This window comes from Chelmon rostratus, chromosome 10 (genome assembly GCF_017976325.1).
Source record: "Chelmon rostratus isolate fCheRos1 chromosome 10, fCheRos1.pri, whole genome shotgun sequence".
NCBI lineage: Eukaryota > Metazoa > Chordata > Actinopteri > Chaetodontiformes > Chaetodontidae > Chelmon > Chelmon rostratus.
Genome location: NC_055667.1, coordinates 3,608,251 through 3,715,307, shown reverse-complemented (window position 1 = coordinate 3,715,307; position 107,057 = coordinate 3,608,251). Strand labels below are relative to the sequence as shown.

The window sequence follows — 107,057 nt, the reverse complement described above, 5'->3', positions numbered from 1 at the left end:
TAAATCTGAATCTGAAAGGTAACTAGGATCTAGTTACTTTACATTTCTATGTACAGCGCTCACTTGGTGCATGTGATTTCTTTCTTGCAAAGCGCTTTGAACTGCAATTCCTGTATGAAAGGTGCTATACAAACAGAGTTTATTGTTATTATATTATGGCTGTCTGATAAATGTAGAGGAATATTTCTACCTCAATTGTAGTGGAGTAAAAATTTTGAGTAAAATAAAAATGGAACAAGTCAGGTTCCTTAAAACTCTTCTTAAGCACAATATTTAAGTAAACTTACTTGGTTACTTTGCACCATCAAGCTTATTAGTATGTAGGTTGATGACAGCAACCACACTTCAACTTGAGCAGAGCAAAAACACCCGGGTGGAGGTGCAGGGTCCCTGCGGGGGTGCTGACCATGAGCTCTGTTCACTCACAGGTTCCTCAGCCATTTACCTGTAGTCTGCCATCTACTCCCAATGATTCATCCGCTCTGTCTGCCTCCCTTCACTCCCCTCCTGTTGTCAGTGTGAAGGCGCGGTGCTACTCTCTGTTGGCTTCTGGCACTGCACTCTGAGCTCTAACAAAGAGAGGCTGTCCTCCAGCCGCACAGGGAATGTGTAATATGAATATGAGATTTACGGCAGGCTTTGTTCAGCAGAGGCTCAAACACCTGTACACGACAGACACGCTGTCTCAGAGAGCGGAGCGGAGCAGAAAACTGATATGATTAAATGAACTGGAAAATGTGACAGGTTGCATTTCACAGGTTCAGTCAACAACCCAAAGGAGGTTAATTCACTGCATCAATTAGAGGCCACATGAGGGTCTTTCTCCCTCTTTAAATAGAGCTGACCTTTGTTCCCCACTGCAGGGGAGTCCTGATGGAGCTCGTCCCAACCACCTGTTGGATGAGGCTGATGTTTTGAGCTTGGGCAGGCAGTCAGGGGATCTGGGATCTGTGCGCGCTCGTTGAGTGCAATCAAAGGGAATGTAATCCGTCCAGCAGGGAGCGCGCATTCCTGCTCCCAGAGCCAGACAGCGGCTCGACCGAAAACGTGCACCGGCTCTGTGGAGGAGAACAAAAACCTCATTTACCCGCTGAAACCTTATTTATGGTCACTTACATGACACAAAATCTGTTCACATGTCTTCACTGTGTGCCACGCAACACTGCTTTTATCTCACTACAGTATATTACATTAGAGGATGAAGTGTGATAAGACGACATTACAAAGACATGGCAGAGTGCGCCTGAACATGTCCATACAGCTCATATCATAGCCTGCTTTATGTTCACTCCGCTTTATAATAAAGGGCCTATCTAGTTTTCTTCAAGCTGCACCAGTTTTCCATAAGAAACTTCATGTATGACAATCAAGCATTCCTACAAAAGTGCTTCTACAATCAGGCCATGAGGATACTGTAGAAGTTCTCAGGCTTTTTAAATTCAAGTTAAAATATGGAACTTTTTATCCTGCTCTATGCTGCAGCATTTCATTTTAATCTATCTATCCATTTATTTATTTTTACGATTTAAGAGTCGGACAGTGTGATGATTTTTCATCACACCGTCATCCCATAAACACCAGCAAGTAACCAATGAGCATCTGTAACCTCAGTGTCCTGTACAGAGACACGTGCCGGATAGTTCATTAGATATCATGCTATGTTAAGTGAAATATTTTAGTTTAGGGGGGTCTACACTTTGCTTTTTGGTTTATACCTCAGTCCTCATCCACCCACCCCGGGATTCGAACCCGCGACCGTCGCGTCAGCTGGACCGCCTGTCGCCGCGCAGCTCGCGCCCTCCCCCTGTTCCGCTCCGCTCCGGCGGTCCGGCCCGGGGTTTCCGGCTCAGAGGCGCAGGAGTTGGGGAGTCCTCATCGCAGTACCGCCGCTCAGCCTCGCATCTGTCCGGCGACTCCGCAGCAAGTGGACCGAGAGGGAGACTGGACCCGCACACTGAGGCGCACATCTGAACCAGGACCCAAACGGTGAGTGTCGTCTCGCTTTGTGATTAACTGACCAACTTTACAATAAAAAGACCCCCAGAGACATGAACACGGTGGGCCGTTAAACACAGTTTGAGGAGTCCTGTGTGAGAGGATTTTTAATAACAGGTACACATTTCTGTTAATTAAGCAAAGAAAATAAACTCCCCAGCACCTGTACATGTCGCTGACTTGCTCATTGGGGACCTCCATTGTGTGTTTTTCTCGATATTTTTATTCTCACCAGCTCCCTCGGTGCTCGTTTCACGCTGCTCTGCCTGGTGCGCGCCGCAGGTCGTCTGCAGCCCCGCGGGTCGACGTGCGCTCCGAGATGCGAACCTCCCTGCTGACGCTCGTCTGCCGTGAGTACCCCGCAGCAGTCAGTCCGTGTTTTCTGCTCCACAACAAAGCCCCTGAAGGGATTCAGTGAGCGGCCGTGGAGGCTGTCTCCAGGTCACTGAGCTCTCTTTGATTAGTCTCTGGAAAATATGGAGCTTATGTATTCATGTGAAGTCTGCTGAGGTCTTTTCTTGGTGATGGGCTCGGTACCCTGACCTTTGTTCCAGAGGGTCTCTGATGCTTTGAAAAGTTTTTATCTCAGCTCACTGGCAGAAATGTTCACTTCTGTTCATGACAAGAAGGATTTTAACGCAGTTCTTGTTCACCTCTCTTCACTCTTAACTGAACTTAACTGCACTTACAGTTTTATGTATTTAACACAGTATAATGAAGAAAAGGGCAAACTCGAGAGTCCAAGTCAAGGCTGAAGAACATTTCTTAAAAACATTTACTGACGTATATTCATCAAAAGTGTCTCTTTGTCAGTCCCAGAGAAGACTTTTAGGAACATTTTCTCTGTCAACGTTCAGTGCAGGCAGCAGTTTAACACAGTGGAGAAAAGTGTCGGCCCCCGCATCCCCCCGCACAGAGATAAGATAGCCGATGTTTCTTTTTTAGGGCCCCTGGTGCCCTCCGGGTCTCCGGGGTCGTCCCTGTCTCTCTCTCTCAGTCTGTCGGTCTCTCTCTGTGGGTGGTGTCGCTCTGTTTATGGTCCTCTTAAAACAGCCCAGCTGAATCCGCAAATAGAGACACCCACTCCACACCTACACCTCCAGCCCGGCTCCAGAGCCTTCTGGATGTGTGTGTGTGTGTGTGTCCTGCGCTGCATGGGCATGGATGTGTTTATGCATGGCTATATGTGTGTGTGTGTGTGTGTGTGGATGACAGACTGACAAGATGCGTAGCGCATAGTGTCTGGCGAGGGCTTCTTTTCACCAGATCAGCTGTTTTGATCTCATTTGAAGGCAGAACACTGAAAAGCTCTGGGGCTGTCTGACACCTGCACCACTCCAAGCAAAGTGGATGCATGCTCAGTGTTATCAGTGAGTTTAGGATTGATCTGCGTAACAGCCCTCAGTAAAATGCATTGTTCCCTGGAGCTGAAGACAATGGGCTCGTTGCTTCAGTTAAAGTCTATTAGTGCCTGCTGTTAGCACCCGGGGTGTCCCCTCAGACGTCCTCGCTCATCGCAACTGCAGCTCAGAGGGCGCTTTCAGGACGCGCAGCAGCCTCGGCAGGTGTTTTCTTCATGAGGAAAGACACCATAGAGTAAGAGTTTATTTTAGTTAGAGCAGTTTTTTGGGGGATTTACGTGCAAGATTTCAAAAAGTGGAGGAATTTTGCACCTTAATTCGATAACGAACAGTTGCAGCTGAGGGTCAGTGCTTTGGTCGCCAGTGTCACAGACTCACCAGGATTTAGCATCATTTGAGTCAGATCCAGCTGATCAAGCTACAGACACACAGTCCTGATGAAGCAGGTCAGCTGAGCCTTTGACTATGATTTAATACAGAAAGAGGTTCTCCTCTAACTTTCACTGTTGCTTGTTTAGTCATTAGTATTTAATCTTACAGAGAAGTGGGATTCAAAGTTTTCCAGTGCTCATATTAGCTTCGAACTGAACTTCAGGATGAACAAGGACAGAGGATTTTGTTGGTGATGTTTATTGGTGTCTTGTCATTGGATCTGGTTTTATCTCGGTCCAGACAACATCTCTGTGCCTCAGCACTGAACTCAGAAGCCCATCCATCTCTAGCAGGCGTATTTACAGTATCCTTGAGAAGTAAAGAGGCTGAGCGAGAGGAGGAAGAGGAGAAGAGGTCATCTGTGGAACCTGGGAGCGGCAGCGCCTGGAGAGGGAAGAAGTAAAAAGCTGAGAGTATAAGAGGAAAATCAGTGGAGGAAATTGGAAGCAAGGATGTGTTTCAGAGCGTAAAGGTGAACAAGTGTGCGTCTGTGTGTGTCCGTTAACTCCACACGCTGTCATTACAGAAATACGGAGCTGTCCGTTCAGACTCCTGACGCCGCTGAGCACATGCTCCAAGGTCAAGGGTCGTGTCCAAACCCCCAGGTCAGAAACTGGGGTTAATTGGTGTGTGTATGAATGTGTGTGTGTGTTTGAGAGGAAGAGAGAATGAAAGGACTCAGGCTGATCACAGGGACAAAAGAACCAGCGGTGCCTCCTCTCTTTTCACTTTCTATTTCCATTCTTCTTCTCTGGTCTGTGGGGGAGGAAGGAGGACCTGAAGGAATCTGGTCGTGTGTGTGAGTGTGTGTGCATGTCTGTGTGTGTGTATGTGTGTGTGTGTGCGCACATGTGCATCTGCAGAAACTTTCTTAGGCATATTTAATTTCAAGAAAAAAACCTTATCAGAAAACAGCACCCTACTTTTTCTTTAAGCATTTCTATCAAAAGTACCCTGATTATATAAGTTTTTTTGTATGTATTTTAGAAAATGAGCTCTCATGAAACGATTTGATTAAATTCAGCGGAGGGAGGGAGCAGCTCATTATTTTGGACGAAGGGAGGGCAGGGAGGATGGAAGGAACTGGGAAGAAAGCAAGGAAGGAAAACTTCACATGGAGAAGGATTGAGTCGGTAAGTCCTCTGTAATTCACCTGTCTTAGAGGCTTGTGTGTGCGGAGGCATGACGTTCTGCGTGGAACCGCTGACGTTCCCCCTCAGACGTGTGCGTGTGTGGGCAGGTGAGGCCTGGCATTAGGCAGCGGGAGTGAGAGAGTGTGTTCCCGAAGCCTTTGTAAGCGACAGCCTCCGGAAATGTGAGGATACCAGAACAATGGTGCGGTAAAGCCCACTAACCAGCAGCACTAGAGACAGAGAGGGAGAGAGGCAGAAAAATCAGAGAGGGGGGGTGAAAGAATCAGGACAAAGAGAAAAGAGGGAGAGAAAGACAGGGGGAAGGGGTGGGGGGACAGAGAGAACAGGTTTGTTCCTATGAAAGGACGGTGAGTTAGGTTTCCCCGTCCTGTTGGCAGGGGCTTCTCTGGATGAAAAGAGGAGGAGGAGATAGAGGAGGAGGACTTGAGGGGGAGGATGAAGGGGCAGGGGGGAGGACTAGGAAATGGAGATGGTCTCATTAAAAACAATGAGGTGGCTGGCACAGTGCTGACAGCGTGGAGATGCACGTTGGCGTGCCACCTGTAAAGAAACAGTCCCACGCTGAGCTCGTTCGATCGTCTTCACTTCAGCGTTGTGGCTGTTATTTGTGTTCCTGTAATTTGACCCATCATGGTCAGCGAGGAGATCAGGAACCAGTGAGTCCATGTTAAGACAAAGGGTGCGGTTGATGAAGCACGCTGTAAAACGATCACAGCAACAGACTCTTTTTGCGCAGGTGTAAATACTAAAATGAAGGACGGCTGAATTCTGTTTAGCAGCTTCAGTTTCAGGCTGCTGGAATTGTGCACCACCAGCTGCTTATCTCAATGAACCAGCTCCTTATATTTTACAGAGCACTAGTATGTTCTAAAATGATGTTTAAATTAATGCTCCAGTTGGATGGAAACGTTGGTTTTCAAGGCACCTGAATGGAACGAAGGCAAAATCCAAATTCAAATTGTCAAATGGCAGCTGCAAGATAAACGAAACGAAAAATAAATTCCTGGTTAAGTATTTCACCACAGAAATTAAATGCAGCAATGATTTTGCCGGAAGTCTCCCCTTGAAAAACAAAAGCTGAGGCAGCTGCCTGGATGAATTAAACCTGACTGACCAGCTGGCCGCGACGTGAGAGGAGCACCTGACGAAAAGTTCTGCATCTCCTGCTCGTCAATTACTCATGACGTGCTGCTCAGTATAAAAGTGACCAGTGAGTTACCAATGAGAGAACACACACTCTGTGAGCGCTGAGTTTTAATACCACTCCAGGAAAGTGTTACCTAGGAGATATGATCCTTTCTTTTCTCTGCCTGATCTGTCTGATAGAGACACAATGCAGAAGTAAGAAGAGGGTTAATTTTGATTTAGACACATTTTCAGTCACATTGTATATAAAATGAGAAGTAATACTGGTCTGTTATAGATTTATAGGCCCAGAGGTCCCTGAAGGTTCCTCCCTGCTGCATATGCAGTGGTTTGACATGAGCCAGCCTCCTGTATGTGCTACATAAATGGCAGTTGTTGCTTGAAAGTGGAGCTGAGGCTGTGTGTACGCACCTCCAGGCAATGTAAACCCACGTTCAGAGAACAAGATGGAAGTTATCCATCACACACTGAGTCAGGATATATGAGCGACAGTTCCATCCAGTTTCCAAGACTGGTTTTATTGATTTTACTGCGACAGGCCACGGGCTGATCCGAACAACAGCTCATGTTATGCAGCTTGTTAAAAAGCACTCTCAGACACCTCCACACCTCTAATTATCTAATGGCAGACAAGCAGCAATTACAGAGCGACGCCGCAGCATGTCAGGACGGAGGGAGGAATAAGGAAGGAAGGAAGGATAGAAGGCAGGAAGAGAGGAAGGAAGGAGGATGGAGACAAAGGAAGGAAGGAAGCAGTTAATGTGATAATTATTTTCTTAAGATATATCTTATTCAGATTTTGTTGTCATCTTGCAGTCCTGTAATTACACACACACACACACACATTTACACACAAAGGTATGATAAAACCTGCTGGCTTGTAAATTTAGGCCATCCATCTCAAGTTCCAGGTCACCTGCCTTTGAATCATATTGACATGACAGCTGTCCAGACAGGCTGCAAGTTGTTGTTAAGAGTTACAGCAACATTTACCTGGAGCAGCATCGTGTAGTGTAAAAGAGCAGGTTAGTTGCTTAGTGCACTGCGAACGTGTGTGATTGGTCAGTGGCTCGTCAGTAAGGCAGTAAGACTTTACAGGCAACACTTCATTGACTGTCCTGGCTGGTTGATGATACATATCCACACTGCAGGGTCTATAGCTATACTGGCGCTAGAGGTCTTGGCTGTGACATGCTAGTCTAAGTGATTCATATTTCACTCTAAGCTTGTTACAGGAAATTATGTTTTTTTTTTATCTTATTCTCGTAATTGTGGACATTTTTGCGGAATTAGCCATGATGACTGTGCTCGCCAGAGATTTGAGAAATGAAGAGTTCGCCAATACATGGTGCCGATTTCTGTGATAACTCTCCGTCTGAGTCTGACTCTCAGAGACGAGCATCTGAAATTAAAATGAAGACTGAAGTTCATTTGGAAAGCTTGGACATTGCTTCACCACAGTCGCGTCTCCCAGGTCTCAACATTAGTCAGAATGTCCACATCATGAGAAAAACAGCATTTCTTACTGGAAGAAAGTACACTTATTATCAAGACTAAACACTTTCACACCATAATACTGTATGATCACAATTAACATCAGCTTTATTTACTATTTATTATTTATTTATTAGCCATTGCTTTGCATTTATTGCCATATGATGGTGAAATGAAGTAGCACGCTGCAGAACCTGGCTTGATTTGTGTAATCCATCAGTCTACACCAGCACTGACAAACCTACATGCATGCAACCATGCATGATTTGACGTTCACCTTGAGTTCAGAGCATCAGCATCAAGGGTCAACTAATTGATTTCTATATCTCACAGAAATGAAGTGTAGGAAAAAGTGGATACATGATTTGAAGTTAAGGAGCGAAAACTTGCAAACACACTGGTATGGTCCTGCCGGCTCGTCAAAGCTTCTGCAGAGACCCGGAGAGAAAAATGACCAATTTTCATGCATCGTGTGACACGTTTGCTTCCTCCTGATCTCTTTCCGCTGCTCCACTCTCAGAGGAAACACGAGGTCATCATCAGTTCAAATCAAAGTTTGAAAAATGACACACAGGCAGTACTCTCCTGTGTATTCTCAGTTACACTCCGAGTATCTGTCCTTTGCCTTTGGCCACACAGGAAAGCAATTTCAACAATTAACAGTAAGACACGATATAATTACATGATTAAGCTCATTGCTGGTGAGAGGTTCACTTACAAGCATTCATACTGAATGCTGACACAAATGCACCCAGATGTATATACAGTAGAGAAAACACAGGCACACGGCCAGCAGACAGAAAAGTATTTGTAATTGTTGCCTTTAGCCAGATTATCAACAAATGAGGGGAGGCCTACAGGTCACATGCAAACACACCAAATGCATGTTTCAACTAATGACAACTCCCACGTGTGCTGTAGTTTTCTCCGAGCTTTCCCTCTAAGTGCAGCCAGATTTTCGTCGGCAGAGGCTCTGATCAACACCTACAGCGACCACATCGGCTCTCGGTTCAGAGCTCCATGCCTCCCCGAGTGGCTGCGGAGCACCGGCGCAAACAACAACGCCGGGATCACGGGCCAAACCAGCCGCCACTCGCTCTCCTCGGCTGAGTAGCTGGTTGACCGGCAGGCTGCACCCCACATCTGCTCGCCACGTGTGCCTCATCTGGTGGATTTATGAGCTTCAGGCAACATGGCAGGCACTGTGAGGACAGTAGCTGCCTTCAGAGAGCTTTATTTATTTATACAAGTTATACTATTGCTCCATTGTTTGTACTGGGGACTTAAATTGAAACCTGCGTTTTCCCAAATAAATATGGAGGTCAGACAGATGTTGTTTCACACCGATCTCTGTTAAAATGTTGGGAAATCATCAGTACTGCAGACATGTGGGAGTGAAGGCCGGGCAGGACTGTGCTGTCTGCTGTGCCACTGGGTTAGGAACAAACATTGTTCTGTGCATCCAGCTCCACTCTCCACTGTCCACCTGTTGCTCTCCAACATGGAGAGACTCAGACGTCTGCAGGATGGCACAGGAATGTGGATGTCTCCTCCAGTGGGACCAGCTGCCTCCCAGCGACATGCCTTGTTAATCTAACAGCCTGTGTAATGGGCAGCGTCTGGCCACGCTTACTGAAACCCTCTGTCTGCTACACAGCCAGGCAGGCGGTCGGTGACAAACAGCTGAGGAAGAGTCAAAGACTATTTCAGGCCAAGACAAAATATATATGTAATGAATGCAGTGCAAATACAGGAAAACTGACAGGTAGTTACACATAGGCTCTGCTTCCTGTAATCGTATTTGATTATATAAATGATTTTAACAGGCTGCACGGTGGCTCTGTGGTTAGCAGCATCGCCTCACAGCTAGAAGATCCCTGGTTCGATCCCGCCTGGGATGTGTGGTGTTTTGCATGTTCTCCCTGTGAATGAGTGGTGTGCTTGGTTGTTTGTCTATATATGTAGCCCTGTGGTAGGCTGGCGACCTGCCCAGGGTGTCCCCTGCCTTCGCCCGAGAGACGGCTGGGATAGGCTCCAGCCCCCCCGTGACCCTGCAAAGGATTCAGCGGTGTATGGATAATGGATGGATGGAAATGATTTAAACAGGTCTCGTCCATCATGTTCTTCACTATGAATTTAATCAGTACCAGCTGTAGATGTTTGGCTCTTAATGAAGAAATCATTATAGTAATCGAGAGGAGTGTAAGAGTTGTCCAGTGAGGGAAATGATGTGACTTGTATCTGACGATGTTCTTGCAAGATGCAAAGATACTATTATTATGCTGTTGTTTCTTTTGGCTTCTTGCTTGTAACCAAAAACCTGCCTCTGTGCCAGCGACAGCTGTGGCTAGAGACATTATGTTTCCAGGTTGTCTGTCCCCCCGTCCGTCCATTCCATTCTCATGAACGCGATTTCTCAAGAGGGAATTTCTTGGCACAAATGTTCAGTTGGACTCAGTGACGAACTGATAAGATTTTGGTTTTCAAGTGACAATACAAAACACATTTTTGGCCATAATATGCTGATTATGACAAAACGTCACACAAATAGAAATGTCTCATAGGATAACATGATGAAGTGATGACATGTTATATTCAAAAGGTCAAAGTTCACATTAAAATGATCTGCAGAAACACTTTTCTGTCCATTATTCAACACAATAACTAAGGAACAGAAGGACAGATTGGGACCATGTTTCACATTTGGTCAGACACTGAATTGGTGACACTAATCTTGGGCGTCCACCTTGAAGCTGCGCTGTTTGCATAGATCTTCTGTGCTGTTGGTTGAACATGTGTGTGAGGTATCCACGTTTTACAGTTTGTAGCCTTTTTGCAGCAACAACCATGTTTGAAGCATTGTCGTCCACCACAAGCTTTCACTGATATTGAGCTTCAGGTGATTGTTGTTGCACCATCTGATAAAGCTCTCTATCAGTCCTCTGGTAAAATAGTCTCTAAGTGAAGACAACATGTTTCTGACTGGAAATGATTCACTGGATCATACATGTCAACATAGTGATAACTTCTATATCACCAAAAAACATTTGATACATTTTATTATAGTCTGACAGACATGGATTTAAATGCAACTTGACTGATTGGCGGAGGCATAAAACCACAAGACAGGAATTCTAGTTTGTCTTTATGTAACGGAAGAAAAAAAAATCCGAACAGCGTGCATCGAACAGATTCAGAGCATGAAGCTTCGGTTATAGAGCTGTGTGTCATCTGCATAGCGATGGAAACAAACTGGTTTGTGGTTGGTAGAACTTAATGGCAGCATGCACAACCAAAAAACAGTGGGGCCCAGGACTGAACTGCAAGAAATATTTACACAACCCCTGCAGAACCTCAGCGGATTGAAGTATAATATTATGTCATACATAATAATAGTATCTTTGTATAAATTTTGAGCTTGTAGCCAAGCAGTCATTGGTATCAAAACTGATATTGCTGCATACTTGGGCTATGACTACATTGTGTGATATATCAAATGCTAGAATTACTTTTGTCATTCCCAAGAGTAAGAATGTTTTGTGGACCAGGCTGGGTCGACTATTTCTTGATACAGCTTTATTAATAACTAAAATAATCCTGTTGGAATTCATATTTGTGCCTCCAGATTAAATAATTAATGATAAAATACATGACATTAAGGTCAGCAGTCATTTTTAGAAGCAAGGCCCTCAATGCTGATTAAGGAAGGGAGGATGAAAGAAGTGAGGAAGGTGAACGGCGGGGCAGAGAGGGGAGTCCGAGCCACTGAGGTGCAGCAGGAGCTGAATAATAAATAGGCGAGGAGGGAGGAGAACAGCTGGATGTTTGGCTGTGGGAGCTGACCATCCATCAGCTAAGTGCAGAGCAAAGAGATGGAGACACAGAGAGGGAGAATGTAAACTAATTAGCCGGGAGGAGTTCAGGATAAAAGGCTGTTGACTTTTCTCTTCCCGGGTTTTAAAGTAGCTGTCTGATGGTGAGTGCTAAACGTATCCAGACCCACACTCACTCAGGTCAGGTATGCGGCTCATTGCCTGTTTTAAAATGATGCTATTCTTGTCAGCTCGCTGTCATTTGAAGGCTGATACTGGATCCGCCCGTGCTGTCATTTTAATATTCTCGGCAGTGTTTAACTCTTAACCCTCCTCCTGTCCGAGCAAACGAGCGTGTGTCCGTGTGTGCCTTCTTTTCCATCTGTTTGTTTGTTTGTCTGCTAGATGTGACAGCAAACTGTGTCTCGACAGCCGGTCCAAGCGGAATGTGTCGAGTTGATGTCACATCCCACCCTCCCAACACGTGGAGCTGGAGGAGTTAGTTACTCTGAGGGGTTAGATGGATGCAGACGGGTGACGAATTAAAGACATAAAGTCAGTAAAATGCTGAGCCACCACAAGCCTCCAGGACAGCTTCAACTCTCCTTGTCAATGATTACAAGTCCCTGAATCCATCCCTCCAAAATATATACCCCCATTTAATGTCCTGATGATGGTCGCAGAGAGTGATGTCTAATATACCTTCATAGCAAACATACATCAGTGTTTCATTGACCCCTCCCTGAGCCCTGCCATCCTTAAAACTACAGTTAAACATACTCCTCCTGACTATTTTTTTTATGTTTCCAGCTGATATATATGCAATCAAACTGGCATTACTGTCAATCATAACAGTGTTCAGATTCACTATAGAAATGCTGTTAAGTTACTGGAGCACACAACCAAAAGTGCTTTATTATTTGTCATTAAAACAATATATTTAACTTTTACACCAGAAAAAGCCTTGAGCGTGAGGCCTCAGATCATCAAGTTGCCATCTACACCGTCTGTCCTGCAGGAATGTCCTGAGCAAACTGACCAGGACTGCTGTTCCCCTCCCCGTCTATTCCAGTTTCTTTTAATGGCTTTTTTAAAAGGAAATGAAATACGAGTGAATTTTGTCACATACTGGCAAGTGAGGCGCTTTTTTAAAAGTGTGGTGTTGGCCACTCTTGTGTACTGTACCTTCGGTTTACGGACGGGTCGAAAGCAGAGAGGGAATCAAAGGCAGGGATGAAAGCAGAGCTCACCTGGGAGGAAGGGGGCAGGGGTGGGATTCGTTTGAGGGAATGGAAGTCGGATGCCCTGCAGACTGCACCATACATTCGGTGTCACTGCCCCTGACAGTGAAAGCACTGGCTCATGTGGAAGGCTTGTCGGCTTAGAGTTTAGATTTCACTGTCCTTTGGCATGAGCATGATATCATGCCTTTTTTAAAATGTTATCCCAGAATAGGTTAACAACAGTGGCTTCTGTGTCATATGCCCGATACTGCAGTAATACATGACATCTAGAGAAAAAGTCTTGGTGGTGTAAAATGATTGAAAGATTGTCACCTCTATGATGCTAAAAGCAGCTCAATAATAAACCCTTAATGTCCTGTGCGGCTACAAGTGGCTAAATAAGCAGAATAGTGCACAATATGGTGCAGGGCTACAGTGCAAAGCCTGCTGTTACAGGATAATGGCTGGTTGAACAGCAGTGCTTTGTGTGCTGAGACCCCACCACCACACACACACACAGACACACACACACACACACACACACGCACACACACCACCACAGCCCCCTTCTCTTCTCTCAGCTGTCAGCCTGCATTCCTCTGTGCCTCTCCATTTATGGCTACAGAGAAAAGAAAGAGAAAAAAGAAGAAGGGAAGAAACCCTGAAGCCTAATCAACCACTGTATCACCTTTGTCCTCAAAGCTACGATATTCACTTTCTTACTTAGAGGCAGGCCGAGGAGCAAGTCATGCTTAAAACCTCCCCTCAGCTGGTCACCCGCCTGCCCACCTTTCAATCACATGGAGTCCAGGCGTCTGGGACGCCACTAAAAGCAGACAAAAATAATGCTGAAGCATCAGATTTCAACTGATTACTGTCATATGACTAGTTGTTTAACAAACTAATACTTTCAGCAGCATTTTAAAGGACCAGTGTGTTAGATTTAGGTGGATCTTTAGGCAGAATGTGGTAAAAATGGAATATGATACTCATAAGTATACTTTCATTAGTATATAGTCCCTTTTGCGGTTCTCACAAGTTTCTCCTACATGCCTGGTAAGGGAGGGTGAGTATTCAGTTGGGTGCAATCTGCAACCTCACCACTAGATGCCACTAAACACGCTGGTCCTTTAAACTTAGCTTGCAAGCTGCTAGCATCTAGCCTCATCTGCTGTCCACAGCAAAAATACACAAAACATGCCGTAACAGCTGAAATCCTGCATCAGGCAAAACTGGAGATTTTAAGGAATCATTTTTGGAAATACATTGAAGCTAATGCATATTTGCTTTAAGGAAGCCGTGAGATGAGAAGATTGATAGCATTCCCACACAGGCCAGAGCTGTAGCACTGATAGCACTCTCATGTCTGTTAGCTTAGCATAAAGACTGAAAGCAGCAGAAACAGCTAGCTTGGCTCTGTCCAAAGTTTACAAAATTCCATACTACCATTTTAATAGTGAAAGCATAATATCTTGTTTGTTTTATCTCAAACTGAATTGTCAGAATGACAAAAAAAGGACAAAATGTGTTTCATATGGTGGAGCTCTTCCTCACCAGGTGCATTGACTTCCTGGAGTCCTTGGACAGAAGCAGGCTAGCTGTTTCCCTCTGCCTTCAGTCTTTATGCTTAACTCGTAGACGTGACAGTGATACCAATCTCCTCATGTAGTCATCAGGAAAGAGTCTTTTCCCACTCTTCTATTTTTCATTTTCACTTCACTTCACGGCTGTTGCGCTTATACAGCGAGAGCCTCTACTAAAAGCACACGCTTTGAAGACAAGTGTCTATGACAGATACCGTCCATGTATCCCTGCTTCATCCTTCCTGTGCTCTGCTTCCCTCCCTGGTTTCCATCAAGGCAGCAGCAGTCTGATCACTGTCAGCTGCGCGGCCGTGAAGGCTCTGACATCAGCCTGCCCGGCCTCACTGTGAGGGTAACAAGAAGTGCACCATCACATGCACAGTTTACATTATTTACCATTTGATGGATTGTAGTGCACACCTGAGTAAGTACCAAAAAAATCGAAGAATAGAGTATTTAGAGGTGAAAATGCGTGCATTATGCATCTGTGTAAACTGAAGTGAGTGGTTAAAAATGTCCTAATGTGTCTGCCTTTTCATTCAGCACTGCTCAGTGTCTGATAATCAGTAACATACATTCTGTATGTCTTGTTTCCATGAGACGGTGGTGATGTCGGCTCAACTCGTGTTGTGAGCAGAGGTGTGAAGCATGTGCGGTACACAAACAAACACAGACAGGAACACAAGGAGATAAAAGACAACAAGAAACCTAGTGATTATACAACACATCAGACATCTGCTCGCTCCTCCACCCTGCCTCCACACACACACACACACACACACACACACACACACACACACACACACAGGCCTTTGAGAATGTGCCAAAATTTGTTCCAGAATAGATATCAAGTAGTGTCTGGAAGGATCTTCCCACTGTCTGTACAAAGACTCAGTGCTCTGTTCGTCTTGGTTTTCTCTCACCTGTCAAGTCGCCCATCTGACCCGCTCTGTTTGTGTTTTGTCACACTCTCTTCCTCTCTCACAGTCAGACAAAAGATAAAGGAGCCACCTCAGATCTGTTTTATCACAGGCCATCATGTCAGTCATTGTCTGGGCTGATAATGACAAACGTGAAGCAGCTCAGAGATTGTTACCTTATGCTTGAACAAATCCTCTAATTGGTGTCTTCTGTGTATCCAACAAGCACAAACTTGGTGCCTACGTTCACTTGAAAGTCGGAGCGTGTGCTTGAGGTTGTATACTTGTTGGGTTTGAGTGTCAATTAAATGCCAAATGAATCCAAATGAGTTGAGTGTGTGTGTGTCTATGTGCAGAAGTGGGTGTACATCTCTGGGTAGATGCACAGGTGCACTGCACATTCGGGCCTCTGAGGCATGTGTTCGTGACCTCATATCTGCGCGTCGCTCACTTGGCTGGCACCAACCTGAGACTTGTCCAGATGCCAGGCATACACGGGTTTCCTCGAGAGCGAGTGTCCATGTGAAATCCTCCTCTGCACAGTTCCCAGGAGGCTCCCTATCTACTCTCTGGCCGTATGGCAGTGCTAGGCTGTGATAATGCACCGTCTGTGTTCACCTTAATCTGTGAGTGTAGACCTGCAGAGAGCATCCAGACGCTGTCCAACATCCAGTCTCCAAGTTCAAGAAAGAATAGCCCTGATGCAGTGGCATGGCTGACCAGGGAGACAGGATGTGCTGAGACATGTGTTAATATGATGCAGGATGAGATCAAGAACCCTGTTATCCAAAGCTTGTCGAATTTAATGCACTGTGCAGGAGTTTTTTGTAGAGCTGTTACATGTTGCCATGTAGACTGTGTATATGTGGAGGGAGGATTGAAAACACCTGTTGTAGACAGACCATAGATTGACAGCAGGACCCCTGGGTGTCCACTCCCCTCATAGCAGTTTCCTCATAGCAACCCAAACTGACTGCAGGTCCCAGAGGAATGCAGGAGGAGAGATCCATGTCGAGATGTCCAGTGGAATGTGTGACGCCTGCTGCTGGTTGTCATGAAAGTTTGTAAGGTTTATTTTAACTCCCACACATAGCACAGCTATTCAGTCACACCAAGGCTCCAGTGCTATATCGCAGGACGCTGCCATCTGTTAACTCCACGGTGCAACATGTGCACCAATCTAAGACAAGCTTGTCTGTTAGATCTGGAAGATTAAACTATGAGCTGATAATTTCCCTGCTGTTCTACTTCTGGTGCTGGTCTTAGCAGACCTGTGTGTGACCTGTGTAGGTTAGTTTCCAGATTTAGCCTGTAGCTGGGGCCTCTTGTCTGATCGGTTGTTTTGGGACCCCTGCAGACTGCAGAGCCTGTTAACCTGCAGGGTTGCCTTCAGATAATCCCCCTCCCACTGGATGTTGTCTCAACATTGAATCAGCTCTTGATCAAGCAGTAGCCGTCGACTTGCGGAGGCCCGTGTCCAACTTAATAAGCTCTTCATACCTCGCTGTCCATGACCTTTGTGAGACTTCTACACTGAAGTTTGTGGCAGAAGTTTTTCTCAAGAGCTACAAACAATGAGAAATACAAAAGCAGACCAAGACTTGTCTTTCAATGAATGTGCATTTGTTTTAAAAAAATAAGTCAGAGATATAAAACAGATATAGTGTTTCTTGTAGAAAGTAAAACATAAAATAAAAAGTGTTGCTGTGATAAAGTTCCCCTCGTTACAACCTCTGCACCTGCCTCTTTGTTCACTTCTTTATGCCACATCATATCTTTGTGGGACAAAGAACAGAGAAGAAGTGATTTACATTCACTGGTCAAGTTTCTGTAGCAGAAGTCAGATGAACCCACAAATTTAGCTCTCGAGTTTCCTGCAGTTTCACCTCCTTCCAGTCTTCCTTCCCCAGGAACAGATAACAGCTTTTGATGTTGTCTCTTTTTTTAGGACAGAAAGACGAGTACTGATTCATGTCGACTTAATTTGCCAGCACAAGCTTGTGAATGGGTTCTCTATTTGGAAATGATGCCACTCTGTACTGCTATTTCCTCTTCATTGTAATTCATTTCCTGTTTCCCCCTTCCAGTCCTGGCTGCTGCTGCTGTTGCTGCTGGCCAGGAGCCTGACCACAGCCACGGCTGTGCCCATGGCAGCTGTTACCCGGCAACAGGGGACTTACTGGTTGGACGAGAGAAGAACCTGAAGGCCTCGTCCACATGTGGGATGAGAAAAAAAGAGCCGTACTGCATTGTCAGTCATCTGCAGGTCAGTGTGTGTGGTGGTTGTGTTTGAACTGTCGAGGACTTGTCTCAAAAAAATCTCTCTGGTCCTCTGGGTTCTTTGAATGAAGCAATAGGAGAAGATGTTGAGTCCCAGAAAAATCAGTTTTATTCTAACATCAATAGAATCTGCATTTATTCTAACATCAATAGAATGTGCAAGGTTACAGAGCTCTGGGTCTCAACCTTCCTTTCCCTGATCCACAACAGAGTTGGGTCAGTTCATGAAGTCTGACACACTACCTCTCCCTGACCCAGTATTTTATAGACAGAACATGAGGAAATGCTGATACAGTCGTCGGCTCCTCCTCGTTGCCGTCGGCGCTCTCTCTCTCCTCTGCTTGCACATCTTAAAGAAACGTCACCGCAGCAACCAGTTTGCAAGGACAAATCTAGAGACAACCTCATCCCTGCCACCAACCTGTTCTATCTTAAGTCGGGGGCCCCAAGATGTCCCATGCCAGGCCTCTATCTCAAAACCTCCTGTTCTAGGTCACACCGACCTGAGATATATTTTGCACACAAAGAATCACTCCTCGTCTAAATCACTTCTATGAATAATAAAGGAAAAACTTAACCGGGAGAATTAGAATTTCTGTTGATTATTCAGTCACACAATCCATCAGCAGAAAATATGAATAAGATCAACATATCAGGATCATCATTAATCATCATTTATCATTAATATAAGCATGTGCATGCAATCTAACTATTAGCAGAATATATGTGTGTAATCAAACTTATCAAAGTATGGGAATATGACCCAAATATCCATCAGAACACATCTGTCATCTGAAGTAATTATGTTAATAATAATAATATTACATGCAATATTACAACTGCTGGCCACAGACTCAACATTGGCAGTAGGTGAACCAAGGGAGGACTGTATCTGTAGTTTGTCATGTTGTGGACTAAAGATAAAAAAAAAATCTGTTTTATTGCCATTGAATTGCAGGAAATTAGCTGTCCCGTAAATGGGAGATGTAACTGTGTATCGTCAGAATAAAAGTGAAGCGAGATGTTGTATTGTTGAACAATTTGTACAAGGAATCAAACGTCCCAGAATAGGTCCTCGGGCCAGTCCACAGGTGATGCTAGCTGTTGATGATTAAAGTGCTGGATGGAGGCAAATATCTCCTGTTTTCTATCTCTCACTGAGAAGTTTGTGGTCTGTGGTGTCGACAGCAGGACCAGGACAGAACAGCGTCCAGTAATGAGCCCTTCGTCACATGAAGGAGAGCTGTTTCTGTGCTGTGTGATTTTTCTACAGCATCATTGTTCCTTAGTGCCTCTGGATGTTGCATCTGCTCCTCTCTCTGATATTTGTGAAATAAATGACAACTTAGAAATTGGCCCAAATTTTGTATGTCAGACGCATCCAGTGTGGGCCCTTTCAGAAGCAGCTTAGCACATGCCATCTTCAAGAGGTCACGCATACACCCAGAGGGAAGGAACCGTTTCTAACTTTGAGCAGATGAAGAACAATGGCATCCATTATCGCTTTCAGAAATTTTAGTGGGGAGAGGGTCAAGTGGGTATGATGACACAACCCAAATGTGACACGGTGTCGAGAAGGTCGATATGGTTTGGTGTGATATGGACATACGGCCCGTGAGGCCCGGGGATGTCCACAGATGATGCAGGAGGAGCTATCTGTGCTCTCATGTTTTCACTCTGTGTCTGCTCATCTCTGTCCTTCCATCCCATCTGTGGCTCTGGGTTCTCACTGACCCCTGAAGTCTTTCACCTTTGACCGTGTAACCATTTCCTGTCCTGCTGCAGGATGAGAAGAAGTGTTTCGACTGTGACTCCAGACGGCCTTACGACCCAGTGTACAACACCATCAACCACCGGATTGAGAACGTTATCACCACCTTCAAACCTCACCGCAAGAAGTCCTGGTGGCAGTCTGAGAATGGTGAGCAGACTATGTGGTCACCTTTGTTCTGCACTGACACACAATCTCAGTGCACAGTTTATTAAAATAACTAAAGTGAATAGTTATTAAAACAATTAAGATTATAACCACTCAAATAGTAGTTACTGACTTCTGCTCGTATTAGCTAACCTGTCTCACACTCAGGTGTACTTGGTATGATCTGCAAAACCCAGTTTCTTCATAAAACACTCCATCTCTTCCAAAAGTTCTAATTAATGGCTCATAATTGATCTGTAAAGCATTAGTAAATGATCTATTAACATTCATAAAGCCATTAGTTTTGTCTTTTAAAATCTCTGGGTGGGATTGTGGGAAATGAAGGTTGTCTATAGCAAGCATGGTCACATGTGAGTGTAAGAGGAAGCACAGTATGGACCATCTGGTCAGGTTTGCATTTTAAAACTCTGCAGGGACCATCGCTGTTGTATTAAGGCCATTTATTTCATATGACAGCATCTATTTTTGAATGATATTTTATTTATTTTTTAGCATAGCTCTCCACTACATTTTTGCCCAGAAATAGAGTGCTTTTCAATCTATTCCTTAGAATTTATAACCGTGAACACCCAAACAGGCAGCTGGTTGATGGTTGGATTTCTGAGAATGTCAGTAATGTCAAAACATTTTTTTTGTCCTGTACTTTTTTTTGTATGGTGTGTAAGTACAAACAGCAGCACAGCCTGGCATCACACACACACACACACGCACACATACACACACACACACACTGTGGGGGTAAAATGATATGTCATTATGTTAACTATGATATGAACAGGACCTAATACACAGTATTGTTATGTATAGTACAGGATAAAGAGTAAGCAGAGACATGGATCCCTGTGTTCTTTCCTTTCAGTACTCAGTGTTTGAGATGTGAAATCTGTGTATAGAATGTGTGATTCAGTGGGAGGTCTGCTTGAAATTTGCACCAAACCTTTCATTCGAGCTGAAATAATTGAATGTAGATATACAGAACAGAGACAGCGGATCGATATAAAAAGAGGAGGAAGTGGATATGAAGCAGAAGTAATTCAATTGGCAAAAGGGTAAAAATTGGAAAAAGAATGAGATGCCTAAAAGTTTACTGAAACCACAAATAAGCAAGCAACTGGTCGCTGTAGAGAATTAAAAAAACAGTAACTGTATTAAATTTGCTCTCTCTCTCTCTCTCTCTCTTACACACACACACACACACATACACACACACACACACACACACACTGTGGCCAACATCCTCTGACCAGCTACAGATGGGCTTAATAACAGAGTAGGCCCTGCTCTGGCAGCTCAACAGAGAGAAGGAAGGGAGATGACAGAGAGAGGAGAAAAGTAAAAGCTCTGATGGAAAGATAAAAGTGAGGCCGCAATCAGGACTGAGTGAGAGACAGTAGTCAGGGACAGGGACAGGGACAGAGACCCATTTGAATTGATGTATTGTCACACACAAAGACAATGAGTGACTGTGCAGCTCCGCGCAGAGAAGCCAGTTGGTCACAGGGCTCATTTCAGCTGTTTGTGAGCCATGGTGCTGCTGCACAGTGCTGTTGATGACAGCACTGTGCAGCAGCACCAGACCCAGAATAGAACAGAGAGAAACAGAAGAAGAAGAAGAAGAAGGGGGACGGGAAGCATAGTGACTATTTTTACTCCTGGGTGCTGCTGCTTTTCCATGGCATCTCTGTGGTATTTCCACAGCGGTGGTGGCACAGTACGCCTGTTTGATATGGGTTACAGTGGTTTGATTGTGTGCACTTATTAATTGGAAAGGCTGTTTCCTGGGCATGCATGCGAGAGTGTGGCCCGAACACACACACCTCGCTCTTCCTCTCTGCCTTAACTACGTCACGCCCTCCCCGCTCTTTCTTTTCCAGCGCGCTCCTTCCTGTGCCGTTCAGCTGTTGATTTATGGTTGATTATGGAAGTTCGTGCCTGTGTGCGCATGGATTTGTTTTACTGAGACACTTTCAGTGTTTACCCTTTAAAGGCTCTATGTCTTAGTTGTGGGCCACTGAACATTCTTGGCTCTTTTAACCAATTGTGACGCCTGGAGATTAGTTGGAGAAATGCCCAGGATGAACTTCCTGTCACCGATCACGGCATGCAAGTCGTTTAAGGGATACATTACTTTAGTGCTAAAAGGACTTCACACTAGTAAATTGCCATTTTTCTAAAATTTTGAATGTAAGACGCCTTCAGCTTTGCTAATGCTGAAGTGTTAGCATCACAGTCAGATGTATATTCACCTTCTTAGAGCAGCAGTAAACATGTTTTTTTTTGTTTTTTGAGGGGCAGAACTCCGCAATAAGCTGCACCACATGTATGTGACACGCTATATGGTTTAAAGTTAATATGGATGCTAGTAAGAGTGAATTACACGGTGAAGTTACATACGACCACAACAAAGAGCTGAAAGATGCTGAGAGCCTCTGTGAAGCTGGGGGGGTGGGGGGCAGAGTCATTTCACATTACACATAGTTATTTGAGCCACTGCTTATTTAAAAAAAGAGATTAATGCAGCTTTAATTGGTAGGTGGACCATATAGATGGCATAGACTTACATCTGCTGTGTTTCTCCTTCGCTCTCAGGCTCTGGGCCCAGGAAAGTGCCGTGTGCCACACACATTCACACTGTCATTACCTGCAGGTTATAAATGTTAACAAGGTGATTCCCCAGGATATGCTGACATGTGTAGACACGTGTGTTTTTGCAAAACATGCAACCGGCATTAACATGAACTCTCCCTTCGTGTTTTTTTCTTTCACATGTTTGATAAAGCTGCGCTGCGGTTTGTCTTCGGCTCATCGGCTTAAAAGTTACCGGGTTGTCGAGTGTTAAGTTGTAAAATACGAAGGCTTTTATGCATTAGTATGCAGGAATGGGAAAGTCCTCTTGGCTCTGTGCTCTATGTGTAATCCAAAAACACGGAGAACATGAGTGAAAGTGGTCCTCGGAGTAAAGTGGCCCTCCAGAACATTTGGTGCTCTGCAGCTCAGGAAGTGTGTGGGCTTTTCCGACGCGCTCTCTACATTTCTGCTGCCAAGACTGAAGGCCTTTTCCTGTCGAGATGCCATTCCTCCAGCCAAAACCATAGTTGCTGATTCACTCACTGCAGCTAGCCGTTACTTGCTGTCATCCATCTGTCAGAAACTGATGATCGAGATGAAAAACGAGTGCAAGCAGTTTCTGAATTATTGACACAGCATAACTGACAGTTATTCACTGTAAAATGTGAAATGTTGGCTTTATGTAAACTGTCTGTGTCTCCCTCTCTCACAGGAAAGTCACAAGTCTTTATCCAGCTGGATCTGGAAGCAGAGTTTCATTTCACTCACCTGATCATGACCTTCAAGGTAGATGAGAGTTCTTGCTGTCAGCGTGTTGACCTGTGCAACAAGTAGCTGAACAGACTGACTCAAAGCTCCATTTGTACTTTAGCTTTTTTAAAGACACTTGCAGAATTCTTGTCTTCGACATTGCTCTCTTGCAGACTTTCCGTCCGGCGGCCATGCTGATTGAGCGGTCAGCAGATTTTGGTCGTACCTGGCAGGTGTACCGCTACTTTTCCCACAACTGCGCTGCTGCCTTTCCCAGAGTGTCCCAGGGTCCTTTGCAGAACATCAACGATGTCATCTGTGAGTCACGCTACTCTGACATTGAACCATCGACGGAGGGTGAGGTGAGTGATTGATTGAAGGAATAACCCAGAATGACTGAAACGCTCAAGATAAACAGCAAAGCTAATTCTATTTTAGAAAATGGAAAGTTTATGGATCTAAAGTTTTCTGATGGCTGTGGCCAGGAATACTGCACACGTACATCCTGACCTCGAGAAATCAGTTTCATCTTGAGCGGTATGCTTATTGTTTTCTTGCAGGAAATCAAAACTGCTGCTTGTGCCTTACTGCTCCCAGTGGATTAGCTTACCCTAACATGAGGCAGAGCAGGAAGCAGAAGGAACAGCTTGGCTGGCTCGGTCCAAACAAAATCTGTTGTTTTTTTGTTTTAGCAGTTTGTGTATGAATAACACAAACAAGATATAACTTGTTGATTAATCAAATTTAGAGGTGTTGGTAGGCAGATTTAAGGCTACCTGTTCCCTGTTTCTACGGTGAACTAAAATAATCCTTCATTTCTATCATTCAGACATAAAAGAGGTTCTGATCTTCTCAGCTTTTACTTTAAAACTTTGACTCTAAGGATTTATGGAATCTATTGGCAGAAATGGAATATAAGGCCCTCGCCTTATATTCCATTTCTGGTGTTCAGGTGGTTGCGCTCACTGCTAGATACCACTCAGTCCTACACACTGCGTGTTTAGTTTGTACATTGCATGGCCAGTTTCCATTTAAATCTTTTTTTATTCACAGATGCTGCATTTGAAAGCAAACGAATGGATACGACAAAAAAAAGATCTTCTGAAAACCCCCAGCTCATTTAAAAAGCAGCACCAAAATCTTAAGTGAACATATTGAATACTGCTCAGCCATGCAGACTCACACAGCCGTGTGACTCACACTCATGTTTCATGCACTGCTACTTATTCTGTCATTATTCCAAGTCTCAGACAATTCAAGTATCAAATGTGTGCATAATATGTTTGTGCTGCCCTAGGTCATCTACAGAGTGTTGGATCCAGCCATCAGGATTCAGGATCCATACAGCCCGACCATCCAGAGTAGGTCACGCTCATATTTCTACCAGCAGACTGCTGATATGTAACATTATGGGATGATGCAACGCACCAAGGTCATGCCAGACAAACGCTTTGTCTATGTGGGTCCATGTTTGTGTGTCGACGTTGCTCTGCAGGCAGACCCCTAACCCCTTAGATATAAGAGGTTACAATAGCTTAAGAGCTCTATGACAGGTCTTCCTACATTCATGTCCAAAATTTCCTTCCTCTTATCTTATCTTATCTTATCTTATCTTATCTTATCTTATCTTATCTTAACTTAACTTAATTTATCTTATCTTATGTCCAGGCAGGGAGGATGTTTGCTTTTGACTGAAAATGTCAGTGCTCTCATTCGATGGGTGGAACATCTGTGTTTCCCAATGTTACTCTGACATGTCTCAAGTCATAGAGTGAGGTACCTAATGCTGATGCTGATGTTACATGGCTTCCTGTTCCCGTGAGATCAGACTGGTCATTTGCTGTCATCACAGCTGAACCCATGGATGAGTGACAGCTTGTTCTAGCTAGACCCCCTCCTTTGTGTAATGCAAAAGAACACAGCACTGGCCCACACAGTGGCGCAGGTGCACCGAGTGGACCCATGTCATATCCACATCAGCTGGGGTGCAAGTGTGCAGGACTGTCCGATGACTGTGCTGAAATCACAGGAACAAGAAGTGGAAGAATAGCCTGGTGGCAATCTATGCTAATGCTAGCAGATTAGGCTAATTGGCCTCCACCTGTGTGAGTGGATCACACATGGAACAGCACAGTGTTGAATATTGCAAAGTGGCAGATGTTTAAAAATGGATGTAACCATCACTATGTGGACTTGAAAATTGAAGAAAAGAGTGTTGTGAATCAGCATCTGTCGGCTTTACAGGCATTTTCTGGTCAGTAGCGCACCACAGAAGTTGACAGTGTTTCCTAGCAACGCTGGCCCTCAGGTGTCCTTCAGCTGCCATGAGGAACACCCACCCAGAGGCCTGTAGCTCCAGTTCTGTTGCCAGAAATATTCTCTTTTGAAAAGCGTAAAAACATGCACGATAGCTCCATCATCATTATCCTGTAGTGTATCTCAACCCTTTTCCTTAGCGAGCTGTAGTCACATTTGTCACCGTAAATCAAACTCCAGCCGATACAATTAGCCCTTGTTATAAAGCTGTGACACATTACCGAGCGTAACAGCCCCTCTCTCTGGGGTGTGAAACATGGCCCTGCTGTGTAGAAGACATGGAGAGATGTGAAAAGCAGCTGTTTCTCTCCCACACACTCCCACTGTCCTAGCCCTCATGTTTAGACTGGCAGGACATGAGAGCTGTTCCCAGAAACCCGAGCTCGGTTTCCACTGCAGCAGCAGAGGTTGGCTTGTTCTGTTGCTAAATAGCTTGCTGTATCTGGCCCACGTGAGGACCCCTGACCCTTTCCAGCTGAACAATCCATGTTTACCGTCTGCTGTTGTCAAGACAATGAATCAACATCTGAAGTAATTTAGTAGAGTTTGATTGGCAGACACTAACCAAATTGCAGACTTGACTCTAACCTTAACCGTTTATGAACTAAAGCTTTTGACTGATTGAGCCTTTCTGGGGAGGATACACAGCCTCAGAGAGTGTCAAGAATCATTTTCTCAATTATTTTAAATTTAAACCCATTTTATACAACAAATGACAGATTAGCAGCTGAGCTTCATTAACTAAACTTCCAAATATTATTTTCTAATAATGTTATTAAAGATGCCCTGAATTAGAAAACTGAAATGTGAAAGTATAATTTCAGTGAGAGGTTTTTCAAGGGTATGGGTACGTCTTCATTGTGCTCTTTGGTACTTTAATTCATTGTTCCAGGAAGCATTTTAACAATTCATTTACTGGATATGGTCTGTAAAAGATCTGGACATTCAAAGAGAAGAGAAAAGAGAAAGCCGGAAGTCACGCAGGAGTTGGAAGGGTGGAAGAAATACTACATGAGGTGAATTTTTTTTTTTTTTTAACTTAGTTTTTATTTCAGTTGCATTCAGAACATATATACAAAATCACATACATCATATCTGCTATTTTTTCCTTTTTCCCTCAAAATTTTACAACTTAGTGCTTATAGGGGCATGACAACAATTCCAAAATAAAAATGAGGGCAGAGCTATAGTGACAGAATGAAAAAATAATAAATGAAATACAACAGAATGGGATAGACAAAATACAATAAAATAAAAATAGAATAAAAAAAATGATATATAGATATCAGATCAATAATATAGATCAAATGGGTTCCTCACTGTAACAGTATACCCATTGCAGGGCCCCACCTTCTAGTGAATATATCTTTTTGAAGTCTCAGGGAGTATGTTATTTGTTCCATTTGGTATACTTCCATTATTTTTCCAGTCCACATACTGTATGTCGGAGGGTCAGGCTTCAGCCACTTTACTGTGATGCATTTAATCGCTGTTGCTAATAGTATTTGTACAAGATATGTTTTGGCTCTTCCATTGATGCCTTTTGGTAATAGACCTAGTAAAGCCACCATTGGGTCCCTTACAATATTTACCCCATTTATTGCATTAAGTGTTTTAAACACTTCTTTCCAGAAACTTTCCAGTTTCGGACATAGCCAAAACATGTGAATCTGACTGCCAATATGTGGGCCACAGTTTCTCCAGCATTTGTTTGAATGTATATTGTCAAATTTGGCCATTATTTCAGGTGTCCTAAAGAACCTCATGATAATCTTCCATTTGAATTCCCTTCATACATTCGAATTAGTTACCATATGTACACCAGTACATATTTCCTCCCACATATCGCATGATATGCTGGAATTAATATCAATTTCCCATCTTTCTTTGATCTGTGTAGTATTATTCAAATTCATGCCCAAGAATATTTGGTAGCAACAGCTTATTAGTTTCTTATCCCACTTTCCTATTTGTACTTTTATCAACAATTCATCAATTAGCGTTGGCTTAACAATTTTAGCCCAATCCTTGTGTTTTAATAAGAAATCCCTTAGCTGTAGGTACCTGAAGAAATCTGTGCTTGGAAGTTTAAATTCCTCCGATAGCTGTGTAAATGATTTTAAATTACCAGCATTGTGGAGCTGATGTAAGTTGGCGAGCCCATACTTGGACCATTTTCCAAACCCTGCATCTAATTTAGAGGGCATAAACTCATTTATATATCCAATATTAGTGAGTGCTGAAATTGTTTTAGACAGGCCAAATGTACATTTTATTGTCTTCCATATTTTTAACGTGTTTTTGGACATGAGGTGAATTTGAGCGAATGTTAAAACACAGACATGAAACACATTGATGTCATTCAGAGTGACTTACGCTTCGTAAGGATATCATTATCATCACATTTTAAAGTCTTCTTCAATTTCAAGGTAATCCAGCAGTAGTTAACTGGGTACACTGCAAACAGGAACTGCTGTTGGCCTGTTTGGCGTAGAGTTAATGGTGCCAGTTTACTCAAACGGAAACAAATACAGACTAAAATTGGGCCTTGTAAGAGAAGAGCAGTACCTGCCTGAAGCTGACGTCACAGCAGCCTGTTTGAGGAGCATTTCCAGGCTTGCTCCTCTTTCTTAGGAAATGTTAAAACACCAAACTAAGATGGTGTTAAATATTATACCAGCTAAACAACTGCAGCATTGACATTGTGCTTACGAGCATTTCAGCTTGCTGATGTTAGCAATGGGCTCAATGCACAGCTGGCCTGCAGTGTGTACAGTCTGACAGTTTGGCTGGTTTTGGTTTTCAGGAAGTCTTGTGTCACCAGTCCCCTGTCTCTCAGCTCTCTTTCTACATTCCTTCAGGTGGAACTGGTGATAAACATCAGTCTCAGGTTCGGCTTCAGCTGCTTGAAAGCTGCTGTTCGGCTGCTGCAGTTGCTGCTGATTTGGAGGACTGTTCTCCAGTCTGCGGCTGCAGCATGAGGACAAACAGACAGTGTCTTGGAAGGATTAGCTCTTGTCTGTCATAAAGGGATTCTATTACTTCAGATATAGACAGCGGAGCAGGGTCAGAGTTTGGAAAACAAATCCTCCCATGAAACTTTTCATCTTAATGTGACGCTGCTGCTTCAACTCCAGCAGGATTTCAAACGACAGGAAGCTCGGGAAGCTGAAGGTTTTTAAATGCTGGTCATGACTGGAGTATTTCCTTTTTTCTGGGGGAGAGCAGTTTGAAGAGGTTGATGACTGCTGGTGAACAGCTGGACTGTAACAGGAGGATGTTCTGACCGTGGCTGTTCCAGCAGGTTGACAGGATGAACAGACAGACACTTCTCTCTGGAAATCTTTCTCTCTATTAGGAGTTTTCTCCAAATGGTCTGAGATGATACAGAGGCAGGATGTGGGAAGGTCCATTTCACCACCACATTCCATTACTGTCAATCAGTTTTGGATTTCCCCGTCGGAAAATGTACTTGAAACTCACAAATGAGATTTGGATCGTGTTCAGCTCGATATGTGGAGGGACTGTTTAATAGCAAGAAAGCTTTTATTTGTAGTAAGTGGTTGTACAGTAAGATCTTTCAGGGAGCTGTCAAAGAGTTCAAGCAGCAACACAAATCTTTCTGGAGAACTATTCCCCCTTTATCAAACACATACACAAACATTACACTTTTAGTCAACAGCAACACCAAACATTTGGCACATAAGGAAGAGGTCTGGGTGATGAGGGAGCTGCTTGGCATGAAGGTATCAGCAGAGAAACAGTGAAGGATTATGACGCGGCACACCTGTATCAGTGTCATTGGATGTGGCAGCTGATGCCAGTCAGGTAATGCAAAGGCAACTTCAGTGCTCTGAATCAACTGTTGCAATGCTGCCCAACGCCTGGTCACATGAAGATAAATGACAGAGAAGCCAGAGGAAGTTGCAGCGTGGCTCTAGGGATGGCCATGATGGCTGGCCAGTCTGTCGCCTGGTCAGTTAGTCGCTCTCTGGCAGTCTGTGATGTCTCAACAATTATTGAATGTACTTCCATGAAACCCTAACCCTATCCTGGAGGATGACTCCTCGCTTTTGGTGATCCCCTAACTTCTCATCTAGCGCCACCAGCAGGTCAAAATGGGAATTTTTCCATGACTTTGGGTTTAGGACCAACTACTGTCTCCTGCCTGCGACATGAGCATATGCCCACTGAAAGAGTTACTGCTCATCATTGCTGTCGATTAAGAAATGCCTTCCTAAAGCAATTCTAAACTAAGAGGTCGTGGACAAACAGCACAGAAGGAGGACTCCGTTGAGCAGTCTGAGTTAGTCAAATTCACTGTGTATCCTCCAAAGTGTCAGTCAATTTAGTGCAAAATCCTTTCTTTGTGCTTTGTAAGTCACAGAGGGAGGGATATGTAACACAATCGATTAGTTGTCAGCTAATAAATGAACCGCCACCTGTTTTGATAAACATTAAAATTGGTTTGAGTGATTTTTTGAAGAAAGAAAGTCACAATTCTCTGATTCCAACTCCTTACATGTGAATACTTTTTAGTTTCTTTACTCCTCGATGACAGCAAACTGAATATCTTTGGGTTGTGGACATTTTAGGACGTCGTCTTGAACTTTGGGAAACACAATTTTATCACATTTTTTGACCAAACAACCAATTGATCAAAAGAGAAAATAATGGATGGTGAAAATAATTGTTTGTTACAGGTCTAGGGAGCAGTGTACCGAGAAACTAAGAGAGGACCCCCACATGAATCTTTGTACTGGTCTGGTGTTGCGTGTGCAATCATCCAAGATATGTTGTATTTGAATAAATACATATAACAATATAGGGTTGCCGTACGACACGGTGAAATTACTGACAAGGTGGAAATCATTTGACATGTTTTTATGGCCTTTAAACCGCCCTCAGTAAAGTCCTCCTCCACACTTCTCCCTGTTCAAGTTCAGTGAAACCTCAAGTAGCCTCATAACTGTGAGGACTAACTAATCCTCAGGTCATCCCACATCATTAACTGTTCACCCATAATGCTTTGCCACACCCAGTTGTGTCATGCTCCACTGGCTTTGACTTCCTGTTGCTGGGGTAAAAAGGCTTTTGTGCAGTGTGTGTGTGTGTGTGTGTGTGCATGCGTGTGTAGGTGTATTTGTATTTTGATTTGATTTTTTAGCAGCGGTGCATGTGCTCACCAGCTTGTGTCACACCATGTGCATCACTGTACCATAGCATTCATTCATACGACAGAAAACTTGAAGGAAACTCCAGTGTCAACCTGAAGGGAAGTCTGATTTTTAATACATGCCAGATCATACACTCTGTTTCTCTCCTTCCTCTCCTACAGACCAGCTAAAGATCACCAACTTGAGAGTGAACTTCACTGATCTCCACACACTGGGAGACGACTTGCTGGACCCCCGAGCTGAAATCAAAGAAAAGTATTACTATGCCATATATGAGCTTGTTGTACGCGGAAACTGCTTTTGCTATGGCCACGCCTCCGAGTGCGCCCCCATCGATGGCATCAGGGATGATATAGAGGGAATGGTGAGTGACGAGGCTTCAGTTACAGAACAGACTTTTAATCAGCACTTTTTCCACTAGTGTGCCTCTTGTCATTTACTCTCATAGTTTCAAAGCTTTTGATTTTTCTTCCCATGCAGATTGCCTTAACTCCCCCTCCCATCTTGTTTTAAGGTTCACGGCAGGTGCGTGTGTAATCATAACACCAAGGGTTTGAACTGTGAGCAGTGCAGCGACTTCCACAACGACCTGCCCTGGAGACCAGCCGAGGGACGCAACACCAATGCCTGCAAGAGTGAGTGCAGAGGAGGAGGAGGAGCAAAGTGACTTTTTAATTGATTATTTGTCAGGAGGCTAATAATGATTTCTGGGGTATTTACAGCCCTAGCAGTCCAGGCTATCTGCCTATGGATAGTAAACACTTGTTGAAAGTGAAGATCAACAACAGTGCATACATATGAATATGTAAATGTTGACCTATGAGTTTGAAATATGTCTTTTTTTCTAGAGTGCAACTGCAATGGCCACTCGACCCTGTGCCACTTTGATATGGCGGTGTATCTGGCCACTGGAAATGTCAGTGGAGGAGTGTGTGATGACTGCCAGCACAACACAATGGGACGCAACTGTGAGATGTGCAAACCTTTCTACTACAAAGACCCCTTTAAGGATATCAGAGACCCGCAAGTCTGCATAGGTGAGCGTGTGTCCCCTCTCAGAGAATGTGTCAGAATAACTACTAGTGACATTGTCTGGGGGAAATGTGTGTGACTGCTGTTGCTGCAGGAAAGATGTGATGCACAGATACTGCATGAGGTGAAAGGGACCACAGCAGGAAGTTAGTAATTATAGTTTGCCCTGCTGATCTGTTCTACTTCCCAATACAGGAGCTTCAACAGTAACACACAGCTCATGGAGGTAATTACGCAGTTTAAAACCCATAGCGCCAGATTGCTGCAATATGTATCACAGCGTGTACTTGTTCTCATTACCCGCTCAAATCTGAACAGGGAGAGTCCATGTGATGTACACTTTCAGAGGATATCATTATCTCTGATGTCCGTTGTGAATAAACGTCTATCAGGAAGAAGATGGTCATTATAACAGAGCTTGGCTTGCCTGGCTCTGAGGTTTCCACACGCTGGTTTTTGTATGGATTGAACAAACAAGCTGTGTTAGTCATCTCTAGATGTGCTGGTAGGCTGGTAGGATTTTGTAACCTTTGGACAAAGACAGGCTGTCTCCTGAAGACCTGAAGGAACATGGAGAGTGTATGAAGCGAGGGAAAACAGACAGAAATGTGGTCTACGCTGATCCATCCTCTGCGCCTCGTGGGTCACATGTTAACAACCAAAATTCAAACTGACTTAAAAGTGGCCACATGGTGGCGCCATTGGTGACATGTCTGAATGCGTTGAGCACAAGTCCAGGGGGCACCTGTGTAAGCTTGATTTCTGTAGCATGTGACACTTTAATCCACACTCCCATGGATCACCATTCAAAAATACTGGATCCTTTCTCCTTTACAGTTATCAGAAGAGCTGCATACCCAGTATATATACAGTAATGTGTGTAGTTAGTGTGTGTTCACCAAACTGAAGTACGGGTAGATATACCTTCTCATGCATTGAATCCCGCCTGGCTCCTGTCTGTCCCATAGCTTGTGACTGCGACCCAGACGGTTCCCAGAATGGAGGGATGTGCGACAGCCACACGGAGCCCTCCCTCGGCATGGTGGGAGGTCAGTGCCGCTGCAAGGCCAATGTCGAGGGGCCGCGCTGCGACAAGTGCAAGACCGGCTTCTTCGGCCTGAGCGCTGACAACCCTCAGGGCTGCCAACGTGAGTACAGTCTCTGTAATGACTCACAGAGAAATGTTGCAATGAGCCCGATTGATTAAAAAATGTTTGACTAATAATAATGACAAGCAACTGCTATTTCCAACACAACAGTGAGCCTTTCAACACAATGAATAGTGTCATTTTTCTGTCTTTACTACAAAGGGCACTGTCTTCAGTGTATTATCTGTGATTTGTGTTCAATTCTTGCCACTATTTGGGATAATTCTAAACACAAACAGATTGGATTTTTGCAGAAGAGGTGAGGAGCTTTTTTAGCCCTGAGTAGTGTCTGCAGGTCTCAGGCTGCAACAGCCTCCACCAGGAGAAGAGAGTAGACTGTATGTTGCCTGAGAGGTGAAAGAAATGTGCATAAATGACTACTGCTTATAAAATTTAATAGCTGTGACACAGCTATTAGAGAAATACTGAAAGTGGCATTTTGATCAGCTCCTTTTCTATCTGGATTTTATTGACTGAACAGAAAGAGGACATTTTATGATCGACTTTATTAAACAAACAGACCATGTCCGAGGGGGGCAGTGTAAGTGTAAATCAACCACATCCTTAGTGGAAAGTCTGTGCTTCTTACTTCGTTCATCACTTTATTACCATGCTATGCTCTCTCTGTGAGAAACCTCATCCATTGTGCCCTCCACCCTGTGCCACCAGCTTGCCGGTGTGACCACCGAGGAACAGTGTCAGGGAGCTCCCAGTGTGATCCAGTCAGTGGAGACTGCTTCTGCAAGCGTCTTGTCACCGGACGCAGCTGTGACCAATGTTTGGTAAGACTTTTGTTTTCTGGCTTAAAAGGAAAATGTTCTCCTTCTCCATCTTTCTCTCCTCACCCCTCAATAAACCCCATTGGTGGTAATGTGACACTGAGCAAAAACCCTTCAGATTTTCGTATCTTCCTCCACCCCCCTCATGCACATGGATAACTTTTATCTCTTTGTCTGTTTCTTTTTGACCATTTCTGTCACTTTATCATTCGATGTTTTTCCCACTTAAAATGTACATTTCACTCCATGGCCCATATTACCTGTGTCTGCCCTTTCTTTATTTCCTCTTCGCTCCTTAATCAGTGCTGCTGATCTTCCTCACTCTCTGTTTCTTTCTCATCTTTTCCTCCCACCCTTTCTGCCCAGCAGCCCAACATGTTAGATGGTGATCAGCTTCCTGTTATAATTCAGCCTCTTGTCCCAAACCACCTCAGCCAGGAATAGCGTAGGCAGGAATATGAGCTCCTGCCGTGGCCCTGCGTCTAAATTTAACCCAGGGCTTTGAGGCTTGTCCGGTTGGTGTGGGTTACAGCAGGCCTAAAATGGTCAGGGCCTGGACCTGGTCCGAAAGTGGATCCTGTTGTCTTATGAGAAGTGTGAAGCCACTAGCAACAGTGTTGTCACTGTGGTGAAAGCGTATTTGGAAATAAATACATTTAGAAAATAAAAGTAACATGTTTACACATGCTAAAAAGAAGCTGCCTCACTGAAGAGCAGACGTAATGTCATTGCTGCCTTGGAGTGTCTCTGTCTGAATACTGCAGCTATCAAGTCTAACAGACTAGCAAGAAGGCATCCAGGCGCAGAGCAGTATTACTGTACATGATGATAAACTTTTGTCCACAAACTTGAACTGGATTGATGCAAATAGAGTATAAATGTCATCAGAAATTTATGTAACACGAAGGGAGAAACCACGAAATGTAGCAAAGTGCAAATACATGAAAAGTGAAATTGCTGACTGCAAAAAAATCCAGCGTTCCCACTGTCAAGTCAGCTCTTTCTGAAAGAAAATCTCACATGTCAACTGAAGGGAAACGGACAGTAATAATATGCCTCTCAGCTATGAATGTTGTTTTATTGGATTAGAGAGCGAGCTAGATAGTGAGAGTATGACTCACACTCGCGTATGACAGTGGAAGTTCCCCTCTCAGCCTGTAATAGCATGGAGAGTACTGCAGCGTGTCTGTCAGGAGCTGCTGAGCGGTCCTCTTCTCTTTCTGCCCGTGACTCACTCTGCCCTCTGTCTGTCCTTCTGTGTTCGTAGCCAGAACACTGGGCTCTGAGCCACGACATCAACGGCTGCAGGGGCTGCGAGTGTGACATCGGAGGGGCCCTGGACAACCAGTGAGTGACGCCGTCTCTAATCCTGACTCACGGGTCACACATCAAGTATGAGGCTGTTATAAATGAGATTAAATCACACGGAGGCCCCTTTCAAACATGAGACATAACACTCAGAAATTAATTAGTACCCCCAAAACAGCCACTGCAACTTTGTGTAGTCAGATTATCAGATTTTGACACCTGTTGCCAGTCATGTTAGTTAAAATGTAGATCTGTCCACGGCTCCAAACTGAAATATCTCAGCTCGTGAAAACTTCTACACACATTCATGGTCCCCAGAGGATGAAGGCCACTCTTCCCCTCGTGCCAACATGACGTGGACGTTTGGTGTTTTGGGTGAAAATTTTCAGCACCTACTGGATGAATTCGCCATCAAATTTGGTACATTCATGTCCTCTCAAGAAGAAACTTTCCTTTGAGTGCCGTCACCAGCTCACAATGTTAATTTCTCCAATAGTTTGTGATCAAGTTCTACCAGAATTATCCCCATCAGCCTCGACTGTACTGCCACAGAGCTAATTAGCTGATGTTAGTTATGCCAACCTGCAGAACGAAGATTGTGAAAATGCTAAATATTATACCTGCTAAACATCACAATGTCGCATTGTCACTGTGAGCATGTTAGCATGCTTATGTTAGCATTTGACTTGAAGTACAGCTTTATGGAGCAGTTGCCATTGCTGCACACTCTTGTTGTTGTCTTGTTGTGAGGCAACAATGATTTCAGTCACTCTAATGTCAGATCTTGAGGGAGCTTAGCTGTAAAAATTTGAAACAGTAGTTGTTTACTTTAGCGATTAAAGGCTAAGCATCCAGCATTGGCAGTGAAGTAACAAAACCACGCATCTCTTCTCTGTAGCTGCTCCATGGAGAGTGGTCAGTGTCGCTGCCGCAGTCACATGACAGGACGCCAGTGTACACAGGTGGAGTCTGGATATTTCTTCATGGCTCTGGATCACTTCCTTTATGAGGCTGAGTTGGCCAAAATGGGGCAGGTGAGCGCACCCGTATTCTTCATCGGCACACACTTGTATTGGAGTAATTCTGTGGCTTCAGCATGGAAGTATGTTTCAAAATGTATTTGAATACATCTGTGTATTATCAGGGCTCTACGCTGGAGACCAGGGAGCACCAGCCGGGTCGCCCCGCCACATGGACGGGCCTTGGGTTCGCTCGGGTGCCTGAGGGTGGCACCCTTGAGTTCCTCATCACCAACATCCCCTACTCCATGGAATATGACCTGCTTATCCGCTATGAGTCACAGGTGTGTGTGTGTGGACGTGTGTGTGTGCCTCTATCATCTCAGATCAGCCTGAAGCTTTTAAAGGAATAACTAAACATTTCCGAAATACGCTTATTCTCTCTTTTTCTTGATTAAATGAGATCGATAACACTATGAGAGTGTTGCTTTGTCATTTAGAGGTGTTGTTACCTTTGTACAGAGCCAGGCTAGCTTTCTCTTTCCTCCTTCCATTTTCATATCCCATATTTCATGATCAGTTTTCTTTTGACTGTGTGTTAACCATTTAATGTTGAATCTCCCCAGATGCCCAGAGACTGGGAGGAGGTGCGAATAACAGTGATCCGCCCGGGGCCGATTCCTACCAGCAGCCCCTGTGGAAACACCATCCCAGATGATGACAGACTCACCGTCTCCCTGCCTGCTGGTGCCAGGTCTGTAACTCACACACACTCACACACACACACAGTTAAACTCACGCATACACAATCACTGACTGTCAGCTGTGTGTTGCTTGTGCTGGCTCCAGGTTTGTGGTCCCTCCTCAGCCTGTGTGTCTGGAGAGAGGTGTCACTTACACCCTCCGCTTTGAGTTCAGACGCTATCAGGACGCCAACAGTATCCTCAACGGAGCGGCCAACGCTGTCCTCCTCGTGGACTCGGTGAGATTTTCCTTCTTTCCTTTCACACATGCAGTTTATCCCTGAAATGTTCGGGAACTTTTCCTGCATGGGGTCATGCTTTCCTTTTCATAAATCCTTGTTCACCTCCAGATAGCCTTGATGCCACGCCACTCCTCCATGGAGATGTTCAACGCAGGAGATCCAGCCTCTAACAACAGGAAGCAGACCTACGAGCGGTATCGCTGCCACGAGGGGGCCAAGAGTGTGACCCGCCCACTGATGAGCGACACCTGTGCCAAACTCATCACCAGCATGTCGGCCATCATAAATGACGGGGCTCTGCGTGAGTGAAAAAAGCCTTATTAAAAGCGCAGTTTGCAGCAGCAGCTGTTTTTTGCTACCTGCTCAGCACCAAACGGCAGACTGACACAGTTACAGTGAACATCGGGGGAGTGGATTTCCATTCTCCATGTGGACAGAATTATTCAGAAGATATGCAGAGCTGTGATGTGCACCATCGTAACTCCAAAAACCTTTTTTCTGTCTTCTTAGTGATTAAAGACTATACACAAAAGGTGCACTATCATTATAGTTTCTATAATTCTAATATCTGCTGGATTTTAGTCTATGCAACATAGTTGACCTGTAAGTCTAATAATGAATCATGTTAACCTCACAGTCATGTAGACATGTTCAGTTTTCAATCTTTGTTTGCTCCTCTTGTTCCCAGAATTCAATGTGCAGGAGGATATGTCAGGGTTCACTGTTATCACACCTGTGCTTCTCTGTCCTCTTCCAGTTTGTAATTGCGATCTTCAGGGGTCCATCAGCTCCATGTGTGATGTCCGCGGCGGCCAGTGCCGCTGCAGGCCCAACGTGATTGGTCGACGCTGTGACCAGTGTGCTCCAGGAACTTATGGCTTTGGACCCTCAGGCTGCATAGGTGAGAAATCCCTGATGTGGCTGAGTTGTTCCAACTAATGTTTAAGATTTCCCTGAACAGCTTTGGGAGGACAGACAGCACAACAGTGATTAAACTGACACTCAATTCTTTACTTACATTTATTCTATTTACAAATGAAATTGACCTTATGTGCACTGCTTTTAATGAGTTATATGCTATGCTGCTTGCGCCCTCTACTGTCTCTCAGAGCACATTTGCAAATCCAAAACCCCCCAAAAACCCATTTTTCTCTTTCTATCTTCGATTCCTTCTCCTTTCCACTTCACTTTCTTCTATCATGCTCTCTTCCTTCCTTCACGCCCCTCCTCATCCTTTTCCGCCCTCTGTCCAGCCTGCGGTTGCAGTTTGGAGGGCTCCGTGACTCGGCTTTGCGATAAGTTCACCGGTCAGTGCCAGTGCCGCCCGGGCGCGTTTGGTCAGCGCTGCGACGGATGCCAGGCAGGTCACTGGGGATTCCCCAGCTGCCGACCCTGCCAGTGTAATGGACACGCCGATCAGTGTGACCAGAGGACCGGAGCCTGCATCAGCTGCAGGGACAACACTGGAGGAGACAAATGTGACAGGTGATGTGTCAGTGTGAAAAATATCATATGGAAAAGGGGCTAAAGAAAGGAATTTAAAGACTTTGGAGAATAAAAATGTAGGTGTGTTCATCAGCAAGCAAACCAGTCAGTTCTTAGTTGCTTGGTCACTGTAAATGTCACTGTGGAAACACCTCTGATCAAAAACTGCAAAAGAAGCATGAATACAATGCTGGTTAGTTACAGATCATAGATATAGATTTTCTTGGCACAAAGCAACACTTCAGCTTTGTCGAACTGTGATGAAAATGTGATTTTTGCACAATTGTATTTGTGTGTTTCTGTGTTATAGAACAGCTTTAAAGCAACTGGGACTTTTTTTTTACTTCTTGTATCTTCCCCATTCAAACATGATAAACCCCTTTGTCATTTCTGTAGATGTGCCAATGGTTACTATGGCAACCCAGTTCTTGGCATAGCATCCAGTGGTCAATGTCGTCCATGCCCCTGTCCAGACGGACCCAACAGTGGACGCCACTTTGCTGCTTCTTGTTACCAGGACAACCGTAACAGGCAAATTATCTGCAACTGTAACCAGGGTTACACAGGTAAGAAGACGATGCTCGTATTGTTGCTCCGTCTCTACATTTTTGCTTTTGTCCTTCCTCTTCCATCAGTCCTTGCTGTCATAGGTGTGTCCAGGTGTGTGTGTGTGTGTGTGTGTCTGTGGTTCCATTGAATTTGACATAGGAATTTAATCAAACTGCAGAACCTGTGAGATTGTGAATACCTGGTACACACCTGATCATTATAGTACTGCATCGTCATACTGCTGTTCATGATGCACTTTGTGTCAGCTTGAGTTTCAAAACATTACTGCAAAACCTCAGCTGAGTCAAATGTGTATAATGTAATTGTGTCTATGATGTGTGTTATCAAGTCAAAGGGCACCTCAGTGGAACTGTAACCTGAAAGACACCATTTGCATTTAAAAAGAGGAACCGGATCGTGACATGTCATCTTCTTGCAGTTTCATAATTGTCTGGTTTGTAGCAAGCTGGAGTTTTGCTTAAAGAAGAGCTGATGTTACAGCGTAGGTAACCTCAGTTATTGTGATCAACCACAAATCAAGACAATAGCCATGCTAGCAACTCTGTGAGAGTGTACATTTGCTGGTATAATGTTTAGCATGTTCACCATCTTAAATTATCATTAATGAGCTAATTAGCACTCAACATAAACCCAAAAAAATCAGCTGAGGCTGATGGCAATGTCATTAGTTTTTGAGGTATTGTCAGATGATGGCCTAGATGAATTTTTAATTTGTTGTAATATCTGAAAAGCAAAAATGTCAACCTTGTAGTGTCGCTAGAGGAAAAGTCAGGGTAAGGCCTTATCCTCTGAGGACCATGAATATCTGTACAGCCAAACTGACCAACTGACGGTGCTAACCCGGGAGAGAACTGATGGCAATCCCATCAGCCTCAGCTGCGCTTTGTGTTTGGTCCTAATTAGCAAATGTTTGCGTATTAACAAGCTAAACTGAAATGGTGAACATGGTGGACATACCTGCTAAACATCAGCATCATAGCATTGTCGTTGTGAGCGTGTTGGCATGTTGACCTTGCTGTTGGTAAATACACCCCCATGAAGCTGCTGGCATGGCTCCAGACTTGACCTGATAGTGGTGCTGGAGCAAAGGTCAGGGCTTCATCAAAATCACATGGAGTCATCCTGTGGGGACCACGAATCCATCCCTGTTATCAGGCCAGTCTAGCTTCATCCATCTTTATTACCACAGCATTTATGTTTTTAGTGAACAGCTGAAAAAATTAGGTTCCTCAAGTCGACCCATTGAGTTAAGCTCTGAAACATGTTAGTAACCTTACATGATAAGACAAAGCATATAACTGAAATGAGGTAAGACTGATGCTTGTTGGTGGAGTCTGGTGAATGGTAACCTGTGTCATTTCCTCCCTCCCCTGCATTACTGGCACAGGGATTGTTAAACGCTCCGGGGCGACCATTTTTAAGCGTGAGTAGTGATGGTTGACCCCCGTCCCTTCCCCTCCTGTTCCTCTGTTTTCCACCAACCCTCCACTTCACCAATCCTACCCATGCATGGCTTCAGCACCCCTCCCATCAGCGGTGCTGTGCCACAGTGCACCCCTGTGCCCATGTGTGAGACCTGGCTCAAAGAATAATGTTGAACCATTTCCAGTAGCATTCGGTGACTGACTGCCCATGTCTTATATGGCACCTAAGGGACAAATAATTGCCTCTGAAATTATCAACCAAAATCAAAATTAGATTTTAAACCATGAAATCATTTCCAAACAAGATTTGAACCAAGTCTGTGTGAATGTGCCCAATACGAGGACCTGACCTAAAATCATTATTTTTGAGTGTCAGAAGCTCTGGTTTCCCACTCAAAAAATACCCCTTGTGTGTTACTGTCTGTGAACGAGTGATGTGGTTGAGCAGTCATTTCCCAGAGAAACAGAGCTGTTCTGATATAACAATGTAACCATACAGTGCACTGACTTCACTTTTTTTGTTTTTTTTTACCAGCCTGGCTTTCAGATAAAGCACAATGGAGAGTACTGACTTCCAAAAGTACAGGAAGAGAGAGGCAGTGGGCCTGAAAAACTCAAAGATTATTGCTGATTACATTCACTTCCTACCCAGCCTTCCCTCCTTCTGCTCACCACTGCATCTACTTCTTTCCCCCCTCTCTTTCATTCCTGATGTTCATCCAACTTTCTCTTTTTTTCTATTTGTCTCTCATCTAATCCTTCCTGTATTTCATCTTTTATTCCACCAGCACAGCCCTACTCTCCACCCCCCCCCCCTCCTTTGTCATTCCTTCTTTCTCTAATTTCCTTTTCCTGCTAGACTCAAATATGCCAAGTATTTCTTCTTCTCAGTCCGACCTAAAGGGCAGCAAATGAGACATAACAGTGAGGGAAAACAGCAGCAAATGGTTCACAGGCAAAATAATCCAGTACTCTGCCTGACTGCTGCTGTAGTTGTGTAGTGCAGTGTCCTGTAGACCTGCAGCAGTAGTTCATGACAGGTACGGTGCAGAATCACAGTGCGCAGCACAATGTGCAAACCAGGATGTAGTGGTTACATCTGTCTCTATGGAGATTACTGAGACATCAACCAAAATCACAGAATGTTTGTTACTTCTTTTTAATCTTAGTCTATTACATAATCAAAAAGTGTAATAATGTGACACATGATCTACTGAAGAAGGGTGATAGGATAAAGACACTTAACTAATGAGAGCTGGTTAACCAAACCCCACTGAGTGAGGATGAGTAACAAAACTGATTCTAGTAACATGCTGTATCAATAAGATAATGGTCATGCTTGGCAGAGATGGGTTAAGTGTTAGACTAACATGTTTCTGTCAATGGAAGCATCCACTGAAAACATGTGAGTCCCAGTCTAGGAGTTTGCAAAGTCCAGTTGTACGAGGAGCGTCCTCATTACTTTGTTAAGATTACCTGTTGATTCTGCTGCTGCAAATCCACAAGTCTCCTGCTTCCTGCTGTTTCATACGCTCTAAAAACAGCTTGGAAATTCATGTAGAGCACTTCCCCCATTCTTACTGCAAAATATATTTCCCTTAAAATAAAAGGAGCGATTATCACATCTCCCCCTTTGTAAAGCTTGTTGTCTCTCCCTTTTGCCTTTTCTCTCAATTCAGGTGCTCGGTGTGAGGAATGTGCCCCAGGTTATTACGGCAACCCCTCTCAGCCCGGAGGGCGCTGCCAGCCGTGCCAGTGCAACAACAACATAGACATGTCAGACATGGACGCTTGTGACAGGCAAACCGGAGAGTGCAGGAAATGCCTTTACAACACTGAGGGCCCCCACTGTGGCATCTGCAAGAGCGGCTATTTCGGGGACGCTTCGCGGCGCAACTGCAGGAGTGAGTGACATGTTCATCTACAAAGTCAACCAAAAGAAAAGTGTTGCTTTGTATGTTAATCTTGTTTCAAAAGAAGCATTGTCATAATAATGGCATGCTTTTTTTTTGCTTGTTTGCCCCTCAGAGTGCACGTGCAACTTCCTGGGTACTGAACGCAGCCAGTGTATGGAGCGCGAGGACTGTGTGTGCCAGCGCACCACAGGGCAGTGCCAGTGTCTACCTAATGTCACGGGTCTGACATGTGACCACTGCGCCCCCAACCACTGGAACCTGGCCGGCGGGAGGGGCTGTGAAGCCTGCGGCTGTGACCCAAACAACTCAGTCACCTCCTCATGCAATGAGGTAGGGAACAATTACACCTGAACTCATTCAAATAAGCACATCTCTGATGCAGTTTAAGTGTAAACATGTTGACATTCATTGACATTCATTGAAAAGAAATGGATCTGTCATGGCTCTATTTTTCCCCTCTCTGTTGTGCAGTTCACTGGGCAATGTCAGTGTCGGGACGGCTTTGGAGGGAAGACCTGCACTGACTGTCAGGAGAACTACTGGGGAGACCCCAGAACACAGTGCCGAGGTTAGAGACATGAAGCAACAATAAAAAAGACACGCACATCCCAGTGCTCAGTAGGATGGGTGCTCAATCAAAGAAAAATCTGGCAGAGTTTAAACAAATGTATCCTCACACCAAGTAGCTGATGTTAAAAAGATATAATGCTCAGAGCACAAGGCTCTTCCTCATACTTCTGCTGAATACAGTCGCCAACTTAAATACCCATTATGCATCTTACTAGCACATGTGACATACCACACCTGTTATATTCATCAGTCAAGAAGAAATTTACATTTTAGAGTAAGTATATTTGCAGATTCATTTATCTAGGCTACATATATACAAAAGGTGCATAAAGAAAATCACAGATTATACAAAGGAAAATATGCATTAATATGATCATATGCATTTAGTATATGTATATGCAGTATGTAAGGGATAATGTATTGTTAGCAGGTTTTCCGCTTCGTGTCAGGCTTCTAAGTCATCCTGTCGGGGTTTATTTCTCCATAGGAACCTGCTCACTATTACATTTAGAACATGGCTTACTACTAAAGCATTTAATAATGTGACACAAAATCATGATTAAAACATATTTTATTAATTTAAAATGAGCCTACTCTCATCTGTCACCACTCTCAGTGCACAGCGGCTCTGAAAGTAAACACGTACATTGCCTAGCAACCGCCTCTCACTGTGCGCAGGCATATTTCTTTACAGTTATTCAGAAAAATCATGTCAAATGTGGAGAAGTGACGGGATCCCAGACCTGAGAGAGACGTAGCTGGAGACAGAGTTTGGTTTACCGCTGTTATTTTGTACTGATGGATAAAAGTCCCGCAGCATCTGACTTTAAGAAATCTGTCTCCAGTTTTGTCTCCACTAAGCAGTCTTTTAGCAGGTCGATTGCTCATGCTGTGTTTTTCTTGGTGTTTTTTCGTGTCTGTCAGCTTCAACCTGGTCATTCTCTGTGTCCTCAAGTCGCTTGTGCCTTACTATCGCTCCTCCTGTCGGTCCAACGTTTTTCTTTACTTTTCTCGTCCTTGTTGCTGGGGACATGTCATTCTACAGCCAAGTGTTTTGTCCTCTCAAATTAACAAATTAAAAGTAACGTTCGTAAAATGTTCCATATTTTGCCACTCAAATCAGCTGCAGATTTGTTATTCAGCTTGGTACATTAGCCTGTCGTCTATCATGAAATAATATAAGATATATTATTATAATATCAGAATTGAGTATTTAAGAGTGTCGTGTTCTATTTATATATTTTCTTGTTGTAAGTTAAGTCCTGTTGTTCCATGCTCACTGCGCACTCCCTTCTTCTCTCCCCCTCCAGCTTGTGACTGTGACTGGCGTGGCATCGAGACCTCTCAGTGTAATCGGGTGACAGGCCACTGTGTTTGCCAGCAGGGGGTGTCAGGTGTCCGCTGTGACCAGTGTGCCCGGGGTTTCTCTGGCCAGTTCCCCAACTGTCAGCCCTGTCACCAGTGTTTCGGGGACTGGGATCGCATTGTGCAGGTGCAGTTTCATGCTAAGGAGGGGGCTTAATCTTCATCCTACTGATTAGGAGTGAAACAGAATTTTTCTCTTCATGTCTCATCACCAGGACCTGGCAGTGCGTACCAGGGCTCTGGCAGAGCGTGCCCATGAGATTCAGACCACTGGGCTCACTGGGGCCTACGAGAAGGCCTTCAGGGACCTGGAGGAGAAGCTGGCACAAGCTCAGGGCATTGTCAACGCACGCAATGCCACCGCTGCAGCCGTCGCCACCCTAATGGAGCTCATTGAAGACCTAAGGTACAGCTGTTACTGCATCTTGAGCCTCAGGTGTTATGTTTTCAGGTTGTTTGTCTGTCTGCCAATCCATCCCATTCTTATGAATGTGATCTCTGGAATGCCACGAGGGAAGTTCCTCAAATTATTTCACACAGATGTCTCATAGGATAACATGATAAAGTGATGACATTTTATATTTAAAAAGGTCAAAGGTCAACCTTATTGTGACATCATAATGTTCTGCAAAAACACTTTTCTGTCCGTTCTTCAACACCATAACTCAGGAGCAGCACATTTGGTCAGATCCTGAATTGGTGACACTAATCCTGGTCTCCACCTTGAAACTGTGCTGATTGTTGAGATCTTCTGTGCTGTTGGGTTGAAGATGTGTGTGAAGCATCCACGTTTTACAGTTTGTAGCTTCTTTGCAGCAACATCCATGTTTAAAGCATTGCCTCCCAGCACAAGCTCATTGGTTCTGCTTATATTGAGCTTCAGGTGATAGTCACTACACCATGTGATGAAGCTCTCTATCAGTCCTCTGTGCTCCTCTGGAAACATAGTATCTAAGTGAAGACAACATGTGTCTGACTGGAAAACTTCTATTTTACCGAGAAATACACTTAATACCTTTTATTAGATCCCCTCAATCCCCTCACTGCAAATATTATATCATTATATTATATATATTCATCAGTCGTGAATTCTAGCTTGAAAAGTTACTTAAAATCTTTTCATCTCTTTACCATTTATTCAATTTGTCCAAGAAAGTACATTTGAAATCAGAAATTATAATTTACATCCCCCACCTGTTTGACTTGCCGGGCAGAGCGCAGATCGGTGAGACCACTGACACCCTGAACCGCCTGGAAGGAGACCTAACCATCGTCCAGGACAGCAACTCCGAGGCCAGTAAGGAGCTGAGTGCTCTGGAGAGAGAGGCTAAAGAACTAAACCTCACTTCAGAGCAGCTACACCACCAACTGGATGTCCTAAAAAACTCCAACTTCCTAGGTGAGAAAAGAGGGAGGATAGATCCTCATTATTCAAGCACTCTCACTGTTACCTGAACACTGCCATCGGCTTTCCTCACTCTAAGTCTCTTTACTTTTTCCTACTTAAATTCCCTCACATGCAGTTTCATAATTCCTAATGCTCTTCTGTAGTCACCACTAATCCTTAAACAAAATGAAAAAGATCTTTTTTTTATCCTCCTCTTTCTCCTAGGTGCGTACGACAGCATCCGTAGCTCCTACAACAAGTCTCGTGATGCAGAGCGGCGTGCCAATGAATCAACAATCACCAGGCCCAGCACAGTCAGCCAGTCTGCAGACACTCGCCGCCGCACCGAGCGCCTCATCGCTGCCAAGAAGGACGACTTCAACCGTAAAAATGCTGCTAACAAGCGTTCGCTTGGAGAGCTCAATGCCAGAGCACAGGGCCTGGACTTGAAGAAGATCAATGAGAAGGTTCGATCACTCTGGAAACGCACTGTTAAAGTCTGATAGCACTCGTGTGTAGAGAGGTACAGAAGCAGTGAAGGGTCAAATCTTTCAGGCCTGCCGGTAAACTGTATAACAGATAAAACTGGTGTTCAATATATCCTATGAGATAAACTTTATTTTTATTTATGAACCACATTTTGCTTTGTGACTGTCTGTCACACATTCTGCTCTTGACTCAATATTGACCAAGTTATTAGGTCTTGGCTTTGTAGGACAGTAAAGGAGTGAAGTACATATTCACCTGTCCCAGGTTTGCGGTGCCCCAGGTGATGCTCCCTGTGGGGAAAGTCCTTGTGGGGGTGCAGGTTGCCGTGACGACGAAGGGAACCGTCACTGTGGAGGCCTGAACTGTAACGGCGCTGTGGCGGCGGCTGACAACGCCCTGGAGAGAGCGAAACACGCTGAGAAGGAGCTGAACAGAGCAATGGGAGAGGTGGAGGGGCTCTTCACAAAGGTATGAAGGCGTATACAGTTGCTGTGCTTTTGGACGACAGCTGTGTCAGATACATATATCACATTTGTCGTTGCTGCCTCTGTGCAACATTAAATGCAGAGGAGGTAGAAAAGGCTTTTTGGAGTCAGGAGTTTCTGTCCTATGTATTCCATCCCCAGATGATTAAGAGGAATGCCCTGCAGTTCCTCTTAGAGTATTTTTAATTACATGTTTTGCCACTTTGGAATTTTTACAGTATGTAGTTTTACACTAATTCTCATCCATAGATGTTCAATTTCCCCTTGTGCCACTGTCCATCCACTGTCGACCACAGACTGGATGGAGTGAGGGCCTAAACTATACTAATACTATACTAAAGTGGGCACAAGTAAAGACCTAAACTGGATGATTTTATCTCAAAAACATTTCTCATGGAAAACACTGTTAGGGAACAAAGGTGAAGAGTAGTAAACACAGCAGCTATGGTGAATACTTTGTACGTCCTCTGTGAGCATTTCTGCATTTCATTCAGGTGGCAGAGGCCAAAAGCAAGGCAGAGGAGGCCAAGGGTAAAGCCCAAGTTGCTTTGGACAAAGCCGCCGCCACCAAGAACAAAGTGGAGCGCTCCAACAATGACCTGAGAGACCTCATCAAACAGATCAGGGAGTTCCTCACCCGTGAGTCTGACAGTCTGCTGGGTTTATACATTATGATATGTTTTACATGCAACTTACCATGAACGTATAATGGAATGTAACAATAGTCATGTTACCTCTCAATCAACCTTCCCCTGTCACCCCTGCCACCTCCAATGTCTTTCTCCCAGAGGAGGGTGCAGACCCCGACAGCATTGAGGCAGTGGCCAACCGTGTGTTGGAGCTCTCCATCCCGGCCTCACCCCTCCAGATCAGACATCTTGCTGACGAAATCAAGGAACGCGTTCGCAGCCTTTCAAATGTGGACGCCATCCTGGAGCAGACGCACGATGATGTCCGCAAGGCAGAGCAACTGCTGCTGGATGCCAAGAGGGCCAGGTAATCAGGACAGAGTCAGACTTCTGTAGTAACATATTCATTCTTCCTCTCTGGAGCATTCACTGACAGTAACACAATGTTGTTGTTAAGGCACCGTGCTGAGGGGGTAAAGACCACAGCAGAGACAGTGAAACGGGCCCTGGTGGATGCTAAGACTGCCCAGACGTCAGCAGAGAAGGCCATAGCGAGAGCCAGAGCTGACATTGGGGACACTGAGGCCCGCCTGGTACAGGTAACCAACCAAAAACATTTTTACTGCTCATTAGTACAAATAGCCATATCTGTGCAGGTTGCTGGGGTTGTTTGTCCATGAGCAGCAACAAGCCAGATATTTCCTTCAGATAAGCTCTAAAACAGAGATATAGAATAGGTGAATATGAATATTGAAATTAGAATTATATAACCCTGTAAAATGATGTTCCATGTGCATTCAAAACACACATGCGGGTTATTACATGAACATCCAGGACTCAGTTCTGACAAATCACACCCTGGCTCATAATGAAAACATACAGCTTGAAATGATATTATTTCAGAAGGATCAGAATTCACTTTGCTTTATTCTCCTCAGATCGAGTCAGAGACATCCAACAGCGAGAAGGACCTGAATGATGCCATGGACCGCCTGGGCACACTGGGACGGGAGATCAATGCCCTGAAGACCAAACGTGCCAACAACAGCATGGCGGCAGCCCGAGCCGAAGAGACAGCCACAATGGCACGCGACAAGGCCAACGAAGCCAAGCAGGTGTGTGCCTGTGTGTGTGCGCACACTTAGCCTCATTCATTAAAAGTGTGCACAGCTGGGATAGACAAACATCTGTTCTGTCTTCATGCTCAGATTCTAGACGGCCAGCTGACAGATAAATATCACGAGGTGCAGCAGCGGGTTGACACGAAGGCCAAGGCTGTGAAGGATGCCAAGAAAAGGGCGGAGAGCCTCAGAGATGAAGCGAAGGAACTACTGAGAGATGCCCAGAACAAGCTCCAGAGACTTGCAGGTGCTTAATCTGTGTGTGTGTCTGTGTGTGTGTGCATGAAGAGACAGGGTTCATGTGTTTGTTTGGAGGAAGAAAAGTATGGAAAGGCACAACTGTTACAACTTGTAGAGTACAAAAAGTCTGTTACACATTTAAAAAGCTAACCCAACTCCAGCTTGAGTCATTCACACTGTATTTGTATAGCACCTTTAACACAGGTTAGGGCAATTCAAAGCACTTTACAGGCAACTGACAAGCTGATAAAGACTATAATGCACTCAAAACTCAAAAGTGATAAACGGGAGATCATAAAACCAATAGAATAGATAAAAGACAAAAAATACAAAAGAGATAAAGATACAAGTTTATGAACACAATAGTACAGTAAAGGAACTCACTGGTCTGGCCTTACTGTTCCTGACAGTGCAAGCAAGTCAGACAAATAGGCCATGACGGCTTTGTAAACGAGGGAAAGAATTTTAGAATCAATTGGAAAGTGGCAGGCGGCCAATGTAAAGACTTGTGAGACGGCGTAATGTGTTCTTTCCATGTGGTCCTAGTCAGAGGAATGGTAGCACTATATTTTTCAAATCATCAAAAGCACATTTAATGACATACACAACCCCTAACTAAGGGTTAGATGAAAAGACCAGCGCTACATCATGTCCGCACAATAAGTATGTACAGAGTGTTGGCTTAGCTTAGCACAAAGACTGGAAACATCGCAAAGCAACCAGCAGAGACTCCAGGAAGTTAACAGTGCCCAACCATGAAATAGTTCGGCTCATAGTGTCGTTTTCACACCTTCTTTTGTTAAACAAAAAGAAATGATGTGTTCATTAGTGAGCTTTATTGGTGTCGGGAGGCAGATTTAGCTACGTTTGACAGAGTCCTTCTGTTTCCAGTGTTTATGCAAAGCTAAGCTAACCAGCCGACGTAGCATCGTATTTACTCTACAGACTGTACAGAGTGTGGATTGATCTTCTCGTCTAACTCATGGCAAGCCCAAAGGGTAACATACATACAGCAGATTAAAAAGTAGTGTACAGTGTTTTGAGAAATGAGGAAGTCTCTCCCAGAGAGACAGGAGACCAGTTAAAAACAGTTCTAGACAAGCCTGTGTGTTACCTCAGTCTGTTCAAAAGAATTGGTGATTGGTGATGAGCTGGATCAAAATCAGCACCCAGATCAGGTAGAATGACTTACAGTAGCACCAGATGCTGCTAACGCCTGGCTGAGAAACCAATCCTGAAATTCCTGCTTCCCGCAGAGCTGGAGAAGGACTACGAGGAGAACCAGAGGAGGTTGGAGGGGAAAGCTCGTCAGCTGGATGGCCTGGAGGACAAAATGAAGGCTATCCTCAATGACATCAACAAACAGATCCAGATCTACAACACGTGCCAGTAACTCATAAGAAAACTGCTCCAACACTGTGTTATTCTGCCATTTCCTCTAGATACAGTAACTGTACAATAGACTACAATAGACACAATTAAAGACGAGGGCTGGAGTGGTTATTTTATCACTCTGCAAGTGGATTTGCCTTTTTTGTGTGCAAGCTGTCCTTTATGTAAGTATTTAAAATGGTTGCTATCATATTTAGATATGTGTACCCATTACTGACTATGTAAAGGCTGTCTGATAATACATATTTTATTTTAATTCTAAGTTGTGTACATTATTTTTCTTTTTGATTTTCAAGCAGATCTGGAAACGTATCTGTTTACATTTGAGTTTCAAACATGAAATATTAAAATGAGATTTTAGAAAAGTGAATGACACACAGATGTGGGTGAAAGTAAGCTTTTTACTTAGATTGACTGTTGCATAATCAGCAGGTCAGCGTGTCATTTTCTAAAAAGTCTGTATATTCTGAGCTGTGCTCATCAAAAGAGGACTTTACTTCGATTGTATAGACATTGGACAGCATCTTCTTTCACTATGAAACACAACAACTTTTGGGTGCATGAAATTTAAATGAAAGTGTGCTCACATGTAACTGCTTTACAGTCAAAATGATGAGGCTTTAATTGTTTTGGCTGATTCTCAAACAAGCCAAAACACATAGACATGGGTGTAGTCACTAGACCGTTGTCCCTGTGTAGTAGGAGACAGAAGAAATGAACAGGGTTAATGCAATCATATGGATTTTAGACTTTGATTTTGAGATAAAAAATGTACCAGCTGGGGTGCTAGGAACATATTTTTGTGTTATCTTTGCCTTTGTACGAATAAAAAGTAAAAATATACAACCTTTTTTATGTGAAAAATAAAACAAACTGTTTTACACTGCAAAGTGAGTAGATATAACCAGCCCAAACGCCACCTCTGCCTGGAGTATAGGAGGGCCGCTGCACACTGATAGCACACATGAATCATGTAGGGAGCGACGTAAGCTAGCAGGTCATGCTACTGGCGAAGCTCTGTGATGCTACTATCGGTTGGCCCGGGGTAAAAGCTTCAGACAGAGCTGATGGAACCGGAAGGCTTCTGGTCTGGCTGAGCCTGGCAGGCTGAGTCTGACATGCTTTAAAGCAGTCACAGAGGCCAAACACTTTCTATTCAGTTCACAAAATGGCATTCCCTCTGGCGCCACACTCAGGAAAAAACTTAAAGGACTAGTTAAATATTTTAAGAACTACGCTTATTTGCTTTCTTACAGAGAGTTAGGTGGGAAGGTGATACCACACTGTAGGACAAATGTGACACTACAGCCAGCAGCTTAGCTTAGCATAGAGAGTGGAATCAGAGGAAAACAGCTAGCCAAAGGCTAAAAACAGCCACCTCTCAGCACTTCTATAGGTCGCTAATCAACCTGTTGTATCTCTGACTTCCTGGAGTCTTGTTATCGCTGGGATGTTACCAGGCAACCAGTGGAGACTCCAGTAAGTCACCGCTCCTGTCCACGAAACAGTCAGGCACATAACTCCCTATGAAACCACAACCTGTTGTTTCACTCGTCTTTGTATGGATCAAACCAAGAGTTTTAAGGTGTAGATGAGTCACAGAGCTGCTGTTCGGCAGCTTTTTTAGATTCGGACAGAGCCAGGCTCGCTGTCTCCCCTTTGTCTCCTATAATGGGCAGATGAGAGTAGCCCCCACCAACTCTCTGCAAGAGAGCAAATAAAATGATGCCAAAATGTTTTGCTATGTTTGCTATGCTTTTACTCATCACCAGGATTCATTTGTATGAATGCTAAAGGGGTGATGCACATTGTGAATGTTTGTTTGTCAAATGTTCTGTGACTGAATATACAAGCTCTGCAGTAATCAATGCCTCTGACGTGACATAGTGTTCTACAGTATACACAGTGTTTGATTGTGCCTTATAATATGCCAGCGTCATGAAACATGACTTACGTACTATTTGCATGACATTTATGTTTTAGGAGACATAAACCAAAAAACATTCTTTGTACACATATTTCCCTCAGATCACATATCATCTGCAGGCACGTGATTTTAATAAGTAACTGCCAAAGCAAAAGTACCAAAAGAAGCTTGTGTAAAGTTTAGATGTGTACAGTTTTGTGAATAAAGGTTGGATAACTTATTTCTTTATGTCGAAGTAACTTCTTTCAGCATCTTCATCAGGAGTGAGTCGTAGATCATATCGCACATTTTGCATCATATGAAAAGCCTCCATGCTGAACACTGTCTCATTTTCTAACCTTGCTCTATTGTGTCCTGCTGCCAGGGGCTGCACAGGTGTGAGATGTGCCATTGCTATTCTCTGTTCTGCAAGAGTGCTGTTTAGTCTATGATGTGACCTTTGACAAAGTCTGCATCTTTACAGGACAGGGTCAACACTAACTAAGACACAGAGTCAAAAAAAGAAGAAAACAAAAAACTAACTGCACAAAAGAATTGCACCAACAACTCCTGAGCCCCACAGAGTTTTATTTTTTCAAGGCTGACCACTTTTGCTCTCTGTTCTACAACGTTAACAAGATGGCTGATGTTAGCAAAGCTCCAACACTAGCAGACCACGACTACAACCTGGCAGGCCTGCGAGAGGCACGTGATGAAGAGGAACTTGAAGAAATGGAGGCGATGGAGGAAGAAGACTGGAAAATGCTTCGTAACCACACACCACTGCCCAGCCCAAACCCCAAAAAATGAAACCAAGGAATCAAGACTCAAGTGAATCAAATGAAACCATCTTTAATGCAATTCAAGCTTTGATAAAGAGATTTGATGAACAAGATAACAGACTGAAAAATTTTGAAAGTCGAATGGAAGCTAACACAAGCAGTGAGAGAAAATAAGGAAGAAATAAGCAAAGTGAAAGAAGATGTTGCTGAAAAAAGAAAACGGCTCACTGAAGCAGATTTGTTTGGAGCAAGCCAGATATGAGAGAAGATGGCCTCTTAGACTGATGGGCCTTCCTGAAAAAGACGAAGAGAATACAAGAGAGACTGTGATCGGCATCCTTACAAAAGTTATCCGTGGAGAAACTCTCTGAGTTATTAGACACAGTGCACCGCTTGGGAAAAAAGAACGATGCAGCTACCGACAAGACGCCCAGACCTGTAATCATCCAGTTTGCCTTGCGAACTGTTCGTGACGAAGCATGGAGGAGATCAAGAGAGGCAAGAGTATGCAAAGAGATGAACATTCAGTTCAAGGAGGACTTCTCAAAGGAAGATCGCGAGGCTCGTGCTAAGCTGTGGCCCAAGGTGCAAGAAGCCAGAAGAAACGGATAGAAGGCCTCTCTACGAGGAGGATGTGCACTCATCGCACGCAGAGTTGACCCCTAATTGCTGCTTAGTAAGCAAATACTCCTCAGCTTATACAGAGTAAAAATTCAGTAACATGGTAAGATGTGTTTATGTTGACAGAAGCAAACTCTCAGCTACCTTGTTAAACATATACTGTAAGGATGAATCTTACCAGGTGACAAGAAGAAGAAGGACTAACTGTAATAGAAATTGAAAATGCATTAAAACAAATGAAAAGAGGTAAATCACAAGGGATTGATGGTTTAACATCTGAATTCCTAAAACATTTTTGGGCAGATATCAAAAAGTTACTGTATGGCGCTTTTTTTCGAATGTATTCAGAAAGGATGTTTATCTCCTACTATGAAAACAGGTTTGATAACCTTATTACCAAAGCCCAAAAAAGATCTGCTGATGCTAGACAACTGGAGACCAGCAACCTTACTATGTAATGATTAGAAACTACTTGCTTTAGTTTATGCAATTTGTTTAAAGCATGTAGTTGGAAAACTTGTAGAAGAATATCAATCAGCTTTTATAAAGGGAAGATATATTCACGACCGTATTCGACTGATTCTGGATATAATTGACTACCAATCATTCATTCATTCAGTTTTGTGTTATTCATAGATTTTTTCAAAGCTTTCGACACTATAGAACGTGATTTTGCTCAAAAAACTCTGATTCGGAGAAGGGTTCTGCAAGATCATAAAAAATGGCCTTAACCCCTAAACGCCGATTGTCGTGAATTCGCATCAAACCGCTTTAATCCACATTACAGCAGAATCGCGCATGCATTCCTCTAATGCAGGTTTGTGCATATTCAACACACACCTAGGAACCTTTTGCAGGCACTGGTTTCTCGTCGGACCGGTCAAAGTGAAAGAACCCCTGTTCTAATTGTTGTTACAATGGCTGTAAGCCAACTTTGTGGCTGTTTTGATGAATTAATGAATTTTGAATACACAAAAAAGATGTTTTTACTGCATTTAAGCATTGAAAAAAGTGGACTATACTGTTTGTTTGAACCCTATTCTAGTTGGTGAACCTACATAAATGTATATCTATTGTATGTGCTCCAGAAAAATTAACAAACTCCTTTTAATTTAGGATCAATTTGAAAGCAAAAAAAATTATTTTTTTAATATAATTCTAAATAAATTCAGGCGTCAAGGGGTTAAATATAATATCAGTCTTTTCCAGAGCTTCAGGACTATACCGAAACTTGAAAAAAATGTGAAATACTATCTCTTCATCTGTGTGCTGAGACAAATATTGGCTCCATTCCTATCAAAACTGAATTAAAATACCTCGGTTTAATAATGTCTAAAGACAAAAACGAGAGAGAACAACTAAACATTGAAGGGAAAATAGATGGTATGAAAAAATCTCTTACCCATTGGCTTATGAGAGATCTCGCTATTCTTGGTAGAATCTCATTGACTAAAGCAGAAGGTCAATCAAAACTAGTATATCCTTGTTATGTTCCTCCCCAAATAATTAAAAAGGTAAATTCCATCATTTTTAATTTCATATGGAAAAATAATACCTACTACCTTAAAAAATCTGTGGTGGTTAAAGACTATGAACATGGTGGTTTAAAAGCTGCTGTTTTCTAAAATGGCCAATTTCACCCAAGGTAAAAGAAATTCAGTTCAAATTAATAAACAATATTTATCCTGCTGCTGAAAACTCTGAGGTTCAATTTTGAAGTAAGTCTGTGTGTTTTCTGTAGGACAGAACACGAAACAATTGAACACTTATTCTTCACTTGTTTGGTCACAGTGCTATTTTGGAAAGATGGTAATCGATGGTTAAATACTGGGATTAACAGTTCTTTGTTTAACAGATTTCAAGTCATGATTTATATGGACAGTCTGTCAAAAAAAGGTATCCAAAATGAACATAGTTCTTATTATGGGAAAATATCATATACACAAGAATAAATGGAAAAACAGCAAACCCACCATAAATTGTTTTAAAAATGAAATTAAAAAAGGATATAACATCCCTAAAGGTATTATTGGAAGAAAATCAGTCTATAAACGAATTATATGAAACAATGCCAAAGTCTCTTGCTTTTTATGTTACAATCCTGTGTTCTTTCAACACGCTTAAAGCACTCTTGTTGAAATGTTAACCCTGTGATTATTTTGTTTTATTTTATCTTCTTCATATGTTGTAAGCTTGTAGTGTTTCAAATGCAAGAAAATGTTTCCTCAAATTAGTTTCTTTCTTTCTTTTTTTTCGTTTAATAATGTGCACTTCAATTTGTATTATGGCCATGGTCGTGTCAGCCCCCTCCTCAGACAGAATATTTGAGGGAATATAGGCCCATAAAAAGGGCTGCCATATGAGCGCCCCTGAAAAGGTACAAATTACAAGAACGCGCCAGCCAGGAAGTGGACTATGCGCGCGCCACTTCAGGTTTCACCAGGCGGCAGTGTAACTGGCTTTTATGCGACGACCGTGGGACCCGCCCTTCTCTCCTTCTGATTGGCTCAGCCTGATAGTCTTACCTAACCCTAACCAATCATCACTACTCATGCCTAAACCTAAACCAACCCAAACAACGATGGCAGGGAGTACTAACCAATCAATGTTTCTGTGGCATATTGCACCACAACATGTAGATTTAATGCCGCACTTCTGAACAAAAGTATACAGATTAAATAACCCGCAGCACAGACAAACATCTCAGGTTACACGCCAGGCTCTGGTAAAGATTAGTTTTTCTTGACTTCCTCTTTGACAGAATAAAGGTAGATCAAACTGCAGCAGAAGCATCTTACCAGCTCTTGAGTTGTTGAGACTTGTTGCGTTGGTCTGTTTCTGTGCAGTGAAACACGAAGCCGGATTCTCATTTTTATATTTATTAAGTTTTAAGAAGCCAGTCTGGCCTTAACTCGTTTTATCTTGGAAATAATCACTGGGAGGAATGAATGTAGATATCGCACCGATATGAGTTTGAATTATTCTGAAATATTGATTGTAACCTGATTTGACATGTGTGGATTAGATTTTAAAGTCTGATCTGGATTAATTGTAAATATTCCACGATGACGGACTGACTCTCCTCCTCCTCATTTTGACCGCTCGCTGCTGCTGCGGCTCTCCAAGGCACAGGGGGAGGGGGGCATTCACGTGTTTCTGTGTTGTTGTTGTGTTTTTTTTTTTTTTTTTTTTTTTTTACTGGCGCACTCAGTTGAAGGCAGCGTGTACAACTCGGCGTGATGCAATTTGCACATCTATAAGCACCGCGCAGCTGGACGGTTCCCAACTGAGACTCGGTTCGCATCGTTCATGTTAATGAGCGTTCAAAAGACAACACAACACTGGTCACCATGACAACATAACAAAGTGCTTTGACGTCATCACTGGCTTTGAACTATGACGCTGCATCTTTTCTCATGTCTTTAGACTGGAGCTATGAATTCTACATTTACTTACTATACACATCAAAACAGAGCAAGCGTTAAAACACATTACGTACTTAGCTTTTCTTTACATCTAATAGTAGTGTTCAATTTGTTTAGTTAAAATGGATCATACAGGAGATGGACCTCAGAATGGTGGAAACCAGTGGTTTCCAGCCATCAATCTTCAAAGAGAATATCAGCTATCAGGACAGGGAGAGGGACCTCTCCCTGAGTTTGATGCCTGGATAGAAAATCTTTTCGATTTAATTTTTGACCCAAATGGAATGGATGAGCTTGAAGCTGTTATATTGAATTTACTCCAAGCATTGGAGAATGGTAACGACAATGAAAACCAAGCCGACAATGACAACCATGACAATAACAATGAAAACAATGGCAACGGTGAAAACAATGGCAATCTCGACAATGCTGACAATCTCGACAACAATTATGGAATCAACAACAATGTAGTTGTCAACATTGACAATCACATTGTTAACATTAACAGCAATGAAAATGCACAAGTCGCTGGTGCTGGTCGTGTTGCTAGTGCTGGACTTGAAGTTGCTGATGGAGTCAACCAGGTAATAGAGGGAATAGAAGAAGACGACCCCCTGCCTGGAGGATCCGGGACAACGTCGAGAGAGGAGGATGAACTGGACACTGACGAGACAAGCAGATGGCGGGAGCCTGAGTGGTCCTCTGACAGTGACACTGACAGCACTAACTGTGAAGATAATGTTACAGGAGAATACAGGAATACTGTAAATAGTCCATTCAGATGGTGGGAGCCTGAGTGGTCCTCTGACAGTGACACTGAGAGCACTGACGATGAAGACAATGATACAGGAGAATACAGGAATACTGTAAATAGTCCAGTCAGATGTACAGGTGCTCAGGCTGAAGCTGCAGATGAAGACCTTCTGCCTGGTCCATCCAGGAAACGGCCAAGACAGCATGATAGAGATGCTGATGAAGATGAAGATGAGAGAAGCAGCAAACGATTCAGACGGTCGAAGTTTGACTGCTCCTCTGACTGTGACACTGAGAGCACTGACTGTAAAGATAATAATACAGGAGAATACAGGAATACTGTAAATAGTCCAGTCAGATGTACAGGTGCTCGGGCTGAAGCTGCAGATGAAGACCCTCTGCCTGGTACATCCAGGAAACGGCCAAGACAGCATGATAGAGATGAAGATGAAGATGAGGGAAGCAGCAAACGATTCAGACGGTCGAAGTTCGACTGCTCCTCTGACTGTGACACTGAGAGCACTGACTGTAAAGATAATAATACAGGAGAATACAGGAATACTGTAAATAGTCCAGTCAGATGTACAGGTGCTCGGGCTGAAGCTGCAGGTGAAGGCCCTCTGCCTGGTCCATCCAGGAAACGGCCAAGACAGCATGATACAGATGCAGATGAAGATGAAGATGAGGGAAGCAGCAACAAAAAATCAAGACGGTGTTATGAGTTTGCTGACAGCGACTCCGACACTGTTGCAGCCACAACTAGTCGCAATCTTGCTCATAGTAGTTGCAATCTTGATATGGCTTAGGATGCAGGTGCTGTGGAAGAGACTGAGGAGGAAGTCAGCCAGCAGAAGGAGGAGGAAGACCCACGGCCAGGGTGCTCGGGGACAGTGGCGTGCAAAGACTTTTTGAAGAGCAGGGGCTCTTCAAAAAGACTTCACTTGAGCACGCGTTTTGGCGTCCAAGAGGGCACTTTAGCGTGCGTTTTGGCGTCCAACAGGGCACTTTAGCGTGCGTTTTGGCTTCCAAGAGGGCACTTTAGCGTGCATTTTGGCTCCCAAGAGGGCACTTTAATGCAAGTTGTGGCTCCCAGGTGGCACTTTAGCACGCGTTTTTCAACAATTGGGCCACGAGGGGGGGCGGTCCCCCCTGTGCACGCCACTGCTCGGGGAAGAGGTCAAGGGAAGACGATGAAGGAGAGGACAGCAAAAGAAGCAAACGATTTAAATGTTTAAAAAATTAGACATCATCAATGAAGACTGACTTCTACAGTGGTCAGCCAGTTCCTCCTATAGTTGGACTGTAGGAGAACAATTAAACAAATAAATAAATAAAATAAAATGAAATAAAGTCAAATAAAATGAAATAACATAAATGTCAGTTTCATTTAATTCAGTTACTGTAAGTCAATGATAGACTATCATTAATAACAAGAAAACTGCAATAATAAATTGTTCATAAAATGCTTCATCACAAACAATAATAATTATAATAAATATGAATGTTTAAACATAATTGGTTACTGTATTTAATAATCATAAATTGTTGATAGTAATAATGATAATATGTTGTTGGAATAATGTATTGGAATAATTACAATAATACTAATAATGAAAATAATAATAAAAAAAGCTAAAACTGAACTTGCCTGCTCATTGCTTCAGAATCCAGAGTACATTAGGATTTGAAACAAGTCCATTTTTTTAACCTTTCGGGCTATGAAATAATTTTATTTTAAAAGAAACCGTCTCATGGATGCATTTTGTAAAGCACATCTCTGTAGATGGAAAAGGTGTTAGAACCTCAGTCATGCATCAAAGGCCCTGATTACACCTGGCATTAACATGCATCATGACCCGATCACAAGAGGGCAGCTGACACACACACCCGCTCACAGCTGTGTCTCCAAGGTGTCCAGCTGACCACTTGTGTTCAGATTTTGTTATTGCCTATACGTCACTTCTACTACATGGACAAAGGGGCACAGTTATTACATGTTGACATGTTTGTTTCACAGTGGCTAAAGTGGTTTTGAGTGATCAGATCACAATACATCATCGTGGTCATTTAGCGCTGTTCACATGTGATCTCGTCAGCCAAGAAGCTGTTAATGTCAGGGTCATGGAGCCTGTTTACTCTTGACAACTGGTCCGGGACGCATGTGACCACATGTTTTTGTAGTGTGAACGCTAATTAATCGTTAGTTATAAGATAGAAAGTCAAAAATATGAAAGAAAAAGTCAAAATTAAAGGACAGAACATGAAAATGATTCGATAAAAAAGTCATTGAGAAACAGAAAACGGAGGCATCACGCAGGCTCAGCGTCATTTTGATCTGACCAGTTGCCAGCTCCTCAGCTGCTGCCAGATGCAGAACCGTGACATTGCTCACAGTCGGGCAGCTCAGCCTCGATGTTCTTCAGACCACCAAACTCCTTCAACTCCTACAAGAACAGGACTATTAAGGCGAAAAAACCCTTTAGGAGTGGTTTAGCTTGACCACAAACTCAGCCCATCGGTTATTATTCAGTAGAGAACCACATGAGGCACACAGGACATTATCATCACCTACATTCTCCCAGTTAAACTTGAAACTGCTTTATAGGTTTTATCATGATCAGTTACTACTAAAAAAATGTTTGATATTGATTTGGATTTATCACCACAGTAACACCACTAATGTTATCCTTGACTATGCTATATAATAACATTGAAAACACTGTGTGGTAACACACGTGTGGTTTGATGCGGGAACTGCACTTAGGTAAAATATGATGATAATATCTTTGGAAATTTCTCACAGTGGCAAACAGATCAAAAGTTAAATAAGGTTTTATAAAGTAGGGAGTATATTTTTTGACTCTTTGTGTTTTGCTATTCAGAGACTCTGAGTCTCAGCAGTCACTGTCTAAAGGCAAGTTGGATAGAACAAGGAATCATGTACAGTCTGTGCAAACAGCTGAGGTACACTTTTATATTAAGATATATAGAGAATGCCTCCAGAAAGGCCGTTTTTGGCCATTTTATTTGCAGATTTATAAAGTATCTCAACACTACATTGCTTTACAACTTGGTTGATTAAGTCCACTTACTGTGGACCTCTGAAAAGATGGGCGAGGAAAAGCGAGAGGAGGTGGGCTTTGTAGCTGTTGGGTGGAGGTAAATATAACCTCTTACTCATACGCACCCTTGTATTACAGGGAGAACTGAATCAGACCAGATTTCTGCTCAGATGTCCAGTATCGCTGCAAATTAGTATTAAATTGTTTGCCAATTTACAATATAGAGCTCTTTATTTGCACAATACCATGTTACTTTATTTTACCAGTCCTTTGAGCACAAAAATCACAGCTGGAGGGTAGCAGCTGTGGCTACAGCACAAAATTATGTATGTACAAGTGGCTTAAGATCGTGTATCAAACTGTGAGACTTTAAAGCAGAACAATGCTGTCTCTCGTTTATTTATACGATGGCGCCTAGAGTTTGGACACATTTACAAAATATAAAAATGACCAAAGCTTTGTTAATGCTCCACATAAGGAAATATTTCATGTTTTATACAGTATGTAATGTGGGCTATGCATGAAGAAGTGTGTTATTTCTGTTGGCAGAAAAGTAATTAACAGGTTAAGAAATAGACTGTTATCCTATAATATTTATGTTTGAGGTCCAGGTCCAGGTCCAGAGAGCTCAAACTCCAAAAAGGCAACTTTATGGAGCATAAAAATTTCCTGTCGTAAACTATTTTTCACCCTGGGTTTTTCACCCTGTTTAGAACTGGCATTAACATTAACAACAGGCGTGAAGTGCAATCTAAAATTTGACTTTTCCAGCCTTCACTGAAGCAAATTCAGCAATTACATCATCATATGAAATCTGTTGTGCAACTGTATGATTGATGCTGATGATGGCAAGTCCAGAGAGACACTCCTGTGACATTGTGGACCTGAGGTATGTTTTAATAAGCTTTAGCTTGGAAAAACTCCTCTCTGCTTCAGCTACTGTCATTGGAAGGGTCAAACCTATTCTGAGTGCAGTCCACAGATTAGGGTAGGACTTTGATGGGAGGTGAGGGAAGTTCTTCAGCTCCTGCACAAGCTCTCTGCCATCTACGTCTGAGTGTCCCTTAAAGTGCAGTGTAGTTTGCAGGGTGCATTTCTAACAAAGAGAAAATGGTTTTGTCATTAGTGTACATGTTATTCACAGCATTTGTAGTGTTTACAAAAGTAAAAAATAGTATACAAAAATGCACACATAACACCACTCACACACGGTCATGCACACACACACACACACATACACACACACACACACACACACACACACACCTGAGGACTCCTGCAATGAACATGTTGCTGAGGAGGTAGATGGCTCCTCATCATGTCTGTGGCTGCTGTGCAAGTGTCTGACTGCTCATTTTGGCCAGTGGGTGCTCCAGCTCCAAAATATTTCAGAATTGCCCCTGAATTTACAATTATGCACATTGCCCATCGGAAAAACCGGCCCTGACCCGCAGGCTTCTTGGACTTGTATTGCGCTAATGTCAGCGAGGTGTGGTGGCGCTTCGGTCCCAGTCTTGACGAGCTGCTATGAGTTGTACGAGCCACCAGGTGTCGCTGTATTTACTGAGTTCGATGCCCCGAAGCTTGAAATCTGTTTCGGCATAAACAGAAAGAGAGCCCGAAAGCTTCGGAAGGCTTCGTCCGCCCATCACTGTTGACGCTAGACAGAGCAGTTGTTTCAGTTATGTTTTCTTTTAAATGCCAAATTACCTAGGTTGAAGTTACCAAAAATGGGTCCCGGATAAATGAAGGAATATTCCAGAAACGCCGTGGACTACGGGGTTTCGTGTGCGGGCAGGAGCCCAGCGGCCCGCGGCCGTGAAGGAGCTTAGCAGCCGGGAGGAGCAGAAGGAGTCGCCGGCCATTGTGTGTTAGGAACGGTATTCAGTTCTCGCCAAATTAAGGCCCCGTAAGTCTCCCGTTTTAATGTCAATATTAATTTGACATTTTAATCACAGACGGGCTTCAGGTATCAAGAGATGTCATGTGTTGGTTGTGTAAAATATGTAAGTTAGCCATATCAACCCTTACGTGCCAGCTAGCGTTAGCTTAATGTGGCTAATGACATTAGCTTCTCTAAGACTGTAGGAGCGTTTGATTGTCCGACCTGTCCTGCCCTCTGCTAGAAGACACGAATTGGACATCAGGGGCAGTGATCGTATAGATAAACGAGCACTAAAATGCCCTTTGACGTGAAGCAGCAGTAGTGTGAGTGGTTATTTATAGTCAGTAAAGAAATGATGGGTAAATTAGTATATATTCAATCCCAAAATGCGTTTCAAGAATTGCGTTGCCATAAACGCTTCAGCGAGGCCCAGGTACCTGTAAATAACGTTAAATGTTATTAATTAATTATTATTTGCTAAGTCGAGTAAATGGGGTTGACAAGAACCAATGTCAGTCATTTCATATTAGTTGAACGGCATAGACGGGTAGCTGTGTATGCCTCATATCGACGGACACATGACAGCCCAAAACACGTGTGCCTTAAATTAAACGAACCCTTGCAGGCGGCAGGCTAACTTAGCAGTCACCAAGCTAACAACCCTGGTTACGGGAAGGCTCGGTAAGCTTGCTAGCTATCTTAATGAACACCACCCATGTTTTAGTAAATGTCCTGTACTGAACGCCGAATAAAATGGCTGATTTAGCAGTTGTCCTTTGTTTGTCATTTGACTGTCTAAGCTAACTTGCTGTTGCTATGCTAAGGAAACGAGGCAAGGCTCAACGACGGTCTAGTTGGGCTAACGTAAAGTGCTGTAGCTTCCTTTTGTAAGACATAATGTCCATGTGTCCATGTCCTGAAGCTTTGTTGTTACTTGAAACCTGCTCTTAATTAGTCTTAAGCGGTAAACCAGTCGACTTTCTCTCTCTCTCTCTCTTTATATATATATATATATATATATAATGTGTATATATTACACAAACACAGTAAAAGCAAGCGCAGATTGTCATAATAACTTAACTCTCTTTTGGACCTTGCACATTCAACATATTGACATCAAACAATTATGGAGATCACAGTTTCTCCTTGATTATTAAACGTCTCTCTGCCCTCTGCCCCAGGTCCCCATCCCTTATCGGCCTTCCTGATTCTGTTCTGGGAGAGTTCAGACCAGTATCATCGCCAAGATAGCTGGGCCAGGCAGGAAGAGGCACAGCTCAGATCCAGACCCCAGCAGCGGTAGTGATTCCAGCGACGGGCGGCCTGTTAGTGCCAAGTGCCCGAAGATGGCCAGCAGCGGTGGTAGCAGTGCGGCTAGTGGTGAGACAATGGGACGTCGTGGTGGGGCTCAGCAGAGAGGAGGCAGCGGTAGGGACAACAGCTCAGACCTGTCCTCCAGCACCAGTAAGAAGAAGCAGAAGGACAGGGCCAACCAGGAGAGCAGAGAGGCCAAAAGGGCAGCTGCAGCAGTAGACGGGGTTATTGCAGAGGTCAAGAAAGGTAAGGCGGACTAAAACTGTTGTACAACTAATAAACATTTGTTACAGATTAATTTGCAGATTATTTATTTCATTGTTGATTTACTATTTTAAGCCATTAAAACTGAATAATAGAACCACACTGCTGTATAGATATTGTAGCATATTCTAATGTGTGAAAATATGGTAGTGCTATCAGCATTATGTTGCAGTGTACAGACCTGTTTAATAATTATAGCACACCTGTGTCAACTGAGAAGCTGAGAGTATTTTTTTAAAACTGGAAATGTAAAAGGCCTAGAAAGAAAACCATCATTCTATTCAAGTTGCCATGTCACCTTGTGTTTCATTACAAAGTTATGTTTCCATTTACTGTTTCTCACCAAAACATATTGTGTGCATCCCTTAGGTCTAACAAACATACAGAATGCATTTCCTTTCTGATAAAATATTTCCTCTTTGTTCTTTTGAATATTTAAAATTGTGCGTTGTTTTCATCCATGTTTACTAGCTGGGAGTTGTCTTCTTTATCTTCTTCCTTGCCTTTGTTGGTTCATTGTTAAGCTTCCCCACAGGATGACCACCAGTAGCACTATAGAGTAGTGTAGAGTGGGTCACCATTTTGTTTGTAGCATCCACATATTGCTGCACTATTCCATTGATCAGCTACTGACAATGGTAATGCTCCAAGAAACATTGCATTGCAAGGTAGAAAAAAAAGTGCAAGCTAGCAAGGCATGCATGCAAACAATGCGTGATTTTTTTAAAAAGCGGCTTTGCAAATTTTTATTGGGAAGGAAATTAATTTAACATACATTTGATAGACCTCAGGGATTTGGTGAGAAACAGTAAAAAGTTTTGTTGGTGTAAAAAAAAAAAGCTCCATAGGGCACCTTTTTAAATAAAATGTTTTAAACAACACCATTTAGCTGTTTAACAGCAACTGCTAGTCCTAGTTACCTGCTTGCTGAAAAACAAGGCCTGCTCCTCTCATCTGCAGAGTCACATTTGCATAGTAAACAAATCATTGTCCCATAAGGGTTGTATATATGTTATGCTAGTGCAGTGATCATAAAAACTTGCTCCTCGTGTAAATGCATTGTCTGGTAAACACAGTTAGATGCAGATCAGTTATGGTTGTATTATGGGTGCACAGTACTGACCATAAATTCTGTTGTCATTCATTCACACATTTATGATATGAAATGTTTTAGATGTTGATGCAGCAGTTTTTGCATATCAGTGATCTGTGAAAATAGCTTTCACATAACACATTGAAACTTACACATTTCACTTCAGCTACTCACGAGTTGCTCTTGACAGTACAAACCAAAACTTTTTAATTTCAGTGATTCTGTGATCACCACTGTGTTAGAAATGGACAAAATGCAGCCTCTTGTTATTTAGTTGTAGTCCTTTTTCTCTTGATTTCATCCGTTACTTGTAATTCAAGCTGCACCCTGAAAGTTTATTCATATGAGCTGACCACTTTGTACATATTGTACATGTATGTGGATGTTGATTACAGCTTTCTTTTGTATGGTTTCATGCCTTAGACTGCTAGAGGCTGAATGCACATGTTCTTGTAGGAGGAGAGCTGCCATTCAGAGGTGGAATATGTATTTGTCTTTCCTTTAAACAACCCCCACCCACCCACCAACATTTGACATTAAGGACATATCAGCGTTTCTTGGTTCCAACGTTTACTTCTAGAGATAAACCCTGCTTTGTGTTTTTGCAGATAACAAAAAATGTCTTATACAGCTAGAAATTCTATTGGACAGACCTTTTTTTAACTGAGTTCAAAACAGAAACTATAGGTTGTCTTGCCTGACCACTGAAGTATTTAATTTGGTTATTAATAATAACTAATACTCTGCATATTCCTTGCACATGATTTGCAAATTGGATTTGTAGTTTCCCTTTGCTCAAGGTATCTATTCTTATATTTTATGGAGGATATTTTTGGTCATATTTGTCCAAAAATAAAAAATTAGAGATACAATTAATTTTTTTATTTTACTACACTGTTCGGAATTATCAGCCAGTGATTAAAGGCACCATGTGGACAGCAGGAGGAGCTGACTTCTAAAGCACAGTGAGTTTGGCTGAGCAGTATGAGTACAAACAAGTGGAAGAGGAATTGCATTGTGTTCTGCATAAGACACGGATGTATTCACCCATAGGTTACTGAAGAGCCATTGTGAAGCTCAGTGATTCTGGCTCTGGCCATCGCCATCCTGGCAATGCCTGACTCCTCCCATAGTCATGCATAACATAAACGAGTGAGTTATATAAAGATTTGCCGCCCATACAGTACAATTTACTATTGAGACCAAAATTTATTTATTTTTTCTGGCACCAGGCTGTAAACATTTTAATTTCTGCTGTAAAGTTGGGCATTCTGATACAGGGGTCTATAGGGATTGACATGGAGTAGCCATTTGAGAAAGTGCGCTTTTTGGCATTTTGCTGTTGGCTACATTTTTCAGTTCCAGAGGATGGCGCTTGAACAAAGCCAGAGCTAGCCTTATTGCAGAGCTGTGCAGAGTAATGGTTGGGTGGCTTGCATAGTCGACCTTTGTCCGGGAGAGCTGGGTTTGATTCTCGGTGTGGGAACCTTCTGTTACTCCAGTAGTTTATTGAAGAACATTCACACTGACCTTTTGTTATTCTAAGATTAGAATTGTAATCAATTCTACTGCCTCAACAAATCAACAGTACTGCCTCAACAAATCAACAGTTAGATTCTTCCAGACAGCAGAACAACTCTGCATAATCATAACTGAATTACTGTAACAGTAGTTAATATAAACTCTTGCTGTGAGTTGACAGCCAAATGAGCCATAATATCTCTCTAATTTCAGCAGTGGATGTCCCATAGTAGAAGCAAATAACTTAAATCCCAACAAATGTGTACTGTGACTAAAGTAAGGTTGGGTGATATGTTCAAAAACAGCCCTGTAACCAGTGATTGCTGATATATTTGTGCAGGTATGAGCTCTGAACTAAGATGAGCTTATTTGCCTTGTTAGACCCACTTCACTCAAGCTCAACAGACACAAAATAAAACTCACCAAAACCATCTTGGTTAATCTTTCCATTCTTCCATCAGTCACCAACTCTGTTCTGGTCAATAATAAACCCTTAATTCACAAAATTAGATGTGAAAATACTCTGGCTCTACACATAGCCCTCACTCCTTCTCCATAGGCAGATGGTTAAACTAGCAAAAGTGGATATACTGCAGATATGTTCTTCCAATCACCCAACCCTGTTCTGTGCAGTCATGTAAAGTCTGTTCATCTTTACTGGTTAAGGTAAGGTTGCACTTGATTGATACCCAAGGGGAAATTCAGGTGCCCCAGCAGCAATTGCAGGTGGTACAGAAATGTACAGTTGTAAAAAGGAGATTTTGATTAAGTGTCAGTGTGTCTGAGTGAGAGGAAAAAGTCCTGAGTCTAGTGCCCATTGATCCAATGGTTAGAGGATCAGCAGTTTCTTTTTTCAATTATTTTTTCTTTTTAAGGTGAATTATGGCTTGATTAGTATTTTGTATCTGTTGTTTTTCTATTTGGTCTTTTAATTATGACCAAAAATATCCTGTGTAGTATTTACTGTGGAAACACGTTGTGTTGCTGGGTAGAAAACAAAACAAACACTTTCCTGTCCTCTGTTTTACTTCTAATCCCTTTTGGTGTTCAAATGGAAAACACCCATACTTCCTTAATTTGTCCTGCATAGGAATCATTGCAATATTATCATCATATAATCACTGAAGTATTGTCATGACTGAAACACTCATAACTGTAATTGAGTTGTTTTATGTGATGTGCCTGACAGTGGTTCATCCATGGAGGTAGAAATGTTGACTGAAGACCCTGTTGATTCCCAACACCATCTCGTACAAGTCTGAAGTCAGTGATGACACAAGTCACTCAAACAATGCCAAGAAGTTGTACTTTCATCATCTTGCTACAGAAGTGGTTTCTGCCAATACGTCGTGCCATACAAATGCTGTGAAAAAGACTGTAGTGGTTTAACAATTTAAAGTAAAGCTCAGATTTACCTAGCATGTTATTACCACAGGTGTGACATTGGACATAAATGTACATACAAGTAAACTCTAAATTGTGAAACAAATACAACTTCCATTCAGCCCAATATTGTTAAACACGTGTTATCCCTTATTTGTCAGAAAGTAGAGCTAAATTTGAGGTCAAAAATGACAATGTAATGTAGTGTAAAGTAATGGCAGCATTTTTCCATAGCTACCTACACTATATGCCACGTCACACTTGTATTTAGAAAGTAAGTTGTGTATCTAGCATTTTGTGTGTTGTTCAACTTTGAAGACAACTTAACTTATTGAACTGTTTTCTTTTCCAAGTGCCTAGTTAAGTTAGTACCAATATGATTAGATCAGAGACCAAAGTAGAGCTTTGCTAATAGATCTTGTGTGGATGACAACTCACAGATATCTGAAACTGGACCAGTGCATCCTATGGCAGATACTACTGTCATGCTGGATTTGGTGTTTGTAGTCTGTGTTGCCTTGCTGAACATCACCTGAAGGAATTTCGAACATCATAGACTAAGTTGATGCATTGAGCACTGATGCATGAGAAGACTAGGCTGTGTTTTGATTGGTCAGTGCTACATATACTTTACTTTGTTGGAACTACTGTGTTTGTGTGTATCTGCAGTATGTTTTATCATGTCAGCCCTGCCTTGATGTGGATATGGTTTGCCACTGTAGGGTTGTATGTGTGTTACAGTGTTTATGTTGCTGGATGTCTGCATCATGTGTCATCGTGCTGTAATTCTACCCAAGTGAGTGTCAGCCACTTTTCTGGGACACTTGGGTTTGTCAAGGTGATGAGAATGCCCTGAAACTCTGTCTCTGTCTGTACACTATCTTCTTCAATACCTGCCAACACTACACCTGTTCATACATATAGTCTTGACCTTTTAACCATGCCATAGTGGTTATTGTAGTTTTCTGTCAGCAGCGCTCTTGTCCATGTTAAGCAATTCTCAGGCTTAATATTGAACAGTTTTCACTGGTGGCAATTAGAAGTGGACCAAAAGATCTTAGAGGCCGATATAGCAGTTTATATGAGCTTATCACACATATATTGGCATGGGTTTTTATGGTGGTCAAGAAGTTACAAGGAATTGCAGCACTGAAATGCCAAACTATGTTGGAGGTCAGCAGTGTCACCATTGCATAGTTTGTCCACCAGAGAGCCCTGATAAATAGATTTTCCAACTGTAAAATGTGGCACTCAGTATCTTCCTTTTGTCATAATTTAAAAAACAAAAACAACTTCAGTGGCTCCATATCAAGGTTACTGTAGAATTTTCAGAGAAGGTTATCGCACTGTGAAAATCTCATACCATTGCAACCCTAGTGGGAATATTATTAAAGGTGTTATATTACTTATTCTAATGAGGCAGTAATTAAATTTGCCTAAGGCTTTGGCCTACCCACACCTTCCACCAACAGTTCCAGACCGACCGTCCTCTCACTACAGATATTATACAGTTCACTGTAGGTGACTGTACAAAACAGCTTAGGAAACAATTCAAGTCAGTCTGAGACACAGTCTATTCAGTTGTTTGACACAGTGTTGTTTTTTATTGAATTGTTTGTAATAACATTTATGGTAATAAAACTAAATTAATCCTGTTGTACTGCATAAAGCGCTGTTACAATATTGCTTGCCATTAATGGCTTTATGACTTTCTGGCGTAAATGATGTGGATCTTCCTAAGTGACCATGAATATGTCATATTTCATTTGTGCTAGTAATGTATTCTTATCATGAATGTCAGCGTGACGCCCAGTCATAAGAGTGCACTGTGGCGTGGCTCTACTGGAAATACAACTGTCACCAGCTGGAAGGGATTGGGTGTTGCTTGCGACCTTTCTTGAGCGATTAAGTAAGAGAGACGGGTGAGATAGTGAAGAAGTGGTGCTGGGAAAGTTAAGGTCTCCAGCTGTTTTTGAGAGCCAAGTCGAAAAACGAGTGTTTGCAGGATCCATCCACGACTCCTTTGCCGGCAGAGAATTAAGTTCTCGTATTTCCGGGATGATATTTCATTTTCAATCACTGCTACGACTTTGAGGTCACAATGAAAAATGGTACATGTTTGTTTTTGTGTTTCATGCTGGAATATTTTGCCAAAGTTTGTGCTCTTGGTTCTACCTTGAGAAACGTGTTTGTGGTTTGGTCGCATGTTTTCTAAAGTAAGCTGATCATTTGCTTTCATGCAATTGTTTACTTGGTGTACAGTTTGTGTGGCGCAGATAATTTTAGATGTCCCGTCTGCGATTGCTGAGTTCACTGTACTGTCTGCTTCAGTCTGTGCCTGAATGCTCTGGACTGACCCACTTGGATATATGAGTGCATTGGTATACGCTATGTGAATATGTGAGCTGACGCTTTTTGATATTTTATCTGTGTCTGTTTATTTATTTTTTATTTTATTTTAACAGTCAGCACCCTATACAGATAATAACCAGACAATATTGTAAAAATATTACAGAATTTCCATACACAAAAAAAACTAGGACATGTACAGTACACTTACTGTATAAATATACAAGGCTGCTTTACATCACATTAGGTATAACCTAGTTATTGTCGCAAAGAGTCTAGAAGATACTTACTGCCTTGCCTTTACATAGTCATTGGAGGGTTGCCAAGTCTTAAGCAGTTTCTTGTAATGTGAATGTGAGTTTTTCCAGTTTAAGGCATAATATGTTTGATCAGTGTAGTGTAAGTAGGAGTGTGTCCCTGTTTCTAGTTCAACAGAACGAATCTGCATGCTAAAAGGGTAATGAACTAAGGGTTATGTCTATGTCTGTGTGCCTGTGTATCTGTATGTGTGTGTATCTGTGTGTTTTTTTTCATTCTCTGTAGACATATTTTGACTTTTTCTGACATGATCAGTAGTGAAGAATTTCAAATATATGCTAATAGGCATTGTGGAAAGGGGAAGTGCATTGTTTTCAAATTCCTTCTCTGGTTCCATTTTCAGACGTGTTTGTGGACTGGAAGCAGAATGTGAATGAAGTGACTGTCAGGCTGCGCTGTGGGGAGGGGGTGCAGAGGATAGAGGAAATCAGCACCACCTTCACTGATACACATTGCCATGTGTGCTTCCCAGGTATGTCACAAAACAAGAGAAGAACAGGCACAGTTGTGCATTTGGGTTTAGGCCTCATTGAACTTGTTTTCATTTTTCAGATGGACGGCAGTGGAGCTGCCAATTGCAGGAGGAAATTGAGGCCTCATGTAGCAGAGTCCAGTACAAGGAGAAGGGAGGGTTCCTGCATGTCATAATGCAAAAGAAGATTCCCTTTCACATCTGGCCTTCACTTAAGGTGAGTCTCAGATTTTTTTTCTATTTGTCCTGACATGAGGACATTTGTGCCTTGTTTTAATCAGCTCTAATAAATGTGGTATTTTGCACAATATTTACACATTTCAAGAAAAGCTGTCCTTTTAGTTATGAATGACACCCTCGTGTCATCCACCCTATGAACAGGGTCTTAAATGATAAAATGGTTTTGCTTCTGTACGCCCTGTACGCTTCAGTCAAACAAGAAGGAGAAGGAGGCGGCACCCACAGAGACCAAAAATGACATGGAGCTGGAGATCAAACCCATTGCCTTGGATTCATCAGAGAAACCCAAACTGTCCTCCTCACAGCCACAACTCCAGCCCCAGCCTCCCTCCTCACCTGCACACAGCGATTCAAGACGCAGCGGTGGCAAAGCTGAGCGGGGTGTCAAGCGATGCCTGAAAAACAAAGCGGCGTGTGACAAGGCCACCACAGACTTTGTAGGGGTGAAAGGTGCAGGTGGAGATGGCTCAGCCACCACCAGCAAGCCCGTTACAGTCTCGAGAGGCGAGCAGCAGCCTCAGGAACCCAGTGCCAAGCGCACCATTGTACGGCCGCCCAAGACCACCAAGGAGACCACGTCACTGGCCGACAGGGAAACACAGTCTGTGAAGTCTGCAGTAGCCAGTGGTAAAGCCCCACACACACACCTGCCCGCTGGTCGGAGCCCACAGATGCAACGCAGAGATGGAGACAGCAGAGCAGAGAGAATAAGCAGTGGCCAGGAACAGAAACCAGGAACTGCTGCTGCCAGCCATACCAACAAAACTCAGGTGAGAACAGTTCTGACCTCTTGGTTTTTTATCTCTACTAATCGTCTGCTTGCAAAATAAGATTAAGCTTTTGCTGATCTGTTGTGCCTATAATGTTCATGAACACTGAATATTTGTGCTTGAATACTAGCCAAGCTTTCATTTGGAGGACATTATATCTTCTTTAAGAGGACATTATATCATCCCCTAAAACAAACAACTTATAGAACGACTAAGTGTCAGTCTTTGAAGCTAACGTTTTCTTAAGCAGCAGTAGTGCAGTTGTCAGCTGTAATGTTAGGGGGTCAGTTTAATATTAATTAGTGTATTGCTGGAACTGAATGGTTATCAGTATATTCTTTATCAGTATGAACATCTTGTTTCAAACTATATTAACTGATGACGACAGGTCTGAAGTTTAATTTATAGGAAACAAATGACAGTTGGTTAATTAAGCACTGTGATTTATGAGATTACAGCCAATAGCACCATCTGGCCTCAGTGGGCTCTGGCTATTCAAGTTTCCCTAGAGCTTGGAAGAGACTTGTAATTTTATTAAGCATTATTACAAACAGCAAACACCCTGCCTTACTGTCGCCTCAGTGAATACACTCAGTACCTGTTGCTTGTAAACCTCTATCACCAGTCTTGCAGTTTGTTCACAAAAACAGCTTCATAGCAGGCGTCAATCTGCTCAGCTGCATTGGCAGACTTAAGTAATGCTGTCCTATACATGGCTTTGGTCCGAACTGCAATCAAGTTGCCTGTTTTCTCCTCGATAACTACCGTGATGAGAGGGAAAAAGAATCCTTTGCTTGGTCTTAGTGCCTCCAAGGCCCTTTGGAGTGAAAATTCGTCTCTGGAGGTTTAACGTCAAATTGCTCGTCTTTCCTCATTCAGGTGGCAGAGAACCAAAGCCAGTCTTCAGACAGGTCCGGAGCAACAGCACATGACAGCGATAGCCTACCAGCAGCTCCCATCAGCACCAGCGAGCACCTCAAACCTGTCGACTTGAACAACGAGGTGGGCTCCGCTCCAGAAACGCTGAGAGATAAAACTCACTCTGAGCTGGAGAAAAGCCGTGTTGAGCAGGAATCGGAGCAGGATACTCTGATCTGCCAGCCACTTGGATCAAGAGAGGCAGGTTCAGTACCATCTGTTGGAGTGGCTGACAAACGAGGCCAGTCACCTGGTCTAGCCCCGAGGCGCGGCAGCTGTGATGGAGAGGAGAAGCGGGACCAGTCAAAGGAAGAGCCTCCTCTGGAATTAAAGCAACAGGAAGGTCAGCTGGGAAGGTTTTGTGAATACATAAGACCTTGGGATTGAATTATCATACAAGTGTTTGTGCTAAAGTTCTCATTGTTTGATTATAAACCAACTGCTTTCATTTAGAATTATTTTTGTAGAATCTTTCACCCCCACATTCACACTAAATCTGTGTATGTGCAGTGCGTGTCTATGAGCGCTGATTTATTCAGCAGTTAAATATGAGTTTGTTGATACCTGTAATAACTTCCTGCAGCCCCGGAGCCGATGGTTAACCTGCAATTTGTGAAGAATGATTCATACGAGAAGGGCACAGACCTGATGGTGGTTAATGTTTACATGAAGGGGATCTGCAGGGACACAGCCAGGGTCATCTTCAGGGAACAGGACTTCACCCTCATCTTCCAGACAAGGTAATGAATGTGAATAGGCTACAGATAAAGGATGGTTATGCAATTTTGGCATTCTCTCATGTCTTTTTGCTCTGTTTTATTCTTTTACAGTGATACTAACTTTCTGCGGCTTCATTCAGACTGTGGACCGAACACAGTCTTCAAGTGGCAAGTCAAACTCAGGTCAGCTTAAAAATGTAATCTTTGAATGGTCAATTGGAGAGAGCAGAGATAGCATGTTTTCCTGTGCATTTTTGTGAACAAACTGTTGAGTATGCTGAATTGATTTGTTCCTGGAAACCTAGCCAGCATCTTCATTGTCACCAACAAGTTGTGCAGCACTTATTTATGTCTTGAGCTATGAATAACAAACCGTGCCAAAGCGCTAGTGCTGCATCAGGTCAAACACATAAATGAGATAAGGTGGCACCTCTCACTGTGATGGCCAAGAACCTGACTTGACCTGGAATCACAGTTCAGTATGACCCAATGCTTTCCTTTCATTTCAAATGTGAGTAGTGTACAGTGCATAAATATTCATCCATCCAGGCACATGGTTTTCAAAAGAGAGTGGATGATGAAGGAGCGGCTTTTAATGTCTGAGCTTTCCCATCATATATGGAAAATTAACTTAGTTGACACCATTTGTGCCATAACTGAAATATTTTAAATGTGTTTAAAACATTAATTATGTCGAAGTAATAAAAATCAATCTCAATCTCTTGTGGGGGAAACACTAAAAACAGACTGGGGGTGAGCAGTCGCCTCAAGTCACTCCCTTTTGTCTCTTTATCTGACTTGTCTGCATTTCTTTCTCCTGTGCCTCAGGAACCTGATCCAGCCTGAGCTGTGCAGCTACTCCTTCACCCGGTCCCGACTGGACATCACCCTGAAGAAGAGGCTTAGCCAGCGCTGGGGAGGTCTGGAGGCCCCCGCCACACAAGGTCTACATCTACGCAGTGTTAACAACACTACTACTCTTTAACATTTTCTTTCAGTCAGAAACATGAGTTTGAAATCATGTGATCTTAAAGATCAATATCAATATACTTAAAGCTACAGTAGGTGTATCATTGGAAGAAAAGGTTTGATATTAGTGTGCACTACCATGGTTTAAGTTATGTCTGTTTTTATATGTGTTTACTGAATTTATCTGAGACAAATGTATAGTATGTGTGATTTACAGTATCTCTCGGTGACAGGAATTTTAACTCTGTAACTTAGCCAGTAAGTAGATGCGGGTACCAGTCTGCCCTGCTTCCCTTATGTGGCATGCAGACTGTGTGACCAAGTTATGGGGAAGTGGTTTGTCAAAAGCATTGGCTAATTAAAAGACTTTAAATCTGTATGTTATACACCACAGTTTGCAACTATTCATGTGCAGTACCAACCAGTCTTTTGTTGACCATCTTCTAACCTCAATCTCCATTCTCCTCTGTTTAAGGTGCAGTGGGTGGCGCCAAAGTTGCTGTGCCCTCCAGCCCTACATGCATGGAAAAGAGCCAGCCAGGCAGCAGCCAGCACAGCCTGCCAGCCAAGGAGGAGCCTCCGAGGGTTGGGGAAGAGAAACCCAAGACCCCTAAGGCCTCATCCAGAGTGGAGGACGCTGGTTTGGATACAGTGGCTCCTCGCACCGTCTCTGAGCATGTTGCCATCACCAAGACAGAGCCCACTGTTACCACGGTTAGTAGAAAGATAAAGCAAATAATTGTCTAAACTGAAGAGATGAGGCAAAGGAAAGACCTGCATGGATGTATAGGTGACAACAAATGTGATATTAACAATATAAACTTGATGTTTGAATAGTTTATTAGTTAAACTAATTGAAATAAATTCTATGTTGCAGTGTGGTCCAGTAGCTAGAAGGTGAAAATGAAAATGTATCTAATTTGTTGAATTGGTGTGTAAATCTTTCCTGTCTCAGCCTAAACCTACCTGCATGGTGCAGCCCATGACCCACGCACCTCCAGCCAGCAATGAGCGCCATGAAGAAGAAGAGGAGAAGAAGGTGTGCCTGCCTGGTTTTACAGGATTGGTCAACCTTGGCAACACCTGCTTCATGAACAGTGTCATCCAATCCCTGTCTAACACCAGAGAACTCAGGGATTACTTCCATGGTAAAGTTTATTGCCATTTTGATAAAAAGCTCTTATAATTTATTATGCTACTGCCAAAGACCTTTACATGTTATAGTGCTAAGAATCATAGCAGGGTGTGTTTTAGTGTGCTTGGTCCATAGATGAATTGATAAAGCTATGACTGTAATTACAGCCAGCATTAGCTCTGGTTGTATTGGCTGCGTCTGCTTGCTAACATGGACACAAAACCGGTACCAAGTAGCCCACAGGGGCAAATTTAATGAGGACTCAGCAACTTCCACTCATTTTATCTTTACAAGCCAGAATTGTTTTGTTTCTGCAGTTCAAGCATTTAGAACATACACTAGGCTTCCTACTTCCTTGGATGTGATGTATGTAGCCAAAGATTTATGAACAGTGAATGCTTAGCTGACTGACTAAGCTATGACTGCAATGCAGACTTCTTTGGTTCATGCCTGGTTCCATTATCTAATGCCTGTATTTTCCTGTGTTACGCCCCTGCAGATCGAGCATTTGAGGCAGAAATCAACTGCAATAATCCACTGGGAACAGGAGGCAGGTTAGCCATTGGCTTTGCTGTACTGCTCAGGGCCCTTTGGAAAGGAACACATCATGCCTTCCAACCCTCAAAACTCAAGGTATACGAGCAGTGACCAGAGATTCACTCGACCCTCATGGAAACTAGTTTACGTCAAATGTGTCAGGCACAATATGGTCAGTGTTTTGATTTCCCCTTTTGTTTTGTCTTTTGTTTGTGAATGTGCAGGCAATTGTGGCCAGTAAAGCCAGTCAGTTCACAGGTTACGCACAGCACGATGCCCAGGAGTTCATGGCTTTCTTGCTGGACGGGCTCCACGAGGACTTGAACCGCATCCAGAATAAACCTTACACCGAGACGGTCGACTCTGATGGACGGCTGGATGAGGTGTGTGTTGTTTTTTTTTTTACCCATGAGATATCCAGAGGTGGCCTGGCTTTGACTTGTTTCAAGTGCAGTCATTTGCCATTCCTCTTACAGTCCTCTCACACCTTGTCCTGATGATGTCCTTTGTCTGTTGATGCAGGTGGTGGCAGAGGAGGCATGGCAGAGGCACAAGATGAGAAATGACTCCTTTATAGTGGACCTCTTCCAAGGCCAGTTCAAATCCAAGCTTGTGTGCCCCACATGCTCCAAGGTAGCACACTAAAACTTTCAAATGTTTTACTTTGTTTAATGCTTCATAAAGTTTGCCTGGTTACGGTGATGACAAACCTACTTTCACCTCCTCCTTACCTCTTCGTCTTCTTCTTCAGGTGTCCATCACCTTTGACCCTTTCCTCTACCTGCCTGTGCCCTTGCCCCAGAAACAAAAGGTGCTCTCAGTTTTCTATTATGCTAAGGAACCTCATAAAAAACCCATCAAGGTAAGTCTCCACTTAAACACTGCTACTACTCCCAGTGTCTGTTAGCGATTAATGCAGAAATGTGGCCTTGCCTTGTTTTGAGAAAAAAAGTAAAGGTTCCTTCCATGTGACCCGCTGTCATGTACTTGTTATGTCTATGTGTGTCTCAGTTTTTGGTGAGTGTGAGCAAGGAGAACTCTAGCACTGCTGAAGTCCTTGAATCCATCTCCAGGAGTGTCAGGGTCAAAGCAGAGAACCTCAGACTGGCGGAGGTTAGATGCTGAAAATACTATGCATTTCATACTCTGTCAGAAATTTCTAGTAATTTTCACATAGCAGAAATGGGACATATAGCAGTGTCATACTCAAGGACGTTTTTTTGCCCTCAGGTGGGGAAGAACCGCTTCCAGCGCATGTTTCTGCCGTCCCATTCCCTGGACACGGTGTCGTCCTCAGACATGTTGTTCTGCTTCGAGGTGCTTTCCAAAGACATGGCCAAAGAGAGAGTGGTATTGCTCAGAGTGCAGCAGGTAATAAAACCCCTGATTTTACATTTCTACATGATATACAATATGCCTCGGTTTACTGATATTGAGAGGACTTTCCTTGCCCTTTGTTCTGCCCTGCAGAGACTGCAGGTCCCTAATATCCCCATCTCAAAGTGTGCTGCCTGTCTGAAGCCTCCAGTGTCTGAGGAAGACAAGCTGAAGCGGTGCACTCGCTGCTATCGTGTGGGCTACTGCAATCAGTGAGTTCTACTTGAAAATTACACATCAAGATAGCTAGAAACAGACTTGTTGGAAAAAATGTTTTAAAGTGTACACTGAAGCATGTCTCATTTTTTTGAGAAATGAAATCAATGAGCTGTTTTGTGAATATGTGAACCACCCTTCCAGAGTGTGTCAGAGGACCCACTGGCCCAATCACAAGGGTCTGTGTCGACCCAACACAGAGAACGTGGGCCTGCCCTTCCTGGTCAGCGTGCCGGAGTCTCGACTCTCCTATGCCCGCCTCACACAGCTACTAGAGGGTTACTCCAGGTACGCAGTCTAACGTCCAGTCCCGCCACATACTATATAATTGCTATGACCACTTAGTAAGATATTTTCTCTGTATGCAGCCCCTTTCGACATGCACCTTGTTATGTAAATATGATGGCAATTTATCATGTTGCTCTCATGTCTGAATAAACGTTAAATCTTTTAAAGTCATGTTACTAGGTCAGACCAAGCATTTCAATAAGACTTCCAACATGGCTCAAGTCTGAATTGAATGTTGTCAGCTCAAGGTAAAATATGCACAGAGAGAAATAGTCAATGCATGTCTTGTTTGCCTTACTAAGAACACTGTAATAAATATATCACTCAATCATTTCTTAAGCACAAAGAAAAAACTTTGGAACACCAGGCAATTATTTGTTGAGATTCTTACGTCAGATGAGTCTCCTCTCAGTGCAGGTCATATTGTTTTGATACTTGGTTATTATTGGATATTATTGGTCTGACTAGGGTTAGGCAGTGTGACGGTATGTGCCATGCGATGGTAGAAATGTATCCACTGGTAGAGCTTTGGCAATACCATTTCCACTGCAGGAGCTCTCCCTTAAGATGTATTTACACACACAATCACAAAAACAGTCGCTACGTAGAAGGTGCCACCCCTCACTTAAAACAAACGGCATATTTCCACTTAGTGAAAACGCATATGACAAAGACAAATGTTCTACATTGTAAAAGGCCAGCTCTGGACAATGTCCGGACCTGATTCTCCCGCCATTGTTCAGCGCTCATATGAGAAAACTGTTTTAGTGTCTCACTATATATTTGGGACAGCGCTGTGTAGCGATCCAGCGCAGGATCACATGATTTGGGCAGAGTACTCACCCTGTGAGAGCGACAGTTGGTGGCAATAATGCACCTGTATTGCATGACCGTTGTTCTCATTTGAAACTTTTAAGTTTCCATTTTGGTTTGTTCTGTCTTCTGTTTTTAAATGCAAGTGTTGTCTCGTACGAGGCAGTTGTTTTTACCTCACGTGAGATCTCCAGCATCTTTTTAGTCTTACTGTTACTGACTCATTTTATCAATACCTGGTGAACACTGTGTGTGTTACAACATGGACAGAACTGTTAGATGCTTTTTGTCCATCCCACATTCAGGAAGGAAAATATTTTTTCAGCCATCATTATAACATCTGGCTGTTGTTAGTAGCCAGATGACAAATAATTCCAGAAAATAAATGTCATTACTCATCTCCTACTGAGAACTGTTAACATTACCTCTTCAATGTGTCTTTCTACACAGGTTTTCTGTCAACGTGTTCCAGCCTCCTTTCCAGTCAGGCAGAACATCCCCTGAAACATCCCAGTGCCGGGTTGACCTCCCCCCAATGCCAGCAGGCTCTCCTGAGGGTCATGGGTCCAGGGATGAGGCCATGGGTGGTAGCAGTTCTGTAGGAGCGGGCGATCTTGAGCTGGAGAGCCATTCTATGCTGCCTGAATCTCAGGCGGAGTGTGCCCAGGCCTCAGCCCTCCACTCTGGGGAGACAGATTCCCTCTCCTCCTCCCAGACCTCACTCCCCACCACGCGGACGACAGATTCAGGTTTTTCTGAGCCAGTCTCCTCCACTTCTTGCTGCTCTCTGGACCCTCATGCTGAAAAAGAGACGTCTTGTGAGAAGGCCGTGCGGCCAGAAGGTAAAAACCTGGCTATCAATGCTCAGATGTTTGGTATTTCTGTGCCTGTTATTTTTTTCTCTCTGCAGCCTTTCATTCCTCATTCTTGCCCACTTTTTTGCAGCTGCAGTAACAGGCTACCAGCATCCAAGTGAGTCAGCGTCAGGTCATGCCTGTCAGTTCTACATAGCTCTGCTGGATTCTAACAGCAAGGAACAGAGGCTGGACGAGAGAGGTATGACCAGGATTGCCTTAAGTACTGATATTTAGCTGGATTCCCAGTCATCCTATTTCCATATTGGGTATTGCATGTTCATGTTGTACTTGGAGAAAGCAATAAAGTCCAACACAGCCGCGTTGTTTTTCTCCACCTCCCCCCAACCCCTCTGCAGAGGATGCACTGGCAGACCTCCCCGAGGATGCAACTCTGGAGTTGGTGTGGAAAAACAATGAGCGTCTGAAGGAGTATGTCCTGGTGAGCTCCAAGGAGCTGGAGTATGAGGAGGACCCCGGCTCCCTGAGTGAGACAGCAAGAGCGGGACATTTCACCCTGGAGCAGTGCCTCAACCTCTTCACGAAGCCAGAGGTGCTGGCACCAGAGGAGGCATGGTAGGGATTCTCTGTCGCTTTGGTTTCTTTTTCATTTCCCACTGCATGGTTGTGTTCCAGCCACATTGCAGTAGTACAATAAGGCTCTAACTTTTTCATTGTATTTTTTTTTTTACAGTTTTAAGGGCAACATACCATTAGCATTTGACTCTCTAAACAATTATACAAACTCTTTTTGTCCCTCAGAGTGACTTGTTGTAAGTGCATTGCAAATAACACGATATTGGATGAGGAGACAAATATTCATGAATGAGGCACCAAATTAAGATTATAGAGTGGTTTTGCTGCATATTGCAGGGCTAGACCAGATCTTTGCAGTATGTACTTGAGGAGGGGATCCCAGCCTGCCCAAGCATACAAAGAAATGAATTTGAGCCATATTTGGCCTCCTGGTTGTCAGTCAGGGCGCCTTAAGTTTATCTTTGTGTTGAGTTCCTTGCATGCCTGTTTGCAAGTGTAGTTACAGTGGATATAAAAAGTCTTCACACCCCTGTTCAAATGCCAGGTTTTTGTGATGTAAAAATGACACCAAGATAAATAATTTCACAACTTTTCCACCTTTAATGTGACCTACAACCTGTACAATGCAATTGGAAAAACAAACTGAAACCTTTAAAGGGGGAAAATAAAAAAACTGGTTGCATAAATATACACACCCTTAAACTAATACTTTGTTGCAGCACCTTTGGCTTTTATTTTTGGGTAGGAGTCTATCAGTGTGGCACATCTTGATGTGGTGAGATTTGTTAAACGGCTCTAAATCTGACAGATTGCGAGGGCAGCTCCTGTGCACAGCCCTCTGCAGGTCACCCCACAGATGTTCGATTGGATTGAGGTCTGGACTCTGGCTGGGCCATTCCAAGACCTCAATCTTATTCCGGTGAAGCCATTCTTTTGTTGATTTGAATGTGTGCTTTTGGGTCATTGTCCTTGGGTCAAGTTCCTCTTCGTCTTCAGCTTTCTAACAGAAGCCTGAAGGTTTTGTGCCAGCACTGACTGGTATTTGGAACTGTTCATAATTCCCTCCACCCTGACTAAAGACCCCAGTTCCAGCTGAAGAAAAAGAGCCCCAAAGCATGATGCTGCCACCACCATGCTTCACTGTAGGCATGGTGTTCTTTTGGTGATGAGCTGTGTTGTTTTTACACCAAATATACCTTTTTCAATTATGGCCAAAAGGTTCATCCTTGGTTTCATCGGGACATAACACATTTTCCCACCTGCGTTTGTGAGTGTTTTTGCGAAATGAAGCCGGGCTTGGATGTTTTTCTTCGTAAGATAAGGCTTCCTTCTTGCCACCCTACCCCATTGCCCAGACATATTAGGAAGATGGGAGATTGTTGTCACATGTACTACACAGCCAGTACTTGCCAGAAATTCCTGTAGCTCCTTCATTGTTGCTGTCGGCCTCTTTGCAGCCTCCCTGACCAGTTTTCTTCTCGTCTTATACTCAATTTTGGACGGACGTCCTGTTCTTGTTGTGCTGGATTTTCTCCACTTGATGATGACTGTCTTCACTGTGTGCCATGGTGTATTTAAGTCCTTGGAAATTCTTTTGTACCCTTCACCTAACTGTGAACAATGAGCTCCCTCTGATTGGAAGCTCTCTGCGGACCATGGCTCGTGCTGGAAGATGTGCTACAAAAACAGAACCGCTGAACTTTATTTGGGGTTAATCAGAGGCACTTTAAATGGTGACAGGTGTGTGCTGACTCCAATTTAACATGAGTTTTAATGTAATTGATTAAATCTGAACACAGTCACATCCCCAGTTATAAGAGGGTGTGCACACTTGTGCAACCTCATGTTTATTTTTACTTCACCTCCCTGAAAGGTTTCATTTTTTCTTGTTGTACAGGTTGTTGGTCACATTTAAGGTGGAAAAAGTTGTGAAATTATTTATCTTGGTGTCATTTTTTTGCATCACAAAAACCTGGCATTTGAACAGGGGTGTGTGTATATATGCTTTTTGGTTAATTATTTATTATTTATTTTCAACCTGAAACCGACTGACTTCTTTCAACATTTTATGACTTAAGTGTTATGTTTTTGGTCCTTCTTTTTCACTGGGGAGCAGAAAATGTAGAACAATGGTCTATACACACTGTGTCTGTTCTTTAGGTACTGTCCAAAGTGCCAGCAGCACCGAGAGGCCTCGAAGCAACTGCTGCTGTGGCGTCTGCCCAACGTTTTGATTATCCAGCTCAAACGCTTCTCCTTCAGGAGTTTCATCTGGAGGGATAAGATCAATGACATGGTGGACTTTCCTGTCAGGTAAATGCACAGAAAGGGTTGAATTTCCACCACATAGCCATCCACTAAACACCACTTTTGTTTACTTAAATATGAAAAGGTGTGATATTTTCCACATGCAAAACAAGTTATTCACGATTAAACCCTCTTGCAGTACTTGGTATAGTGAGTGCACTCATTTCCATAGCAAAGCCTCTAATATACTCTTGTCTGCCAGGAATCTGGACCTGAGCAAATTCTGTATTGGCCAGAAGGATGAGATGCAACAACCCCCTATCTACGACCTATATGCAGTCATCAACCACTATGGAGGAATGATAGGAGGCCACTACACGGCCTACGCCCGCCTGCCAAGTGACAAGAACAGCCAGCGCAGTGATGTTGGTGAGTGTGTAGTCAATGAGGATCGTTCCCATCTTTATGTAACTGTTGGCCAGTCTAACAAGTTTCACATCCCCCCTTGACTCTCCTGTTCTTTTCGACCCCTGTTGCTAACCTCTCTCCCCTTCCTCCCCACAGGCTGGCGTCTGTTTGATGACAGTACCGTAACAATGGTGGAGGAGAGTCAGGTGGTAACGCGCTACGCCTACGTCCTGTTCTATCGACGACGAAACTCCCCGGTGGAGAGGCCGCCACGCTTCCTCAGGCCTGTAGGTGCAGAGTCACCCACTGCTGCCGGAGCTACCGCCAGTCAGGTGAGGGCGCCACAGCAATAAGAGACAGGATCTGTGTCAGTGGCAGGGATTTTCACATTGGAATGTGGCAGCCAAGGTTAAGCTTTAAGCCAAGGCTAGAATATCCCTCAGCTAACTCACACTGTACACTTCTACACGTCCCTATCTCTGATACTGTATTTGCAGGATTTGTCACTGTAGATCTACACACATTTCTGTTGATCAGAATCAAATTTAACATGTTAATAAAAACAGCAGGAACTGTAAAATGATGGGTGGGTATGATATAGGATCAGACTGTCCCTGCCACCAGGCATTGTGAGTTGTTATGTGAGAGCCACTCATCAGGAATTAGCAGTGTTTGGCAGGTCTTATGAGAGAAGCCTGTGTGTTAAGTGTCTCTGAGTATCAGTGCCTCTTTTCAATTAGTCCTGACAAGAGCTCCTGCTGTGAGATGCTTAATAACTACAGCCCAGTGGGTTGATAATGGAAAGATCCATCACTGGGATGGTCTGTTAAACTCAGCTGTCAGGCAGCATTAGCATCTTGTGACATTTTTTTGTAAGCTTTAGTGGAGTGCACTGCTTTAACTTGATAGAGTGTAAGGATTTCTGTTCAATCGATGAGACTGACAGAGAGAGAGCTGTGATGCTCTTAGACGTTTGCAAATCCATATGGAGCTGAGAAGTTGAGTGAGGAAAAATCGGGGTTTGATTTCATTAACTCTTGATGTCCCTACTTCTACTGCTACTTCCCTACTGAAAATGCATTTAAGTTTCTGTATCCAGGCGAGATCTTCCTCTCTCAACAGAATGAAACAAACGCTGTGTTCGTTTATACAGTTTTCATCACGTAGATTGTCAGGTGTGACTGTGTGATGCTGATAATGACATGAGACTGTGTGATCTGATGAAAGGGATGAATTGTTCTCCTGTTAAAGTGTCCATACACAAAGTCAAAACTTTTTCTTCAACTTCCTGTCCATTGTTATAAAAGCTGATGAACTTTTATATCAGTTTTGCAGTGAATGTATTTAAGCCAAAAGCTGCAACTCTTTGTTCTCATGTGTATCATGTGGGTAAGTGTTGCAGACAGAAAGGGTAAAATCCGCATTTCTTACCATGGGGTTTGGCAGCAAAGGGCTTGAGGAAAACCGTTAAGATGTTGTTGTGCTTTTGATTTACTCAACTGTGTGTTTACTTTTAAATCGTGTGAATTTCCTCCACAACAAGCTTCTCAAACTGTCCCAGTTTGTCCCTAAACTAACAGAGAAGGCATGTCATTAGCTCTTTACAAATCACTACAATCACCTGGTTGGTCTGAAACAGTCAGGTACACCAGCTAAATATTTCTAATTGTAATCATAGTATTTGTTAGACCACGCCTATTCCCAGAAGCTGACACCGGTTTCCGCCAATCGCAGGCCTCTCTAATATGGCGGGAACTGGAGGAAGAAGAGGAGGGGCTTAACGAAGGCCCCCGTGGACTGTTCAGATCTGCACTGCGGAGGGGACAAACGTTGAGGAACAGAGATGAGGAAGACGAAGACAGAACCGACGGGTCGGTGCGACGGCACCGCAGTCGAAGGATGTCGGACTATCCCGACGATGACTGCGTCCGTTATTTTGTCCTGGGCGCCCTGGCAGCCGTGTTTGCTCTGTTCGTCAATTTGGTCTACCCTCTTCTTTATAAACTGGACCTGAACAGTGGCTAGGTGGCGACTAGCTTTGGTCGCAGCAATCAGAAAGACCAAATGAGGTCAGTCGAACAAGGAGAGGTTAGATAGGCAACTGGGAAAGAGTCAGTTTGAAGTTTTTAGACTTAATCACATCTCTTGAGTAAGAACTGAGAAAGTCATCCACTGGTGCTCATCTAGTAAAATGCTTCTCTGTCCTATCCAACACTTGAAGTGTATGTATAACTTTACATTGCTCAACCCTTTAAAATACTTAAGGCACTATTTCACACAAGACGGCGAATGCCCTAAAGTTAAAATGACAGCAAAAATGTCCCCGTCATCATCAGAGAGCCTTGTATTTAAAGCTCCAGTAGAGTGATACCATCAGCACACAGCACAGGCTTACTGAACTATTCACTACATTGCCTCTATGCATTGTATGGACTCTTGCTTCCAGTGTATGTGTCTAAATCATTTTCACTAATATGTCATCCTGGAGCTTGTGATTCAGTTCAGTCTTGAACAGGAACAGACAAAACAATCTTGAGGAGGAAGAACATGAGATGTGGTTAATAACTCTAGAAAAAGCTAGTAGGCAGACCTTTTAGTGACTATTTTTTTGTCAATGAAACTATTTTGTTGATATAGTAATTTATCTAATGCTTATAAACAGAGAATTATGACAGAGTATAAAAAGACACTGCAGATGAAGCCATGGTTGTTTTTATTGCACTACACTGTGAAGAATAAGGTTGCAAATTCCTGCAGTATGAATACAAACAGATGAATGGAGAATGTGTGAGAAGAGGCTCTTCAGCAGTGACTCATTTTAAATGTTATGTCATGAAACAAAGAGAGCCCTCGATTTTTTTGTGTGACCAATTGTTCTTGCCTTTTCTATGTCAGATGGATTTATGGGCCTTGAAATTGCAGTTTGTGTCCAGCATCCATCATGTATTTAAATGCAGTATGTAACGTAGTTACTGTTATTCTTTTATTTCCCAGGATGTTTGTTTTTACATTGAAATGCCTCTCAAAGTGTGTTTTTAGTTGCTTTTTCTGAACCATTTTAAGCCATAGCCAGGTGAAGGTTTTAAATTCTCAGAGCAACAAGTTGTTTTGTGCTACATTTCATCCTGTGTCTTTTGAAAATCCTACAAAATAAGATGAATAAGAAGAAATACGATGGTCATGCAGGCTTGTCACAGCCAAGCTAAAGCAGGAGTTTGCAGTTATCAAGGAACTACCGTCCACCTCTGAATGTAATGGTTTTCGATGTGTTACACTGTTTTGAGTGGAATGCTGTAGAGTGTTTGATGGTGGACAGTTTTGGAGCTCTAAAACATTATAAATGAGCATTTAAAGACATTATTTACTACATACATTAGCTTCTAAAATATGCAGCATTTTTAACTCTTTTAAAGTCTCTCCACTTTCTGAGAGTCCGAACCGCCCTCAGATCATTTTCCTCTGCTGCTGCAGTCATTGTGAGTGTGCACATGCGACTCAGGGAAATCCCAGAGATCTTCTGGTACCGAGGCAGTGTACAGTGACCTAATGTTTGCCTTAAATGCTCTGCATAGCTCAGCCAACCATCAGTATTTGTATACTTGACTAAGATATATGCAAGAAGTCCGTCTAGTTTTAAAATTCTCTATAATGTACAGCTGTGTGTGTTAGCTGTGTGAAATCTCCCAGCACGCAACTTTAACAGCAATGGTGGGATCAACAGATGTTAAACTGAATGGTTGAAGTTAGACTTAAAGGGGTTTTCTGCACAGGCTGCTCTGTTTTTAAGCCTATAAACACTGTTGGGTTTTAAGCTGATCTGATTCAAATGAACCTGACTAAAGGTGTTACTAAATACTGTATGTGTGTGTACTCTACTATAACATGTTAGTTGGAAAAATAATCTTGTATTTTGTAATGAGAATATCTAAGGTCTCCATCTGTAATATACTGACTCACAGTCATTGATACAATTTTGCAAGTACTGTATTTAAAAGAAAATCATAACCTATTTTAATTCCCTGCAATAATCATATCTCCATCTAAATGCTGCTTTCTAATATATAAAGCATTGCACTCCTTTTGGAAATAAAGTCTTAATCTGTTTTTGGTCTTTATGTATAATTATTTCTAAGTTATGTCACGTTACAGCCTCACCTTTTTCTCCAAACAGATGAAATCTCCCAGAATCCTAAAGCAGCATGATTTATTGTTAACACTGGTTTATTTTACAGGCCTCTAGCCAGTCACTATTTGGGACAGACCTGGATCCTGAAGGACCACCCACACTGACCCCAGAGGTTCCCTCTGACCTCTTCGCCCACTCTGGGGAGTGCGCAGCGCCATCCTACAGCAACATGGAGGAGGTGGACTAGTCGTGGTGAGGACTGAAGGAAATCCAGATCAGAGCTGGTGATCCACGAGGTCCCAAGTGGGCGCTGCTCCTCAGCTAAAGACACATGAGTGTTAGTCACACAGGCTTCTGAGTCTGGCGTCAAAATAACGCTGCCATGCTACGTGATCTGGATGTGGTCTTCGAGGACTTGACTGCACTCACTTGTGAAAGACCTTCAGATGCACATGTACATGTGTACTCAGTACTAACTACACACAACATTGATATACTCACAGTACTATACCTACCCATTGATAGACCCTTAACAAACTGTATATGTAGTTATATTCATTCAGTGCATATAGTCTCACACACCCACAGAAGCTAATACACTTGTATAATGTCAGAGCTCCCATTAGCAGCTCATTATAAGTGCTGCTCCTGGAGTACAGCTCAGTGGAGGCTGCCAGGCCTCCACGCACCAACGCACCTTGTGGTCTAGTTTCAAGCTAAAGACCTCACCGCTGACCCTGACCTGTTAATCCCTGGCGAAAGCTAGGTCAATTATTAGGGCAAATTTGGGGAGTTTGAGTGAAGTTTGTTGTAATGTGTGTAAATCCTTTCTCTTTTTGTTGTTTTCGGAGGTATGACCTGGTTTGATTTGTTCGTGGCAGGCTACCCTGTAAGTTGGACTGGAATTGTAGCAACTGGTAAAGAAAAAAATGTGAGACGGGTGCTGACCTGCTACTTTTTTTAATAACAGAGGGCACAGGCTTTTTCTGTTTTTTTGTCGCTTTCTAAACTTCATTTTGGCTTGTGTTGCTGTAGTGAATTCTTATTATTTTTCTCATTATTTTTTGTACTTGTTTAGATATTCGATCCTGTGGATGCAATTGTCAGAGGCTTCAGTTCAAACTGAAATGTGCATGACTGCATGTTCATACAGGCTGTAACCCGAGTCCTTGTTAAACACCCCCCTCATTTCATTTTTTCAGTTTTGTGTGAGTTGTCCAGTCTCACCCCTCCTCTCCTTTGTACTGGACTGCGTATATAAAGTGGACATCATTAAGAATACTGCTGTGGATACATATAAATGGTTAATATAAATAAAATCAATTTTGGGAACTGCTGACATTAGTGTCTTTTTTAACAGTTATATTAGACATGATGGAGAGTCCTTTAGTGTGTTGCATGTCAGGCTCGTTTTGTCCTAGTGTCATGTCTGTGGATTAAATGGCCATATGAGCGAAACTGTCATGTACCTCAGCTGTTCAGGTCGTTTCAATTATTGCACCTGATCAGAACTTTTCCCAGGCAACTACTGCAGGGCCCCACAGACAGCAGATTCATTGTCACCCCTCACACAACATTCAGGATCTAATTTCAGTATCTTCACTACGTCAGGTGTTTATATGGAAATTCATTCGTGTTTACTCAAATAATCACACATGAGATGGACAGGTGGTCCTCCAACATTAGAGGACAATGAAGCTGCTTTTAGGGCTGGAATGATTATACATCAATCTTTCAACAGAAAATGCTGCTAATCGAATTGAAGTCATTAATGTGGCAAACCTTTATTTGAATAATATCTGTGGAGGAAAGTTGGTTCATGCTATCATTATTCAGTCCATGATCATCCATAATTAGCCATCAAAACAACTGTGTGGATAGAATGTAATCTGCGTCATTGTTCACTCCTGAAACTATCGACCATCTGTAAGTGTTGGACATCACCGAAAGATGGCGCTCTTTCCCCTGTGCGGGAGTATACAACTATTGGCCCCCGGACGAAGAAGAAGATGGCGTGGAGGACGAGGAAGTACCGGTGACGAACCATGAGTCAGACCGCCGAACAGGTTAGGTAGAAACTTTTACCTGACATATTTAGACCTCAGACCAGGCGTTCACTGTGTCACACTCATGGCGGAGTTCGCTGAGAACAGTGGCCGCCAAGCTGAAGAACATGACGGGACAAGCAGCAGGAATGTCCCCGACCCCCTGTGTGGGACAGGTGACCCCGCGATGACAGTCCCCCGGGGGCTGTGGTCCTCACATCATGACCAGAGAAAAAAGTTAGTCCTGCACATCGACCTGAACAACACCATACTGGTGTCGGACGCCGCGACGGGTCAGGGGACTGTAGCGGCTCTGGACTATTTCCTCTCGACTGTCACCTGGGGGAAGATGAGCAAACACGGTAAACTGGAAATGAGCACGTTTCAGTATCACACGAGAATGCTAGGAATGTGTGCGCGCCCAGTCAGGTGACACGGCCAACTTATGGTGGCGGTTAAAGAACACACCAGACTCTATTGAAAAATCTGTAAATTTAAAGCACCCCTCCAGCTTTACGTCCTAACATATAAGGAACGACCAAGTGTCAGCCAAGTAAAACAAATGTAGATGTTATTGAAACTGAATGCACCATTAGCTCGTACATATGCCGAATACAAGATCATCAATAATATAACTAACTCAAAGGTCTAAAGTAATACTTTATGATGTGTGCATTATGTAAATATGGAAGTGAACATTAAATTAACGTTTGGCAGAATATGGTCTGGAGCCATTCATATTGCCCTTCATTGATCTGTTTTTTTTTTTTTTTTGGAGCATATTCAAATGTTTCTCTTCTAGCATCCCCATGTATTTAGTTCCTGTGTAAGTGTATTGTTAATAAAGTCCTCGGAGACATTGAAGAAACATACTCATTTCTGCATTTTTATTCTATAACAAGACACCTCAAATTCCAGTGAGAGTTTAGCACCATTGGGGGCTAGGTCTGGCCAGGATCCTGCTCTGGCCCTTCTCTACACATTCTGTGATCAGTTTTTGTGTGTGTCTGCATTTCAAATCATCCACAAAAGCCTTGTTCTCCTCACCTTGATGCAGGGAAGTGGGAATGGCTGAGCGACTCGCCCTCCCTGCTCCCACCGTGTGATGATGCTGTCACTTACTACTCTCAGTTTGGGCGGATACCAGGTTTCACCTCCGCTGCGGGGCAGCGTTTCCGAGGGGTCCTGGACGAGCACCTGGCTCTGCTCCGCTGGCCCGAGGGTGTCAAGGCAAGCATCACTCGAGAGAATGGATAAGAAGGCCAGGTGGAAGGTGCCTGTGTGAAGTTAGATATATTAAGTTTTGCTACGATAGAAATCATTCTATGACTTTTTACATTCAAACTCTGGTCACATAGTGCTTTGGTTAGTATTTTTCCTTATTCGTCACAATGCTTCCACTCTTCCTTCAAACTAACATGATATTCGACTCCCATGTGGTTGTTATTCCAGAGGTTGCGGACCTCCTGATTCCTTTCCAAGCCTTTATATCTTTCGCTGACTTTGAGGACTGTGGCATTGCTTCAAATGGTCTGTCTGTCATTTAGCTTTTTATAAAATAGCTGCTTTTTCACTTTAAACTCCTGTTTAAATTCTGCACTAAGATCACATGCTGTCGTACTTTAGAGCTCGCTTTGCCGCTCCTGTATGAGCTCACCTTTCATCCTCTGTTCAACAGCTGATGCTGTTACTTTTATCTGTGATCCAGAGACAAGCCAAACCACAGTTACCTGGTATCTGCTTCACCTGTAAAATCTATGGTGACACATTACTTTTTTCACTTTTTGAGCATACTTACGGAATTTCAGGCGTAGCTTTTAGACACCTAGGTTTTACTTAAGCAAGTCGACGTGGAATATTCTGCAGCGTTTGCACTCGTCGGGTTGTTCTGTCATGCAGATCAAACCTTATGGTGTATTAAGTGTTGATGCCATACACTGCCAAAGGGGATGATGGATAGTGAAGTTGCTGTATGACATAAATCATTTTTCCTGTTCAATAAATAAATAAATAAATGCAGCAACCTACACGGCATCCTTGATCCCTGATGCAGTTCTGTGTTAGTGACTGCTCCCTGACTGTGCTCCCTGCAGGGAGACAGAGAGCTGGCTGTGAAAGGAGAGGATGGACGACTGTACCACTGGATCCTGCCCTCCTTCTTCCAGCTGCTCAGAGACCTGGTGCAGGAAGGAAGGGAGTTTGCCATCCTTTTCCGTACGTTTGGCACCGACCTGCCTCGCGTGCTGAGGGCTGTGTTCAAAGCACTGAATGAAGGGGCTCATCCACTGTTCCCTGATCTGCCTGATCTCAAGGTGAAGTAGAATCACACTCCCACCTCTCTCTCAGCGCCGTACAATATCGATCCTTTTATGTTAAAGGATCACTTGACCCAAATTCTAACACATTTTACCCTTAGCAGTATCAAGCAAAGCTGACAGTTTGGGATTCATTTAGCAGGCTAAGATAATGTTTTGTAAAAAGTGTCAAAGATTAACAACAAATTGGGAGGAAGGGAGCGTCAATAACTTGCTTTTCAGAATAAAAGATTATGAGATGAGATTTAATCTGGGAACCAGAGGTCCGGTCTTTGACAAAATATCCTAAAATAAGGTCCTAACTGGCTGGTGGGTGTGGTGTGTTTGTGTGTGCGTGTTGATGTTTCTTAGGGGTGGGTGACTGTGCAGATGTTCTGTTGAAGAGCATGACCTTCTGTGACCCTCTAACATAGACCCCCCCCCCACCAAAACACTCACTCACACACAATCACAAGCATCCCCTTGACTCCCAGAGGGCTTTGTACCTGTTAGCTTGCTGGAGTGGAACACGCTGATTTAGAGAGAACAGTGGAGGGTGGAGTGGACACATGATGGGGAGAGAGGTGGAGGAGATGTCAGGCAGTCAAGCTGTCAGGCACACTGAGCTGTCTGGAAATCTTATTCAAGCAGTCTCCTGTCAGATGCTATTCACCTATGCCTTTAGACAGAGAGAACTACACCACTTAAATAACACTGTTCACTTCACCGAATCTTGCCATTTTAGGTTTGTATGCAAATGAACGACATGATGGTTTAAGCTCTCTGACCTACATGACAGCGCTGTTAAATCACATCGCTACCGAACGGAGAGCTTTTAATTTCTCAGCGTGTGTCTCAGTGAGAACACAGACCCGGTGTCCATGGATGTGGACCGCTGGAATAAACGTCTTGCCATATTCATTAAAGACAAAAACATGGCAGTCAGCTCTGTACATAATGTTACTCAAAAAGGTGATATTAAAAGGTATTTCACTGTGGACCACAGGGATGACTGACTCACCTCCACCACCAGCATGGCTCAAAACATTTTTTTACTCTAAATTAATTAATTTCATTGATGAACCAGTTGTTCTATGAAGTTCAAATTGTGTGCCAGAGGGCTTTTTTCTATTTTCAAACTCCGCCGTGACACAAGTGCAGAATCATTTATCAGGTCCACGCTGTGGGACAGTCTTCTAATCATTATCTGTAGTATCCACACTATTTATTGTAAAGCTACAGGCTGGTCTGGGTGATATTTGTAGCTGGCTCAGACTTTTATTTTAAGATCTGAGAAAGTGAAATGCTGTTATCTTAATTAACTTCGGTTGAGTCTGCCAGAGGTGATGTTTTAATAACACAATCATTTCACGGAAGCGGCTCTCTCTCTGACTCTGACTCCTCTTGTCGCTCTGCGCTCAGTTAAGCGTGAATATGACTGCAGGCAAGATCCGCTGCAACAAGAGGGGAACCGTCGTGAGCCGAGCCGAAGACCGAGTGTCCACTCGTGACGGAGAAAGAGGCCTGTACCAGTACTTCAGCTCAGTCCAGGGCCTGGGGGGCTTTCAGGACCACTTTGACTGGTACGCAGACCTCCCCTCAAGCCACCATTAATGTGGGCTTTGTGGCTTCTATCCCTTCATCCGCCCTTTTCCAAATCTTTCTTTGCCCGTCTTTCTCGTCCAGGTGGGTCAGCAATACCTACTCCATTCGTGGGGGGAAGCCGCTGTGGGTCGACCCCTTTGACCAGAACGTTCAGCACATCTTCATAGACGACAACATCCGCCAGAATGACGAGGACACCATCGTTCATCCCAAGGTATGTTGGAGCCATAATCTTAGATGTTGATGTTGAGGAGATATACATGTGAACATGATGCAGTGCAGTGAGAGCACACTGCTGGCAGGAGACCTGAGCAGCACAAATAACACCATGACCACCTGTTAGAAATACATAATTATACTCTCTACTATCACACTAGCATCTAGTGAACATATATGCAGGGTTTTCTCATCTCCTGCCCTCTCTTTGTCTCTCTCTCTCTCTGTCTCTGCTGTATTAATTATGCATTTAGCATCTGTTAAACACATGTATCAGACACAGTCATATATACTGTGCTATACACACTCCACCTGGTGGCAATCTACAGTACATGACATCCAGTCAAAGCATCATTAACTCAACAATACCCGGATTTGTCCATTTCTGTATTGTGACGTTCTTTTGAACTGATTTCCAAACAGTGTTTGGTCAGAACTTTCACTATACTCAAAGTTTTTCCTACCATGGTTTGTATTCAATAGCTTAGCTTATAGCTTATATAACAATGACTGTTCTGTTCAAGTGTTCCAGTTACTGAGCCAGCAGCACCATAGCAGGACCCTGAAACTGAAGCTGCTAAGTGGTTTGATTATTTACACCTGTGCTTTTCCTGCTGTGACGTGTCAAAATGTCTTCTGTGGAAAAGATTCGGTGCTTCATCGTCACAGCAATTAGCCCTTAAGAATCACACTTACTATGTCTAGCTTCTTTATACAAAGTTAATGTTTAACATGTCGCAACAGACCGTTATCTCCCAACATGCATTCAGCCTAATGCATGCTCAAGTCTATTGTTTACAATACAGTCTCTGTAGATTAGTTTATTCAGAGTTGTTTTTACTTTGTCAGAGAGAATGTTAATGCAGCTATTCCCCATAATAATAATAATAATAATAATAATTGAATTGGACTCAATAAAGTAGTTTCCACAGATGTGATGGAGAGATGGTTGCTGGTTCAGACCTCCTGAAAGCTAACATTCTCTCCACCTCTCCGGTTCCTTCCTTTTCTGTGTGCGTGTGTGTGTTTCTCAGGTGTTCTTGGACCCAGGTAGCACTGAGACTCGCACAGCCTGCACCTCTGAGCTCTATGACATCACACTGGTCCAGACCGACCTCCTCCGGGCCATTTCTGACCCGAGCTACTTCACTCAGCGCGTCCACATCTGCCAGAAAAACTATGACAGGAATCTCCAGCAGGGGGCAGGCTAGAACACAGTTCAACCCTCCCCTCACCACACCGTGTTTGCATATGTGACAACCTCCAGCTTAGGGTTCTGTTGACCCAGACCCAACAATCCCAGCATAGACAGAGGATGCAGACACAGCAGACTGTAGGTAGGGACATTAAACACAAAGTGTGAGGAAGGCCACATAAATAAACATGCAGATGAGGAAGGATCACAGTTACTATCTGACAATCAAACATTCTAAATACTTTCCAGATGGACAAACGTTTGGCAGCTACACAACAGGTCACCACGCATACTTTATGTCCCCTGGGAGAGCAGTGAAAGGGTCTCATGGTCTATAGAGACACAAATAAGATTTTTCGACCTGATGAAGCAGTGAAGTGGCCAGGCCAGACTCTTTGAAGGCTCTGTGACTAATCACGTCACGGCATAATTGGCTTAACTCTCTGAAATTTATGTCAAACATAAGTGGGGTCAGCTCCGTTGAAAAACCCTTCAAGTGTTGTGTTAGTCGTCCACTGAGTAGAAATCCCCCAGGGTTTAGCTCCGGCTCTTCATTTGCCGTCCTCGGGGGTGTGACACTTTCATGCGGCTTCTCTCTTAGGTTGTTCAGAAAATGTATGTTAACTTCCATTGCTGGCCATTGTCTGCACTGTTTACATCCACCAGGAACTGAAAGGTAATACTTGAATATTTCCAGATGAGTGAACAAGAATCTGATGACTGAGTTTGACTGTGTAACTTAAGGGTGATACCTCAGAGCGCACTGTAAACCCATTATGAAGGCAAGAAATGACTTAATATACTTTCTAATATGACTATTAGATTCATACGACACCACTGAAATCATAAAGAAATGTATCGTTTGCTGATATGATGGGGTAAGAGTAATCCATTACCATCTGTCAGGGCGGTTTGATTACACAATGTAATATCTTGTGGAAGCACTGAGACATATCATTAGGCTGAACGTGGCTGTGGGATGTGTTTGCACTGAATTATTTACTGTGGTTTTTATCGTTTGAAAGCGCACTTGTGTGAAACATTTAATAAGATGGATTTGTTATGGTGATTTTTGCTTTGAGGGTTTCAGGATATATTTATTATTAAGATTTCAGGGAGATTCTTTTAGTGGCTGTGTTTTCCTCAGGTCAGCAGCATCAGTAATCTAAAGAACAACACTGAAAGGCAGGTTACTGAGCACCACCGAGAGCAGTGGAGTGATACTACCAATGTTACGTGTCTCCAGTATATATTGAGCGAAGGTTTCTTCAAATGGAGAGCATGTCAGTGAGCACTTGAAGACAAAGGCAAAGGTGGGATGGAGCTTCGTTGCTGATGGACGTTCAGTGTGCAAAACTCTTAGCACAAAATGCTTCGCTTCATGCACATGCATCAGAGCACCACAGCACTGTATATGTTTATCACTGCATTTTAATCATTTGTCGTTTTAAAGCAAAACTATCATTGCTGTCAAGCACTTACTGATTCCAATCAAAACAGTCTACAATGTGTAAGTAGCAATGAGCAGGAAATATGCAACAGAAGTTGGTATTTGACATGATGTGGAGTACACTCTGTTATTTGTTGAATGCTGTATTACTGTAAATAGACTTTACAGTAAATTCTACAGTCATACAAGGCAGAATGATGATTACTTCACTGCATCGGTTCATTTTTGACCTCAAACAAACAAACCGCAGACATTTCAGCTGCTGTGCATTCAGTCATTAAAATGCAGTAAGCTACAGTAACGCTGTATTTCTGAAAAGAAAGGAGTAGCGTTGCGTGGATTCAGTGGCTTTCTTCTGAGGCCCGAGCATGTCGTTTTGTTTCGCACGTTACCACGTGACCTCGGCACCTTGCATTTAGAGTTTTGCACACTGAAACTCTCCCGTTAAATACTGCTGCACTGCGCAGTGAAGCCACATCCGTATCATAAGGTCACCACGAATTCTGATGCTGCCATGCATTTGAATGCACATCACATCAAAACTTGAACATCTTCATTTATTTATTTTTCTGATATGAAATATTGCCATTCGGTGTTAAATAAACCTGGAAGTTTTTTGTTCAGCTGTTTCGTGTTTTGCATAAAGTCGACTTACTGTAAGCACATGACCTGACTGTGAGTGTATCAGAGATAAGGTAGGTAATGTTGAATTAATTTGGCCCTCGTCGCCCTGACACTCAGCTCGTTTGTGCATCATCGACAGGTTACTGATCGCTGTGTGTTTGTCTGCTGTGGTATTTCCTAGTGAATGTTAAAAACTAATGTGTGTCTTCCTGCCGTTTCAAAGCAAATATTCTTTCGTTCCACACAACCACATTTATCAGCACCCCTGCAGCTACCTGGAGCGACTAAAAGTAGAGCTAATTAATGGAAGCAGAGAACAAATGATAAGGGAAGTGCTTGTGAGATAAAGTGTTCCCTCTCTGTAGTTTGCCATGCGATTAAAAGTGCAAAGCTGGCCTTGACACAAATGTTTGAAGTGAGGTTTGAACAAGTTGTTCCTCTTGTACCCTCCTGAAATGTGTGCGTAATTGACCGCTTCATTACAGCAGAGGTCAGGCACATTACTGTGTGACATGTCTGCGGTTCATCCCAGGCTGATGGGGATGGATGATAATGCCGCTGCTCCCAATTAACTGAAAATTTGATGATTTACTTCCAAAGCAGATGGAGGGCAGTGTCAGTCATGATGACTTGAATGGACAGATGTATAGAATAGCTTTTTTTTGTGTGTGAGTGTAGAATCGTGATATAAAATGTGGACATTTCTAGATTCATCTGTTCCTGTGGTTTAGTTCTGTTCTACTGCAGTAGCCTGTTGGTGTTTGTATTTTTACATCACCTCTGATGTTGGACATGTCTTTCGTTACCCGCCTGTTGCTCTTCCTCTTCCTCAGCAGCACTGCTCTTTCCTGCCTGACAGCAGTCAACCCAGTAGCCTCTCATTCCCTCACAGTCTTAAAATCAGCTGAGGTCAGGCGCACTGCTGCTGCATTGCTGTGTTGATGCGCCATTGACCAACAGACCCAGTCATTTAAACAGCAGGCACACCTGGCGTTTAAAGGGAGTGGAGACGACGTTCTGAGTGATTAATTCATGGTACATGATTAATTAAGAGACTAAACATGCCCACAACCCCTGCGCCTGTTTGCGCCAAGATTAACTCGCACAAGTGTTCCAGTGGCGCTCCATGCGCTTACTGCATGAGCTGTGCACCATGATGTGTTTTCCTCTTCTGAACAGTTACAAGATAAGACTTAATTAATCTCACAATGGAGAAATTCACTGGTACAGAAGCTCTTTAGAAACACACAAGGAGGGGTACAGACAGTATTGGAAGGTGCAAATAAGAACAATGCAATCGTGCAAATAGGCAACAATAAAAAGAATTTAAGAAATGTAAAAAATAAGGTATGCTATGTACACCGAATTCAAGAAAAATAGAAAAAAAGTGTAGCTTAGCAATAATATAATCTAACTATGGCAATGAGTATAAAAATACCTTCTAGTGCCAGAGGAAAGTATAGATGTTTACTATCACAGAGGAGGTAGACGGGGTTGATACAGTGACACTGATTCCAGGTATTAACACAAAGAAAACATAATTTGCCTCATTGTTACTCATTAAAAACCTTCCAAATGCAAAGTTTGCATTTTATTAAACAACATCCTCACACGTCGCCCACAGAGTTCATGTTTTTAGAATATCCTCGTAAAGGGGAGGTGTCTGTTAGACAGGACTCACCTGTTGTGGCAGCTCTGCATCGCTGCTGCTGATCAAGTCTACCCTATCAGAACTGACCACAGTTAAAGGAGCCCCCCTCCCCCCTGTGTGTTGTCTCCTGTGCATCTCCGGACATTCACATGTTTTGACGTGTCATAGCAGGGAAATTACAGAATTAGGTTGAATTAATGAGCTTTTCCGGTGATCCAACACGCGCTCTGAGGCAGGTCTGTTCTCTGTCCTCGTGTTCCAGCCATGCAAAACTCCAGGCGCCCCTGGCCGAAGTTTCTGTTGTCTGCTCTGTGAATAGCTTAGCAAGTAAAAGATGGCCTGATTTCCAAAAGGCATAGAGTTAAAGAGGACATATTTCTTTAGTACTTTAGGTGAGATGGCGTTTTTATTTCCATCTTTTACAGTTTCAATACAACAAGAAAAAGGAAAGAGGGCCTGAAGCAAAATCTTGGGCACCCTGCATGATCAGTTCTTAGTAACAGCCTGTAAAAGCTTTTTGTAGCCAGCTATGAGTCTTTCAGTTCTCTGGGGATTTTCTCCATTTTTCCTTTCAAAAGGTTTCTAGTTCTGTAAAATTGTGCCGTCTTACGTCCACTGCTCCTTTCAGGTCTATCCTCAGATGATTTTTGATCATATTTAGGTTAGGGACTGTGAGGGCCGCTGCAAAACCCTCAGCCTGGTCCTCTTGAGGTTGTCCATTGTAGATTTTGAGGCATGTTTGGGATCATTATCCTGTCATATAAACCAACTTCCTCTCATCTTTTTTTTTTTTTTTTTTAACAGTGTCAGAATTTGCTGGTATTTAATTGAATCCATTCTTCCCTCAACCGGTGAAATGTTCCCTGTGCCCCTGGCTGCAACACAAGCCCAGAGCGTGATCGATCCACCCTGTATTTGACAGGTGGAGAGGTGTTTTTTTCATGAAATTCTGCACCTTTTTCTCTCCAAGCATAACTTTGCTCATTGTGGCCAAAAAGTTCTATTCGAACATCATGAGTCCACATGACATGTTTGCTTGTTTAGATGTTCCTTTGCAAACTTCTGTGGCTGAATTTTGTGGCGAGAACGCAGAACGGTTTTCTTCTGACGACTCTTCCATGAAGGTCATTTTTGTGCAGGTGGTGCTGAACAGTAGAACAGTGCAGCATCACTGCAGAGTCTGTTAAATCTTCATGAAGGTCTTTTGCAGTCAGACAGCGCTTTGATTTACCCTCCTAGTATCTGATGAGAGGTTCTCTCTGAGCGTTTTCTTGGTCTTTGAGAGCTCAGCTTGAACTCACTGTTCCAGGAGAGCCACTGTTCCTGTTGACGTCCATTTCTTAATGACATTATAAACTGACGTAATACCTGAAAACTCCCTGCTATCTTCTTTTAGCCTTCTCCTGCTTTGTGGGAATCAATTATTTTAATGTTCAGAGTGCAGGCAGCTGCTCAGAGGAACCCACAGCTGCTGATTGTTGGGACAAGATTTGAGGAGTCAGAGTATTTCTAAAGCTCTTAAATTTTCATCACCTGTCCTTTCCTTACAATGACTATGAACAAGGTGGTTAAGGTGTCAGACCTTGGTCAAAGGTCTCTCAGAGCTCAAATCTCTTTGGGTGCCCAAACTTTTCCCTGGTGCTTCTATTCTTTTTTCCACTCTACCACTGTATGAAACAAAAATAATGCACTAATCGGGATTAAACTGTTGAAACTTGTTTCATCCTCTGTTCATCTGTTGACCCCTCATGTGAGGGCTGTGGGCTCCTGTCAGCACCACTAACGCTCTTGAGTTGCCGAATTATTGGAGATCGACCCTTGAACAGCAGTTTTACTGTTATAGAACCCACATTTTGCCAGAAGAAAATACTTTTTTTTAAAGAAATCAGCAGCCTATTTCACTGTTTATTTATTTCATTACTGTTGTATTTTTCTCTGCTGGTATGCGTTAAAATCGTGTGTATAATTGTTTTTTAGCGTAATATATTGGCTATAATTGAAGTTTTTGTAGTGTTCAGTTGGGCTCGAGCTTTCCTCAGTCCACATGAGGGCAGCAGTGCAGCTTTGGCAGCCCCCCTCACCTTTGGAGGCAGCAGCCTTCCCCTCAGGTGAGTCTGAGGTTACCTGACACTGGTGGCGAGCGGTGGAAACCCTGAAACCAGTGGCGTCGCTGCGTCTCACCACAAGCAGCACTGGTGCGCTGAAATGTTCGAGTTAAAGGGGCGATCAGTCGGGCGTCGACTCAGGATGGTGGAGGGACAGCTGGCGCTGTGAACGCACGAGTTTGCGCTGTTTCGGGATTGCGTAAATGCGCGTGAGTGAGGGGAGGAGAGGGAGGGAGGAGGGGGGGAGAGGTGTTGAGTCAGTGGGAGGAGGACGATGCTAACAGTTTGTTTCGCTGGATTCTGTCACTGAACAGGTACACAACAGCAGCGACGCTTCACCCGCCGTCCTCTGCTGCGAACATGTCGGGTAGAGACATTTACGCGGAGCCGCTCCGGCGAGCTCCGACGCGCCGCTGACTTCCTGCCATCCACCCATCGGACTGAAAGGTAAGGTCGCCAAACTTTCCGCCAATCTGCGATCATTTTGTACGGCCAGGTGACTCACAGGCGCTCCCGTGGACTTTTAAAAGCCGGTGGTCATGCGCCGGGGCTGCTGGGAACACTTCAGACGGACGCGGCGTCGCGCTTCACCTCCGCGCACATGTGCTCCGCTGCTCGAGCTACCGTCGTTGTTGTTGAGCATCGAATGTGCCTCAGCAGGTGTAGGTACTCCGCAACAGCCTACCGAAGTTTAACGGTGCAGTTGGAGCGATAAAATGGTGGACGAGGACTCTCAGAAATGTGTTTGGACGCCACATCCTGAATAAGCCGCTGACAGGTCAGTGTTGCGGGACTGCTCTGGCATCTTGTCAGTCAGCAGCTGTGATGCAGTTGCCATGATGCGCTTTTGTTAAGTTTTGGGATACAGACAGCAGCCTCCGAGCCGCGGGGACTGCTGGTGGTGAAGTGACGCCCCTGCGTGCTGTCAGTGGAGTTGGAGCAAAGCTGTTGGTGTGTGCTGCGCGGTTTTTGGTGCAGATTCAGGGATTGAGGCGGTGAAACCCATCCAGATGTTTAGTGAGATAAGTCTTTTCTAGAGGAGCCGTGCCATCTGCTGCGCTGCCCAACATCTGGCTGCAGCTGTCAGTCACTGACACACACAGGCAGCCCCCCCCCCCCTGCTTTTAGATCAACTTTGTGCTCTCTGAACTGAGCCTAGTGTGTGTGTGTGTGTGCGTGTGTCTCCCCGGGTGGAGAGAGTCCCTCCTCCTCCTTCTGGGAATGATGGGATGGCTCCTCTCTCTCCAGCCTCCCTTTCTCCAAAGAGCAGCTTCCAGTGAAAAGCACTTGCTCCTGACCGGTTTGTTCCTCCAACAGATCCCACCCCCACCCTCCTCTCTTTACTCCATCTCTCCCTCTGTGTTGGTGCTACCTTCCGACCTGCAATGATAGCTCCCTAACTTGGTGTGAGGTCATTTGCATAATGAGGATTACAGCTGACATGCAGCGTCTGGGCCTGTCTAGCTGGATCCAGCAGAGAGCCGTAGAGCTGTGGCAGCTCTCACTGTGCCAGCAAAATGCCACCCTCAATCAGGACTCACCAGGACGGCTGCGGTCTGCTCCGACAGACCGGCCTCTGCCGCTTTGCCACCACCATCAGCAGCAGCTGTGAGAGACACTGACAAATCCACTGTCGGAGGATGGAATTATTTATGTATGAAAGGAGCTATTGACGCTGTGGTTGGCACAATGGCTTGTCAGATAGTAATGGATAAATGAAAATGCTTGAGCGGTAAGAGCATTGCAAATTGATTCGCCTCATCCATTAATAGTTTTAATGAGCCTGGGTTCTGTCTGCAGGGGGAGATGCATTCCTTCTTCCTCGTGTTTGCTGATTTTTAAACTCTTGCATTCGGCTTCTGCTGCATAAACAACTGAGCCGCCCACTTTGCAGCTGAATCCGTTCTCGAGTTCAAACCAGGGGTCGGAGCCCACGAGAGGACACGCAGTCCTGAAGCTGGCCAGTCCCCACATGACAAAAACAGGCATTTATTTTGGATGAAGCCATATCCCAGGGCCAGTGACTGCATCTCCTCTGCCCGATTTCTCAGCTTCTTATTTCATTTTCCTGCCATTTCTCTCACACACCGTCATTATCTGGTCATTTCACGATGATTGAATGAAAGCAGTGTGGCTCCTCTCCTTAAACGACCCGTTATTCGTTTCCTTGTGATGGCCTGTGATCTGTGAATTAAAGCTTGTCCTCCTGTTGAACTCACTGTAATTTATGGTGGATAAAAGCATCACCTGAGAACAGCTGAGGGCAGCGTTAGGCCTCATTAATCAGCCACCTGTTCGCACAGTTTTGTGCATAAACCGCGTGAATCTGCCTGATTGATTTCTTTTTGTGCTTAAAAATGTGTGTCCATTCAGAGCCGCTCCTGTCCACACAGGAGGAGGTACACAGGTATAATCACAGGTAAACCTATTCCTGAATTACAGATGCATAAAACATCTCTACTGTCAACTGCTCTATGGAGGCGTCACTAATAGATTTTCAATGACTGTTCTTGCTTATCTATTTCCTTTTTGAAAAGAAGTTAATCATTTCTTTCAGTGTGAAATGATGCTGTTAATGTTGTGATACTGCGTCACTGAGCCCCTCATAGAGTCAGAGCGTCTGCCGATGACATTCAATGGCAATCTGCGTCAATAATGAACTATTACGTTTTGGTGCCATTGATTTTAATAGATTTAACCAAGTCATGTATACTTTATGTATTTTCTAAAGCTGTTAAAGTGCAGCAATTAAAAAAGCAAATCTGTAATCTAAGAATTACACTTGAGTGTTGCTGAGCTTTTTTTTTTTATTTAAAAAAAAAATGTATTTCATTTGGACGAGCCACTGCTATCAGTGTCAAATAAATCAGCTTGGTTTAGCTGAATTTCACATTGTACAGTAATTAATTTCCACGACAGCTAACTCTACATCGAGGCTACTAGGACTTTCAGAGAGAGGTGACTGACCGCAACACGCACGCTGTTCTGGAGGCGTTTCTCTATGGAAATGAGCCTGTGGGTGCACAGGTAGTTGGATGTAGAGTTGCTAAAATTTGTCATTGTTCGTTGCGTAAAAGTGTGATTATGCAGATTTCATGAATATCAATCTTTCAGACAGCTCCTACGCTCGCATTTGGAGCTTGGTGTGCGCATGCTTTGATAAGTGAGGGCCCTGAACTCTGCAGGACGGAGTGTTGCATGAGTGTACAGCACAGAATGTCTTTAGATGTGATTAAGGTGGGTTGTGTGGGACAGATATGGCCGCTGCCACACACACACACACACACACACACAAACACACACACACACACACACACACACACACACACACCAGCCAGCCACAGACATTAACCCGGGTGGATGAGTGTGGAACTGAGCCAATTTTCCCATCAGAGGATTAAGTGGGATGCTTACTGTGGACAGTGTGGACATCCTGCCTGCCAACGCAGGGGACATTCAAGCCTGGACGAGGTTTCTGGAAAAAGAGAGAATTGGAGAGGGGAATAAAACGGGTGGTGCACTGAGACAAATAACTGTGAGGAAGCACAAGGGAATCAAGTCTTTGTTTTAAAAGGAATAGTTCGCCGTTTCGGGAAATGTGCATATTCACTTTCTAACCGCAGGTCAGAGGAGAGGTTCAGTACCACTCTCCTGTCTGGATGCTAAATATGAAGCTACCACCAGCAGCCAGTTAGCTTAGCTTAGCATAAAGACAGGGGAAGGGGCATGGTGAAACAGCTGGCTTAGCTCTGTCCAAGGTTAAGAACATGTCCACCTCTCAGCACCGTTAAAGCTCACATTCATGTTAGTTCTACTGAGTTATTTTCAGTAATCAAGTGTGCCACATTTTCACATTAAAGAAATAAAAGGTCCTAATTTAAAACCCCGTAACAGCTCACCAACCTTCTCATTTACTGTGGGAAAGAAAGCCAACGAGTGTATATCCCAAAACCTCAAACTATTCCTTTAACTGTCATATTTTCGATGATGATGAGGTGAAGATGATGATCATTTGTGAGAAAGCAGGCAGAGGTATGTCCTAGTTTCTGTTCCCTCCCTCCACCTGTGAGGAAGCAGACCAGTGTTGTCCTCGAGGCTGGTCCACGTGTCAGCCGGTCGCAGCCGTGTTAATTAAAACAGTGGCGTGTGTGGAGGTAGGATTCTCTTTAGTGCTCACACTAGCTCAGGCGAACAGGTTTGTGTGGTTTTTTGAGTGGGTGACAGCAGCTGCGTTATTGTTTAATTACATTTTATTGTTTACATGATTCCCCTCATTTGCTCCATTGACCTGGTCGCCGGAGGCGGCGGGAGCATGATTACAGAGATAGTAGAGGACACTGGAGTTCCGGGAAGTATGCTGGCATGTATTTATTTATGTCCGGGTGATATACAGGGAACAGAGGTAGGTCATCTGGGATAAAACAAATGTTTTGTTTCCAGCAGCAACAGCAGCAGCAGTGTGTTTAGAATAACAAGCATGAGCGCACATGGGCAAATTTTGGATCATAGCTCATTCAAAGCTCAGTGCAGCTATCTGTGTGATTGGGCCGGGCAGTCTGGCTAAACATACCTTGATATTGAAGTTTTTGATAACATGCAGTATATATAGTACAGTATTTATGCATTTTCCACGACTGACAACACAGCATGCAAGATAAACTGTGTCTCATACTTTGACATGTCGCAGAAAGAAAGTTTCATCAATGCACTGGATGCTGGCTCACTTCTGTTTCTCTCAGATCGTTTCAGGGGTCTGTATTGTTATTGCATGCTGGCTCACTGTCATGGCTTACCGACACACTTGAAATCAATAAATTTATCACTGATGTTCTGGGTCACACCTAACTGGCTGTATGGCTCTGCAAGTCTCACACACACACATGGGCAGAATCTGTGGAAGCTGCATCACATGCCTGATTTTCTGCATTATTGGAATGAAGATCAGGTTTTATATGTATACAGTACTGATTTCCTGCATCCAGCAGATGCTGGTATTACAATCCGGGTCATCAGTTGAATGTTACACACTGCAGGTCACGCTTGCAGTGAAAGTCTTGGTTACGACAGTACCGTGACACAGAAAAACGTCTGTACCCCATATTTAGACTGAGAGCAGTGCTACAAACATTCAGCCTGGCCTCCAGTAACACTGTTGAACTTGTGTTTTTAATAAAAGGATCAAAATTGATGCAGCAGAACTAGAGAAATCATGTCTTTCATTCAATGCTTTGTTCTTCTTTGTCGAAACCTGTCCTCTACATTACCCACTGCCAACAGTTCAGTCCGAGATTCAGGTGGTTGCGAGAGTCGAGGCTAATGCAGCCTGGAGCCTCTAGCCTGCAGCTGACGTCACTTGAGGAGGTGTATCAGACATCACACAGCTCCCTCTGGAGACACAAAGGCTTTATACAAAAGTGTTCACATATGCATTCGGCTTTGATGTGTGAAACCAGTGGCGTTCCCCCTCAGTTAAGACACAACTTTCAGTCATAGACCTTCTTCTTGGAGCCAGCACTTTGTTGCAAGGACAAAGCAAATAAGCGACATTCTTTGTAATACATGAAAATGCTCCTGATCCAGAACCTCATGGTGTCTAATGTTAGTGAAAAATAATGTTTAATCGCGCACAGTTGCTACAAAGAGGGGTGGTTTCCATTCTTTATAGGTAATAATATAGTCTGTTTGGGCTCAGGCAGGAAATTAGCTCTAACAAGTTAATCCTACAGGTTTGGGACCTCTAATATACGGAACAAGTACAGCAGTGCCAGACCACAACAGCTTCATTTCAGCATTGCGTCCCAGTCAATAAATGTTGCTTTAAAATCACTGCAGTGTTCACAATAATGCTTTATTTTGTTACTCCAATTGAACTACCACAAATATACAATGTATCACGTAGCCCAAGGGAGTGGCGCAGCATAGATAGTGATTGTGGAGAAATCTGGAGTAGCTAACGGGGATCTTTGTCAGCGTCAAGCAAATGAAAACGCCAGCGACAGTGCACAGACAGACTGAGCACTTACTGTAGCACCAAAGATGCAGAGAAAGTAAAATGAGTAACTGAGGGATTATTATGTTCCAGGCAGATCATATGTGGTGCTGTATGTTTTAAAGAAAATAGCCATCAGGCTGCAATTAGTTCAAATATCACAGGCTCATTAATGCTCGGAGCGGTTTAGAGGAAGGGGGGAGGTTGATTAAATAATTACTGTAATTGCTTTAAGTATTACCTCAGTACTGAGAGAAGCCAGCTCAGCAGAGATGTAGCTGTTGGATTATTTGGTATGATTGCCTCTGCTTTTAGATTTGCAGGAGCAGAGACTCAGACTGGAGGGAAACAAGTCGCTGTGCGATTGCTTTGTGTGACTGCTGCCACATGGAGTAGTGGGTATTATTTCAAGTTTGCCAGAGGCACAGAGAGACATCGGCTCATGGAAACTGATTGCTCTTTGATCGCTCCATGCGATTGCTGCCACTAGAAACATTGGCTTTGATACGGGCGCTTGCTGGGGGAGGCATGTGAAAAGTTGCCGCAGAGGCTGAATCCTTGCATCAAGAAGGCAGCTTGGATCGATCCTGAAATTGTGGACTAATACGCACTGGATCCACCAACTATGTCTGCAAAATGGTTGTTTTTATCAATCAGCTCATGCATCACATGTTCCTGGAGCCCAAGGCTTTATTCCTCCAAGTGTGACAACCTGAAGGCCATTACCCATTTGACCTATCACATCTGTCTGCGGTAAACACGGCGTCTCTCAGTGTAATGATTGTAATGCAGAGGGCATGATTCACTGCAGATTAATTGATGCTCTGCAAAGAAGTATGAGGAGTAAATCTCTTTGGCATTCAGCCCCAGAGCCATTCTGTATGCAGCGAGCAAAGTGCTGGTTTCAACAGTTTCGTTAACTCTCATGCAGCATCTGTATTCCCCAGGCCTTACTGTACTCGCTCTTTATTTTGCTCTCTTACTCATTATGTCCATATTCTCCTTGGCACGTCATTACTGGCCCCTGATGTCCTGTTCCCTCCCACTCATTGGTAGCCGTGTTCGGGCTGATCGGCAGCCTCTAGGGGCCATCGGGAGCGTGTGGAGTCTAATAGGATCAGGAAGAAAGGGGGACCAGGAAAGAGGG

The 107,057-nt window shown here is 43.4% G+C and overlaps 3 protein-coding genes across 7 annotated transcripts; all 3 read left to right on the top strand.

Annotated features, from left to right (window-relative positions):
• Positions 1 to 1,869: 1,869 nt before the first annotated feature.
• On the top strand, positions 1,870 to 51,556 carry lamb2 (laminin, beta 2 (laminin S)). 2 transcript variants are annotated; one of them, XM_041945014.1, is made up of 35 exons: positions 1,870 to 1,986; positions 2,231 to 2,345; positions 17,208 to 17,386; positions 19,186 to 19,321; positions 22,620 to 22,693; positions 22,831 to 23,019; positions 23,955 to 24,018; positions 30,312 to 30,514; positions 30,665 to 30,785; positions 30,999 to 31,187; positions 32,151 to 32,330; positions 33,000 to 33,112; positions 34,377 to 34,456; positions 35,316 to 35,451; positions 35,562 to 35,720; positions 36,003 to 36,130; positions 36,226 to 36,358; positions 36,470 to 36,662; positions 37,119 to 37,262; positions 37,615 to 37,846; positions 38,243 to 38,412; positions 41,520 to 41,744; positions 41,869 to 42,086; positions 42,228 to 42,324; positions 43,637 to 43,818; positions 43,907 to 44,097; positions 44,906 to 45,090; positions 45,304 to 45,545; positions 45,832 to 46,035; positions 46,547 to 46,691; positions 46,841 to 47,048; positions 47,139 to 47,280; positions 47,620 to 47,796; positions 47,890 to 48,049; positions 49,299 to 51,556. In XM_041945014.1, exons 2-35 carry the CDS (start codon positions 2,315 to 2,317, stop codon positions 49,433 to 49,435), a joined length of 5,367 nt encoding a protein of 1,788 aa, XP_041800948.1. In that variant the 5' UTR covers positions 1,870 to 1,986; positions 2,231 to 2,314; the 3' UTR covers positions 49,436 to 51,556. The 2 variants fall into 2 exon arrangements, with proteins under 2 accessions (XP_041800948.1, XP_041800947.1); XM_041945013.1 differs by having other exon boundaries at positions 37,471 to 37,846.
• A 10,051-nt stretch (positions 51,557 to 61,607) lies between these two features.
• On the top strand, positions 61,608 to 88,062 carry usp19 (ubiquitin specific peptidase 19). 4 transcript variants are annotated; one of them, XM_041945212.1, is made up of 26 exons: positions 61,608 to 61,892; positions 63,050 to 63,428; positions 70,454 to 70,582; positions 70,663 to 70,799; positions 71,014 to 71,592; positions 72,472 to 72,853; positions 73,094 to 73,250; positions 73,341 to 73,412; positions 74,058 to 74,173; positions 74,680 to 74,912; positions 75,154 to 75,346; positions 75,833 to 75,966; positions 76,095 to 76,253; positions 76,393 to 76,503; positions 76,622 to 76,732; positions 76,882 to 76,983; positions 77,101 to 77,241; positions 77,341 to 77,459; positions 77,608 to 77,751; positions 79,015 to 79,406; positions 79,510 to 79,620; positions 79,778 to 79,994; positions 82,116 to 82,268; positions 82,465 to 82,631; positions 82,767 to 82,942; positions 86,843 to 88,062. In XM_041945212.1, the coding sequence occupies exons 2-26, from the start codon at positions 63,215 to 63,217 to the stop codon at positions 86,981 to 86,983; spliced, it is 4,590 nt and encodes a 1,529-aa protein (XP_041801146.1). In that variant the 5' UTR covers positions 61,608 to 61,892; positions 63,050 to 63,214; the 3' UTR covers positions 86,984 to 88,062. The 4 variants fall into 4 exon arrangements, with proteins under 4 accessions (XP_041801146.1, XP_041801145.1, XP_041801144.1 ...); XM_041945211.1 differs by having other exon boundaries at positions 74,674 to 74,912; XM_041945210.1 differs by lacking the exon at positions 86,843 to 88,062 and adding an exon at positions 84,345 to 86,836.
• Positions 88,063 to 88,764: 702 nt separating this feature from the next.
• Positions 88,765 to 96,158, top strand: si:dkey-32e6.3. The gene is made up of 6 exons (XM_041946383.1): positions 88,765 to 89,143; positions 89,839 to 90,011; positions 90,875 to 91,093; positions 92,498 to 92,658; positions 92,762 to 92,894; positions 93,931 to 96,158. The coding sequence occupies exons 1-6, from the start codon at positions 88,867 to 88,869 to the stop codon at positions 94,105 to 94,107; spliced, it is 1,140 nt and encodes a 379-aa protein (XP_041802317.1). The 5' UTR covers positions 88,765 to 88,866; the 3' UTR covers positions 94,108 to 96,158.
• The last annotated feature ends 10,899 nt before the right edge of the window (positions 96,159 to 107,057 follow it).

What these genes read in the sequence shown, in the direction of transcription:
- lamb2 (XM_041945013.1), top strand. Translation starts at nt 2,315, where the DNA reads ATGCGAACCTCCCTGCTGACGCTCGTCTGCC. An exon ending in TTCGCGGCGCAACTGCAGGA is followed by an intron (nt 41,745 to 41,868) that starts GTGAGTGACATG and finishes TTTGCCCCTCAG; the next exon opens with AGTGCACGTGCAACTTCCTG. An exon ending in TGGAGGGGCTCTTCACAAAG is followed by an intron (nt 46,036 to 46,546) that starts GTATGAAGGCGT and finishes CATTTCATTCAG; the next exon opens with GTGGCAGAGGCCAAAAGCAA.
- usp19 (XM_041945209.1), top strand. Translation starts at nt 63,215, where the DNA reads ATGGCCAGCAGCGGTGGTAGCAGTGCGGCTAGTGGTGAGACAATGGGA. An exon ending in GGAATTAAAGCAACAGGAAG is followed by an intron (nt 72,854 to 73,093) that starts GTCAGCTGGGAA and finishes AACTTCCTGCAG; the next exon opens with CCCCGGAGCCGATGGTTAAC. An exon ending in CTCATAAAAAACCCATCAAG is followed by an intron (nt 76,733 to 76,881) that starts GTAAGTCTCCAC and finishes TGTGTGTCTCAG; the next exon opens with TTTTTGGTGAGTGTGAGCAA.
- si:dkey-32e6.3 (XM_041946383.1), top strand. Translation starts at nt 88,867, where the DNA reads ATGGCGGAGTTCGCTGAGAACAGTGGCCGCCAAGCTGAAGAACATGAC. An exon ending in CTGATCTGCCTGATCTCAAG is followed by an intron (nt 91,094 to 92,497) that starts GTGAAGTAGAAT and finishes CTCTGCGCTCAG; the next exon opens with TTAAGCGTGAATATGACTGC. An exon ending in ACACCATCGTTCATCCCAAG is followed by an intron (nt 92,895 to 93,930) that starts GTATGTTGGAGC and finishes TGTGTTTCTCAG; the next exon opens with GTGTTCTTGGACCCAGGTAG.